Genomic DNA, 144,179 nt, shown 5'->3' on the forward strand with positions numbered 1-144,179 from the left:
GGCAAGCTCTGACCCACAGCAGATTTCATTTAAGAATCACCCTGACAATCATACCCAACTTATTATTCATGATACTTAGGTAGAGCCATAGATGCCACCCATCCAATTTTAAGAAAATGGATCCCAATTTGAATACAGCAGAAAGAATTATACTGTAATCTTTAATTTTTATTATGTAAGCTACAGGAAAATTTATAATGAGCAAAAGCGGTAATATAACAGATATCTTTGGATCATTTCCTCAAGAAGCTAAAATATAGCCCCAAGTCTCAAAAGTCTTTAAAAAGATGCCTGTTAAATCTCCTCAGAAGACTACATGGATCTATACACTGGGTATTTAAGCATTTTCTATACATTTGTGCATTAATTAAACCTTTTATTTTCAAAAATGACATCAGAGAAGCCTATTTAAATCCCTTGATTTCATAAAGGTGTTTCTTTACCTTATAATTTGCTGTGCTAATATAAGGCTGGGATTTCAAAGATCACAAAGGCTTTATGTAGTTCCTGACTGTGATACTACATTTGTACCTAACAGGTTATTGTTAGCATTTTTTTTTTTTTTTTTTTTGAGACACAGTCTCACTCTGTCGCACAGGCTGGAGTGCAGTGGTGTGATCTCGGCTCACTGCCAAGTTCTGCCTCCTGGGTTCATGCCATTCTCCTGCCTCAGCCTCCCGAGTAGCTGGGACTACAGGTGTCCACCACCACATCTGGCTTTTTTTTTTTTTTTTTTGTATTTTTAGTAGAGATGGGGTTTCACCGTGTTAGCCAGGACGGTCTTGATCTCCTGACCTCGTGATCTGCCTGCCTTAGCCTCCCAAAGTGCTGGGATTACAGGCGTGAGCCACTGTGCCTGGCCAAATGTTTGTTTTACATTATGCAATGTACATGTTTTTCTTTCTTTTGAGATGGATTCTCACTCTGTTGCCCAGGCTGGAGTGCAGTGGCACAATCTCGGCTCACTATAACCTCCATCTCACGGGTTCAAGTGATTCTCCTGTGTCAGCCTCCCAAGTAGCTAGGATTACAGGTGTGTGTCACCACACCTGGCTAATTTTTTTTGTACTTTTTTAGTAGAGATGGGGTTTTGCCATGTTGGCCAAGCTGGTCTTGAACTTCTGACCTCAGGTGATCCGCCCGCCTCAGCCTCCCAAAGTGCTGGGATTACAAGCATGAGCTACAGCGCCTGGCTGTACAAGTACATTTATGCTAAACGAAATGTTGTATTTTGGGCTAGAAATAAAAATTCCACTTGATTCCTAAACGAAATTAAGTTCAATACACACATGTAATTTCAACTTACAGCATCTTTCCTAGGAATCTAAGTTGTTAAAAGTGTAAGAACTGTTTGTATATGACAGTTATGCACAGAAAATGGGAACAACTGAAGATAGCATAGAACCAACCTAACAAAGAATACAGCATGAGAACTTGCATTAGATACTAGAATGGGTTACAAAGGAGGATTGTGGTGTCTCCTTCAATGAACTTAAAAAAAAAAAAAAAACCCCAGCTATCTAAGATGGCATAGTGGTCTTGCTAAAGCTAAAGGCACCTTACAGTTTATGATTTTATGATTATATAAGAAGCAGCTGAACACTTCAGATAACTAAATGGCATGCAATTACAGCACTGTGTCTCATATGTACTTGTCCAAAAGAGAGATATAGCATTGTAGTGGAAAAAACCTAGGATTTGGAATCAAGATACCTTGACATGTGAGATTAACATCTCTCAATTTTAGTTTCTTAATTATAAAATGGGGATGCTATCAATAACACTGCCTATCTAACCTGAAAGTTGTGAGGGTCAAAGGATATGAAGAAAAAGTATAGGAAAGCACTTTGTAAACTATAAAATAACATACTAATTTTTTAATGGTTGAATATTTTTGAAAAGGTCTGGAATTGGAGACTGCTTCAAAACATAACCTCTTTATGATGTGGTGCTGTATCTACATTTAAAGTATTCCACTTGCCAACACAAAGGTCAGATATAAATAGCTTTTTCCATTGTGAATTATTTCAAACCAGGTAAAGACCTGATAAGTATTTGGCTTCTATTAGAGTTTAGGTTTAATACCAAAATAAGAGTTGTTATAACTTGTGACTGCTGTAAATAAAAGTCAGTTCAGAAAGACTGAAGACTGAAGGAAGATAGGTCAAAATATAGTCAATTTTCCAACAGTCAGCAGGAGGAAGTAAGGGAGTTGCCCTTGTTGTAAGTTCTTTGGGATGGGCAATAACTGTTTTCTTTTTTATCTATGGATTTGTGGCTATTTTGTATTCCTTGGACCTAGTAACATGCTTTTCTCTAAAACTAGATTTCCTGGTAATCAGGGCCTGGATAATCCAAGTGGGTAAAAAATTGAAAGGCTTGCTCTCCACTGCTGCTCCCACTTCAATGCTTTTCCATGTCCTCATTTAGCCTCCTTCACCCCGGGTACGGTTTGTGATAGCCACTACAAGTTCCTACTCAAAATTGCTGCCAGCTACTGCATTATTGGGAACAGTAGCCAAAATGACTCTCTAATGGCTGGTATTAGCAACATAAGTATATGTTGGAGGCACAAAAGTAGGCACAGCAACAGGTGGAGACAAGGAATAGGGCTGGCAATGGGGATACATTACATGAGAACTCAACTTTTAACTCTACAAAATGCCTTAGGATGACCCAGTGACCTGGTAGTAGAAAGTTGGAACTTATTTTCCTTTGCCCCTCTTCCTTTTAGAAAAGTAGACGACATGCATGTGTAGGCTTGTCCCATTACTATCTTTCAGTTTTTAGTGTATTTAAACCATTCTAAAAAGAGACTGAGCATACGATTTTAAAGAAAATTTAACCAATGTGAATGAAGGAGGATGGAGAAAGGTGAATTGTTGCCCATTGATTAAATTGAACTCCACATTCAAGCAAAGCACTACAAGTGACTACCCAGCAGGATTGTTTAGAAATCCATATATATCCAGATGTATATCTGACTGGTGATATAAATCACGGAATCACAAAGCTGGTAAGGAACCTCCCAAGCTGCAATCTAATCTTATCTAAATTTCCCATGGTTACTAAACAAATCTGGCCACACTTGCTCTCCTCCATCCAGAGGACACTTATGAGGTTGACATGCTTATAAAATCTTTCTGGATTTACTCACTATTTACTATTTATTCACCACATTACCTTCGTTGTATTAACGTGGACTTCATAGTCTTTGACCCAACTTACCTTGGTTGTCATCCTCATTGTCTTCCCAGGGTTCTTCATTTGCTAGCAGTGGGTTCTGTGACTCATTCATAGACCTCATAGGGAAGGAGTGTCCATCACCAGGGCTGGTGGGAAAAGAAAGGCAGTGAGCTATTGCAGCTGACATAGACTTTTGTGAAGGTTATAATCCTCTTAAAAACAAGAGGGAGGTTCTTAGGTATATTTAGTTTTATTGTCTAAAGCCGTGGCGGAATGGACTCTTAAAATAGCATCATTTAGTTGCTATATGGCTCTTGATTTCCATATCTTATTTGTGTGTCTGCATCAGTGTTAACTTCTTGTTTGTAAGCAACTCTGTAGTTTGGTTCCCAAAATGCCCAGTATAGCAATATGCACACACAGCAAGCTTCATACCTATCACTTAATGATGACGATACAAATTTATATCCCATTATCTTACTGCTTTGATTCTAAGTTTTCAAGAAAGATGACCAGTCTCTGAAACATTGAATACAGTGGAGGTAAGCTGATGTGAATTGGTGAAAGACAATGCCTGAATGCACTGTTATGTATTTGGTTTGCACGGCAGAAAGGTTATTAGGAACTAGGGGAAAGAGCCAGAGTGAGCCATCTCTAGACTGCAGATTTTGGGGGCAATTATCCACATGTGGGGTCTCGCTTTGTGGCTACCTGTGGTAAGCTAGGGTCAACTCCCTGGTTACTTTCTGTCCACTAACAGATGGGATGCATTGGAGGGAACTGAGCTGGCCCCAACTAGAAGAGGTTACAGTTTGAACATTTCAGTTTAGGTATCTGAATGCACTCCACCTTTGAGTCTGAATGACTTTTGATGTTATCTATGCCTTTTCTCCTGTTCATGTATATGGTAAATTGAAAGTTGACAGATTTTATTGATAGCACTCTAAAGAGAATGTAAGTATACTGATTATAAATGAATGGGCCTTGATTTTTGGTTTTGTTCTTTATTCCAGAGAAGACTCATTTTACACCTCCCTTTGATGTGGTGATGATGTGTGTATATTTGTGTATGTGAGTATGTGAATAGGGTATAGGTAATACCTGGTAACAGTTATTAATCAATATTACCCACTGACATAGTTTTGCCTTGTGCTTTATAGACAGGTTAGTTGGATACACCACATCTCTGAAATAAATGAGTCTGTAAAATACTAACTGCTACACAGGAAGTATGAAGGCAATCAATCAAGCAGAAATTTTCCATAATTACCACCCTACCCCAACAAAGTTTCCTCAACTAAGTGAACATGAATGTATCCCTGTCCAAGGAGGGGACCGAAAGGGGGCTGCAAGAAGGCTAAAAGCAAGCTCTGCTGCAGAATTAGTTTTGTTGATGGTGGTTCAATCTGGTTCACAAAGTCATTCACAGAACACAAGCTTGACTGTTTATTTCTCATCCACTACTTTCCCTGCATAATGGTTGCAGTTCTAAGAATTACCTATAACCTCAAATTAAACTGTACTACAAGGCGACAGTAACAAAAATAGCATGCTACTGATACCAAGACAGATATATAGACCAATGGAACAGAACAGAGCCCTGAGAAATAATGTCACACATCTACAACCATCTTATCTTTGACAAACCTGACAAAAACAAGCAATGGGGAAAGGATTTCCTATTTAACAAATGGTGTTGGAATAGGAACAGCTCCAGTCTCCAACCCCAGCATGAGCGACACAGAAGACGGATGATTTCTGCATTTTCAACTGAGGTACTGGGGTCATCTCACTAGGGAGTGCCGGACAATCGGTGCTGGTCAGCCGCTGCAGCCCGACCAGCCAGAGCTGAAGCAGGGCGAGGCATCGCCTCACCTGGGAAGTGCAAGGGGGAAGGGAGTCCCTTTTCCTAGCCAGGGGAACTGAGACACACAACACCTGGAAAATCGGGTGACTCCCACCCCAATACTGCGCTTTGAGCAAACAGGCACATCAGGAGATTGTATCCCACACCTGGCCGGGAGGATCCCACGGCCATGGAGCCTCCCTCATTGCTAGCACAGCAGTCTGCGATCTAACCGCAAGGCAGCAGCGAGGCTGGGGAAGGGGCGCCCGCCATTGCTGAGGCTTAAGTAGGTAAACAAAGCCGCTGGGAAGCTGGAACAGGGTGGAGCTCACAGCAGCAAAAGGAAACCTGCCTTTCTCTGTAGACTCCACCTCTGGGGACACGGCACAGCTAAACAACAACAACAACAAAAAGCAGCAGGAACCTCTGCAGACGCAAAGGACTCTGTCTGACAGCTTTGAAGAGAGCAGTGGATCTCCCCACGTGGAGGTTGAGATCTGAGAAGGGACAGACTGCCTGCTAAAGTGGGTCCCTGACCCCTGAGTAGCCTAACTGGGAGACATCCCCCACTAGGGGCAGTCTGACACCCCACACCTCACAGGGTGGAGTACACCCCTGAGAGGAAGCTTCCAAAGTAAGAATCAGACAGGTACACTCGCTGTTCAGCAATATTCTATCTTCTGCAAACTCTGCTGCTGATACCCAGGCAAACAGGGTCTGGAGTGGACCTCAAGCAATCTCCAACAGACCTATAGCTGAGGGTCCTGACTGTCAGAAGGAAAACTATCAAACAGGAAGAATACGTATACCAAAACCCCATCAGTACATCACCATCATCAAAGACCAGAGGCAGATAAAACCACAAAGATGGGGAAAAAGTAGGGCAGAAAAGCTGGAAATTCAAAAAATAAGAGCGCATCTCCCCCTGCAAAGGAGCGCAGCCCATCGCCAGCAACGGATCAAAGCTGGTCAGAGAATGACTTTGATGAGATGAGAGAAGAAGGCTTCAGTCCATCAAACTTCTCAGAGCTAAAGGAGGAATTACGTACCTAGCGCAAAGAAACTAAAAATCTTGACAAAAGAGTGGAAGAATTGACAGCTAGACTAATTAATGCAGAGAAGGTCATAAACGAAATGACAGAGATGAAAACCATGACACGAGAAATACGTGACAAATGCACAAGCTTCAGTAACCGACTCGATCAACTGGAAGAAAGAGTATCAGCGATTGAGGATCAAATGAATGAAATGAAGCAAGAAGAGAAACCAAAAGAAAAAAGAAGAAAAAGAAATGAACAAAGCCTGCAAGAAGTATGGGATTATGTAAAAAGACCAAATCTAAGTCTGATTGGGGTGCCTGAAAGTGAGGGGGAAAATGGAACCAAGTTGGAAAACACTCTTCAGGATATCATCCAGGAGAACTTCCCCAACCTAGTAGGGCAGGACAACATTCAAATTCAGGAAATACAGAGAACGCCACAAAGATACTCCTCAAGAAGAGCAACTCCAAGACACATAATTGCCAGATTCATCAAAGTTGAAATGAAGGAAAAAATCTTAAGGGCAGCCAGAGAGAAAGGTCGGGTTACCCACAAAGGGAAGCCCATCAGACTAACAGCAGATCTCTCGGCAGAAACTCTACAAGCCACAAGAGAGTGTGGGCCAATATTCAACGTTCTTAAAGAAAAGAATTTTAAACCCAGAATTTCATATCCAGCCAAACTAAGTTTCATAAGTGAAGGAGAAAAAAACCCTTTACAGATAAGCAAATGCTTAGAGATTTTGTCACCACCAGGCCTGCCTTACAAGAGACCCTGAAGGAAGCCCTAAACATGGAAAGGAACAACCGGTACCAGCCATTGCAAAAACATGCCAAAATGTAAAGACCATCGAGGCTAGGAAGAAACTGCATCAACTAACGAGCAAAATAACCAGTTAATATCATAATGGCAGGATCAAGTTCACACATAACAATATTAACCTTAAATGTAAATGGACTAAATGCTCCAATTAAAAGACACAGACTGGCAAACTGGATAAAGAGTCAAGACCCATCAGTCTGCTGTATTCAGGAGACCCATCTCACATGCAGAGACATACATAGGCTCAAAATAAAGGGATGGAGGAAGATCTACCAAGCAAATGGAGAACAAAAAAAAGCAGGGGTTGCAATCCTAGTCTCCGATAAAACAGACTTTAAACCATCAAAGATCAAAAGAGACAAAGAAGGCCATTACATAATGGTAAAGGGATCAATTCAACAGGAAGAGCTAACTATCCTAAATATATATGCACCCAATACAGGAGCACCCAGATTCACAAAGCAAGTCCTTAGAGACTTACAACAAGACTCAGACTCTCATACAATAATAATGGGAGACTTCAACACTCCACTGTCAACATTAGACAGATCAACGAGACAGAAAGTTAACAAGCATATCCAGGAATTGAACTCATCTCTGCACCAAGCAGACCTAATAGACATCTATAGAACTCTCCACCCCAAATCAACAGAATATACATTCTTCTCAGCACCACATCAAACTTATTCCAAAATTGACCACATAATTGGAAGTAAAGCACTCCTCAGCAAATGTAAAAGAACAGAGATATAACAAACTATCTCTCAGACCACAGTGCAATCAAACTAGAACTCAGGACTAAGAAACTCAATCAAAACCGCTCTACTACATGGAAACTGAACAACCTGCTCCTGAATGACTACTGGGTACAGAACGAAATGAAAGCAGAAATAAAGATGTTCTTTGAAACCAATGAGAACAAAGATACAACATACCAGTATCTCTGGGACACATTTAAAGCAGTGTGTAGAGGGAAATTTATAGCACTAAATGCCCACAAGAGAAAGCAGGAAAGATCTAAAATGGACACTCTAACATCACAATTAAAAGAACTAGAGAGGCAAGAGCAAACACATTCAAAAGCTAGCAGAAGGCAAGAATTAACTAAGATCAGAGCAGAACTGAAGGAGATAGAGACACAAAAAACCCCCCAAAAAATCAATGAATCCAGGAGGTGGTTTTTTGAAAAGATCAACAAAATTGACAGACCGCTAGCAAGACAACAAAGAAGAAAAGAGAGAGGAATCAAATAGACGCAATAAAAAATGATAAAGGGGATATCACCACCGACCCCACAGAAATACAAACTACCATCAGAGAATACTATAAACACCTCTACGCAAATCAACTAGAAAATCTAGAAGAAATGGATAATTTCTTGGACACTTACACTCTCCCAAGACTAAACCAGGAAGAAGTTGAATCCCTGAATAGACCAATAGCAGGCTCTGAAATTGAGGCAATAATTAATAGCCTACCCACCAAAAAAAGTCCAGGACCAGATGGATTCACAGCTGAATTCTACCAGAGGTACAAGGAGGAGCTGGTACCATTCCTTCTGAAACTATTCCAATCAATAGTAAAAGAGGGAATCCTCCCTAACTCATTTTATGAGGCCAACATCATCCTGATACCAAAGCCTGGCAGATACACAACAAAAAAAGAGAATTTTAGACCAATATCCCTGATGAACATCGATGCAAAAATCCTCAATAAAATACTGGCAAACCGGATTCAGCAGCAAATCAAAAAGCTTATCCACCATGACCAAGTGGGCTTCATCCCTGGGATGCAAGGCTAGTTCAACGTTTGCAAATCAATAAACATAATCCAGCATATAAACAGAACCAAAGACAAGAACCACATGATTATCTCAATAGATGCAGAAAAGGCTTTTGACAAAATTCAACAGCCCTTCATGCTAAAAACGCTCAATAAATTCGGTATTGATGGAACGTACCTCAAAATAATAAGAGCTATTTATGACAAACCCACAGCTAATATCATACTGAATGGGCAAAAACGGGAAAAATTCCCTTTGAAAACTGGCACAAGACAAGGATGCCCTCTCTCACCACTCCTATTCAACATAGTGTTGGAAGTTCTGGCTAGGGCAATCAGGCAAGAGAAAGAAATCAAGGGTATCCAGTTAGGAAAAGAAGAAGTCAAATTGTCCCTGTTTGCAGATGACATGATTGTATGTTTAGAAAACCCCATCGTCTCAGCCCAAAATCTCCTTAAGCTGATAAGCAACTTCAGCAAAGTCTCAGGATACAAAATTAATGTGCAAAAATCACAAGCATTCTTATACACCAGTAACAGACAAGCAGAGAGCCAAATCAGGAATGAACTTCCATTCACAATTGCTTCAAAGAGAAAAAAATACCTAGGAATCCAACTTACAAGGGATGTGAACGACGTCTTCAAGGAGAACTACAAACCACTGCTCAGTGAAATCAAAGAGGACACCAACACATGGAAGAACATACCATGCTCATGGATAGGAAGAATCAATATCGTGAAATTGGCCATACTGCCCAAGGTTATTTATAGATTCAATGCCATCCCCATCAAGCTACCAATGAGTTTCTTCACAGAATTGGAAAAAACTGCTTTAAAGTTTATATGGAACCAAAAAAGAGCCTGCATTGCCAAGACAATCCTAAGTCAAAAGGACAAAGCTGGAGGCGTCACGCGACCTGACTTCAATCTATACTACAAGGCTACAGTAACCAAAACAGCATGGTACTGGTACCAAAACAGAGCTATAGACCAATGGAACAGAACAGAGTCCTCAGAAATAATACCACACATCTACAGCCATCTGATCTTTGGCAAACCTGAGAGAAACAACAAATGGGGAAAGGATTCCCTATTTCATAAATGGTGCTGGGAAAATTGGCTAGCCGTAAGTAGAAAGCTGAAACTGGATCCTTTCCTTACTCCTTATACGAAGATTAATTCAAGGTGGATTAGAGATTTAAATGTTAGACCTAATACCATAAAAACCCTAGAAGAAAATCTAGGTAGTACCATTCAGAACATAGGCATGGGCAAGGACTTCATGACTAAAACACCAAAAGCAACGGCAGCAAAAGCCAGAATTGACAAATGGGATGTAATTAAACTAAAGAGCTTCTGCACAGCAAAAGAAACTACCACCAGAGTGAACAGGCAACCTACACAATGGGAGAAAATTTTTGCAATCTACTCATGTGACCAAGGGGTAATATCCAGAATCTACAAAGAACTCAAACAAATATACAAGAAAAAAACAAAGAACCCCATTAAAAAGTGGGCAAAGGATATGAACAGACATTTCTCAAAAGAAGACATTCATACAGCCAACAGACACATGAAAAAATGCTCATCATCACTCGCCATCAGAGACACGCAAATCAAAACCACAATGAGATACCATCTCACACCAGTTAGAATGGCAATCATTAAAAAATCAGGAAACAACAGGTGTTGGAGAGGATGTGGAGAAATAGGAACACTTTTACACTGTTGGTGGGATTGTAAACTAGTTCAACCATTATGGAAAACAGTATGGCAATTCCTCAAGGGTCTAGAACTAGATGTACCATATGACCCAGCCATCCCACTACTGGGTATATACCCAAAGGATTATAAATTATTCTACTACAAAGACACATGCACACGTATGTTTATTGCGGCACTATTCACAATAGCAAAGACTTGGAATCAACCCAAATGTCCATCTGTGACAGACTGGATTAAGAAAATGTGGCACATGTACACCATGGAATAGTATGCAGCCATAAAAAAGGATGAGTTTGCGTCCTTTGTAGGGACATGGATGCAGCTGGAAACCATCATTCTTAGCAAACTATCACAAGAAGAGAAAACCAAACACCGCATGTTCTCACTCATAGGTGGGAACTGAACAATGAGATCACTTGGACTTGGGAAGGGGGACATCACACACTGGGGCCTATCATGGGGAGGGGGGAGGGGTGAGGGATTGCATTGGGAGTTATACATGATATAAATGATGAATTGATGGGTGCTGACGAGTTGTTGGGTGCAGCACACCAACATGGCCCAAGTATACATATGCAACAAACCTGCACGTTATGCACATGTACCCTAGAACTTAAAGTATGATAAAAAAAAAGAAAAGAAAAAAGAAAAAAACAAAAAAAACAAAAAAAAAGAAATGGTGTTGGGAAAACTGGCTAGCCATATGCAGAAAGCTGAAACTGGATCCCTTCATTATACCTTATACAAAAATTAACTCAAGATGGATTAAAGACTTAAATATAAGACATAAAACCATAAAAATCTTAGAAGAAAACCTAGGCAATACCATTCAGGATATAGACATGGGCAGAGACTTCATGAACCAAACATCAAAAGCAATGGCAACAAAAGCCAAAATTGGCAAATGGGATCTGATTATACTAAAGAGTTTCTGCACAGCAAAGGAAACTATCATCAGAGTGAACAGGCAACCCATAGAATGGGAGAAAATTTTTGCAATCTATCCATCTGACAAAGGGCTAATATCCAGAATCTATAAATAACTGAAACATATTTACAAGAAAAAATCAAAGAAACCCATCAAAAAGTGGGCGAAGGATATGAACAAACACTTCTCAAGAGAAGATATTTATGTGGCCAACAAACTTATTATAAAAAGCTCATTATCACTGGTCATTAGGGAAATGCAAATCAAAACCACAATGAGATACAATCTCATGCCAGTTAGAATGGCAATCATTAAAAAATCAGGAAACAACAGATGCTGGTGAGGATGTGGAGAAATGGGAACACTTTTACACTGTTGGTGGGAGTGTAAATTAGTTCATCCATTGTGGAAGACAGTGTGGCAATTCCTTAAGGATCTAGAATGAGAATACCATTTGACCCAGCAATCCCATTACTGGGTATATACCCAAAGGATTAGAAATCATTCTACCATAAAGACACATGCACACATATGTTTATTACGGCACTGTTCACAATAGCAAAGACTTGGAAGCAACCCAAATGCTCATCAATGATAGACTGGATAAAGAAAATGTGGCACATATACACTATGGAATACTATGTAATCACAAAAAAATGAGTTCATGTCCTTTGCAGGGATGTGGATGAAGCTGGAAACCATCATTCTCAGCAAACTAACACAAGGACAGAAAACCAAACACAGCATGTTCTCACTCATAAGTGGGAGTTGATCAATGAGAACACTTGGACATAGGGAGGGGAACATCACACACCGGGGCCTGTTGGGGGTTGGGGGGCTAGAGGAGGGATAGCACTAGGAGAAATACTTAAAGTAGATGATGGGTTAATGGGTGCAGCATACCACCATGGCATGTGCATACCTATGTAACAAACCTGCATGTTCTGCACATGTACCCCAGAACTTAAAGTATAATAATAAAAAAGAGAATTACCTATAACCTCAAATTAATCTTTGTTCTTGCTTTTTATATGTTTTATTCATAAAATTAGTATTAACCACAAAATATGTAAAATGGAGAAAAGATAAATAATTTCTAAGACTATTGCCCTTACCACTTTTAACATTTTTTGGTATATTTCTCTTCTGCTGTTTTTCTTCTATATATATTTATGTTTTTAATCACAGTGTATTGAATTTTTCATTTTTCACTTAAAATATAGTACTATTTTTAACATTTTTTGGTATATTTCTCTTCTGCTGTTTTTCTTCCATATATACTTATGTTTTTAATCAGTGTACTGGATTTTTCATTTTCCACTTAAAATATAGTAAGCACTTTCCCTTTTGTGACATAGTATTTATAACCATTACTTTTGATTGTGTAATATTCCATCCAGTATATATATATATATACACACACACACACACATTTATTTATCCATTCCCGTATTTTTGGATATTTAGGTTGTTTCCTAATTATTGGCTACAAATAATGCTGTGATGGACATTTTTGTGCACAGTTTGTCTCTGTCTTTAGGGTAGATTCAATTCCCAGAAATGGAATTACTGGGATGCTGGACATGTAGATTCTTGTTTTTTGATAGATATTACCAAATTCAGTTATAAAAGATTGGTAGTGCCACTGCACACTGCCACAAAGAAAGCATGAGAATATCTATTTTATCAGACCCTCACCTCTTTATTTGTCTTTACTAACCTAGAAATGAAGAACTTGGGGAATAGAGTTTCACATTGGACTGATACCTGCTGCATACTACAATCAAAATTGAATTTGCTGGTTTAAGGCATGGTCCAGTACTAACTTCTTCCAGTGGTAATATTTACTCACCTGGAACCAATAGGTATTAACCAGAACTTCTTCTTATCTCCAAACACCTGCTGGATATTCTTGATGAAGCCAAGGTTGAACCCATTTTTCTCTGGGCCACTTGTAAACACTGGAGTGCAGAAGGCCTCTAAGGCAGGGCAGGAGAGTTGAAGAAAAGAGGAAGAAAACAATAAAGAAACATATTTCAGCATAGTCATGATTTTACATTTCTCCATGTATGTGACTTGGTTCTATCATATCTTTTTGCTGTGGTAGCACAGATACTGCTTAGCAATTTTTAATTGCTAATATTGATTAGCAATTTTTAGATATTGCTAAATTACTTAGTAAAAACCAGTTTAATCACTTAACACAAACTAAGCTTGTTACTGCATATAAAGAATTAGAACTCTCTTTTTAAAAGACAGGGGAAACACATGGTGGTAAAAATAATTAAGCAGCCATGGGGGTAGTATGTATTTTGTACTGCTGAATTTAGAGTATAGGAACACATTTAACAGCACTTTATTTGAATCTAAGTGGCAACAACAACCGAATGGCTACCGTCTTTAGAGCTGGGAAGAAAATAATGACATAAAGAGATGGTAATAACATTGATTTGGTTTTGAAACATTTCAAAAATGAAAGTGTTCATGCTGAAGTCTGCAATGTAAGAAACTGAGTTTTACTTCAGATAAAATGTCAATTGGTGAGCCATAATCACTTCAAAGACTGTAAGGAATGGGACCATGTTAGAGAATATTATTTTTAGACACACATTTATCCCATTAAGTAAATGATTTCACTGTTGGACTCTGGCTGCATCTGACTGTTTCTCATTTGTTCTTTGTTTTCAGACTCTGTTATCATGAAGCTTTTAGTGGTTTTCCACTTTGTAGCTGATCTCTAAGCCAAATATGCTAATCTACCATCCTAGCAACTAGGGGCTACATATATATTTGGTTAAGAAAATGGGTGCAAATACTTTTTTTTTTTAAATAGATACAGGATCTTGCTCTGTCACCCAGGCTAGAGTGCAGTGGCACAATCTTAGCTCACTGCAGCTTTAAACTCCTGGCCAGGGTCAATCAATCTTCCCATCTCAGCTTACGGAGAAGCTGCAGCCACAGGCACATGCCACCACACCCAGCTAATGATTATTATTTTAAAAAATATTGTAACTATTATTTTAGGTTCAGGGTAAATGTACAAGTTTGTTATATAGGTAAATTTGTGACTTGAGGGTTTGATGTTTGTCACCCAGGTACTAAGCATAGTACCCGAGTGAATTTTTATTTTTCTGAACCCTTCCCTCCTCCTATACTCCTCCCTCAAATAGACCCCAGTGTCTGTTGTTCCATCCTTTGTGTTTATGTGTACTCAATCTTTAGCCCCCACTTATAAGTGAGAACATGAAGCATTTGATTTTCTGTTCCTGAGTTAGTTCACTTAGGATAATGGCTTCAAGCTTCATTTGTGTTGCTACAAAGGACAGGATCTCATTCTTTGTTATGGCTGCGTAGCATTCCATGGTGTATATGTACCACATTTTCTTTATCTAGTTTGCCATTGATGGACCTTTAGGCTGATTCCATGGCTTTGCTATTGTGAATAGTCGCCCAGCTAATTATTTTTATTTGTAGAGATGGGGTTTCGTTATGTTGCCCAGGCTGGTCTCAAACTCCTCAGCTCAAGTGATTCTCCTGCCTTGGCCTCCCAAAGTACTGGGATTATAGGAGTGAACCATCATGCATGGCCAATAGATTGCAAATACTTTCTTAGCATTATTAGCAAATAAATTCCCAAAGTGTAGTAGCTTTTGCACTAAACTTTTCTCAAATCTATCCTAGCTAAACATTCAACATTCAAAACTTGGACACTTTGTCCTCACTCCTCATGTACTGATTTGTACACAATGTAAATACTTATTTCATCATAGATGAAATAAAATGTACTGGAATCCATCAGAAATATAGTTTTCCAAATAACAGCCCATAGAGTAACTGACAGAAAATATGTTCATTTATTTTACTTATTTTCTAGAGAATCATTTGTTCAATGTGTTTATCTCATTCCCACAGCACCTAAACAGCCCCTTGATGATTACAGATATTTACTGATTTTTTTTTTGTTTCTCAAGACTTTTGGAATCTTGTTGTGGTTGGTTTGGATTTTTTCTCAGGGCTCTGGTTTTAGATGTGCATAATAAATTAGATCCTACTGTCTTTATCAACCTTTACTTCTCCCTTCTGACATCCCCTTCTGTACTGATTCTTTCTTTAATTTCCTCATGTGAACACCTTTTAGAAATCTTCTGAGCTATTAACCTTGGGAGCTATTACCCAGTATGCAGTATAAAGAACAATGGCAATTTTTGTTTCTGTGTGGGGTTTCATTAAAAAATATTCTCATAATTAGCCTATAAGCTTCATTCACTATGCCTTTCTATTTTGGTAAAATGTATTTTCATCTGTCTCAGTTTGGGGGTAGAGAGACGTCATGCAGCTAAAATGCTTCAGTAGAAGTTTTACTTCGGAACAATCCACAGGTCCCTCTGATACAAATTAATATGTTTTTTCCTAATCTTAATATTAAGTCTTACCTAAGGTGGTTTTGTTTCTGCTGACAAGCCAACAATGGTAACCAAAGAGAATCACAAGGCTGACAAAAAACATGCAGGCCACAAAGAGAAGAAAAAGGACATGGAACTTAGAGCGAACACTGGGTAATTCCCCCTAGAAAAGAAATAATAAACAAGCAAAAGATTAAAGTGGAAAAGGGGATGGCTAGTTTTAAAAAATATATAGGTTAGTATTTTTCACATGTATAAAGTGTCTAGCTATAATTTAAAAATAGATTCTGTAAAATTTTTATAATATGGTTCTTTCTGTTAATGATGATACCTGTGAGTGTGCTCTCAGCCTACAAAGCCTAAAATGGATCCTTGCTTAAGTGCGGTTCAGTGTAAAATAGAGTATATTAGATACCAATTATAAAAGGGTAATGTGAAAAGGTTATTCTTGGGCCATAATTAGTATGCAACCTCTCAGAGCTTGTAGTCAATTTAGTTTCAGATCTTGAACTCATATGCCTTATCCTCTTGTCTCAGGGTAAGTTATTCTGGAATTCTTTATATATCATGTTTCCTCGGGCATGTGTATGTTGAAAATGTCATGGTGACGTATGTAAGAAGTTAAAACATATAGGTAGAATTTTAAAATGTCCTACCCATAAGTCATAACCTGATTTTAAAGTTGTTGTAGATTTTGTGTGGTTGTTTTTTATAGCTGAAGTAGAATGTGCTGATATATTACCTCCTGTGAAACAGCTGTTTAGACAGTAAAAATCAAGCAGAATTTTTACAGGCAACTGTAAAAGTAGGTGGCTAAAGATTTTTATAGTTATCTAGGACATCTTATTTTCCATGTGGCACCAGCCTTTTTTTCCGACATGCAGCCTAGACCAGAATGAATGTTATAAAGTTCTGTAACATGCGCAGCATGTAACATTTATCTTCTGAAGAGAATCTTAGAAAACATTTTCAATTTTGGTGTGAACAGTTGGGGGAATGACTATTATTTATTTCCTCCTTCCCTGTGATAATTATTGTTTTAGTGTGATGAATCACTTTGAAATATTTCTAATTTCTCTCTAGTAATAAAGTTAAATGTGATTCTTAAGTGGACCTTAACTTCTGAGTGATCTAGTTCTACTCCAATTTGGAAGGAGAAAATTAAGGCTTTTCAACACTTGGCAAGTTCAGATAGTACAGATTTTTTTCTTCTCTGAGATAATATTTTTATTCATTTTTATGTATGGAAATATTGGGAATCTTCCAGGTTGTATACTGAAGGATGAAGACAAGGATGCTTCCCGTTATCTTCAGCCAGTCAGATGCTGCCAGCTGAGTGGGGGTCCAAGTGAAAATTGCATAGGGACAGAGCAGTCCAGAAAAGAGCTACCTCAAGAACTTCAACCTTCAAGAATATTTACCTGAAACTCTCTTGTTTGAAATGATCCCTCTACAAATTCTTGGCCTAAGCACCTAAACTGAATTAGATTGGTTTTTGTTTTATTTTGAACTTACAGAAAAAACTCCATATATTGCTTTGCAGTGGGTTTTGCCTTGACTGTGTTTTTGCTTTCACAATCTTTAGTTTTTAAAGAACGTTTTAAAAATATTTTAAAGCTCACATTTATTTTACTGCTTATTTTTTTCACATATAAATGGGTAGTAGAAAATGGCTGGACAAGAGGGACTGATACAAAGTCAGTCCACAGTCTGTCTGGCTGAGCTGACGTCTCTTCCCTCACCCTGCCCAATTACTCTTAAAGAACATTCTTCTGTCTGCCAAAGCATATCTACTGTGCTGTCCCTTGATAGAGTTCTTAAACTTTTTTTTTTTTTTTTTTTTTTTTTTGCTAGAAGAGGGTGATAGCCCTATGTTCAAAAATACCTTCTCAGGAGATAACCAAGCTAAATCACTCAAAGTAATAGCCATCAGAGAGAGATCAGATGAATACTGGCAGAATAATGCTATTTTCCTGATTCTAAAATAATTCATAGCTCTGTGAGGAGATCCATGGCCCAATATGTGAGGAATGTATTACTATTTTTTGCATAAGGAAAAGATCAATCTCTTATCAATGTAGCTATTGTTTAATATAGAGAAGAGATAAATAATCTGTTGGTCTTCTGAAATCTTTATTCCCATGGAGCTAGAGCTCTCCACAGCAGAGCCATAATGGGCAGTAGGACATGGTAGAGTGTGTAAGTTCATGGGGCTTAGGGTCAGACTTCGGTGAAAGTCCTAACTTTGAAATTTACAAGCTGGGTGATCATAGACAAGTCACTAAACTACTATGAGCCTCAGTTTTTATCATCTTTGAATAAGACTAATAATTCATGCTCTGCCTACTTCACAAGGTTGTGGTAAGGATCAGATGAGATAAGAGGTATAAAAGTGCTTCAAAAACTGTAAAGTACCATACAAATGAAGGTTGCTATTGATAGGAGCACAGCTTGTCTCCTTGATACATGGCTTTCAAAATACATGGCAGTGTTTACTTTTTATTTTAAGGGGATATTCAACTTAAACTGAGAAAGCCATCCCTAAACTACATTAAAGTGTTATCTGGCTAAAGAGACTGCAAAGAAGCATTTCTCTGAACTGTCAATGCCCTTTTCATTTTAGGGCAAGCCAGGACACATTTCCTTGCCTCCGATTTGTGAGGCATGAGCTAGCCTACTGTGGAGAAAAAAACATGAGGGAACATAAAGAGAACAAGGTTATGTTCACTCTTGGTATTACTTGTGAATACTGGCACATTTCTGATGATTAATTCATATCCAAATATCTTTCAAGAATGAAAAAAGCACATGACACCTGGCTGGCATTGTGATAGTTGATTATTGGTTGACTAGGTGGGCTAAAGGCAAAATGTGTGAAATGCAATATTGTTTATTTTGTTACGAGGGTAAAAAGTGGTTCCTAAACAGTAGCCTACTGTGTCAAGCACCAAGAAAGGTCTGTAGTGAAGACCAAGGCCAACACTTTCCCTGCTGATGGGACATAGCAGATTTTCTTTACATTCAGGGTAGTAGCTCAGTATGTGGATTTTATAATATATTTTAAAATTATTGTAACTTTACAATAATCCTGTGCTGTGGAAATGGACAAAGGAAGAGATGATGAAGCATTTTATATTTATAGAAAATTTATGAAAAAGTTTTACTTCTGCATAAAGTTTTGTTTGTATCCCTGAGTTGATGATTATGACATCTATTATGTAATTCCTTATTCCTAAAGTTATTAAATATCTGAACTGATTCAGCAAGTTGAAAGGGAAATGGAAAACACACGTCACTATAATTTTCTACACTATCTTTTCAATATTACTAGGGATCAATGCACTGATTAATAATTTAAATATTCTTGGCTATTTAGGTTCCTATTGCCTTATCCTTCTCCTTTTTTTCTTCAGTTTATTATAATCTATATTCTGGTCACGAATTCATGTTCTTTCTCTATGGCTTTATGTCTCCATTTGAGGTGAGATATTCATGTTATATAAGCTTTTGTGCAATCCCTAATAACTAGTAGCTCTGTCCACATCTGCCTTTTGATATTCAGGTTCAGTTTGGACAGTCTTCATCATGGATGTCTTAGTAATTGTACTGGAATTGTGGGGAAGGGATATCTCCTGGGGTCCACTAGTATGACATTTAAAAAGAACATATTTCACTATACTTCTGCTAGACCTTGTACACATTTGTAAATAAAAAAATCTGCCTTAAGTTTGTTTTTCTGTTTTAGAAGTAGTTGGATATAATTTATATCTTCAAGTGGATGAAATAACTTTTTTGAGATTTCAGTATAATTATTTGAATCACATTTTGAAAGGTAAAGCACTTTCAACATCTGCTTCATTTGATCTTGGCAATGAGCCAGTGAAGCAGGTAAGTGATCCAGTAGTCGATCTCCATTCTCCTAATTGCTAACCTAGTGTTTGTCAAACAAAGTTAAAAAACAAAACAAAAAACCCCTCCCCGTTAGGTGAAGATTAGTCAGTATATCTTTCTGTACAGTAGGAATTCTGCAACTCTCCTTTGAATAGGGAATTATGAAGTATTTTCTAACAACAGGGGAGTGATTTGTTAGCCTTTTTCTTAGGAAACTAGGGATTTAAAATTAGTTTCAACATTTTTCAAATCTATAACTGGTAAGAAGTGGATCTTTAAAACTCAGCTGGAGAAATACATTGTAAAGAATCAGTAGGAGTCAAGAGATTAGGTTCCTGAAGGCCTTAGCAAGGTTCTCATGTATGACAGAAACTTGTTTTGCTAGAATCTTTAAATAACAGCTTCCTAAATCTCAGAGTATTCAATATGGAAAACCTGTTTTTAGTGCCTTCTCTTTCATTTACTTCAACAGTATTAGCTATTTAAAAATGTAAAAAGATAGAGGGTGAACAATGTCACAAGTTGGAGTGGGTGTGCATTTATTCTAGGGGGACCCTTCAGGATATTTTTTAACTTACTCTCCAGTATTTGATGAAATAGCTGAAGACTGTTGTAGCAATGTACAGGCAGTAGAGAACAGAGTAAGCTAAGAATTGAAGGAAGAATTTGTAGTTGGAAAATCCAATGCAGTTATTAACCCTAAAAAAAAGAAAAACTAATTTGAAATCAGGACCTCTTGATTGAGAGCACAGTGATACATAAGTGAACTAGGCAATGGAATCATGCTAGTTCTGCTGCTTCATTATGTGTCGTGTAAAAACCCAATAGAGATAGAAGTCCCTTAATAAGAACAGACTGGAAAAAACAAGTTCATGTCTCACTTGTTTCTTCTTTCATTTACAGGCACAGCAACACCTGGCCTACCTAATAGCTCTGGACTAGTTCCTGGCACATCCAAGCAAACCTGGATCCTGGTTGCTAAAAATGTATTACGGTTTTAGCAGCTACATTTGGTACAGTTATGACATGTTCTTTTTGTAGTTAGGTGATTTCAGACTGGCCTGCTGGGTCTGATATACAAAACTTGGAAAATTGCTGAATTTAACATTCTAGAATATTTCAAACATCAAGCCAGCTAGAAACAGAACTGAATTGTGTAGTGTTAAAAGGAGAAATGTTTGTGCTGTATTTCATTACTAAGCTCAATTGCTAAAGTAATGAATAGGAGACCATTAGCTTTGTAACTCCAGGAATTCACTACCATACCTTTGGTGTTATATTTTTTCTTCATTTTAAATGTTACCCATCCCCTGTCCCCTATAGAAATATAAAACCCAGTGAATTATGGCAGCAGAAACAGGCATGTGACAACTGTGCTTAGAAAAGTGCATATAATTGAGCAACTTTGACCCTTTTAGAGAAAAGAAATGAACCAAACAGACATACCAAGGGCAGTGATGATCCATTTTTAACACACACCTACGAAGGGGACAAAATATAGTGTGATAAGTGAGGCTATGGAAATGAAGCAACATCTCATAATTAAACTCAAGGTTTCACCAGTATTTTTACATGGTTCCAATACACCCATTCTCAGATTTCCACTATACTGACTCCAAAATTGTGGCCCTCAGTTATTCCTAGGATGAGGTAATCACAACAACACTTTATGGGATCATGCCAGCAGCAAGTTACATGGCTATAAGTCCAACCTTTCAAAGGGATTGGAAACTCCAGATTATTAATACAGGTCTACTATGTCTCCTATCATTTTATTTAATGCTTAGTTTAATAAAAATACAGAAGAAAATATATGGCTATAGCCTCTATCTGAATCAAGGGTAAGAAAAATATGGGTGGAATAAGTACTCAAGAGAAAAGGCATGAAGATTACATGTATCAACATAAAAATGGGGTTTATGAAGCTGGAACAATTTGGGCAACAAAAAAGTAGCATCGGGTTATAATGCAAAATATAAAATGAATATTTATGCTTTCATACTGATATAAATAAGTGATTGAATAGATAAATAAATGAAGAGAAGAGATAAATGTCCCAAGCAAAATAACTTGAAATAATTTGGGTAGATACTACACCTTCAAGGATGGAGAGCATAACTTCCCATTCCTTTAGTGTTGGCTGTGCATAGTGACTTCCTTTCAAAGAGTAAAGCATAGAAAGGAAGAACAACTTTACAGTGTTGAAACCTGACAAACTACCTCAGCCAGATGATCAAAATTAACATTTCAGTGATAAGTCATGTTTATAGGTACCCTTAATATGATGTAATGAGAATGGCACCTTACTCTATGATCTTCCTTCCCAAATCATATTACCCCAGTCTAACAATGATGAGGAAAGCATCAAACAAATCTGAATCAAGGGACACTCTACAACTACTTGACCATTAATCCTAAAAACTGTCAAGGTTATCAAAAAGAAGTCTGGGAAACTGCCACAGCTAAGAGAAATTAAGGAGATGAGACATTACTATTAAATGTAATGTGGTATCCTGGATGGGATCCTGAAAGAGATAAAGGACATTATGGAAAAACTGAGGAAATCTAAATGTAGACTTCAGTTAAAAATAATGTATCAGTGTTAGTTCATTAATTGTAACAAATGTACCATACAAATATAAGATGTTAACAACAAGGGAAACTGGGTGTGAGACATATAAGAACTATCTTCACAAAAAATCTGCAAGTCTAAAATTGTCCACAAATAAAATGTTTATTTTTAAAATGTGGTCTTACTTCTCTTACTTATCTTTAGAGTAGCTTGAATCATCATCAACCGTGTGAGGGGTTTTGGCATATGCTTATTATGATTGAAAGGAAATGCTCTTATCTAGTTATGGTTACATGTTAGGATCAGTCATTTTGTTGTCTAGGCAACCATCAGTGGCCAAGCCCAGCTCAGGAGAAATATGGCCGTCACTTACATAGCACAGACAGAGCAGTGGTGGCAGCGGTCTGGCTTGATCAGATTACACCGGTCACAGAATCGTACAGCTATAAAAAAAATAAGGTGGTAAGCACTTTTTAGGGCTCAATACAAGACCTTATATCTTACTAGCTTATCTGGATGACTTGTTACGCACTGATTATAGATAGTCAAACTCATCTCATGTTATCAAGCAAAAGGCAAATTGCATAAGAGAATTGGGGTATATATTCTTTTCCTTGTTGGATCCAATTTTGAAAGCACCTTTGGGGGCTGAAAGGAAGGGGAAAAGTTTCTTATCTGGATATCTGTCATAAGATCTTTCATTATAAAACAAACTATACTACCAAATGCTTGAGGGATCTTGAAAAATCATTTAGCCTTTATTTACCCCCAACTTTCTGATCTGAAAATAAGGATTCATAATTTATCTCCTGTCTCCAGAGATTGGATTGTATGTGGTGGATAACACTCCTAAAACATGGTAAAGAGAGTGGTTTCTGGAATAATAATTTGGGGAACAGAAGAGACATTCTAGAACAATTAGTTTAATTGATCATTTCACAGATAAAGGAAGTAAAGATCTGGGCCATATCAACTGATTTGCCCAGGATCACACAGCAAGTTGCTGGCAGGGCTGTGACCTGTACAGTTTTGATGACTTCTTATTTTAGGATTCTTTTAACTCTGTAAATCTGATATTAAAAATCATTCCTCCTTCCCTCCTTCCTTTCCTTCCTTCCTTCCTTCCTTTCCTTCCTTCCTTCCTTCCTTCCTTCCTTCCTTCCTTCCTTCCTTCCTTCCTTCCTTCCTTCCTTCCTTCCTTCCTTCCTTCCTTCCTTCCTTCCTTCCTTCCTTCCTTCCCTCCCTCCCTCCCTCCCTCCCTCCCTCCCTCCCTCCCTCCCTTCCTTCCTTTCCTTTAGATGAAAGGTATTTTACTTTCCCTCTCATTTTCTAGATGTTCATTGATAGAGTATGACTGTGTTTAATGTGATTATTAAGTATAAAAACTAAAATGATGAATAATTTGAACTAATATAATAATTTCATCTAAAGTGTACATTAAGCACATATTACTGATTCAACACAATAGACAGTTAATTCAGCAGAGATTTGTGTTCACTTCTACTAATGGAAGTATGTGAGTGACTAAAGTTGTGGGCGTAATTGAGTCAGAGGGAGGGAGAAGAACATGCTTATCTGGGTCCTTTTGCATATTTTAAAATATACTGTCAATGCTCCATCCTCATTTAAGCCACACTGTCTCTTAGCTAGTTGACTGCAATAGCTGTGTAATTTATCACTCTGCTTTCATACTTGCCCCTCACAAGACCTACTATACAGAGTAGCTGGGAGATCTGTCAAAATCTACATCAGATCTGGTGTAGTGGCTCATGTCTATAATCCCAGCACTTTGAGAGACCAAGGCACAACTATTGCTTGAGATCAGGAGTTCCAGAACAGCCTGGACAACATAGTAAGATCCTGTCTCTACAAAAAATAAAATAAAATAAATTAGCCAGGCATGGTGGTACGCACTTGTGGCCTCAGCAACTTGAGAGGCCAAGGCAGTAGGATTACTAGAGCCCAGGAGTTCGAGGCTGCAGTAATCTATGGAGTACAGTGAATTACTGTACTCTAGCCTGGGTGATAGAGCAAGATACTGTTTCTAAAAATTAAAAAAAAAATGTAAATCAGATCATATCACTCTCCACTTAAAACTCTCAATGGATTTCCAACACCTTCAGAATAAAATCCAAACTCCTTACCATGTCCTGTATCATCTAACCTCTGCCTATCTCTTCAAATGTATCTTGCAAAACTCTCCTCATACTATGTTCCAGTGAAACTGGCTGCCTATCTGCTCTTGTAATCAAGCTTGCTCCTGCTTCAGGGCCTTTTGTGCTTGCAGTTCCTTTGCCTGGGATAATCATCCTTCTGCTGGTGTGATGGTTAATTTAATTTTATTTTTTTAAATTTCAATAGGTTTTTGGGGAACAGGTGGTGTTTGGTTACATGGATAAGTTGTTTAGTGGTGATTTCTGAGATTTTGGTGCACCCATCATCTGAGCAGTATACACTGTACCCAATGTGTAGTCTGTTATACCTTGCCACCCACTACCTTTTCCCCTGAGTCCCCAGAGTCAATTATATCATTCTTAGGCTTCTGCATCCTCATAGCTTAGCTCTCACTCATAAGTGAAAACATATGATATAATGTTTTCCACTCCTGAGTTACTTTATATAGAATAATGGTCTCCAGCTCCATCCAGGTTGCTGAGAATGCCATTATTTTTTTCCCTTTTTATGGCTGAGTAGTGTATATATATAAAATATATAATTATTATATATAATATATACTGTATATAAAATTATATAAAATACTGTATATATACAGTATATTATATAATATATTCTATGTTATATATATACACAGTATATTTTTATGGCTCTCTCTCTCTCTCTCTATATATATATATAACATTTTCTTTATTCATTCACTGATTGGTGGCCATTTGGGCTGGTTCCATATTTGTATAATTTGTGATTGTAAACTGTGTTGCAATGAACATGCCTATGCAAGCGTCTTTTTCATATAATGACTTCTTTTACTCTGGGTAAATATCCAGGAGTGGGATTGCAGGACCAAATGATAGATCTACTTTTAGTTCTTTAAGGAATCTCCATACTGTTTTCCATAGCGGTTGTAGTAGTTTATATTCCTACCAGGAGTGTAAAAGTGTTCCCTTTTCACCACATCAAAGCCAATGTTTATTATGCTTTGGTTTTAAATTATGGCCATTCTTGAAGGAATAAGGTAGTATTTCATGGTGGTTTTGACTTGCATTTCCCTGAAAATTAGTGATGTTGAGAATTTTTTCACATGTTTGTTGGCCATTCTCCTTTTGAGAATTGTTTATTCAGGTCCTTAGCTCACTTTTTGATGGGATTGTTTTTTTCTTGCTGATTTGAGTTCCTTGTAGATTCTGGATATTCATCCCTTGTCACATGCATAGTTTGTGGATATTTTTTCCCAGTCCTTGGGTTGTCTGTTTACTCTGCTGATTATTTCTTTTCCTGTGCAGAAGCTTTTTAGTTTAATTAAGTCTCATCAATTTATCTTTGTTTGTGTTGCATTTGCCTTTGGGTTCTTGGTCATGAACTATTTGCATAGGCCAATATCTAGCAAAGTTTTTCCAATGTTATCTTCTAGAATGTTTATGGTTTCAGGTCTTAGATTTAAGTCTTTGATCCAACTTGAGTTCAGTTGATTTTTGTATACAGTGATAAATGAGGATCCAGTTTCATTCTTCTACATGTGGCTTGCCAATTATCCCAGCACCATTTGTTGAATAGGGTGTCTTTCCACACTTTATGTTTTTGTTTGCTTTATCAAAAATCAGTTAGCTGTAAGTATTTGGGCTTCTTTCTGGGTTCTCTATTCTGTTCCATTGGTCTGTGTGCCTATTTTTATACCTGTACCATGCTGCTTTGGTGACTATAGCCTTGTAGTATAGTTTGAAGTAAGGTAATGTGATGCCTCCAGATTTGTTCTTTTTGCTTACTCTTGCTTTGGCTAATGCGGGCTTTTATGGTTTTACACGAATTTTAGAATTGTTTTTTCCAGTGCTGTGAAGAATGATGATGGTATTTTGATGGGAATTGCATTGAATTTGTCTATTGCTTTTGGCAGCATGGTCATTTTCACAATATTGATTATACTCATTCATGGGCATGGGACATGTTTCCATTTATTTCTGTTGTCTATGATTTCTTTCAGCAGTGTTTTGTAGTTTTCCTTGTAGAGGTCTTTCACGTCCTTGGTTAGGTATATTTCTAAGTTTTGTTTGTTTGTTTGTTTCCACTATAGTAAAAGTAGTGGAGTTCTTGATTTAATTCTCAGCTTGGTTGCTGTTGGTGTATAGCACTGCTACTGATTTGTATACATTAATTTTCTAACCTGAAACTTTACTGAATTCATTGATCAGATCCAGGAGCTTTTTGGAAGAGTCTTTAGGGTTTTCTAAGTATATGATCACATTATCAGCAAACAGCAACAGTTTGACTTCCTCTTTATTCATTTGGATGTCCTTTATTTCCTTCTCTTGTCTGATCACTCTGACTAGGACTTCCAGTACTATGCTGAATAGAAGTGGTGAAAATGGGCATCTTCATCTTGTTCCAGTTCTTAGGAGCAATGCTTTCAACTTTTCCCCATTCAGTATAATTTGGCTGTGGGTTTGTCATAGATGGCTTTTTTTTTTAATTTTTAATTTTTTATTATTATACTTTAAGTTCTAGGGTACATGTGCATAACGTGCAGGTTTGTTACATATGTATACAGCCATGTTGGTGTGCTGCACCCATCAACCCGTCAGCACCCATCAATTCATCATTTATATCAGGTATAACTCCCAATGCAATCCGTCCCCCTCCCCCCTCCCCATGATAGGCCCCGGTGTGTGATGTTCCCCTTCCCAAGTCCAAGTGATCTCATTGTTCAGTTCCCACCTATGAGTGAGAACATGCGGTGTTTGGTTTTCTCTTCTTGTGATAGTTTGCTAAGAATGATGGTTTCCAGCTGCATCCATGTCCCTACAAAGGACGCAAACTCATCGTTTTTTATGGCTGCACAGTATTCCATGGTGTATATGTGCCACATTTTCTTAATCCAGTCTGTCACAGATGGACATTTGGGTTGATTCCAAGTCTTTGCTATTGTGAATAGTGCCGCAATAAACTACGTGTGCATGTGTCTTTATAGCAGCATGATTTATAATCCTTTGGGTATATACCCAGTAGTGGGATGGCTGGGTCATATGGTACATCTAGTTCTAGATCCTTGAGGAATTGCCATACTGTTTTCCATAATGGTTGAACTAGTTTACAATCCCACCAACAGTGTAAAAGTGTTCCTATTTCTCCACATCCTATCCAACAACTGTTGTTTCCTGACTTTAATGATTGCCATTCTAACTGGTGTGAGATGGTATCTCATTGTGGTTTTGATTTGCATTTCTCTGATGGCGAGTGATGATGAGCATTTTTTCATGTGTCTGTTGGCTGTATGAATGTCTTCTTTTGAGAAATGTCTGTTCATATCCTTTGCCCACTTTTTAATGCGGTTCTTTGTTTTTTTCTTGTATATTTGTTTGAGTTCTTTGTAGATTCTCGATATTAGCCCTTTGTCAGATGAGTAGATTGCAAAAATTTTCTCCCATTCTGTAGGTTGCCTGTTCAGTCTGATGGTAGTTTCTTTTGCTGTGCAGAAGCTCTATAGTTTAATTAGATTCCATTTGTCAATTCTGGCTTTTGCTGCCGTTGCTTTTGGTGTTTTAGACATGAAGTCCTTGCCCATGCCTATGTCCTGAATGGTACTACCTAGGTTTTCTTCTAGGGTTTTTATGGTATTAGGTCTAACAGTTAAGTCTCTAATCCATCTGAAATTAATGTTTGTATAAGGAGTAAGGAAAGGATCCAGTTTCAGCTTTCTACTTATGGCTAGCCAATTTTCCCAGCACCATTTATTAAATAGGGAATCCTTTCCCCATTTCTTGTTTCTCTCAGGTTTGTCAAAGATCAGATGGCTATAAATGTGTGGTATTATTTCTGATGACTCTGTTCTGTTCCATTGGTCTATATCTCTGTTTTGGTACCAGTACCATGCTGTTTTGGTAACTGTAGCCTTGTAGTATAGTTTGAAGTCAGGTAGCGTGAAGCCTCCAGCTTTGTCCTTTTGACTTAGGATTGTTTTGGCAATGCCGGCTCTTTTTTGGTTCCATATGAACTTTAAAGCAGTTTTTATCAATTCTGTGAAGAAACTCATTGGTAGCTTGATGGGGATGGCATTGAATCTATAAATAACCTTGGGCAGTATGGCCATTTTCACGATATTGATTCTTCCTATCCATGAGCATGGTATGTTCTTCCATTTGTTTGTGTCCTCTTCGATTTCACTGAGCAGTGGTTTGTAGTTCTCCTTGAAGAAGTCCTTTACATCCCTTGTAAGCTGGATTCCTAGGTATTTTTTTCTCTTTGAAGGAATTGTGAATGGAAGTTCATTCCTGATTTGGATCTCTGTTTGTCTGTTACTGGTGTAAAAGAATGCTTGTGATTTTTGCACATTAATTTTGTATCCTGAGACTTTGCTGAAGTTGCTTATCAGCTTATGGAGATTTTGGACTGAGACAATGGGGTTTTCTAAATATACAATCATGTCATTTGCAAGCAGGGACAATTTGACTTCTTCTTTTCCTAACTGGATACCCTTGATTTCTTTCTGTTGCCTGATTGCCCTAGCCAGAACTTCCAACACTATGTTGAATAGGAGTGGTGAGAGAGGGCATCCCTGTCTTGTGCCAGTTTTCAAAGGGACTTTTTCCAGTTTTTGCCCATTCAGTATGATATTGGCTGTGGGTTTGTCATAAATAGCTTTTATTATTTTGAGGTACGTTCCATCAATACCGAATTTATTGAGCGTTTTTAGCATGAAGGGCTGTTGAATTTTGTCAAAAGCCTTTTCTGCATCTATTGAGATAATCATGTGGTTCTTGTCTTTGGTTCTGTTTATATGCTGGATTACGTTTATTGATTTGCAAACGTTGAACCAGCCTTGCATCCCAGGGATGAAGCCCACTTGATCATGGTGGATAAGCTTTTTGATGTGCTGCTGAATCCGGTTTGCCAGTATTTTATTGAGGATTGTTGCATCGATGTTCATCAGGGATATTGGTCTAAATTTCTCTTTTTTTGTTGTGTATCTGCCAGGCTTTGGTATCAGGATGATGTTGGCCTCATAAAATGAGTTAGGGAGGATTCCCTCTTTTTCTATTGAATGGAATAGTTTCAGAAGGAATGGTACCAGCTCCTCCTTGTACCTCTGGTAGAATTCAGCTGTGAATCCATCTGGTCCTGGACTTTTTTTGGTGGGTAGGCTATTAATTGTTGCCTCAATTTCAGAGCCTGCTATTGGTCTATTCAGGGATTCAACTTCTTCCTGGTTTAGTCTTGGAAGAGTGTAAGTGCCCAGGAAATTATCCACTTCTTCTAGATTTTCTAGTTGATTTGTGTAGAGGTGTTTATAGTATTCTCTGATGGTAGTTTGTATTTCTGTGTGGTCGGTGGTGATATCCCCTTTATCATTTTTTATTGCATCTATTTGATTCCTCTATCTTTTCTTCTTTATTAGTCTTGCTAGCGGTCTGTCAATTTTTTTTTTATTTTTTTATTTTTTTATTATACTTTAAGTTCTAGGGTACATGTGCATAACGTGCAGGTTTGTTACATATGTATACTTATGCCATGTTGGTGTGCTGCACCCATCAACTCGTCAGCACCCATCAATTCATCATTTATATCATGTATAACTCCCCAATGCAATCCTTCCCCCCTCCCCCCTCCCCATAATAGGCCCCAGTGCGTGATGTTCCCCTTCCCGAGTCCAAGTGATCTCATTGTTCAGTTCCCACCTATGAGTGAGAACATGCGGTGTTTGGTTTTCTGTTCTTGTGATAGTTTGCTAAGAATGATGGTTTCCAGCTGCATCCATGTCCCTACAAAGGACGCAAACTCATCCTTTTTTATGGCTGCATAGTATTCCATGGTGTATATGTGCCACATTTTCTTAATCCAGTCTGTCACAGATGGACATTTGGGTTGATTCCAAGTCTTTGCTATTGTGAATAGTGCCGCAATAAACATACGTGTGCATGTGTCTTTGTAGTAGAATAATTTATAATCCTTTGGGTATATACCCAGTAGTGGGATGGCTGGGTCATATGGTACATCTAGTTCTAGATCCTTGAGGAATTGCCATACTGTTTTCCATAATGGTTGAACTAGTTTACAATCCCACCAACAGTGTAAAAGTGTTCCTATTTCTCCACATCCTCTCCAACACCTGTTGTTTCCTGACTTCTTAATGATTGCCATTCTAACTGGTGTGAGATGGTATCTCATTGTGGTTTTGATTTGCATTTCTCTGATGGCGAGTGATAATGAGCATTTTTTCATGTGTCTGTTGGCTGTATGAATATCTTCTTTTGAGAAATGTCTGTTCATATCCTTTCCCCACTTTTTGATGGGGTTGTTTTTTTCTCGTATATTTGTTTGAGTTCTCTGTAGATTCTGGATATTAGCCCTTTGTCAGATGAGTAGGTTGCAAAAATTTTCTCCCATTCTGTAGGTTGCTTTTCAAAAAACCACCTCCTGGATTCATTGAGTTTTTGGAGGGTTTTTTGTGTCGCTATCTCCTTCAGTTCTGCTCTGATCTTAGTTATTTCTTGCCTTCTGCTAGCTTTTGAATGTGTTTGCTCTTCCCTCTCTAGTTCTTTTAATTGTGATGTTAGAGTGTCAATTTCAGATCTTTCCTGCTTCCTCTTGTGGACATTTAGTGCTATAAATTTCCCTCTACACACTGCTTCAAATGTGTCCCACAGATTCTGGTATGTTGTATCTTTGTTCTCATTGGTTTCAAAGAACATCTTTATTTCTGCCTTCATTTCGTTCTGTACCCAGTAGTCATTCAGGAGCAGGTTGTTCATTTTCCATGTAGTTGAGCGGTTTTGATTGAGTTTCTTAGTCCTGAGTTCTAGTTTGATTGCACTGTGGTCTGAGAGACAGTTTGTTATAATTTCTGTTCTTTTACATTTGCTGAGGAGTGCTTTACTACGAATTATGTGTCAATTTTGGAATAAGCGCGATGTGGTGCTGAGAAGAATGTATATTCTGTTGATTTGGGGTGGAGAGTTCTATACATGTCTATTATGTCCACTTGCTGCAGAGATGAGTTCAATTCCTGGATATCCTTGTTAACTTTCTGTCTCGTTGATCTGTCTAATGTTGACAGTGGAGTGTTGAAGTCTCCCATTATTATTCTATGGGAGTCTAAGTCTCTTTGTAAGTCTCTAAGGACTTGCTTTATGAATCTGGGTGCTCCTGTATTGGGTGCATATATATTTAGGTTAGTTAGCCCTTCCTGTTGAGTTGATCCCTTTACCATTATGTAATGGCCTTCTTTGTCTCTTTTGATCTTTGATGGTTTAAAGTCTGTTTTATCAGAGACTAGCATTGCAACCCCTGCTTTTTTTTGTTCTCCATTTGCTTGGTAGATCTTCCTCCATCTCTTTATTTTGAGCCTATGTATGTCTCTGCATGTGAGATGGGTCTCCTGAATACAGCAGACTGATGGGTCTTGACTCTTTATCCAGTTTGCCAGTCTGTGTCTTTTAATGGGAGCATTTAGTCCATTTACATTTAAGGTAAATATTGTTATGTGTGAACTTGATCCTGCCATTATGATATTAACTGGTTATTTTGCTCGTTAGTTGATGCAGTTTCTTCCTAGCCTCGATGGTCTTTACATTTTGGCATGTTTTTGCAATGGCTGGTACTGGTTGTTCCTTTCCATGTTTAGGGCTTCCTTCAGGGTCTCTTGTAAGGCAGGCCTGGTGGTGACAAAATCTCTAAGTATTTGCTTATCTGTGAAGGGTTTTTTTCTCCTTCACTTATGAAACTTAGTTTGGCTGGATATGAAATTCTGGGTTTAAAATTCTTTTCTTTAAGAACGTTGAATATTGGCTCCACTCTCTTCTGGCGTGGAGTTTCTGCCGAGAGATCTGCTGTTAGTCTGATGGGCTTCCCTTTGTGGGTAATCCGACCTTTCTCTCTGGCTGCCCTTAAGATTTTTTCCTTCATTTCAACTTTGGTGAATCTGGCAATTATGTGTCTTGGAGTTGCTCTTCTGGAGGAGTATCTTTGTGGCGTTCTCTGTATTTCCTGAATTTGAATGTTGGCCTGCCCTACTAGGTTGGGGAAGTTCTCCTGGATGATATCCTGAAGAGTGTTTTCCAACTTGGTTCCATTTTCCCCCTCACTTTCAGGCACCCCAATCAGACGTAGATTTGGTCCTTTTACATAATCCCATACTTCTTGCAGGCTTTGTTCATTTCTTTTTCTTCTTTTTTCTTTTGGTTTCTCTTCTCGCTTCATTTCATTCATTTGATCCTCAATCGCTGATACTCTTTCTTCCAGTTGATCGAGTCGGTTACTGAAGCTTGTGCATTTGTCACGTATTTCTCGTGTCATGGTTTTCATCTCTGTCATTTCGTTTATGACCTTCTCTGCATTAATTAGTCTAGCTGTCAATTCTTCCACTCTTTTTTCAAGATTTTTAGTTTCTTTGCACTGGGTACGTAATTCCTCCTTTAGCTCTGAGAAGTTTGATGGACTGAAGCCTTCTTCTCTCATATCGTCAAAGTCATTCTCTGACCAGCTTTGATCCGTTGCTGGCGATGGGCTGCACTCCTTTGCAGGGGGAGATGCACTCTTATTTTTTGAATTTCCAGCTTTTCTGCCCTGCTTTTTCCCCATCTTTGTGGTTTTATCTGTCTCTGGTCTTTGATGATGGTGACATACTGATGGGGTTTTAGTATAGGTGTCCTTCCTGTTTGATAGTTTTCCTTCTGACAGTCAGGACCCTCAGCTATAGTTTTGTTGGAGATTGCTTGAGGTTCACTCCAGACCCTGTTTGCCTGCGTATCAGCAGCAGAGTTTGCAGAAGATAGAATATTGCTGAACAGCGAGTGTACCTGTCTGATTCTTACTTTGGAAGCTTCCTCTCAGGTGTGTACTCCACCCTGTGAGGTGTGGGGTGTCAGACTGCCCCTAGAGGGGGATGTCTCCCAGTTAGGCTACTCAGGGGTCAGGGACCCACTTTAGCAGGCAGTCTGTCCCTTCTCAGATCTCAACCTCCACGTGGGGAGATCCACTGCTCTCTTCAAAGCTGTCAGACAGAGTCGTTTTCATCTGCAGAGGTTCCTGCTGCTTTTGTTGTTGTTGTTGTTAACTGTGCCCTGCCCCCAGAGGTGGAGTCTACAGAGAAAGGCAGGTTTCCTTGAGCTGCTGTGAGCTCAACCCAGTTCGAGCTTCCCAGCGTCTTTGTTTACCTACTTAAGCCTCAGCAATGGCGGGCGCCCCTCCCCCAGCCTCGCTCCTGCCTTGCAGTTAGATTGCAGACTGCTGTGTTAGCAATGAGGGAGGCTCCGTGGGCGTGGGACCCTCCCGGCCAGGTGTGGGATGTATTCTCCTGGTGTGCCCGTTTACTTAAAGCACAGTATTGGGGTGGGAGTTACTCGATTTTCCAGGTGTTGTGTGTCTCAGTTCCCCTGGCTAGGAAAAGGGATTCCCTTCCCCCTTGCGCTTCCCAGGTGAGGCGATGCCTCGCTCTGCTTCAGCTCTCGCTGGTCGGGCTGCAGCAGCTGACCAGCACCGATTGTCCGGCATTCCCTAGTGAGATGACCCCAGTACCTCAGTTGAAAATGCAGAAGTCACAGGTCTTCTGTGTCACTCGTGCTGGGAGTTGGAGACTGGAGCTATTCCTATTCAGCCATCTTGCTCCGCCACCCCATAGATGGCTTTTATTACCTTATTTCCCTTCTATGCTGATTTCGCTGAGGATTTTAATCATAAAGCGATGCTGGATTTTGTCAAATGCTTTTTCTGCGTCTATTGAGATGATCATGCTATTTTTGTTTTTACTTATGTTTATGTGGTGTATCACATTTATTGACTTGCCTATGTTAAATCAACCCTGAATCCATGGTATGAAACCCACTTTATCATGATGGATTATGTTTTTGATATGCTGTTGAATTCGGTTAGCTAATATTTTGTTCAGGATTTTTGCATCTATATTCATCAGGGATATTGGTCTGTAGTTTTTTAGCTATGTTCTTTCCTCGTTTTTGGTATTAGGGTCATATTGGCTTCACAGAATAATTTAGGGAGGATTCCCTCTTTCTCTGTCTTTTGGAATAGTTTCAGTAGGAGTGGTACGATTTCTTCTTTGAATGTCTGATAGAATTCAGCTGTGAATCCATCTGGCCCTGAACCTTTTTGTTGGCAATTTTTTAATTACCATTTTAATCTTGCTGCCTGTTACTGGTCTTTCAGAGTTCCCATTTCTTTCTGGTTTAATCTAGGAGAGTTGTATATTTCCAGGAATTTATCAATCTCCTCTAAGTTTTCAAGTTTGCACCCATGAAGGTATCCTCAGTAGCCTTGAATGATCTTTTCTATTTCTGTTATAGGTTGTAATATCTCCCTTTTTGTTTCAAATTGAGCTTATTTGGATCTTCTCTTCTTTTCTTGGTTTATCTCACTAATTGTCTATCAATTGTATCTTTTCAAAGAACAAGCTTTTCGTTTCACTTATCTTTTGTATTCTTATTTTTTGTTTCAATGTCATTTAGTTCTGCTCTGATTTTTGTTATTTATTTTCTTCTGCTGGGTTTGGGTTTGGTCTGTTCTTGTTCCTCTAGTTCCTTGAGGTGTAAGCTTAGATTGTCCATTTGTGCTCTTTCAGACTTTTTGATGTAGACACTTAATGCTATGAACTTTCCTCTCAGCACTGCTTTTGCTGTATCCCAGAGCCTTTGATAGGGTGTGTTACTATTATCATTCAGTTCAAAGAATTTTTAAAATTTCCATCTTGATTTCATTGTTGACTCAACAATCATTCATGAGTAGATTATTTAAATTCTATGTATTTGCATGGTTTTGAAGGTTCCCATTAAAGTTGACTTCCAATTGTATTCCACTGTGGTCTGAGAAAGTACTTAATTTTGATTTTCTTAAATTTACTGAGACTTGTTTTGTGGCCTATCATATGGTGTATCTTGAATAATGTTCCATGTGCTTATGAATAGAATGTATATTCTGCAGTAGTTGGGTAGAATGTTCTGTAAATATCTGTTAAGTCTATTTGTTCTAGTGTATAGTTTAAGTCTATTGATTCTTTGCTATTTCTTTGTTGACTTTCTGTCTTGATGGCCTGTCTAGTGTTGTCAGTGGAGCAGTGATGTTTCCCACTATTATTGTGTTGCCCTCTATTTCATTTATCAAGTCTAATAGTAATTGTTTTATACATTTGTGGGCTCCAGTATTAGGCATATATATTTAGGCATATATATATTAGGCATATATATTTAGGACTGTGATATTTTCCTGTTTAACTGTCCTTTTATCATTATATAATTTCCCTCTTTGTCTTTTTAAACTGTTGTTGCTTTAAAGTCTGTTTGTTTCTGTTATAAGAATAGCTAACCCTGCATATTTTTGGTGTCCATTTGCATTGGATATCTTTTTTCACCCCTTTACCTTAAGTTTATGTCAGTCCTTAAGTGTTAGGTGAGTTGAGACAGCAGATACTTGGTTGGTAGATTTTTATTCATTCTGCCATTCTGTATATTTGAAGTGGAGGATTTAGGCCATTTACATTCAACATTAATATTGAGATGTGAGGTATCATCCTATTCATCATGCTAGATGCTGCATGAATGCCTTTTTTTATTGTGTTTTTGTTTTATAAGCCATGTGAGATTTATGCTTTAAGAAAGTTCTATTTTGCTGTAATTTAAGGTTTTGTTTCATGATATTGAACTCCTTTTAACATTTGTTGTAGCTCTGCCTTGGTAGTGGCAAATTCTCTCAGTATTTGTTTGTCTAAAAAAGACTTTATTTTTCCCTCATTTATGAAGCTTTCTTTCGCTGGATACAAAATTCTTGGCTGGTAATTATTTTCTTCAAAGAGGCAAAATACAGGACCCCAATCCCTTCTAGCTTGCAGGGTTTCTGCTGACAAATCTGATGCTAGTCTGATAGTTTTTCCTTCATAGGTTACCTGATGCTTTTGCCTCACAGCTCTTAAGATTCTCTCCTTTGTCTTGACTTTAGATAACCTAATGACTGTGTGCCTATATGATGATCTTTTTGCTATGAATTTCCTGGGTGTTCTTTGAGCTTCTCGTATTTGGATGTCTATATCTCTAGCAAGACCAGGGACATTTTCCTCGGTTTTTCCCCCAAGTAAGTTTTCCAAACACTTAGATCTCTCTTCTTCCTCGGGAACACCAATTACTCTTAGGTTTCAGAATAACATAATTAACATAATCACACAAATTGTTAGATGCTTTGTTCATTGTTTTTGAATCTTTTTTCTTTGTCTTTGTCAGATTGGGTTAATTCAAAAGCCTTTTCTTTGAGCTCTGATGTTCTTTCTTCTACTTCTTCAATTATATTGTTGTAACTTCCCAGTTTCTTTGCATTTCTCTAAGTGTGTTTCATTTCCAGAAACTGTGGATGTTTTTTATTTATGCTGTCTATTTCTCTGGAGATATTTTCATCCATATCCTGTAATATTTTTTAAATGTCTTTAAATTATTTTTCATCTTTCTCTAGTCCCTCCTTGAACAGCTTAATAATTGACCTTCTAAATTCTTTTCTGGGCAATTCACAGGATTCTTCTTGGTTTAGATCCATTGCTTGTGACCTAGTGTGGTCTTTGGGGGATGTTAAAGAACCTTGCTTTATCATATTATCAGAATTGTTTTTCTCATTCCTTCTCATTTGGGTAGACTATGTCAGAGGAACATTCTGTGGCTCAAGGGCTGCTGTTCAGATTCTTTTCCTCCACTGGGTGATCCCTTGATGTGGTATTCTCCCTATTTTTCTAAGGATAGGGTTTCCTGAGCACCAGACTGCAGTGATTGTTATTTGCTCTTCTGGGTCTAGCCACCCAGCAGAGCTACCAGACTCTGTGCTGGTACTGGGGAGTGTCTGCAAAGAGTCCTGTGATATGATCCGTCTTCAGTTCTCTCACTCATGGATACCAGCACCTGCTCCAGTGGAGGCAGGAGGGGAGTTGAAGTGGATTCTGTGAGGAGCCTTGATTGTAGTTTTTTTTTATGGCCCTGGTTTTCTCAAATGCCATTTGTGCTAACAGTGAAGCTATTACGTGGACAAACTCAGGACCTCTGGTTAGCTAGGATGTTCCAGGCAGTGGAATTAGCTGTTGTTTTCTCCTTTCTTAGAGCAGGGTTTTTTTTTAATGTGTTGTTCTAACGGCTTGAGTTGGTTGGCCTCCAGCCAGGAGGTGGGGCTTTCAAGAGAGCATCAGCTGTGGTAGTATAGTGGGGATTCAATCTTTCCCTAGGGTCACATGGATAAGTATTCTGGTTTCTCAGGCAATGGGCAGGGACATAGAGCTCCCAGGAGATTTTATCTTCAGCTACCATGGCATGTAGAGAAAGGCCATCAGGGCAGGTTAGGCATGTCTGAGCTCAGACTCTCCTTGTGTGGGGCTTGCTGTGGTTGCTGTGGGAAATGGGGCTGTGGTTCTCAGGCTGATGGAGTTATGTTCCCAGGAGGATTATGGCTGCCTCTGCTACATCATATAGGTCACCAGGGAAGTGGAGAAAAGCCAGCAGTGACAGACCTCACCCAACTCCCATGCAGCCAGCAAGGCCAGTCTCACTCTCACCGAGCCCCACCAACAGCACCTAGTCTATATCTAGGAAGCCGGTTTGCAGGGCTGACATCTTGCCTTGCTACAAGCGTCCCCACGGAGAAAGCAAGCAGGGCTTTCAGGCCTTGCCCCTCCCTGCCTGCCACAGCTTCTGTGCTCGTATCTATACTTCCCGTTCACCTCCCTGGATTATGTCCAAGAAAATTCATGCTCAGTTGAAATTATAACAACGTTCAGCAGTTTCCTTCTCCCTGTGGCCCTTCCCCAAGGAACCCTTGAAATAAAGAGAGCCCTAGTGACAAGGAAATGGCTAGCCTGGGCTTCCCTGAAGACTGAGTGCCTACAGGGTTCTTCCCACTGCTTCCTCTACTTTTATATTTCTCTTGGCTCTCCAAATTTGTTTCAGCTCTAAGGTTAAATCCTTTTCCCATGATCAGAATTTTCAGATTCCCCAGTGAGGATGCGTGTTCAGAGGTGGACTTTCCCCCTCTCACACTTTGGGCACTCACAGGTTTTTGGCTGTCTCATGGAGTTTGCAGTGGCAAGATGCTTCTTTCAAAGAATCTGTGAATTCTTTCTGCTTTCCTGGTATGCTCCTGTGGTAGTTCTTAGAGCAAAAGTTCACAGTGTGAGTCTCCACATGTTGTTTTGTCCATCCAAGTGGGAGCTGCAAGTTGGTCCTGCCTCCTATCTGCGATTTTTTTGTCTGGTTTTAATTCTGGTTAATTTCATGTGTCAACTTGACTGAGTCATAGGGTGCCCAGATATTTGGTTAAACACTATTTCTAAGTGTCTTTGTGAGAGTGTTTCTGGGTGAGATTAGCATTTGAATCAGTAGACTGAGTAAAGCAGATTGTCTTCCCCAATGTGGGTGGGCTTCATCCAATCCTTTGAGGACCTGAATAGGATAAAAATTCAGAGGAAGGGAGAATTTATTCTCTCTGCCTGACTGCATGAGATAAGACATCAGTCTGTCCTTAGACTGGGACTTATGTGATCAGGTTTCCTGGTTCTCAGAACTTCGGACTCAAACTGAAACTTACACTTTTGGCTCTCAGGTTCTCAGGAGGCCTTTGGACTTGCAGTAGAACTTATACCATTGTTTCTCCTAGTGCTTACACTTTGGGCTCAAAGTAGAACTACACCACCACTTTTCCTGGGTCTCCAGCTTGCCGATGGCAGACAGTGGGACTTCTCAGCCTCCATAATTACGTGAGCTAATTCCTCAATGTAAATCACAATAATTTATATACATATATCTTACTGTTATTTTTCTATAGAGAACCCTACTGATAGTGATTCCAAAGAAACAGAATTTTAGGAATGAGTTTTCTGAATTGGTTCTGAAGTTTCTGGAACTGGCTCTTCAATCTTATTAGTTTTGATGATGCTAATGAAACTGTATCAAGTAATAAAGAGTGACACTGTATCAAGTAATAAAGAGAGCACTGGTAATCTGTGGCATGATCTGGCAATGGAAATATGCAAAGTATCTTCAATAGATGCTCTTAATCAACCATTTATGAGAAGCAAGTAGCTGGGTGACTATATATGATAATTTTTAACATTTTTGAAAAACTAATGAATAAAATGAGGTTGTCTTGTAGCTTCTAACATGATTGAAAAAAGTGCTAAAAGAAAAAGATCAGTTCAGGAATTCCCAGCCAAAGTGCTGGATAAATGACCTGAAAGCTTCTATGTATCTCCTAAAGGAGATGCTTCTTGCATGTAGCCACAGGACTGAGATTGCTGAAAACCACAGAATTTCATCTGTAAATGGCTGAATTACAATGATAGTTAAACTCCCAGTCTTGCAGGGTATTTACTGTTAAAATAAGGGCACTGATTTGGAAAGAATTGGATCCTATAAGTTAGGATGGGGATGTGTGGGAAGAACCTTATGAAGCTAGGGATACTGAGTGCCTAAATTCCAATTCATCTTCTTTGCCAGGAGAGGAGGCCTCCCTGCAACCAGTGGAAGCAGCTTACAACTGCCTGTGGTATTGGCCTTTCCAATCCTGTCTGAAGGGATCAACACTGCATTGCTTGAGGAAACTCAGGCCACTATACAGGACAATGTTGATTCTCTTCTGGACCCACCCTCTTTGCTTCTAAGACCTATAATAGGAATCAAGCCCTAACAGATCCCTAAAAGTAAGGTACAAGGTGTGACCCATAAAGACATGTACTACATTCCAAAAGGACCACTCAAATTTTCCAATTTATACAGCTAGAAATCTAGGGAACACATGTGGAAACAAATACTAATGTTGGAAAAAACATAAAGTTGAATCTGGTCACATTAATTGATAGGGGCCTACTAAGCAGAGATTCTGATTTTAATGTTGCAGCTCAGGGAGTTGGAAAACATTCTAACAATTTGGTTGGTTGGTTTGCTAAAACATGATGAAAAGGTGGCCCACAGTGAGTAAATTGGAAATGCTGGACCTGCCTTGGTTTAATGTTGAGGGGAGGATTCAAAGGCTTAAGGAGAATGGAAGGTTAGAATAGTTCTGCTCACTCACACTGGGAAGGAATAGAAAATGTGAATCAACCCAAATGCCCATCTGTGACAGACTGGATTAAGAAAATGTGGCACATATACACCATGGAATACTATGCAGCCATAAAAAAGGATGAGTTTGCATCCTTTGTAGGGACATGGATGCAGCTGGAAACCATCATTCTTAGCAAACTATCACAAGAACAGAAAACCAAACACCGCATGTTCTCACTCATAGGTGGGAACTGAACAATGAGATCACTTGGACTCGGGAAGGGGAACATCACACACTGGGGCCTATCATGGGGAGGGGGGGAGGGGGGAGGGATTGCATTGGGGAGTTATACATGATATAAATGATGAATTGATGGGTGCTGACGAGTTGATGGGTGCAGCACACCAACATGGCACAAGTATACATATGTAACAAACCTGCACGTTATGCACATGTACCCTAGAACTTAAAGTATAATAAAAAATAAATAAATAAATAAAATAAAAGAAAAAAGAAAAAAAAAAAAAGAAAATGTACCTTTCACTAACACTGTGAGAAATACATTTGTAAAGAGAGCCCTCGTGACAAGGAAATTTGGAAAAGAAGTGTGTGGAAAGTCCTCTCTGAATGGAAAAAAATGTGTGAAGATATTTGTGTCTTGTGTGAATGCTCACTCATGTTTGATCACATGTCTTACTCCATTTGGGGCTGCTCTAACAAAATACCATGGACTGGGTAGCTTCTAAACAACAAATTTATTCTCATGGTTCTCGAGGCTTGGAGTTCCAAGATCAAGGTACCAAGAGCTTTAGTGCTGGTGCGGGCCTCTTTTGTAGACAGTGCTTTCTTGCTGTGCCCTCTCATGGTGAAAGGGGCAAAGCAGCTCTCTGGAGCCTTATTATAAGGACACTAATCCCATTCATGAGGGTTCTACCGCTTAACCACCTCCCCAAAGATCTGACCTCCTAATATCATCCCCTTGGGGATAGGGGCACACAAACATGCAGAAAATAGCACTATAGCAGAGAAGGATTTCAATAATCAAACAGACAGAATGACCTGTTTTATGATTACCAGTCAGTCTCTTTTGCCACCCACCCCAGTTACTGCCCAATGGGCTCATGAACAAAGTGGCCATGGTGGCAGGGATAGAGGTTACATGGCTCAGCAATATGGACTTTCACTCACCAAGGCTGACCTGCCTACTGCCATTCCTGACTACCCAATCTGCTAACAGCAGAGACCAACACTCAGCACCTGATATAGCACCATTCTCTGGGGTGATGAGCCATCAACCTGGTATCAGGTTGATTACATTGGAGTGCTTCTATGATGGAAGAGGCAGCGTCTTACTGGAATAGACACTTTGGATACAGATTTGTCTTCCCTGCATGCTACACTTCTGCTAAAAGTACCATCCATGGACTTACAAAATGCCTTATCCACCATCATGATATTCCACACAGCATTACGCCTGATCAAGGAACTCCTTTCACAGCAAGAGAAGTGCTGCAATAGGCCCACGCTTGTGGAATTTACTGGTGTTACCATGTTCCCCATCATCCTGAAGCAGCTGGATTGACAGAGTGGTGACATGGTCTTTTGAAGTGTCAGTTACAGTGCCAGTTAGGTGTCAATACCTTTCAGGGCTGGGGCAAGGTTTTCCCCAAAGCTGTATATGCTCTGAATCAGTGTCCAATAGATGATGCTGATTCTCTGTTAGGATTCACAGGTCCAGAAATGAAGGGGTGGAAATGGGAGTGGTACCACTCACCATTACCCTAAGTGACCCACTAACAAAATGTTTTCTTCCTGTTCCTGCAACCTTGTGCTTTGCTAGCCTAGAGGTGTTAGTCCCAGAGAGAGGAATGCTTCCACCAGGAGACACAACAATGATTCCACTGAACTGGAAGTTAAGACTGCCACCCAGTCACTTTGGAATCCTCATATCTCTGAATCAGCAGGACAAGAGGCAGGTGCAATGTTGGCTGGGATAACTGATCCAGATTACGAAGTGTATATTAGACTTAATAGTGCAATTTTGTTAGTGGGTAACTAAGGATAATGGTGAGTGCTGCCACTTCCATTTCCACCCCTTGAGTCCTGGGTGGAAATCAAGGAGTGGAAATGGGAGTGTAAACTGGTATAATAGACTTTTAGACTATTAAGTGTAAATTGGACTATTACTACTCTGCAATGGAGGAAATAAAGAGTATGTTAAGAATACAGGAGGTGCCTTAGGGCGTCTCTTAGTGTTACCATGCCTAGTGATTAGGTCAATGGAAAACCACAACAATTCAATTCAGGCAGGACTATTAATGACCCAGACTCTTCAGAACTGAAGATTTGGGTCACCACATCAGGTAAAAAACCAGTACCAGCTGAGGTGTTTCCTAAGGGCAAAGGGAGTACAGAATGGATGGTGGGAGAAAGTAGCTATAAATACCAGCTATGACCATGTGACCAGTTACGGAAACAAAGTCTGTTATTGTTATGGGTGTCTCCTTCTTATTTTGTTATGAATACAATTGTATGTGTGTATCTCAAATATCTTTGTTTTCTTCCTTCTCTTATTCCTTTATCATGTAATATAAGGTGTATTGACTTTACATCATAGTATTTAAGTATTGTTAATTTTATATCATAGTATTTAAATCGTTTTTAACAAAATAGCAAGGAGAAAAGTAAACTCACTTAAGAATACCTATTCTTCTGTGGAAGGGGTTAGTGTGTTTTCAGTTGAATGCATGATACTTGTATCATGTTAGGTAAAACCGTAACCTTGTTATTGTCTTTAAGTGGAGAGTATGGTTTAAGGAGATGTGTATGGGTGCCAAGTTGACAAGGGCTGGACTTGTGATAGTTAATTTTGTGTGTCAACTTTACCGGGTCACGGGGTACCTAGATATTTGGTTAAATATTATTTCTAGGTGTCTCTGTGAAGGTGTTTCTGGGTGAAATTAGCATTCAAATCTAGACTGTGCAAAGCAGACTGTCTTCTCCAATGCAGGTGGGCCTCATCCAATCCTTTGAGGACCTGAACAGAACAAAAATGTAGAGGATGAGAGAATTTACTCTTGTCTGACTGCATGAGCTGGGACATCAGTTTTCTGCCATTAGACTGGGGCTTACACCATCAGCACTACTGGTTCTCAAACCATTTAATTCAGACTATAATTACATTACCAGCTTCCCTGATTCTCCAGCTGGCAGATGGCAGACCGTGGGACTTCTCAGGTTCCATAATCATTTGCTGATTCCTCATAATCTCTCTCTCTCTGTATGTATGTATACAAACACACACACACACACACACACACACACACACACACACACACACAATTCTATTGGCTCTATTTATCTGACTAATACACATGGCTAAATCCTTATCATTTAAGTCTTCAAATGGTATTTCCTCAGAGAAGCCTTTCCTATTATTGCCTATCCTGGGAGCTGCAAATACCTCAAGGTTCCAGCGAATAGTCAGTAGCAAAGGTACCATGGTAAGTACCATTACCCAGATTCAACAATTATCAACACTGTGTCATTTTTGTTTCTCCTATCTCTTCCACTGGCTTTTTACTTGATCATTTTAAACAAATCCCAAACACTGTGTCACTTCAAGCCATAAATATTTCCATATGCATGAAGATTTTTAAAAATCATAACCACTATATTATTGCGCTAACAAAATTAACAGCAAGTCCTTAATATCATATAATACCAAGAACATAGGAAAATTTCCCCAGTTTCCATATATCTTAATAAATATTTGCTGAATAAATGATGAACAAATGAATATGTGTCTGAGAGTAAACTTTCTAAAGCCTTGAAATGTGAAACAAAATTATCCTTATTAGAAACATTAGGATGACATATCAGAAGAACTATGGTTTTCAAACTTTTTAATATATTCCCCATAACTCTGTAGGTTTTCAAAATTTAAAAAGTGGAGAATTAGTTCAGCAAGTACTGTTTTAGTCATGCAGATGAAACCTAAGAGTAAAATTCAGTACGGGATATTTACTAAAGAAAAAAGAAGATACGTCTTTGCACAGATCCTTATACAGTAAAATTCATAGCAGATTGACTCATAATAACTAAACACTAGAAACAACCCAAATATTTATCAACTAGTGAATGGATAACTTTGATACATTCATACAATGTAATGCTACTCGGCAATAAAAAAATACACAAAAAGATGGATGAATCTTACAAACATTATGTTGAATAAAAGAAGCCAGATGCAAGAGTATATACTCTGTGATTCCAATTAAATAAAATTTGAGAGCAGAAAAAACTAATTTATAGTAAAAAGCTATCAGAATAGTGGCTGTCTGTGGGGAGTAGGGTGGGGTGGGATTGACTGGAAATGAGGCATGACGGAACTTTCTGAGGTGATGGCAATTTTATTGGGGGTTTAGTTACACAGATGTGCAGGGTTTTCAAAACACATAGAATTGTACACTTAAGATTATGCATGTGTTTGTACGTACATTTTACCAAAACAGAATAAAATATTTAGGTATATATCTTACTGATGTCAGCTATTTACTTTGAAATGCATCTGAAAAATAAGATGGTTTGATGAAAGATAGAGATATGCATATGCGGACAGATATGTGATAAAGCAACATAGAAAAATGTTAGCAGTAGAATCCAGTTTGGGGTATACAGGTGTTTACTATATAATTCTTCCAGCTTTGATATGTGTTTAAAATTTTAAAAAAATAAAATGTAGAGAAAAATCTCCATAGTGGTTTTCAGAAGACGGGAGGATAAAAAAGGGGCTAGTTTGAGAACATATATGACTTAGCCTTTCTGAGATACTTGCTGAGCTGCCTCTCTAGCTGCCTTTGGATGAACTGACCTCCACTTCCAGTTCTTGTGTAAACCGGTAGCTTTTTGGCCATATCAACAAGCATCTGCTTCTGGACCTCAGGTCTCTCTTCATTTTCATAGCGCTCCTTGTCTGTGTAGGACAAGTGGAACTGGAAGCAGGAGTGAAAGGTAAGACTTTATTATCTAAGGTTAATAGAAAAGATTAAAACCAACAACAATAACTACTTTAATAAAATTATTTGTTACCTACCCTTGAAGCTCAGGTACCACTTTGTCTTAAAATGTTCTCTGGATAATTATTTCAATAATCTGGCTTTTATCTCAATCATCAAAAGCATGAGATATGTGTATTGTTTTATAAAGAAAATAAAACAGAGAGATTAAGTAACTTGCCTAAAGTTGCACTCAATCAACTAACAAGTGGCAATGTTGGATTTCAAACTCAATTCATCTGATTTCAATACTTGTCCCTTTCCATTGATTCATAATATGATGCTGCATACAGATGTGTAACATATTTTTGCCAGGGCCCTGTTGATAATTAACCATGCTTATCAAGTTGCAAGAGTTTTCATAGATGACACTGATAACACCCTTGGAGAAGCTGGATGAGACTGCTTGTAACATTGTCTGCATATTCTAATCATGTAAATAGGTGGAAATTTAGATATTCTCACTATTGAATACTTTTTTAGTCCGGTATGGAGCTTGTTGCTGCAATAGTGCCATATTTTGCTAATCTTGCAAAATATATACCAATGGTCTTCAAAAGTAATATGAACCTGAAAGCATTTATTCTACCTGTGCCAAAGGGTAGACTGAGTTGAAAAAAAGGATATGGGGTCAGAATTTCTGGGTTTAAGTCTCATGTCTATCACTTAATAGAAAACCACTTTGCAAAATCAGACATTCTCAATCTGTTTCTTTGTCTGTAAAATAGAAGAAATAATACCTACTTCATAATATTGGTGCAGAAGTACTGGACAATAATAGGTAAATAAAAATCTCCTTTAGAAGTCTAATTTTTGAATTGTTTAAAAATATTTGACGTTACTGCTGGAGATTTTGTCACCACTAGGCCTGCCTTACAAGAGCTCCTGAAGGAAGCACTAAACATGGGAAGGAACAACTGGTACCAGCCACTGCAAAAACATGCCAAATTATAAACTCCATCAACTAATAGGCAAAATAACCAAGTAACATCATAATGACAGCATCAAATTCACACATAACAATATTAACCTTAAATATAAATGGGCTAAATGCCACAATTAAAAGACAAAGACTGGCAAACTGGATAAAAAGTCAAGACCCATCAGTGTGCTGTATTCAGGAGACCCATCTCACATGCAGAGACACATATAGGCTCAAAATAAAGGGATGGAGGAAGAAAAAAAAAAAAAAGGAGGGGTTGCAATCCTAGTCTCTGATAAAACAGACTTTATCTGTTTTTTTTTTTAACCAACAAAGATCAAAAGAGACAAAGAAGGCCATTACATAATGGTAAAGGGATCAATTCAACAAAAAGAGCTAACTATCCTAAATATATATATACACCCAATACAGGAGCACCCAGATTCATAAAGCAAGTCCTGAGAGACCTAAAAAGAGACTAAGACTCCACACAATAATAATGGGAGACTTTAACACCCCACTGTCAACATTAGACAGATCAATGAGACAGAAGGTTAACAAGGATATCCAGAACTTGAACTGAGCTCTGCACCTAGCAGACCTAATAGACATCTATAGAACTCTCCACCCCAAATCAACAGAATATACATTCTTCTCAGCAGCACATTGCACTTATTCCAAAATTGACCACATAGTTGGAAGTAAAGCACTCCTCAAACGTAAAAGAACAGAAATCATAACAAACTCTCTCTCTGACCACAGTGAAATCATATTAGAACTCAGGATTAAGAAACTCACTCAAAACCACACAACTGCATGGAAACTAAATAACCTGCTCCTGAATGACTAAACAACCTGCTCCTGAATGACTACTGGGTAAATAACGAAATGAAGGCAGAAATAAAGATGTTATTTGAAACCAATGAGAACAAAGACACAACGTACCAGAATCTCTGGGACACATTTAAAGCACTGTGTATAGGGAAATTTAGAGCACTTAAATGCCCAAAAGAGAAAGAAGGAAAGATCTAAAATCGACACCCTGACATCACAATTGAAAGAACTAGAGGAACAAGAGCAAACAAATTCAAAAGCTAGCAGAAGTCGAGAAATAACTAAGATAAGAGCAGAACTGAAGGAGACAGAGACACAAAATACCCTTCCAAAAAATCAATGAATCCAGGAGCTGGTTTTTTTTTGAAAAGATCAACAAAAGTGATAAACTGCTAGAATGCTAGCAAGACTAATAAAGAAGAAAACAGACACAATAAAAAATGATAAAGGGGATATCACCACCGATCCCACAGAAACACAAACTACCATCAGGATATAATACAAACACCTCTACAAAAATAAACTAGAAAATCTAGAAGAAATGGATAAATTCCTGGACATATACATCCTCCCAAGACCAAACCAGGAAGAAGCTGAATCTCTGAATAGACCAATAACAGGCTCTGAAATCGAGGCAATAATTAATAGCCTATCAACCAAAAAAAGTCCAGGACCAGACAGATTCATACCCAAATTCTACCAGAGGTACAAAGGGGAGCTGATAGCATTCCTTCTGAAACTATTCCAATCAATAGAAAAAGAGGGAATCCTCCCTAACTCATTCTATGAGGCCAGCATAATCGTGATACCAAAGGCTGGCAGTGACACAACAAAAAAAGAGAATTTTAGACCAACATCCCTGATGAACATCGATGTGAAAATCCTCAATAAAATACTGGCAAACTGAATCCAGCAGCACATCAAAAAGCTTATGCACCAAGATCAAGTTGGCTACATTCCTGGGATGCAGGGCTGGTTCAACAAATGCAAATGAATAAATGTAATCCATCATATAAACAGAACCAAAGACAAAAACTACATGATTATCTCAATAGATGCAGAAAAGACCTTCAACAAAATTCAACAGTCCTTCATGCTAAAAACACTTAATAAACTAGGTATTGATGGAACATATCTCAAAATAATAAGAGCTATTTATGACAAACCCACAGTCAGTATCATACTCAATGGGCAAAAACTAGAAGCAATCCCTTTGAAAACTGGCAAAAGACAGGGATGCCCTCTTTCACCAATCCTATTCAACATCGTATTGGAAGTTCAGGCTAGGGCAATCAGGCAAGAGAAAGAAATAAAGGGCATTCAATTAGGAAAAGAGGAAGTCAAATTGTCCCTGTTTGCAGATGACATGATTGTATATTTAGAAAACCGCATCGACTCAGCCCAAAATCTCCATTTAAGTTGATAAGGAACTTCAACAAAGTCTCAGGATACAAAATCAATGTGCAAATCACAAGCATTCTTATACACCAATAAAAGACAGAGAGCCAAATCATGAGTGAACTCCCATTCACAATTGCTATAAAGAGAATAAAATACCTAGAAATCTTAATCTAGTCTACCATTGATGGACATTTGGGTTTGTTCCAAGTCTTTGCTATTGTGAATGGTGCTGCAATAAACATACATGTGCATATGTCCTTACAGTAGCATGATTTATAATCCTTTAGGTATATGCCCAGTAATGGGATGGCTGGGCCAAATGGTATTTCTAGTTCTAGATCCTTAAGGAATCGCCACACTGTCCTCCACAATGGTTGAACTAGTTTACAGTCCCACCAACAGTGTAAAAGTATTCCTGTTTCTCCACATCCTCTCCAGTACCTGTTGTTTCCTGACTTTTTATGATTGCCATTCTAACTGGTGTGAGATGGTATCTCTTTGTGGTTTTAATTTGGGATGAGTTAATGGGTGCAGCACACCAACAAGGTACATGTATATATATATAACAAACCTGCATGTTGTGCAGATGTACTGTAGAACTTAAAGTTTAATAATACAAAAATAAAAATAAAAAAATACCTAGGAATACATCTTACATGGGATGTGAAGGACCTCTTCAAGGAGAACTGCAAATCACTGCTCAACAAAATAAAATAGGACACAAACCAATGGAAGAACATTCCATGCTCAGGGATAGGAAGAATCAATATCATGAAAATGGCCATACTGCCCAAGTAATTTACAGATTCAATGCCACCCCCAACAAGCTACCAATGACTTTCACAGAATTGGAAAAAGCTACTTTAAAGTTCATAGGGAACCAAAAAAGAGCCCACATTGCCAAGACAATCCTAAGCCAGAAGAACAAAGCTGGAGGCATCACGCTACCTGACTTCAAACTGTACTACAAGGCTACAGTAACCAAAACAGCATGGTACTGGTACCAAAACAGAGATATAGACCAATGGAACAGAACAGCGGCCTCCGAAATAACCCCACACATCTGTAACCATCTGATCTTTGACAAACCTGACAAAAACAAGAAATGGGAAAAGTATTTCCTATTTAATAAATGGTGCTGGGAAAACTGGCTAGCCATATGTAGAAAGCTGAAACTGGATCCCTTCTTTACACCTTATACAAAAATTAATTCAAGATGGATTAGAGACTTAAACGTTAGACTGAAAACTATAAAAACACTAGAAGAAAACCTAGGCAATACCATTCAGGTATAAGTAATCTAGAGATGATTTAAAGTTATGTAGGAGGCTGTGAATGGGTTATATGCAAATACTATGCCATTTTATATAAGGAATCTGAGCATCTGCAATTTTTGTATCTATGGGAGGTCCTGAAACCAATCCCCTGTGGATACTGAGGAACAACTACATTTATAGGCCAAAAGACATGTAGAAGAATGTTCACTGGAGCTTTATTCATAACACACAAAAATGGAAACAAGCATACTTCAATGGCTGAATGGTTAAATCAAGTGTGATAAAAGGGAATAACTAACAGCAATCAAAGGAATCTACTGAAAACTGCATCAATATGGATAAATTTGAAAAACACTGTTCAGTGAAAGGTATACATAGAATAGCACCAACTATGATTCCTTTTTTATGGACTTCAAAAACAGGCAAAACCAATCTATGGTGATAGAAGTTAGAGTAGTAGTTACCTCCGAGAGGAGGCTGATTTGAAAAGAGGCATAAAGATTTATGAGGTACCAGAAATGTTTAAGATTTTAACCTGGATAGTGATTACATAGGTATAATATATGGGGACACATTCATCAAATTATTCTCTTTAAAACTTAATTCTGGGAGTAGAGTCTGTATGTTATACTTCTATAAAATAGCAGAACAAATAATAAAATATTTGAGATAACTTAAATATATCTAACTTAAAAAATTGGAAACATATAAAATCAAACACTGTTTTCAGAACCACACCTAGTGGTGCATTTTTATGGTACTGTCATTCTCAGGTAGAGTGAGAATTAAGTACCTTGTGTGGGGTATGTGGAAATATGTAGGGGCATTTTTGGCTATTACAATGAATGTGGTGCATTATAGGCAATTAATCCTTAGCCTAGGGTGCTAAAGATTCTCCAATGAACTGAACAAATTCACACAACTATTTTTCCCATTCAAAGGTCAGTAGGTAGTATGGGAAGGGCCTAGATGGCTGATTAGAAGCAGCAGTCCGTGGCACTCGCGGAGAGGAATGAAAGTGGTGAGTGAGTTCAGCACCTTCAACTAAAATATACAGGTTTGTGCATTGGGACTGATTAGGCAAACAACTAGACTCATAGAGAATGAAGAAAAGCAGGGTGGAGAAACAGTCCTCCCAGGAGTGGTATAGAGCCAAAAAAAAAAAAAAAAAAAAAAAGCCCCACCCCAAGACAAGGGAATTGGTGAATGATTGTGCCACCCTGCTCAGGAAATCATGCTTCTCCCGCAGATCACTGCAACCCGCCGATAAGGAGATCCTCTGGTGATCCCATGCCACCAGGGCCTTGGGTCCGATACTCAAAGCTGTGTGGAGTCATGGCAGAGCAGCTGCTCAGCCACACACGGAGACCCGGGAGTTTTACATACTCCAGCCCCAGTATCCGCAGCAAGGTGGGAGATCCATTTGTACATATACCTAAGAAAAGGGCTAAATCCAGGCAGTCAAGCAGTGTCGTTCTGAAGGCCCCACTTCCATGGCACTATACAATCTAAGACATACTGGCTTGTAATTCTAGCCAGCCAACTGCAACAGGCTGAAGTCTGCCTGAGATGGGATAAAGTTCCTGAGGGGAGGGGTGGCTGCCATCTCTGTGGTTCAGTCAGCTCAGCCATTCCAACCTGCCAGCTTTGGAGAGTGCAAATGGTCTGGAGGAGTAAGGACCCCCCACAATGAAGCATACCTACTTTGCCAGGTTGTGGACAGGCTGCTTCTTTAAGCAGGACCCCAATCCATTCCTCCTCACTGGGTGAAGCCTCTCTGTGGGGACTTCAGCCACTCCAGCCAAGGTTATACAGAGAGAGCTCTGATTTCTCCCTGGGACAGAGCTCCTGGGAGGTGGAGGAGCCACCATCTCTGCAGTTCAGTGAACTCAGCCATTTCAGCCTGCCGGTTTTAGAGAGTGAAAATTGTCCCGATGAGGAAGGGTCAGTTTGGAAAATTTTGGACTTATCTATTTACGTTAAATATATACAACGCAATGCAGGACAGCTGCTTTGGCAGATTGTGGCCAGACTGCTTCTTTTTTTTTTGTTGTTTTGTTTTGTTTTTCTCTTTTTTTTTTTTTTTTTTTTTTGAGATGAAGTTTCACTCTTGTTGCCCAGGCTGGAGTGCAATGGTACAATCTCGGCTCACTGCAACCTTTGCCTCCCAGGTTCAAGTGATTTTCCTGCCTCAGCCTTCCAAGTAGCTGGGATTACAGGCATAGGCCATGATGCCTGGCTAATTTTGTATTTTTAGTAGAGACGGGGTTTCTCCATGTTGGTCAGGCTGGTCTTGAACTCCCGACCTAAGGTGATCCACCTGCCTTGATAGTGTTGTTTGATGTACAAAAGGACTTTTTTAACTTTGATGAAGTCAAATTTATCCATTTTTTCTTATATTGCTTGTGCTTTTGGCGTCATATCAAATAATTCATTGCCAAATCCAAGATAATAAAGATAATAAAGAGTTTCCCCTAAGTTTTATTCAAAGAGTTTTGTAAGTTTAGGTCTTACATTTAAGTATTTGGTCCTTTTAAAAATAACGTGATACATATGCATAACAAAAAATTTAATCATTTTAAAGTATATAGTTCAGTAGCATTAAGTACATTCACATTATTGTTCAACCATCACTACCATCCATCTCCAGAACTTTATTCATCTTCCCAAACTGAAATTCTATACTCATTAAACAACTCCACATTTCCCTCTCCTCCCAGTCCTAGCAAAGACCTATAAACATAGGTATACAGCCATCTCTTTGAGACCTTGCTGTCAACTCTTTTGGGTATAAACCCAAAAGTGGAATTGCTAGACCCTGTGGTGGTGCTATTTTTAACTATTTGAGGAACCATTATACTGTTTTCCATAGCAGTTACACCATTTTACCATTCCCACCAACAGCCCTCAAATGTTCCAATTTCTTTACATCTTCACCAACACTTGCTGTTTTTCAGTTTTTTTTTTTATAGTAAGCCTTTTAATAAAGGTTTTAATAAAGGGTGTGAGGTGGTATCTCATTGTTTTGATTTGCATTAATCTAATGATTAATGATATTCAGCATCATTTCATGTGCTTCCCTGGAATGGTTAATACTGAGTGTCAACTTGATTGGACTGAAGGATGCAAAGGATCCTGGGTGTGTCTGCAAGGGTGCTGCCAAAGGAGATTAACATTTCACTCAGTGGGATGGGGAAGGCAGACCCACCCTTAATCTGAGTGGGCACCATCTAATCAGCTACCAGCGAATATAAAGCAGGCAGAAAAACGTGAAAAGATTAGACTGCCTAGCCTCCAAGGCTACATCTTTCTACCATGCTGGACCCTTCCTGCCCTAGAACATCGGACTCCAAGTTCTTCAGTTTTGGGACTCGGACTGGCTTTCCTTGCTCCTCAGCTTGCAGATGGCCTATTGTGGGCCCTTGCGATTGTGTGAGTTAATACTTAACAAACTCCTGAAGTTTCACGGCTTGTGAGAGGCGAGGAGTTTAGTGACTCTATACATAATACCTTTGACCATATGTGGAGAACCAAGGAACACATAATCTTTCTCCCATCCTTCCCCAAAGAAACATGCGGCCTTTTACCAGGGTAGCTGCATTGGGGAAAGGGAAATGATCACACATTTTGGGGACTACTGGACACTGACTCTGAGCTGATGATTCCAGGCAAGCAAAAATGTCATTATAGTCCTCCAGGTAAAGTAGGGGCTTATAGAGGTCAGGTAATTAATAGAGTTTTAGCTCAGGTCCGATTTACAGTGTCCAGTGTCCAGTGGGTCCCTGGACTCATCTTGTGGTCATTTCCCCAGTGTCAGAATGCATAATTGACATAGACATACTTAGCAGCTGGCAGAACCCCACAATGGCTCCCTGACTGGTAGAGTGAGGGTTATTATGGTGGGAAAGGCCAAATGGAAGCCATTAGAGCTGCCCCTACCTAGAAAAATAGTAAATCAAAAACAATATTGCATCCCTGGAGGGACTGTGATTAGTGTCACCATCAAGGACTTGAAAGATGCAGTGGTGGTGATTCCCACTACATCCTCGTTCAACTCTCCAATTTGGCCTGCACAGAAGACAGGTGGATTTTGGAGAATTACAGTGGATTATCGTAAGCTTCACCAAGTAGTGACTCCAATTGCAGCTGCTGTAACAGATGTGGTTTCATTGCTTGAGCAAATTAACCCATCTCCTGGTACCTGGTATGACTTGGTAAATGCCTTTTACTCCATTCCTGTCCATAAGGCCCACCAGAAGCAATTTGCCTTCAGCTGGCAAGGTCAGTAACATACCTTTATTTTCCTACCTTAGGAGTATATCAACTGTCTTTGTGTCATTATCTTATTCAGAGAGACCTTGATCGTTTTTCGCTTCTGCAAGATATCACACTGGTCCATTACATTGATGACATTATGCTGATTGGATCCAGTGCGCAAGAAGTAGCAAATACACTGGACTCATTGCTGAGACATTTGCATGCCAGAGGATGGGAAATAAATCCGACTAAAATTCAGGGACCTTCTACCTCAGTAAAATTTCTACAGGTCCAGTGGTGTGAGGCCGTCAAAATATTCCTTCTGAGGTGAAGGATAAGTTGCTGCATTTGGCCCCTCCTACAACCGAGAAATCAGCACAATGCCTAGTGGGCCTATTTGGATTTTGGATGCAACACATTCCTCATTTGAGCGTGTTTCTCTGGCCCATTTATCGAGTGACCCAAAAGGCTGCCAGTTTTGAGTTGGGTCCAGAACAGGAAAAGGCTCTGCAACAGGTCCAGGCTGCTGTGCAAGCTGTTCTGCCACTTGGGTTATATGACCCAGCAGATCCAATGGTGCTTGAAGTGTCAGTGGCAGACAGGGATGCTGTTTGGAACCTTTAGCTGGCTCCCACAGGTGAATCACAGCAGAGGCCTCTAGGATCTTGGAGCAAGGCTCTGCCATCTTCTGCAGATAACTACTCTCCTTTTGAGAGACAGCTCTTGGCCTGTTACTGGGCCTTGGTGGAAACTGAATGATTGACTATGGGTGATAAAGTCACCATGTGACCTGAACTGTCTATCATGAACTGGGCACTCTGTGACCCATCTAGCCATAAAATGGGTTGTGCACATCAGTATTCTATCATCAAACGAAGTGGTGTAATACGTGATCATGCTTGAGCAGGTCCTGAAGGCACAAGTTACATGAGAAGGTAGCTCAAATGCCCATGGTCTCCACTCCTGCCATCTTGCCTTCTCTCCCCTAGCCTGCACTGATGGCCTCATGGGGGGTTCACTATGATCAGTTGACAGAGGAAGAGATTACTAGGGCCTGTTTCAAAGATGGTTCTATATGAAACGCAGGCACCACCCAAAAGTGGACAGCTGCAGCACTACAGCCCCTTCCTAGGACATCCTGGAAGAAATCTTCCCAAGGGGCAGAACTTTGAGCAGCACAGCTGGTTGTGTACTTTGCATGGAGGAAGAAATGGCCAGATGTGCAATTATATACTGATTCATGGGCTCTAGGCAATGGTTTGGCTGGATGGTCAGGGATTTGGAAGAAGCATGATTGGAAAATTGGTGACAAAGAAATTTGAGGAAAAGGTATGTGGATGGACCTCTCTGAGTCATAAACTGTGAAGATATTTGTATCCCATGTGAGTGGTCACCAACAGGTGACTTCAGCAGAGGAGGATTTTAATAATCAAGTGGATAGGACGACCTGTTCTGTGGACATCACTCAGCCTCTTTCCCCAGTCACCTGTGTCATCACCCAATGGGCCCATGAAAAAAGTGGCTGTGGTGGCAAGGATGGAAGCTATGCATGGGCTCAGTGACACGGACCTCCACTCACCAAGGTCGACTTGGCTATGGCCACTGCTGAGTGCCCGATTTTGCCAGCAGCAGAGACTAATACTCAGCATTCAAACTGGCACCATTCCTCGGGGTAATCAGCCAGCTACCTGGTGGCAGGTTGATTATATTGGACTTCATTTATCAGGAACAGGCAGAGGTTTTTCCTCACTGGAATAGATACTTACTCTGAATATAGGTTTGCCTATCCTGCACACAATGCTTCTGTCAATACTATAATCCATGGACTCATGGAATTCCTTATCCACCATCATGGTAATCCACACAGCACTGCCTCTGACCAACACACTCACTTTATGGCTAAAGAGGCAGTGGGCTCATGCTCATGGAATTCCCGTGTTCCCTATCATTCTGAAGCAGTCGGATTGATAGAACAGTGGAATGGCCTTTTGAAATCACAATTACAAAGTCGACTAGGTGACAATACTTTGCAGAGCTGGGGCACAGTTCTCCAGAAGGCCATGTATGCTTTGAATCAGCGTCCAATATATGCTACTCTTTCTTGCATAGGCAGGATTCATGTGTCCAGAAATCAAGTGGTGGAAGTGGAAGTGGCACCACTCACTATCACCCCCTAGTGATCCACTAGCAAAATTTTTGCTTCCTGTTCCCACAACATTACGTTCCGCTTGCCTAGAGGTCTTTGTTCCAGATGGAGGAACACTGCCACCAGGAGACACAACAATGACTCCATTAAACTGGAAGTTAAGATTGCCTGGACACTTTGGGCTTCTCCTACCTTTAAGTCAACAAGCTAAGAATGGAGCTATAGTGTTCCCTGGGGTGACTGACCCAGACTATCAAGATGAAATCAGTTTACTACTCCACAACGGAGTTAAGAAAGAGTGTGCATGTAATACAGGAGTAGAAGAAGGTGGTCATCAATACCAGCTACAACCACATGACCAGTTGCAGAAACAAGAACTATAATTGTCATATTTCCTCCTTCTTTTCTTAATAACATATTTGCGCATGTATACACTTGTACTAAGAAAATATCTTCCTTCTATTTCCTTTTTCCTTTATCATGTGACATAAGATTTATTGACTTCATATCAGCATTTAAGTACTGTTAGCTTTATGTAATAGCATTTGGTTTGGGTATTGGTGCATTTTTGGTTGTATGAAGGATAGTTGTATCATGTCAGGCATAATTATGACCTTATTATTGTCTTTATTTGAAGATTATGTATGATCTCAGGAGATGTGTATGGTTTCAACTTGACAAGGGGTGGACTTGTGATGGTTAATACTGAGTGTCAACTTGATTGGATTGAAGGATGCAAAGGATTGATCCTGGGTGTGCCTGTAAGGGTGCTGCCATAGGAGATTAACATTTGAGTCAGCAGGCTTGGGAAGGAAGACCCACCCTTAATCTGGGTGGGCACTATCAAATCAGCTGCCAGTAAACATAAAGCAGGCAGAAAAATGTGAAGACTAGACTGGCCTAGCCTCCAAGCCTACATCTTTCTCCTGTGCTGGACTTTCATACCCTAGAATATTGGACTCCAAGTTCTTCAGTTTTGGGACTCAGACTGGCTTTCCTTGCCCCTCAGCTTGCTGATGGCTTATTGTGGGATCTTGTGATTGTGTGAATTAATACTTAATAAACTCCCCTTTATATATGTACTTCTATTAAACTTATACTTTTATATACTCCCATATATGTGTGTGTATATATAATCCCCTTTATATATGTATATTATATATGTATTATATATATAATATATATACTATTAGTTCTGTCCATCTAGAGAACCCTGACTAAAATATTCCTGATCATTGAGATATCTTCTTTGGAGAACTGTCAAGTTCTTTACCCATTTTAAAACTGATCTGCACATATAACCCTTGAAACTAAAATAAAAGTTGAAATTATTTTAAAAAATGAGTTTTTTGTTTGGTTGTGGTTTTTAAATATTCTGTATATTAACTCTTAACCTAAAATATGACATATTTTCTGCTATTCTGTAGGCTGCCTTTTCACTCTTTTAAATGTATCCTTTGACATATGAAAATGTTTAATTATGATGTAGTCCAATTTATGTATGTTTACTTTTTTACAGTGTTGGTGCCATATCCAAGAAATTGCCAAAGCAATATTATAAAAATATTCCTCTGTGTGTTTTTTTTCTAAGTTTTATAATCCTAGCTCTTAAGTTTAGATCTTGGATCTATTTTGAGTTAATTTTTGTATATGGTGTGAGGTAAGGGTTCTACATAATTCTTTTGGATATGGACATCCAGTTATCCCAACATCACTTGTTGAAGACTGTGCATTCTCCATTAGAATGCTTTTAGCATGGTTGTTGAAGATTTCTGACCAAATATGCGAGTGTTTGTTGTTGGGCTCTTTATCGTATTTCACTGGTCTACATATCTGGCCTTATGCCAGTACCACATAGTTTTGTTACTGTAGCTTTGTAGTAAATTCTGAAATAAGTAAGTGTGAAGCTACAACTTTGTTCTTTTTCAAGACTGTTTTGGGTATGTGGGATCTCTTGATATTCTATATAAATTTTAGAAAATGATTATTTTATTTCTGCCAAAAAATCTTTGGGATTTTGATATAAATTGCATTACATTTATAGAATGATTTGGGTAGTGTTTACATTTTAACAATATTAACTCTTCCAATTCATGAATACAGGATGCCTTTCCCTTTATTCATGTCTAATTTCCTTCAGTGACATTTTTTAGTTTTCGTTTTAGAAGTCTTTCACCTTTTTGATTATGTTTATTCCTAAGTATTTTATTATTTTTGGTGCTGTTATAAATGAAATTGATTTTTTAGTTTCCTTTCAGATTGTTCATTGCTAGCATATCAAAACATAATTGGTTTTGCGTGATGTGGTGATTTTGTATCCTGCAACTTTGAGAAATTCATTTATTATTTATAATAGTTTTTTACATGTAGAATATTTACAGTTTTCTATATGTAAGATCACACCTACAAACAGAGATAATTTTACTTCTTCCTATTCAATTTCAATGCCTTGTATTTGATTTTCTTGCCTACTTGCACTGGCCAGAAGAAGCGTTTCTTATTTTTTTTTAAGAAATTTGGGAAGGATTGATGTTAATTATTACTTAAATATTTGATAGAATTCATCTGTGAAGCCTTCTGGTCCTTGTGTTTTCTTTGGTGGCAGGTTTTTGATTATTAATTCTATATCTTTACTTGTTAAAAGTCTATTCAGATTTTTTATTTCTTCTTGAGTCAGTTTTGGCAGTTTGTGTCTTTCTAAAAGTTTTTCCATTTCATCTAGGTTATCAAATTTTGGGGCACACAATTCTTCATATTATTTTCTTATAATTCAATTTATTTAAAGTTGGTAGTAACATCTCCACTTTCACTTTTGATATTAGTAACTTATGTCTTCTTTTTTTCCTCCCTCCTTCCCTTCTTTTGTTCCTTCTTTCCTTTCTTCCCTCCCTCCCTTCCTTTCTAATATAAGTAATTTGTGCCTGTACTCTTTTTATCTTTCTTTCTCCTCCCTTCCCTCCCTTCTCCTCTCCTCCTCTTCCTCCCCTTCCTTCCCTTCTCTCCACTTTTCCCTTCTCTTCCCTCCTTTCCTTTTCAGTCTAGCTAAATAAAGGTTTGACAATTTTTTTAACCTTTTTAGAGTCTCACTTCTGGTTTTGTTGGGTCTCTATATTATTTTCTACTCCTTATTTTATTTACTTCTGTTCTAATCTTTATTATTTCCTTCTGATTACTTTGGTTTTAGATTGCTATTTATTTATTTTTTTTAAGTTGTAAAGTCAGACTATTTTGAAATTTTTATCCTTTTTAAATGTAGGTGTTTACAGCCATAAATTTTTCTCTGAGCACTGCTTTATTGCATCCCCTAATTTCTGGTAAGTTTTTTTCTTGTTTTCATTCATCTCAAAATATTTTCTAATTTCCCTTATGCTTTATTATTTGATTCATTTGTTAAGCATGTGTTTAATTTCCACATATTTATGAAACTGTAGTTTTCTTTGTGTTATTGATTTCTGGTTTCATTCCATCACAGTCAGAGAAGATATTTTGTATGATTTCAGTCTTTTATATTTATTGAGTCTTGTATTATGGCCTAACATAGTCTATACTGGAAAATGTTTCATGTACACTTAGGAAGAAAGCACATTTTGCTCTTTTGGAGTGGAGTGATCTATACAGGTCTGTTATACGTAGCTCGTGTGGTGTTGTTCAAATTCTCCATTTCCTTATTGGCCTTCTGTTTAGTTATTCTATCCATTAATGCAAGTGGAGTACTGAAGTCTCCAACTATTACTATGTAACTGTTATTGTGTATTTTTTTTCTTTACTTCTGTTGGTTTTTTCATCTTATAATTTGGGGCTCTCTTATTACATGCATGTATTTTATAACTGTCACATATTCTTGATAAATTGACTCTTTTGTAAATATATAATGTCTTTCTTTGTCTCTTGCAACCTTTTTTTTACTAAAAAAGTGTTTGTTGTGTGATATTAATATAACCACCCTTGCTCTGTTTTGATTACTATTTACTAGGAATATCTTTTTCTAGCTTTACATTTTCAACCTATTTATGTCTCTGGTTCTAAAGTTAGATTTTGTAAACAGTATAAAGGTAAATCACAATTTTTTATCCATTCTGTCAATCTCAACCTTTTAATTGAATAGTTTAATCCATTTATGTTTCAAGCGGTTACTTATTATGAATAACTTCTATCATTTTCCTCTTTATTTTCTTCATATCTCATATCTCTTACATTCCTCAATTCCTACATTATAGCCTTTCTCTGTAGTTAACTTTAGTTTTCTTGTGCACCGTTTTGTTTTCATTAAGGAGACAGTATTTTTCCTAATGTTCAGAGGCTGGAAAGTTACCCCTATTTTTCTTTTTCTACTTTGGAACCTACCCTAATTTAGAGTAGTTACACATTACAAATACCTAACATAATCACAAATTATTTCATGAACACTTACAAATATTGCATGAAACACTTGTATTCAAGGTAACACAGTCTGAAAATGATTGATTTAACTATTGTGCTTTTTCTCAGTTGTATTTCAGAGTCTCACTGGAATGAAATAACAGCACTAAATAAATAAAACAATCACTAAAATAGTAGTTTCATAGAATTGAATTAGATGAGGCCTCGGAGTCCAAGTGGGTTCTTGTTTTCTAATTATCTCACCAATGCAGGTAGTGGTTTCCTACTCTTTTAAAAATTTGAGACAGGGTCTTACTCTCACTCAGACTGGAGTCTAGTGGCACCATCACAGGTCACTGCAGCCTCAAACTCCTGGGTTTAAGTAATCCTCTGCCTCAGCCTCCTGAGTAGCTGGGAACACAGGTGTGCTCCACCATGCCCAGCTAATTAAAAAATTCTGTGTATTGACAGGGTCTCACTTTTTTGCTGAGGTCTCAAACTCCTGGCTTCAAGTGATTCTCCTGCCTCAGCCTCCCAAAATGTTGGGAATACAGGTGTGAGCCACAGCACCCAGTTGGCTTCCTAGTATTAAAGATATCCAGAGCTGGTGATTTCACAAACACCTTCAATAGCCTATCCTACCCTCAATTCACCTTTATCACTAGGAGTTCTTTAAGATTTTTGTCTCTTCTTGCTTTATTGTCATTTCTACTTTTCTCTGTTCTTATCCTTTAAGAAGTAACCAATATTCTTACCTTCTGGTTTGGCTGCTGTGGGAGTGTAAAGATAGACTTCCAGTAGGTCCAGGTAAAGAACACAAAGATGGCATGGTAGAGTATGAGGTAAATAACTGAAATAAAAAAAAATCAGTGTTTATACTATCTTTTTATCCATTTCTAAGAGTTCAAAAACACAAAGCTCCATCACAAATTTTTATTTTGTTTTCCTATTAACATGTATTCTCTGGTATTATTATGATGGGTTAATTCTAATTTACCATACAGTGACAGAAAAAAGCCATAATGACAAACTTGAAACAAAGACTTTCTGCAAGTTGAATACCTTAAAAGTTGCCATGTGATTCTTGAAGTAAAGGGGGAATGTCCTTTATGACAATGTAGGGAAAACTACTTCAGCCAATTGTCATTATCTTTGCTACTTTGAGTACTGAAAGGTTATAATGACACAATTTGCACGGCATTTTAGAGTTTACAACATGTTTTCACGTATATTATTTCATTTTATTTTCTCAATAAATTTGTAAGATAGGTAATAAGATTGGGATAATCGATTAACTACCAGAGGTAGTTGATTAACCAAAGTCACACAGGTAGTCTATAATGTAGCCAGGTGTTAAAGACTAAACACTTTTTTTCTTGTAAAAATTTTTGTATAAATTCATGGAGTACAAGTAAAATTTCGTTACATGGATATAGGTTACACAGTGGTGTAGTTAGGGCTTTCAAGAGTATCTATCACCTGAATAATGTACATAGTACCTATTAAGTAGTTTCTCATCATCCACCCATCTCCCACCCCCTCACCCATACCAGTCTCTATTTTCTATCATTCCACAGTCTATTTCCATATGTACACATTATTTAGCTTCCACTTATGAGTGAGAACATGAGGTATTTGTCTTTCTGTTTCTGAGTTGTTTCACTTAAGATAATGGCCTCCAGTTCCATCCATCTTGCTGCAAAAGACATGATTTCATTCTTTCTTATGGCTGAATAGTATTCCATTGAAGATTATATACTTTTGAAGTGTGGGTTGTACTTTTGAGACAGTTATGAAAGTGGCTTTCTATTACCTTTCTTTTCATACTCTTTGCCTTTTAGATAGCTCTTCTCATGTGGGATATTCTGGTATTCTCCACAGAGGTGGTTATAAGACTACAAGACAGATGGTCGGGAGCATGATGGCCGAATAGAAACAGCTCCAGCCTCCAGCTGCAAGTGCGAGCGACACAGAAGACGGGTGATTTCTGCATTTTCAACTGAGGTACCGGGTTCATCTCGCTGGGGAGTGCCGGACAATCGGTGCTGGTCAGCTGGTGCAGCCTGACCAGCAAGAGCTGAAACAGGGCGAGGCATCGCCTCACCTGGGAAGCACAAGGGGGAAGGGAATCCCTTTTCCTAGTCAAGGGAAACTGAGACACACACCTGGAAAATCAGGTAAGTCCCACCCTAATACTGCGCTTTACCAAGGGTCTTAGCAAACTGACACACCAGGAGATTACATCCCACACTTGGCCTGGAGGGTCCCACGCCCACGGAGCCTCCCTCATTACTAGCACAGCAGTCTGAGACCTAACTGCAAGGCAGCAGCCAGGCTGGGGGAGGGGCGCCCGCCATTGCTGAGGTTTAAGTAGGTAAACAAACCCTCCAGGAAGCTCCAACTGGGTGAAGGCCACCACAGCACAAGGAGGCCTGCCTGACTCTGTAGACTCCACTTCTGGGTGGAGTCTGACAGCTGTCTGACAGCTTTGAAGAGAGCATTGGATCTCCCAATATGGAGGTTGAGATCTGAGAACGGACAGACTGCCTGCTCAAGTGGGTCTCTGACCCCTGAGTAGCCTAACCGCGAGACATCCCCCACTAGGTGCAGACCAACACCTCACACCTCACACGGCGGGGTACACCCCTGAAAGGAAGCTTCCAGAGCAAGAATCAGACAGCGGCACTCGCTGTTCAGCAATATTCTATCTTCTGCAGCCTCTGCTGCTGATACCCAGGCAAACAGCGTCTGGAGTGGACCTCAAGCAATCTCCAACAGACCTACACCTGAGGGTCCTGACTGTTAGAAGGAAAACTAACAAACAGAAAGGAGACCCAAAATAAAACCCCATCAGTACGTCACCAGCATCAAAGAACAAAGGCAGATAAAACCACAGAGATGGGGAAAAAGCAGGGCAGAAAAGCTGGAAATTCAAAAAACAGAACACATCTCCCCCTGCAAAGGAAAGCAGCTCATCGCCAGCAATGGATCAAAGCTGGATGGAGAATGACTTTGACGAGTTGAGAGGAGAAGGCTTCAGTCCATCAAACTTCTCAGAGCTAAAGGAGGAAATACGTAGCAAGAGCAAAGAAACCAAAAATCTTGAAAAAAGAATGGAAGAATGGATAACTAGAATAATCAATGCAGAGAAGGCCAGAAACGAACTGACAGAGATAAAAACCAGGACACGAGAGATACGTGACAAACTCACAAGCTTCAATAACCAATTCGATCAACTGGAAGAAAGAGTATCAATGATTGAAGATCAAATGAATGAAATGAAGCGAGAAGAGAAGTCTAGAGAAAAAAGAGGAAAAAGAAACAAACAAAGCCTCCAAGAAATATGGGATTATGTGAAAAGAACAAATCTACGTCTGATTGGTATGCCTGAAAGTGAGGGGGAAAATGGAACCAAGTTGGAAAACACTCTACAGGATATCATCCAGGAGAACTTCTCCAACCTAGTAAGGCAGGCCAACATTCAACTTCAGGAAATACAGAGAATGCCACAAAGATATTCCTCGAGAAGAGCAACTCCAAGACACATCATTGTCAGATTCACCAAAGTTGAAATGAAGGAAAAAATCTTAAGGGCAGCCAGACAGAAAGGTCGGGTTACCCACAAAGGGAAGCCTATCAGACTAACAGCAGATCTCTCGGCAGAAACTCTACAAGCCGGAAGAGAGTGAGGGCTTATATTAAACATTCTTAAAGAAAAGAATTTTCAACCCAGAATTTCATATCAAGCCAAACTAAGTTTCATCAATGAAGGAGAAATAAAATCCTTCACAGACAAGTAAATGCTTAGAGATTTTGTCACCACTAGGCCTGCCCTACAAGAGATCCTGAAGGAAGCACTAAAACATGGAAAGGAACAACTGGTACCAGCCATTGCAAAAACATGCCAAAATGTAAAGACCACCCATGCTAGGAAGAAACTGCATCAAATAATGAGCAAAATAACCAGCTAATATTACAATGACAGGACCAAGTTCACACATATCAATATTAACCTTAAATGTAAATGGACTAAATGCTCCAATTAAAAGACACAGACTGGAAAATTGGATAAAGAGTCAAGAAACATCAGTTTGCTGTATTCAGGAAAACCATCTCACATGCAGAGACACACATAGGCTCAAAATAAAGGGGTGGAGGAAGATCTACCAAGCAAATGGAGAACAAAAAAAAGCAGGGGTTGCAATCCTAGTCTCTGATAAAACAGACTTTAAACCATCAAAGATCAAAAGAGACAAAGAAGGCCATTACATAATGGTAAAGGGATCAATTCAACAGGAAGAGCTAACTATCCTAAATATATATGCACCCAATACAGGAGCACCCAGATTCATAAAGCAAGTCCTCAGAGACTTACAAAGAGACTTAGACTCCCATACAATAATAATGGGAGACTTCAACACCCCACTGTCAACATTAGACAGATCAACGAGACAGAAAGTTAACAAGGATATCCAGGAATTGAACTAAAGTCTGCAGCAAGCGGACCTAATAGATATCTACAGAACTCTCCACCCCAAAGCAAGAGAATATACATTCTTCTCAGCACCACATCGCACTTATTCCAAAATTGTCAACATAATTGGAAGTAAAGCACTCCTCAGCAAATGGAAAAGAACAGAAATTATCACAAACTGTCTCTCAGACCACAGTGCAATCAAACTAGAACTCAGGACTAAGAAAATCAATGAAAACTACTCAACTACATGGAAACTGAACAACCTGCTCCTGAATGACTAGTGAAACGAAGGCAGAAATAAAGATGTTCTTTGAAACCAATGAGAACAAAGATACAACATACCAGAATCTCTGGGACACATTTAAAGCAGTGTGTAGACGGAAATTTATAGCACTAAATGCCCACAAGAGAAAACTGGAAAGATCTAAAATTGACACTCTAACATCACAATTAAAAGAACTAGAGAGGCAAGAGCAAACACATTCAAAAGCTAGCAGAAGGCAAGAAATAACTAAGATCAGAGCAGAACTGAAGGAGATAGAGACACAAAAAAACCTCCAAAAATCAATGAATCCAGGAGTTGGTTTTTTGAAAAGATCAACAAAATTGATAGACTGCTAGCAAGACTAATAAAGAAGAAAAGAGAGAAGAATCAAATAGACGCAATAAAAAAGGGGATATCACCACCGACCGCACAGAAATACAAACTACCATCAGAGAATACTATAAACACGTCTGTGCAAACAAACTTGAAAATCTAGAAGAAATGGATACTTTCCTGGACACTTACACTCTCCCAAGACTAAATCAACCAAAATGTCCATCTGTGACAGACTGGATTAAGAAAATGTGGCACATATACACCATGGAATATTATGCAGTCATAAAAAGGGATGAGTTTGCGTCCTTTGTAGGGACATGGATGCAGCTGGAAACTATCATTCTTAGCAAACTATCACAAGAACAGAAAACCAAACACCGCATGTTCTCACTCATAGGTGGGAACTGAACAATGAGATCACTTGGACTCGGGAAGGGGAACATCACACATCGGGGCCTATCATGGGGAGGGGGGAGGGGTAGGGGGGAGGGATTGCATTGGGAGTTATACCTGATATAAATGACGAATTGATGGGTGCTGACGAGTTGATGGGTGCAGCACACCAACATGACACAGGTATACATATGTAACAATCCTGCACGTTATGCACATGTACCCTAGAACTTAAAGTATAATAAAAAAAGTAAAAAAATATGCAGCCATAAAAAAGGATGAGTTTGTGTCCTTTTTAGGGACATGGATGCAGCTGGAAACCATCATTCTTAGCAAACTATCACAAGAACAGAAAACCAAACACCGCATGTTCTCACTAATACACTTGGACTCGGGAAGGGGAATATCACACACTGGGGCCTATCATGGGGAGGGGGGACGGGGGAGGGATTGCATTGGGAGTTATAGTTGATGTAAATGACGAGTTGATGGGTGCTGACGAGTTGATGGGTGCAGCACACCAACATGGCACAAGTATACATATGTAACAAACCTACACATTATGCACATGTACCCTAGAACTTAAAGTATAATAATAATAATAATAATAACAATAATAAATAATTTCAACTGAGCATGAATTTTCTTGAGCAGAAACCTGGCAGGGGGGAGTGATCAGGAAGCTCAGATATGAGCACAGAAGCCATAGCTGACCAGGTGGGCAGGCAGGCAAGGAGGGTTAAGACCTGAGCCCTGCATGCTTTCTCACTGGGGAGGCTTGTAGCCTGGGGCAAGATCTCAGCCCTGCTCACCAGCTGCCTGGATATAGATGTGCAGTTGGGAGGTGGGTCAAAGCAGGAATGAGACTGGCCTTGCTGCCTGCATGGAAGCTGGGTGAGGCCTGTCCCTGCCGGCTTCCCCCCACTTCCCTGGCAAGTTGTTTGATGCAGCAGACAGCCATAATTCCCCTGGGAACATAACTCTATTGCCTGAGAATCACCGTCCCTCCACCATCTCCCATAGTGGCTGCAGGAAGCCCCACCCAAGGGAAGTTTGAGTTCAGACTCACCTAACCTTGCTCCACATGATGGTTTTTCTTTAACTGCCCTAGTCGCCAAAGACAAAAGACAAACTCCTGGGAAACCAATGGCACCACCCATCACCTGAAAAATATGAGTACCCATCCTAGTCAATGTAGGGCAAGATTATATACCCTTCTATGACAGCAGAAGGCACTCTCTTCAAGTACCACCTGCTGGAGGCCAGCCAACTCAAACCATTACAGCAACTCATAACAGAACAACCCTGCTCCAAAGAGGAAAAAACAAGAGCTAATTCCGTGTCCTACAACACCCTGGCTGAATAGAGGTCCTGAGTCTGTCCATGTGACAGCTTCATTGCTAGCATAACCAGCATTTGAAAAAACCAGCACACTAAACAAAACTATAAGCAAGGACTTCTACAGAGTCCACTTCACTCCCCTGCCACCTCCAGTGGAACAGGTGCTGGAATCCATGACTGGGAGACCCGAAGATGGATCAAGTCACAGGACTCTTTGCAGACATTCCCCAGAAACAGCCTGGAGCCTGGTAGCTCCAATGGGAGGCTAGACTCGGAAGAACAATAAGAATCACTGCAGTCTGATTCTCAGGAAGCTGTGTCCTCAGAGAAAGAAGGAGAGCACCACATCAAGGGAACACCCTGTGGGACAAAAGAATCTGAATATCAGCCCTTGAGTTCCAAATTTTTTCCACTGAAACAGTCTACCCAAATAAGAAGGAACCAGAAAAAGGATTCTGGTAATATGACAAAACTAGGTTCTATAATATTACCAAAAGATCACACTAGCTCTCCAGCAATTGATCCAAACCAAGGAGATCTCTCTGAACTGCACATAAAGAATTCAGAAGGTTGATTATTAAGCTACTCAAGGAAGCACCAGAGAAAGGTGAAAACCAGCTTAAAGAAATTAAAAAACAATACAAAATATAGATGAAAATGTCCAGAGTGAAATAGAGATCACAAAAGACAAACATAACTTCTGGAAATGAAAGACACACTTAAAGAATTACAAAATACACTGGAAAGTTTCAACAATAGAATTGAACAAAGAGAAGAAAAAACTTCAGAGCTCGAAGAGAAGACTTTCAAATTAAACCAATCTGACAAAGACATAGAAAAAAGTTAAAAAAATGAACAAAGCCTTCAAAAAGTTTGAGTTCTGTCAAATGTCCAAACATAAGAGTAACTGTTGTTCCTGAGGAAAAAAAAATCTAAAAGTTTGGACAACTTATTTGAGGGAATAGAGAAAAACTTCCCTGGTCTTTCTACTGATCTAGACATCCGAATAAAAGAAGCCAAGAACACATGGGAAATTCATTGCAAAAAGATCATCACCTAGGCATATAGTCATCAGGTTACCTAAAGTCAAGATGAAGGAAGAATCTTAAGAGCTGTGAGGCAGGAGCACCAGGTAACCTATAAAGAAAAACCTAGCAGATCAACAGCAGATTTCTCAGCAGAAACCCTGCAAGCCAGAAGGGATTGGGGTCCTATCCTTGGCCACCTTAAACAAAATAATTGTCTGTCAAGAATTTTGTATCTGGCAAAACTAAGCTTCATAAATGAAGGAGACATAAAGGCTTTTTCACAAAAACAAATGCTCAGAGAATTTGCCATTACCAAGCCAGCTCTACAAGAAATGTTAAAAGGAGCTCTATATCTTGAAACAAAACCTCAAAATACACCAAAATAAAATTTCCTTAAAGCATAAATCCCACAGGACATATTAAAAAAAAAGTAATGAAAAAGAAAAATAAGGTATTCAGGTAACAACTAGTATAATGAATAGAACATTACTTCACATCTCAATACTAAAGTTGAATGTAAATGGCCTAAATAATCTATTTAGAAGACACAGAATGGCAGAATGGATAAAAATCTACCAACCAAGTATCTCCTGTTTTCAAGAGACTCACCTAAGACATAGGGACTCACATAAACTTAAGGTAAAGACGTGGAAAAAGATATTCAATGCAAATGGAAACCAAAAGTAAACCAGAGTAGCTATGCTTGTATCAGACAAAACAGACTTTAAAGGAGCAACAGTTTAAAAAAGACAAAGAGAGACATTGCATAATGGTGAAAAAATTAGGGCAACAGGAAAATATAGCAATCCTAAATATATATGCACCTAACACTTGTGCTTCCAAATTTATGAAAAAATAACTATTAGACCTAAGAAACAAGATAGATGGCAACACAGCAATAGTGGGGGACTTCAATACTCAACTGACAGCACTAGACTGATCATCAAGACAGAAAGTCAACAAAGAAACAATGGATTTAAACTATATACCCTATAACAAATGGAATTAACAGATATTTACAGAATATTCTACTGAACTACTGCACAATATACATTCTTTTCATCAGAACATGGAACATTTGCAAGATAGATCATATGATAGTACACAAAAAAGTCTCAATAAATTTAAGAAAATTGAAATTATATCAAGTACTCTCACAGACAATAGTGGAAACATGGCATAAGTATACATATGTAACAAACCTGCACGTTATGCACATGTACCCTAGAACTTAAAGTATAATAAAAAAAAAAAAGGTTAAAAAAAAAAAAAAAAAAAAAGAACAGAAAAAAAAAAAAAAAAAAAAAAAAAAAACAAATTGGAACTTAACTCCAAAAGGAACCTTCAAAACTATACAAATACATGGAAATTAAATAATCTGCTCCTGAGTGATCTTTGGATCAACAATAAAATCAAGATGGAAAGGAAAAGATTCTTTGGACTGAATAATAATAGTGACACAACATATCAAAATTTTTCGGATACAGCAAAAGCAGTGCTAAGAGGAAAGTTTGTAACATTAAGCACCTACACCAAAAGGTCTGAAGAGTGCAAACAATCTAAGCTCACACCTCAAGAAACTAGAGAAACAAGAACAAACCAAACCAAACCAAGTGGAAGAAAAAAAGTAACAAACATCAGAGCAGAACTAAATAAAATTGAAACAAAAAATACAAAAGAGAAATGAAACAAAAAGCTGGATATCTGAAAGATAAACAAAATCAATAGACCATTAGTGAGATTAGCCAATATAAAAAGAGAGAAGTACAAATAAGCTCAGTTAGAAACAAAATAGGAAATATTACAAATGATAGCACAGAAATACAAAAGATCATTGAAGGCTACTATGAATACCTTCATGATCACAAACTAGAAAACCTAGAGAAGATGGATAAATTCCTAGAAACATTCAAGCTTCCTAGATTAAACCAGGAAGAAATAGAATCTCTGAACATACCAATAACAAGTAGCAAGATAGAAAGTAATACAAAAAATGCTAACAAAAAGAAATCCAGGACCAGATAAATTCACAGCTGAATTCTATCAGACATTCGAAGAAGAATTGGTACCACTCCTACTGAAACTATTCAAAAAGACAGAGACAGAGGGAATCCTCCCTAAATCATTCTATAAAGCCAGTATTGCCCTAATACCAAAACCAGGAAAGGACATAACAAAAAAAGAAAACTACAGACCAATATCCCTGATGAATAGAGATGCAAAAATCCTCAACAAAATACTAACAGAATCCAACAGCATATCAAAAAGATAATTCACCATGATCAAGTGGTTTCCCACCAGGGATGAAGGGTTGGTTTAACATACACAAATCAATAAATGTGATACACCATATAAATAGAATTAAAAACGAGAATCATATTATTATCTCAATAGACACAATAAAAGCATTTGATGAAATCCAGCATCCCTTTATGATTAAAACCCTCAGCAAAATCAGTATAGAAGGGACATACGTTATGGCAATGAAAGCCATCTATGACAAACCCACAGCCAATATTATACTGAATGGGGAAAAACTGAAAGCATTCCTCCTGAGAACTAGAACAAGACAAGGATGCCCACCTTCTTTTTTTTGAGACTGTGTTTTGCTCTTGTTGCCCAGGCTGGAGTGCAATGGCATGGTCTCAGCTCACTGCAAACTCTGCCTCCCAGGTTCAAGTGATTCTCCTGCCTCAGCCTCCCAGGTAGCTGCGATTACAGGCATGCACCACCACGCCAGGATAATTTTGTGTTTTTTGTAGAGACAGGGTTTCTCCATGTTGGTCAGGCTGGTCTCAAATTCCTGACCTCAGGTAATCCGGCAGCCTCGGCCTCCCAAAGTGCTGCGATTACAGGCATGAGCCACCGTGCCCAGCCGCCCACTTTTGCCACTTATAATCAACAAAGGATCGGAAGTCCTAGCTAGAGCGATCAGACAAGAGAAAGAAATTGGTAAAGAGAAAATAAAAAATCCAAATCGGTAGAGAAATTCAAACTGTTGCTGCTCACCGATGATATGATCGTGTACCTAGAAAACCCTAAAGAGTCATCCTAAAAGCTCCAGATCTGATCAATGAATGCAGTAGTGTCTGCATACAAAATCAATTTATATAAATCAGTAGCACTGCTATACACCAACAAAGCCCAAGCTGAGAATCAAGTCAAGAACTCAACCCTTATAAATTATTCTACTACAAAGACACATGCACACGTATGTTTATTGCGGCACTATTCACAATAGCAAAGACTTGGAATCAACCCAAATGTCCATCTGTGACAGACTGGATTAAGAAAATGTGGCACGTATACACCATGGAATATTATGCAGCCATAAAAAAGGATGAGTTTGCGTCCTTTGTAGGGACATGGATGCAGCTGGAAACCATCATTCTTAGCAAACTATCACAAGAAGATAAAACCAAACACCGCATGTTCTCACTCATGGGTGGGAACTGAACAATGAGATCACTTGGACTCGGGAAGGGGAACATCACACACTGGGGCCTATCATGGGGAGGGGGGAGGAGGGAGGGATTGCATTGGGGAGTTATACATGATATAAATGATGAATTGATGGGTGCTGACGAGTTGATGGGTGCAGCACACCAACATGGAATAAGTATACATATGTAACAAACCTGCATGTTATGCACATGTACCCTAGAACTTAAAGTATAATAAAAGAAAAAAAAAAAAAAAAAGAACTCAACCCCTTTTACAACAGCTGAAAAAAACAACAAGTTAGGAATATACCTAACCAAGGAGGTGAAAGACCTCTACAAGGAAAACTACATAACACTGCTGAAAGAAGTCATATAAAAAAGAAGTCATAGATGACACAAACAAGTAGAAACACATCCCATGCTCATGGATGGGTAGAATCAATATTGTGAAGACGACCATACTGGTAAAAGCAATCTACAGATTCAATGCAATTCCCATCAAAATATCATCATTATTCTTCACAGACCTAGAAAAAAAAAAATCCTGAAATTCGTATGAAACCAAAAAAGAGCCCACATAGCCAAAGAAAGACTAAGCAAAAAGAAATCTGGAGGTATCACATTACCAAACTTCAAAGTATACTACCAGGCTACAGTCAACAAAATAGCATGGCACTTGTATAAAAACAGGCACACAGACCAACGGAACAGAATAGAGAACCGAGAAATAAAGCCAAATACTGACAGCCAACTGATCTTTGATGAAGAAAACAAAACACAAAATGGGGAAAGGACACCCGATTAAACAAATGGTGCTGGGATAGTTGGCAAGCCACATGTAGAAGAATGAAAGTGAAGCCTCGTCTCTCACTGTATACAAAAATCAATTCAAGATGGATCAAAGACTTAAACTAAGACCTGAAATCATAAAAATTCCAGAAAATAACATGGGAAAAACTCTTCTAGACTTTGGTTTAGGCAAAGAGCTCATGACCCAGAACCCAAAAGCAAATGCAATAAAAACAAAGATAAATAGATTGGACTTAAACTAAAAATCTTCTGTACAGCAAAATAAATATTCAGCAAAGTAAACAGAAAATCCACAGAATGGGAAAAATGTTCTTAAACTATGCATCTGATAAGGGACTAATATCCAGAATCTACAAGGAACTCAAACAAATCAGCAAGAAAAAACAAATAATCCCATTAAAAAGTGAGCTAAAGACATGAATAGACAATTCTAAAAAGAAGATATACAAATAACCAACAAACACGAAAAAATGCTCAACATTACGAATGATCAGGGAAATGGAAGTCAAAACACAATGAGATACCACTTTATTCCTGCAAGAATGGCCATAATTTAAAAATCAAAAAACAATAAATGTTGGCATGAATGTGGTAAAAAGGGAACACTTTTACACTGCTAATGTGAAGGTAAACTATTACAACCACTATGGAAAACACTACGGAGATTCCCTAAAGAACTGAAAGATCTACCATTTGACTCAGGAATCCCACTACTATGTATGTTTGGTTTAAAATAAAAGAATAAAATAAGTCATTATATGAAAAAGACACTTGCACATGTTTGTTTATAGCAGCACAATTCACAATTGCAAAAATATGAAACCAGCCTAAATGCTCATCAGCCAATGAGTGGAAAAAGAAAATGTGGTGTACACATACCATGGAATAATACTTAGCCATTAAAATAAAAGAATGGCATTTTGAGCAATCTGGATGGAGTTGGAGACCATTATTTTAAGTGAAGTGTCTCAGAAATAGAAAACCAAACATCATATGTTTTCAGTTATAAGCAGGAGCTAAGTTATGAAGATGCAAATGCATTAAGAATGGACTCCGTGGATTTAGGGGAAGGATGGGAGTGGAGTGAGGGATAAAAGGCTATGCACTGGGTTCAGTGTACAGTTTGGGTGATGGGTGCACCAAAATCTCAAAAATCACAGCTAAAGTACTTATCTATGTAACCAAACACCACCTGTTCCCCCAAAACTACTGGAATAATAATAATAATAAATGATTAAATAAATCTAGTATACCCATACTATGAAATACTCTGAGATCATTTAAAAATGAAATATATTTGTATATAGTAACATGGAAATACATTGATGATATATTCTTAAGTAAAAAATATAGTTTTGGAAAAATAGGCACAGTATCACTCAATTAAAATAAACAACCAAGTCTATATAAATATACACATTTATACTTATATGTTTCTATGTGAATGCAAAGAAAAAGATCTCAAATACAAATAAAATTAAATATAGCAGTTGTCTATGAATAGTGATAGAGGAGGCAGTGTAAAGATAATTGGAAATTTTCATTTTCTAGATTTCTATATTGTTTGACTTTTCAGTAAATATTTTTGTAACAAAAAATATCAATATTTAAACATCTTTTGGAAGTGGGTTAGCATCTAAGGGAGGCTTTTATCTGATCTCTAAACTTTAATTATAAAGTAATTTTACAATAATAAATATAAAATATTATTGAGAGCACTGAGATACCTAATAAAAACCAACCTGAAGATTTCCTATACATTCTGAAGGTAAGTCTAAAAGATCATACTGTAGCCCAGACATTTTACTCTCAGTGCCCTCTCACCTTCCTGATGTTTAATATATTACCAATAAATTAAGGTTAGCATAATTGAGAATCTGACACAAAGCAGATCTTTCTTTTATTTTTAAACTTTCATTTTAGGTTTGGGGGCACATGTGAAGATTTCTTATATAGGTAAACTTGTGTCACTGGAGTTTGTTGTATAGATTATTTTGTCACCCAGGTATTATTAATCTTAGTACCCAATAGTTATTTTTTTCTGTTCCTCTGCCTCCTGCCACCCTCCATCCTCAAGTAGACCTCAGTGTCTGTTGTTCTCTTCTTCATGGTTCATGAGCTCTCATCGTTTAGCTCCCACTTATAAGTGAGAACATGCAGTATTTGGTTTTCTGTTCCTGTGTTAGTTTGGTAAAGATAATAGCCTCCAGCTCCATTCATGTTGCCACGAAAGACATGATCTCATTCTTCTCTATGACTGCACAGTACTTCATGGTGTGTATGTACCAGATTTTATTTATCCAATCTGTCATTGATGGGCATTTAGGTTGATTCCACATCTTTGCTATTGTGAATAATGCTGCAGTGATCACTTGCCTGCACGTGTCTTTATGGTAAAATGATTTATATTACTCCGGGAATATACACCCAGTAATGGGATTGCTGGCTCGAATGGTATTTCTGTTTTTAGGTCTTTGAGGAATCACCACGGTGTCTTCCACAGTTGTTGAACTAATTTACACTCCCACCAACAGTGTGTAAGTGTTCCCTTTTCTCCACAATCTCACCAGCATCTATTATTTTTTGACTTTTTAATAGTAGCCATTCTGAGATGGTATCTCATGGTGGTTTTGATTTGTATTTCTGTAATGATCAGTGATATTGAGCTTTTATTCACATTTGTTGGCCACATGTATGTCTTCTTTTGAAAATTGTCTGTTCGTGCCCTTTGCCCACTTTTTAATGGGATTATTTGATGTTCTCTTGTAAATTTAAGTTCTTTATAGCTGGTGGATATTAGACTTTTTTCAAGTGAATAGTTTGCAAAAATTTTCTTCCATTCTGTAGGTTGTTTACTCTGTCGATAGTTTCTTTTGCTGTGCAGAAGCTCTTCAGTTTAATTAGATCCCATCTGTCAATTTTTACTTTTGTTAGAAGCGATATTTCTACACTTTGAATTTTCAAATGGAAACCTAATATTCTTGTATCAGTTTGCTAGGGCTGCCATAATAAAGTAACACAGACTGGGTCTCTAAACGGCAGAAATTTATTGTCTCACAATTCTGGAGGCTAGAAGTCCAAGATAAAAGTGTCAGCAGGACTGGCCACTTTGAAGGCCTCTCTTCTTGGCATGTAGATAGTCATCTTCTCCCTGTGTCTTCACGTGGTCTTCCTTCTGTACCTATGTGTGTCCAGATTTCCTTTCCCTATAAGGACATCAGACTGGATTATGGCCCACCCTAGTTGACCTCATTTTAACTTAACTACCTCTTTAAAGGCCTTATACAAATAGTCACATTCTGAAGTACTAAAAGTAAGGGCTTAAACAGATGAATTTTGAGGGGACACAAGTTGACCCATAACAGTTCTGTTATTTAGAAATTATATCTCTTTCTGAAAAGGTAAATAATGACAACCATTTTATGAATGAAATCAGAAAATTTAGTATGCAAAACATTTAAAATGCAAATTAATTATTAGATGAGTTGAACTTTTGTTTAAAATGATTAATGGACCTTTTAACAGAAGAGCAACTGTGGGCAATGCATTACTCTTGATTGTATGTGCATCATCTGATGGATCATGCCTAAAGTTCATCTCATTCCTAAATTTATCTCTTAATCATCACCTCATCTCCGGACTCTACTAAATCCCTAAGCTCCAGATCACCCCAGATTTTTACTTCAAGGGTAGAGGAGGGAAGATTTCCCAGTCATGATCTTCAAAATATGGATAGTATGATGCTGAATGAAATCATCTATGCAATATACCTATGAAAGCAAAATAAATACATTATTATCATGTTTTTAAAAGTATGATCTATGGGAAAACATATGAACTCACATATTTAAAAAAGATCTAGTATTTGATGGCACAACAGGGTGACAACAGTCAACAATATTTTATTATATATTTAAAAATAAATGGTATAACTGGAATATTTATAATACAAAGAAATAATAAATCTTTGAAGTGATGGATATCCCATTTACCCTGATGTGATTATTACACATTGTATGCCCATATCAAAATATCTCATGTACACCCTAAATATATACACCTACTACCTATCCACAAAAATTAAAAAAGAAAATAGAGTATCTGAATCCTGCAAAACCAAGGCAGATTATATATATGGATGTGTGTGTGTGTACACACACACACACACACACGCATAAAAATAATATTCAGGACTGTGATTCAGATGACCTGAAGTTTAGTCCTTTCTGTGCAGTAGAATCAGCATAACTAGGTCAATATATTTTACTTCTTTGGTTCTCAATTGTTCTCCCTATAAAATACAAATGTATGGATTTTGACAATCTATTCACAAAAGTAGTCATAAGGAATTATAATCCTGAAATACGTTATGCTTCTTAGAAGAAAGATCTTCCAGATCCTCTCCAATGTTAAAAACAATAATAATAATCATCATAATACTATTAACTATTATTTTGTATTTATCATGTGTCAGGCACTGTACCAAGAGATTTACACACATAATCTCATTAGTCCTCAAAACAACCATGAAAGGTCACAGAGGAAGAAAGTGAAATTTAGGGAAGTTCCCCAAGATCACATATACAATAAGCGGAAAAGTCAATACTTGAGCCGAGGTAGACCTAACACCAAAGTCTGGTTATTTGCTACTGATACAATGCTTTTTAACAGTGTATTAGAGAGTGAAATTCATCAGGAATTGTATTAGTTTCCTAGGGCTGTGGTAATAAATGACCACAAGCTGGGTGGCTTAAAATAACAGAAATTTATTCTCTCAGAGTTCTGGAAGCTAGAAGTCTGAAATCAAGGTATAGACAGGGCCATACGCTTGCTGAAATGCCCAGGGGAGTATCCTTCTTTGCCTCTTCGTAGTTTCTGGAGGTTGCTGGCAATCCATAGTGTAATTTGGCTTGTGGCAGCATAACGCCAGCCTCTGTCTCCATTTTCTTTTTTTTTTTTTCTTTTTTTATTTTTTTATTATACTTTAAGTTCTAGGGTACATGTGAATAACGTGAAGGTTTGTTACATATGTATACCTGTGTCATGTTGGTGTGCTGCACCCATCAACTCGTCAGCAGCCATCAATTCGTCATTTATATCAGGTATAACTCCCAATGCAATCCCTCCCCCCTACCCGCTACCGCCTCCCCATGATAGGCCCCGATGTGTGATGTTCCCCTTCCCGAATCCAAGTGATCTCATTGTTCATTTCCCACCTATGAGTGAGAACATGCTGTGTTTGGTTTTCTGTTCTTGTGATAGTTTGCTAAGAATGATGGTTTCCAGCTGCATCCATGTCCCTACAAAAGACGCAAACTCATCCCTTTTTATGGCTGCATAATATTCCATGGTGTATATGTGCCACATTTTCTTAATCCAGTCTGTCACTGATGGACATTTGGGTTGATTCCAAGTCTTTGCTATGGTGAATAGTACCGCAATAAACATACGTGTGCATGTGTCTTTACAGCAGCATGAATTATAATTCTTTGGGTATATACCCAGTAGTGGGATGGCTGGGTCATATGGTACATCTAGTTCTAGATCCTTGAAGAATCGCCATACTGTTTTCCATAATGGTTGAACTAGTTTACAATCCCACCAACAGTGTAAGTGTTCCTATTTCTCCACATCCTCTCCAGCACCTGTTGCTTCCCGACTTTTTAATGATTGCCATTCTAACTGGTGTGAGATGGTATCTCATTGTGGTTTTGATTTGCATCTCTATGATGGCCAGTGAGGATTAGCATTTTTTCATGTGTCTGTTGGCTGTATGAATGTCTTCTTTTGAGAAATGTCTGTTCATATCCTTTGCCCACTTTTTGATGGGGTTGTTTTTTTCTTGTAAATTTGTTGGAGTTCTTTGTAGGTTCTGGATATTAGCCCTTTCTCACATGAGTAGATTGCAAAAATTTTCTCCCGTTCTGTAGGTTGCCTGTTCACTCTGATAGTAGTTTCTTTTGCTGTGCAAAAACTCTTTAGTTTAATTAGATCCCATTTGTCAATTTTGGCTTTTGCTGCTGTTGCTTTTGGTGTTTTAGACATGAAGTCCTTGCCCATGCCTATGTCCTGAATGGTACTACCTAGGTTTTCTTCTAGGGTTTTTATGGTATTAGGTCTAACATTTAAGTCTCTAATCCATCTTGAATTAATTTTCGTATAAGGAGTAAGGAAAGGATCCAGTTTCAGCTTTCTACTTATGGGTAGCCAATTTTCCCAGCACCATTTATGAAATAGGGAATCCTTTCCCCATTTCTTGTTTCTCTCGGGTTTGTCAAAAACCAGATGGCTGTAGATGTGTGGTATTATTTCTGAGGACTCTGTTCTGTTCCGTTGGTCAATATCTCTGTTTTGGTACCAGTACCATGCTGTTTTGGTTACTGTAGCCTTGTAGTATAGTTTGAAGTCAGATAGCGTGATGCCTCCAGCTTTGTTCTTTTGACTTAGGATTGTTTTGGCAATACGGGCTCTTTTTTGGTTCCATATGAACTTTAAAGCCGTTTTTTCCAATTCTGTGAAGAAACTCATTCGTAGCTTGATGGGGATGGCATTGAATCTATAAATAACCTTGGGCAGTACGGCCATTTTCACGATATTGATTCTTCCTATCCATGAGCATGGTATGTTCTTCCATTTGTTAGTGTCCTCTTTGATTTCACTGAGCAGTGGTTTGTAGTTCTCCTTGAAGAGGTCCTTGACATCCCTTGTAAGCTGGATTCCTAGGTATTTTATTCTCTTTGAAGCAATTGTGAATGGAAGTTCATTCATGATTTGGCTCTCTGTTTGTCTGTTACTGGTGTGTAAGAATGCTTGTGATTTTTGCACATTAATTTTGTATCCTGAGACTTTGCTGAAGTTGCTTATCAGCTTAAGGAGATTTTGGGCTGAGACAATGGGGTTTTCTAAATATACAATCATGTCATCTGCAAACAGGGACAATTTGACTTCTTCTTTTCCTAACTGGATACCCTTGATTTCTTTCTGTTGCCTGATTGCCCTAGCCAGAACTTCCAACACTATGTTGAATAGGAGTGGAGAGAGAGGGCATCCCTGTCTCGTGCCAGTTTTCAAAGGGAATTTTCCAGTTTTTGCCCATTCAGTATGATATTGGCTGTGGGTTTGTCATAAATAGCTCTTATTATTTTGAGGTACGTTCCATCAATACCGAATTTATTGAGTGTTTTTAGCATGAAGGGCTGTTGAATTTTGTCAAAAGCCTTTTCTGCATCTATTGAGATAATCATGTGGTTCTTGTCTTTGATTCTGTTTATAGGCTGGATTAAGTTTATTGATTTGCGAATGTTGAAACAGCCTTGCATCCCAGGGATGAAGCCCACTTGATCATGGTGGATAAGCTTTTGGATGTGCTGCTGAATCCGGTTTGCCAGTATTTTATTGATGATTTTTGCATCGATGTTCATCAGGGATATTGGTCTAAAATTCTCTTTTTTTGTTGTGTCTCTGCCAGGCTTTGGTATCAGGATGATGCTGGCCTCATAAAATGAGTTAGGGAGGATTCCCTCTTTTTCAATTGATTGGAATAATTTCAGAAGGAATGGTACCAGCTCCTCCTTGTACCTCCGGTAGAATTCAGCTGTGAATCCATCTGGTCCTGGACTTTTTTTGGTGGGTAGGCTATTAATTATTGCCTCAATTTCAGAGCCTGCTATTGGTCTATTCAGGGATTCACCTTCTTCCTGGTTTAATCTTGGAAGACAGTAAGTGTCTAGGAAATTATCCATTTCTTCTAGATTTTCTACTTGATTTGTGTAGAGGTGTTTATAGTATTCTCTGATGGTAGTTTGTATTTCTGTGGGGTCCGTGGTGACATCCCCTTTATCATTTTTTATTGCATCTATTTCATTTCTCTCTCTTTTCTTGTTTATTAGTCTTGCTAGCAGTCTACCAATTTTGTTGTTCTTTTCAAAAAACCAACTCCTGGATTCATTGATTTTTGGAGGGTTTTTTGTGTCTCTATCTCCTTCAGTTCTGCTCTGATCTTAGTTATTGCTTGCCTTCTGCTAGCTTTTGAATGTGTGTGCTCTTGTTTCTCCAGTTCTTTTAATTGTGATGTTAGAGTGTCCAGTTTAGATCTTTCCAGCTTTCTCTTGTGGGCATTCAGTGCTATAAATTTCCCTCTACACACTGCTTTAAATGTGTCCCAGAGATTCTGGTATGTTGTATCTTTGTTTACATTGGTTTCAAAGAACATCTTTATGTCTGCCTTCATTTCGTTATATACCCAGTAGTCATTCAGGAGCAGGTTGTTCAGTTTCCATGTAGTTGAGCGGTTTTGATTGAGTTTCTTAGTCCTGAGTTCTAGTTTGATTGCACTGTGGTCTGAGAGACAGTTTCTTATAATTTCTGTTCTTTTACATTTGCTAAGGAGTTCTTTACTTCCAATTATGTGGTCAATTTTGGAATAAGTGCCATGTGGTGCTGAGAAGAATGTATATTCTGTTGATTTGGGGTGGAGAGTTCTATAGATGTCTATTAGGTCCGCTTGGTGCAGAGACGAGTTCAATTCCTGGATATGCTTGTTAACTTTCTGTCTCGTTGATCTGTCTAATGTTGACAGTGGAGTGTTGGAGTCTCCCATTACTATTTTATGGAGTCTAAGTCTTTTGTAAGTCTCTAAGGACTTGCTTTATGAATCTGGGTGCTCCTGTATTGGGTGCATATATATTTAGGAGAGTTAGCTCTTCCTGTTGAATTGATCCCTTTACCATTATGTAATGACCTTCTTTGTCTCTTTTGATCTTTGATGGTTTAAAGTCTATTTGATCAGAGACTAGGATTGCAAGCCCTGCTTTTTTTTTGTTCTCCATTTGCTTGGTAGATCGTTGTCTATCCCTTTATTTTGAGCTTATGTATGTCTCTGCATGTGAGATGGGTCTCTTGAATACAGCAGACTGATGGGTCTTGACTCTTTATCCAGTTTGCCAGTCAGTGTCTTTTAATTGGAGCATTTAGTCCATTAACATTTAAAGTTAATATTGTTATGTGTGAACTTGATCCTGCCATTATGATATTAACTGGTTATTTTGCTCGTTAGTTGATGCAGTTTCTTCCTAGCCTCGATGGTCTTTACATTTTGGCATGTTTTTCCAATGGGTGATACCCGTTGTTCCTTTCCATGTTTAGGGCTTCCTTCAGGGTCTCTTGTAAGGCAGGCCTGGTGGTGACAAAATCTCTAAGCATTTGCTTATCTGTAAAGGATTTTATTTCTCCTTCACTTATGAAACTTAGTTTGGCTGGATATGAAAATCTGGGTTGAAAATTCTTTTCTTTAAGAATGTTGAATATTGGCCCCCACTCTCTTCTGGCTTGGAGAGTTTCTGCCAAGAGGTCTGCTGTTAGTCTGATGGGCTTCCCTTTGTGGGTAACCCGACCTTTCTCTCTGGCTGCCCTTAAGATTTTTTCCTTCATTTCAACTTTGGTGAATCTGGCAATTATGTGTCTTGGAGTTGCTCTTCTCGAGGAGTATCTTTGTGGCGTTCTCTGTATTTCCTGAATTTGAATGTTGGCCTGCCCTACTAGGTTGGGGAAGTTCTCCTGGATGATATCCTGAAGAGTGTTTTCCAACTTGGTTCCATTTTCCCCCTCACTTTCAGGCACTCCAATCCGACGTAGATTTTGTCTTTTTACATCATCCCATACTTCCTGCAGGCTTTGTTCATTTCTTTTTCTTCTTTTTCCTTTTGGTTTCTCTTCTCGCTTCATTTCATTCATTTGATCCTCAATCGCTGATACTCTTTCTTCCAGTTGATCGAGTCGGTTACTGAAGCTTGTGCATTTGTCACGTATTTCTCGTGTCATGGTTTTCATCTCTGTCATTTCCTTTATGACCTTCTCTGCATTAATTATTCTAGCTATCAATTCTTCCCCTCTTTTTTAAGATTTTTAGTTTCTTTGCGCTGGGTACATAATTCCTCCTTTAGCTCTGAGAAGTTTGATGGACTGAAGCCTTCTTCTCTCATTTCGTCAAAGTCATTCTCTGACCAGCTTTGATCCGTTGCTGGTGATGAGCTGCGCTCCTTTGCAGGGGGAGATGCACTCTTATTTCTTGAATTTCCAGCTTTTCTGCCCTGCTTCTTCCCCATCTTCGTGGTTTTATCTGCCTCTGGTCTTTGATGATGGTGACGTACTGATGGGATTTCGGTATAGGTGTTCCTCCTGTTTGATAGTTTTCCTTCTCATAGTCAGGACCCTCAGCTATAGGTCTGTTGGAGATTGCTTGAGGTCCACTCCAGACCCTGTTTGCCTGGGTATCAGCAGCAGAGGTTGCAGAAGATAGAATATTGCTGAACAGCGAGTGTACCTGTCTGATTCTTACTTTAGAAGCTTCGTCTCAGGGGTGTACTCCACCCTGTGAGGTGTGGGGTGTCAGACTGCCCCTAGTGGGGGATGTCTCCCAGTTAGGCTACTCAGGGTTCGGGGACCCACGTGAGCAGTCAGTCTGTCCGTTCTCAGATCTCAACCTCCGTGTTGGGAGATCCACTGCTCTCTTCAAAGCTGTCAGACAGTGTCGTTCGCAACTGCACAGGGCTCTGCTGCTTCCCCTTTTGTTGTTTAGCTGTGCCCTGTCCCTAGAGGTGGAGTCTACAGAGACAGGCAGGTTTCCTTGAGCTGCTGTGAGCTCCACCCAGTTGGAGCTTCCCAGCGGCTTTGTTTACCTACTTAAGCCTTGGCAATGGCGGGCGCCCCCCACCCCCCAGCCTTGCTGCTGCCGTTTCGGTTAGATCGCAGACTGCTGTGATAGCAATGAGAGAGGCTCCGTGGCCGTGGGACCCTCCCGGCCAGGTGTGGGATATATTCTCCTGGTGTGCCCGTTTGCTTAAAGTCCAGTATTGGGGTGGGAGTTACCTGATTTTCCAGGTGTTGTGTGTCTCAGCTCCCCTGGCTAGTAAAAGGGATTCCCTTCCCCCTTGCGCTTCCCAGGTGAGGGGATGCCTCGCCCTGCTTCAGCTCTCGCTGGTCAGGCTGCAGCAGCTGACCAGCACCAGTTGTCCAGCACTCCCCAGTGAGATGACCCCAGTACCTCAGTTGAAAATGCAGAAATCACCCGTCTTCTGTGTCACTCGCGCAGGGAGTTGGAGACTGGAGCTGTTCCTATTCGGCCATCTTGCTCTGCTCCCCCCCCCCACCGTCTCCATTTTCTTATGGCTGTCCTCTCTCTTTATGTGTCTGTGTATCCAAATTTCCCTCTTCATATAAGGATACCAATTACTGTATTGGGGCTCACTTGAATCCAGTATGGCCTTATCTTAACTTGATTACATCTTACTTTCCAAATAAGGTCACATTTACAAGTTCCAGGTGGATGTGAATTTTAGGGAGACACTCTACAAACCAGTACAGGAATTATTAAGTAGATAAACATGGGAAAACTTTTGCAGTATGTTTGACTATGGTTTTCTCAAGCTATGGAGACTGAAAGGTTATGTTATTTGACGCTTTAAGTTCACTGCTTTTTGTTTTCTTTGCCAATGCCAAATAATGTTCCTACTGGCAGTCATATACTGCATTGTATTTTACTTTAATAGTGCAGTATAATTTGAAACCTATTACACAGAATTGTGAAAATACAATTTCAAGATGAGCAACTGTGGGCAATGCATTATTCTTGATTATATGTGAATCGTCTGATGGATCATGCCTAATGTTCATCTCATTCCTAAATTCATCTCTTCATCATCACCCCATCCCTAGACTCTAAGCTCCAGGTCACCCCAGATCTGTCACAGATCCATAGGGTGAGAAGGGACCCCAGATAGTCATTAGACTATGAGTCTGTTTCTGGTCAAGTCTCACTGGCTTATGCCATTATTCCTATTATGGTACAATATCATCTAAGCCTCTACTCAATTTGTCTTGAAAATGTATTGTGGAAAATATTTGTATATAATTATTTAATATTTTATTCAGAAGATGATCTCTGACCTTAAGGACCATGCATAAGAATAAGAGGTAACTCAAGACTTGCTCTAATGTTGTAATAATAGCAGGGAACATGTACTGAATCGCCAGTATGTTCTGTTTACCACTGTTTTAAGTGCTCTACATACATTTACTCATTATATTTTCACAATTCTGTGTAATAGGTAGTATTATTTTTATTCTGTACATGAATAAAATGAGCACAAAGAGGTAAAATAATTTACTAGGAAAAAGCAGAGCCAGGATTTGAATTCAGACAGTCTAGCTACAGAACTCACACTTTTGTATACTATGGTCTACTGTCTTCCAACCACTCTGCTCTCTTGCCTCTGTAGCCAATGCCTTTGTTGGATGAATAACAGCAAACCGGAGCTTTAAAACAGCATAATATGAATGCTAGGTAGGTTAACGAATTATAACAATTAATTCCCCTGAAGTGAGAATTAAAACTGGCTATATAAAGTGGCTACATAAACACTCACAGTTATTACTGATAAAATCATGTAAAGCTAAAGGTTTATTAAGACTAATGATTAGCTTACACCTTTTAAAATGGAAAATGCCACAATCTCTTTAGAAAGGTAGTATATTTTGCAGGTCAAGCCAAGATGATGGTGAGGAGCAGAGAGGAGCACAATACATATACTGGAACTGTGATGGTGAAGGAGTTATCCTTTAAAGTCTCTTCTGGGGCCTTTACTCCATGCCTTAAAGAGGAGATGGATTGGGCAGAAAGGCAACATACCTAGGACAACAGTGTTGAACAAAGAGACAGCCTAGGGTCACTATGTCAGAGTGCTTACCTGTGTCCTTCTCTGTCATAAATCCCGATAATTTCCAATTCTTGTCCTACAGCCAAAGGGGACACCGAAAATGTTCTTCTCTATCTCTGGGTAAGCTTCCTGAAAATCATCATTCTAAACTTTCCCCTCACCTAAGTGTATTCCTGGGAAAATTGCTCAGTCTATAGGCTTTTATGTTATTTACTTTCAGATGAAAATAAGGACACAGTCCTGATCAATACAATTTACAACATCCTCTTACCTTTTTCTGCTGGGCTCAAAACAGTCACTGTGAAGAGAGAGGAGAAAGAGAGAGAGAGAGAGAGAGAGAGAGAGAGAGAGAGAGAGAGAGAGAGAGAGAGAGAGGAGAGAGAGAGACAGAGAGAGAGAGATAAATTAGTTATATTTAAAAAGTCTTGTCTAACTCATTTTCCACAGCATAATTTGAGTAATTTATATAATAGTACTTTAGGAAACCACTAGCCAAAGATGAGGGAAGGCATGGGTGATTACATTCCATCCTTTGCTATCTTCCTTTGTCTTAAACCTTCAGCAAGGCTTTCAATCATGAGAAGCTGTTTAAGCAAGATGATTTTCAACGTTTCTTTCTCCATTGGGCTCTAATAAGCCAAGTAGAGATCCAGCAATAAAAGGCCTATGTAAACATAATTTCTTTAAACAAACAAAAGATGGTTTTCATACAAAATGATAAACAGTTAAGGATCAGAAAAATAGGGAAAAAGTCCAAACAGAGAATGAGACTAGATTCTAGGAGCTATTTCTTCAGGCCTTTCATTAGTCATACTTTCTTTTTTTCTTCGCATATAGGTCTATTTTATTGAGTTTTAAAAATTCTCCTTTTAATGATTATTTGAATGGATTTGTTACTACGGTTACATTTCATCTGTGTTAAAAATCTGAGCAGACAATGTTTTTCTTTTTTCTAATGAGTCCACCTGAAGATTGATACCAACTCCTTGTTGTTGTTGTTTTCCAGTTAAACAATCAATACTGGTTAAGAGTGCTTAAAAGAGGCACACACTCTACTTTCCCAATACAAACTGAAGTGGAAAAGAAGCATTGATCAGTCAACCTTGGACTTCATGATTTTGTACATACATGCTACATGACTGCATTGGTTCCACTAGGCCCTGAATCAGGCTAGTAACATTTCTTTTTAAAAAACTTTAAAATGAAGTGAGAGAGAAAGCAGAGTTGCTTGGAGACCAATATTAATAAGGAGTAGCTGATAAATTGCTGTTTGGTATGTTTCCTATCCCTGGCTGAACACTGGCTGCTAAACAAGAAGTGGAGGTCCTAACTCCCATTTGTTGGCTACTTACTAAAGTACTGTGGGTGAGGGAAGATTACTTAGTACTTGTAGATAGTGAGATGAGACATGTGTATACAGAAGGAGTGGCAACCGGTAAATTCTCCAGATGGGGAACAGCTCTCTGTAAATAACTGCAGAACTTTTAAGTACACATGGGATTGGTTTATATGATCCAAGAGCAGAGGGCAGAAATAGAACCAATAGTTTAAAGCTGCAGGTTAACATATTTTAGCTCAGTATTAGAAAAAATAATGACAACGATAATGACAATGACAATGGCTAGCAGCCTTGGGAAAAAGTGTTTCCCATTACATACACTTGGAAATGTTGTACAGGACATTCAGACACTAGTTTGACAGTGGAATTGACTTGTAAAGTCTTTATTACCTCTGAAATTGTGTAGGAAGTAAGTCTAAGGGAAATACATATTGTTTTGCAAACTTCCCTTTTGGAAATTACATACTTTTGAGGACAAAAGGACATCTATTCTAAAAGATGTGGCACTTATGTTGGTACTTCTGCCTTTCCTGTATTTTTCTAATAATGCCTTTTGCACTATTAAAGAAAAAGACTAGAATATTTCAGTCATATTTAAAATGAAAATGTTACAAGAGTCACAACAAACTTTTACAAAATGAATCTTTTATCACAAATCTCATGGGTAAGTGTACATTTAGCCATTCTATGGGCAACTAGGCATGCAGATTTTAGAGTGATGTGGTGATACATGTAATTACACACTTGCTCTGTTTCTTTAAGTTTCATTCATTACTAGGGGTTAAATGATTGGGGTTATCATCAAATAGCTTTTTGCACTGTCTCTCCTTTTTTCTTTCATTATTTACTGATTCCTTGCAAGTAGCTATGGAGAAAAGTTAAGGAAGAGGGGTGTATATGGAATAGTTTTTCATCACAGACAACTGGTGTTAAAACCAAAGCACAGTTTATAATTTCCTTTAAATAGATGCATATTGTAGGGTTCACAGTATACAAGTAGAAAAAGCCTAATTTGGGGCTAGATGGAAATGGTCAACAATCGTAGAAAGGACACTGAAGAAACTCTATAGCAGTGCCATCCAATAGAAATGATGTGAGCCAGGTAGTTTAAATTTTCTAGTAGGAACATTTTTTAAAAAGTTAAAGAATGCCAAGTGAACTTAATTTAAAAAATTGTATTTTACCGATATATCAAAATATTTTCATTTCAACATGTTATCCACATAAAAATTATTGTGATAGTTTATATTCTTTTTTTCACTAAGTTTGGGAATGCTGGTGTATATTCTATGCTTCCAGAACATCTGAATCCACATGACACATTTCAAGTGTTTAATAGCCGCATGTGGCTAGTGGCTACAGAATTAGTGGAGTTCAAAAGGGACTTGTGAAAGGAGAGTATGAAGTTTGGAAATATCCAGTGAGATGAGTGCTCATTTACAACATGAAGTTCTTTTTTAATGAATGACATGTTTGGGAAGGGAGTTTACAGCATATACTTTGGCATGTATTCATATTTTGGCTCTTGACACTTATTCTGTGACCTTGGTCAAGTTAATTAATCACGTGTGCCTCAGTTTCCTCATCTGTAAAACGAAGATAAAATTGTTTATGTTATCAGATTGTTACAAGGATTAAGTAATAAAATATGTGTAAAGCACTTGGGTGCTTTGCACATAAGTACTTAATTATTGTTAGTAATGTATTATCATTTTTCTACAAAAATTTTACAATAAGTTTAGGACAAAACAAGTCTGATTTTTTAAAAATGTTATGGTTCCCAGAGTTATATATGATGGTTTTAAAATAATTTATGCAGTGTCAAAATGAACAACTTTGATTCCCCCCACTTTTTCTCTTAGATGTTTCTTAGAGTCTACGTTAGGAGAGGGAAGAATTTGAAATAGGGAACTGAGACACATTTCTGAGTGTTTTCTGTTGAAAGTAAGCTAATCAGTCAGTCTTTATTTACTGCTTTGAAAAAGTTACTCACACTAGCCACTCATTCACTTTTAAGGCAGTCCTTCTCAAACCTGGATGATCGTAATACTTACTTAGGAAGCATAATAAAAATATAGATTCCAGGGCTCTCTTCACATAGCATAGCAAGTCTTTGGGTGGAAGTGCAGAAATTTGTATTTGAAAACCTCAGCAGGTTTAAAACCTGAGTTAGGTTTTAAAACCATTGGAGTTACATTAGGAGTTTGTTACAACAAGTTACTAGTCAGGTGTGATACATTTAACTGTTTGTCATATGAATGACATAAAACTATTTCAGATTTGATAAAACCATGATTCCTATAGGCTTGAATGGATACTTTTACTTCTATAGAAACTTGGTTTCTAGAAAATGGTTTCTTCTGTTTTTTCTTTTTTTTTTTTTCTGCCTAATCAGTTTCTATTTATTCTCTCTTTGAAGAATTTCTACCTTTCGAGTAGAATTTTATCATAGATATTCATTTTTTAATCTCAGAATAGATACTATTGGGCACCAAAACTGAGAGTACTCCAGACTTATGTCCCTCCTCAAAAGCAACTAATAAGCTGGCAAAAACTGTCAGAATAAACTTTTGCAGAACTCTGGAATCTAGTAAAATTGTTACAATAACCAGAGTGGAAGACTTGGTGAAGAAAAGAACCGATGCTTTGTAGTAAGAGGATACTGTAACATTTTAAATTGGCTGCTTACCATCCTCCACATCCCAGATCAGCAGAGGCTGTGAGAACAGCTGCCTACACTCTACTATACACAATAATAGAGCCTACACTCTAATATACAGCCTATATCCTAACATACTAATATACACATAACGGGGCTTTCAATGTGAGAGGAAAGAGAGGAAAAACAGAAAGAGTATTTGAAAAAATGATGGCTAAAAAACTTCATACATTTGGTAAAAAATATGAATCTAAACATCCAAGAAGTGCAATGAACTCCACATAGAATAAACTAAAAAATATCCACAATCAGACATATTATAGTCAAATTGCCAAAAAACAAAGAGAAAACCTTGAAAGCAGGGAAAGTGACTTTTTACATACAAAAAACAATAAGACGAACAGCTGATTTCTCTTAAGAACCCACAGAGGCTAGAAGGCAGTGAAATGTCATATTTAAACTGCTGAAAGAAAAAGAAAAACATCTGTCAACATATATCCAGAATTCTATGTCCAGCAACACTATACTCCAAAGAATGAAAGCAAAAACAAGACGTTGCCAGATAAACAAAAACTGAGGGAGCTGATCACTAGTAGAACTGCCTTTCAAGAAATACCAAAGGGCATTCTCTAGAAAAACTGAAAGGGCACTCATTATAACCCAAGCTATACAAAAAAATAGGAACATTGGCAAAGGTAACTACATAGGAAGCTACAAAAGCAAGTAATAATGTGTTTTAGGTTTTTTAAAAAAACTCTTTTTACTATCCAATTTAAAAGAAAAAATGCATTAAACAACAATGATCAATCTACGTTAAGGAGTATACAGTGTATAAAGACGTAATTTGTGATAATAACAGCATAAAGGGGCAATAGAGCTGTAAAGGGATGAGTTTTGTATACTATTATGATATTCAACAGGATTGTTCCAAGATTGTGAAATGGGAACAGCTCTAGTCTACAGATCCCAGCGTGAGCAATGCAGAAGATGGGTGACTTCCGCATTTCGAACTGAGGTACTGGGTTCATCTCATTGGGACTGGTTGGACAGTGGGTGCGGCCCACGGAATGTGAGCCAAAGCAGGGCAGGGCATTGCCTCACCCAGGAAGCACAAGGGGTCCAGGAATTCCCTTTCCTAGCCAAAGGAAGCCATGACAGATGGTATGTGGAAAATCGGGACACTCCCACCGTAATACTGCGCTTTTCCAATGGTCTTAACAAATTGAACACCAGGAGATTATATCCCGTGCCTGGCTCAGTGGGTCCCACGCCCATGGAGCCTTGCTCACTGCTAGCACAGCAGTCCGATATCAAACTGCAAGGCGGCAGCAACACAAACAAATAAGAAAAGAGAGAAAAATCAAATAGACACAATGAAAAAATGATAAAGGGGAAATCACCACTGATCCCACAGAAATACAAACTACCATCAGAGAACACTATAAACACTTCTATGCAAATAAACTAGAAAATCTAGAAGAAATGGATAAATTACTGGACACATACACCCTCCCAAGACTAAACCAGGAAGGAGTTGAATCCATGAATAGACCAATAGCAGGCTCTGAAACTGAGGCAATAATTAATAGCCTACCCACCAAAAAAGTCCAGGACCAGATGGATTCACAGCCGAATTCTACCAAAGGTACAAAGAGGAGCTGGTACCATTCCTTCTGAAACTATTCCAATCAATAGAAAAAGAGGGAATCCTCCCTAACTCATTTTATGAGGCCAGCATCATCCTGATACCAAAGCCTGGCAGAGACACAACAAAAAAAGAGAATTTTAGACCAATATCCCTGATGAACAGCGATGCAAAAATCCTCAATAAAATACTGGCAAACTGAATCCAGCTGCACATCAAAAAGCTTATCCACCAAGATCGACTTGGCTTCATCCCTGGGATGCAAGGATGGTTCAACAAATGCAAAACAATAAATGTAATCCAGCATATAAACAGAACCAAAGACAAAAACCACATGATTATCTCAATAGATGCAGAAAAGGCTTTTGACAAAATTCAGCAGCCCTTCATGCTAAAAACTCTCAATAAACTAGGTATTGATGGAAAGTATCTCAAAATAATAAGAGCTATTTATGACAAACCCACAGCCAATATCATACTGAATGGGCAAAAACTGGAAAATTCCCTTTGAAAACTGGCACGAGACAGGGATGCCCTCTCTCACCACTCCTATTCAACATAGTGTTGGAAGTTCTGGCTAGGGCAATCAGGCAGGAGACAGAAATAAAGTGTATTCAATTAGGAAAATAAGAAGTCAAATCGTCCCTGTTTGCAGATGACATGATTGTATATTTAGAAAACCCCATTGTCTCAGCCCAAAATCTCCTTAAGCTGATAAGAAACTTCAGCAAAGTCTCAGGATACAAAATCAATGTGCAAAAATCACAGGCATTCCTATACACCAATAATAGACAAACAGAGAGCCAAATCATGAGTGAACTCCCATTCACAATTGCTTCAAAGAGAATAAAATACCTAGGAATCCAAATTACAAGGGATGTGAAGGACCTCTTCAAGGAGAATTACAAACCATTGCTCAACAAAATAAAAGAGGACACAAAACAATGGAAGAACATCCCATGCTCATGGATAGGAAGAATCAATATTGTGAAAATGGCTATCCTGACCAAGGTAATTTATAGATTCAATGCCATCCCCATCAAGCTACCAATGACTTTCTTCACATAATTGGAAAAAAACTTCTTTAAAGTTCATATGGAACCAAAAAAGAAGTCCACATTGCCAAGACAATCCTAAGCCAAAAGAACAAAGCTGGAGGCATCATGCTACCTGACTTCAAACTATATTGCAAGGCTACAGTAAACAAAACAGCATGGTACTGTTACAAAAACAGAGATATAGACCAATGGAACAGAACAGAGGCCTCATAGGCCTCAGAGGCCACACATCTATAACTATCTGATCTTTGACAAACCCGATAAAAACAAGAAATGGGGAAAGGATTTCCTATTTAATAAATGGTGCTGGGAAAACTTGCTAGCCATATGTAGAAAGTTGAAACTGGATCCTTTCCTTACACCTTGTACAAAAATTAATTCAAGATGGATTAAAGACTTAAACATTAGACCTAAAACCATAAAAACCCTAGAAGAAAACCTAGGCAATACCATTCAGGACATAGACATGGGCAAGGAGTTCATGACTAAAACACCAAAAGCAATGGCAACAAAAGCCAAAACAGACAAATGGGATCTAATTAAGCCAAAGAGTTTCTGCACAGCAAAAGAAACTACCATCAGAGTGAACAGGCAACCTACAGAATGGGAGAAAATGTTTGCAATCTACCAATCTGACAAAGGGCTAATATCCAGAATCTACAAATAACTTAAACAAATTTACAGGAAAAAATCAAACAACCCCATCAAAAAGTGGGCAAAGGATATGAACAGACACTTCTCGAAAGAAGACATTTATGCAACCAACAGACACATGAAAACATTCTCATCATCACTGGCCATCAGAGAAATGCAAATCAAAACCACAATGAGATACCATCTCACACCAGTTAGAATGGCAATCATTAAAAAGTCAGGAAAAAACGTGCTGAAAGGATGTGGAGAAATAGGAACGCTTTTACACTGTTGGTGGGAGTGTAAACTAGCTCAACCATTATGGAAGATAGTGTGGCGATTCCTCAAGGATCTAGAACCAGAAATACCATTTGACTCAGCCATCCCATTACTGGGTGTATACCCAAAGGATTATAAAACATGTTAATATAAAGACACATGCACGTGTATGTTTATCGTGGCACTATTCACAATAGCAAAAACTTGGAACCAACCCAAATGTCCATCAACAACAGACTGCATTAAGAAAATGTGGCACATATACACCATGGAATACTATCCAGCCATAAAAAAAGGATGCGTTCATGTCGTTTGTAGGGACATGGATGAAGCTGGAAACCATCATTCTGAGCAAACTATCACAAGGACAGAAAACCTAACACTGCATGTTCTCACTCATTGGTGGGAATTGAACAATGAGAACACTTGGACACAGGGTGGGGAACATCACACACCGGGGCCTGTCATGGGGTGGGGGGAGGGGGAGGGATAGCATTAGGAGAAATACCTAATGTAAATGAAGAGTTAATGGGTGCAGCACACCAACATGGCACATGTATACATATGTAACAAACCTGCATGTTCTGCACATGACCCTAAAAGTTAAAGTATAATTTTAAAAAAGTTGGTATTCAATAATAGACAAGCCAAAAGCCAAATCAGGAAAGTAATTCCCTTCACAATTGCCACATAAACAATAAAATAGCTAAGAATACAGCTAAACAAGGAAGTGAAAGATCTCTACAAAGAGAATTACAAAACACTGCTCAGAGAAATCAGAGATCACACAAACAAATGGAAAATCATCCCATACTCATGGACAGGAGGAATCAGTATCATTAAAATGGCCACATTTCCCAAAGCAACTTAGAAATTCAATGCTATTCCTGTCAAACTATCAATGACATTCTTTATAGAACTACAAAACAAAAACTATTTTAAATTTCATATGGAAGCAAAAAAGAGCCTGAATAGCCAGGACAATCCTAAGCAAAAAGGGCAAAGCTGGATGCATCACGTTACCTGACTTCAAACTATACTATAAGGCTACAGTAACCAAAAAAGCATGGTACTGGTACAAAAACAGACATATAAACCAAAGGAACAGAATAGAGAACACAGAAATAAGGCTGCACACCTATGCCCATCTGATCTTTGACAAAGCTGACAAAAGCAAGCCATGGGGAAAGGACTCCCTAGTCAATAAATGTTGCTGGGATAACTGACTAGCCATATGCAGAAGATTGAAACTGGACCCCTTCATTATACCATATACAAAAATCAACTCGAGATTGATTAAAGACTTAAATGTAAAACCCAAAACTATAAAAACCATGGAACACAACATAGGCAATACCATCCTGCACAAAGGAACAGGCGAAAGAGTTCATGACAAAGATGCCAAAGGCAATCACAACAAAAGCAAAAATTGACGAATGGGATCTAATTAAACTTAAGAGCTTCTGTAAAGCAAAAAGAAACTATCAACCTACACAATGGGAGACAACCTACAGAATGGAAGAAAATTTTTGCAAACTATGCTCCTGAAAAAAGTCTAATATCCAGCAGCTATAAGGAACTTAAACAAATTTATAAGACAACATCAAACAACCCCATTAAAATGTGGGCAAAGGACATGAACACTTTTCAAAAGAAGCCATACATGTGGCCAACATGTATATGAATAAAAGCTCTATATCCCTGATCATTATAGAAATGCAAATCAAAACCGTAATGAGATACTATCTCAGAATGGCTATTAGAAAGTTAAAAAATAACAGATGCCTGTGCAGTTGTAGAGAAAAGGGTACACTTGTACACTGCTGGTAGGAGTGTAAATTAGTTCAACAATTGTGGAAGACAGTGTGGTGATTCCACAAAGGCATAAAAACAGAAATACCATTTGACCCAGCAATCCCATTACTGGGCATATACCCAAAGGCATATAAATCATTTTACCATAAAGACACACGCAGGCAAATGTTCACTGCAGCGGTATTCAGAATAGCAAAGACATGGAATCAACCTAAATGCCCACCAGTGGCTGATGCATTAAAGAAAATGTGGTACATATACACTATGGAATATTATGCAGCCATAGAAAAGAATGGGATTCTGTCTTTTGTGGGAACATAGATGGAGCTGGAGGCCATTATCCTAGCAAACTAATGTAGGAACAGAAAACCAAATATCACATGCTCTCACTTATAAATGATGAGAACTCTTCAACACAAAGAAGGGAACAACAGACACTGGGGTCTATTTGAAGGTGAAGGGTAGGAAGAGGGAGAGGAGCAGAGAAAATAATTATTGGGTACTAGGCATAATACCTGGGTGACAAAATAATCCGTATAACAACCCCCATGACACGAGTCTACCTATATAATAAACCTACATATGTATCACAAAACCTAAAATAAAAGTTAAAAGAAACCTAAGTTGGTATTAATTCAGACTGCATTATTCAAAAGTTAATGTGTTAATTGTAATACCTAGGGTAACCACTAGGAAAAAAACTAAAAAATATACTGAAAAAGAAACGAGAGAAAATCAAAATGGGTACACTATAAGAAATTAATTAAAATGTAAGGCAGTAAAACAACAATCAGATACCACCACACACCCATTAGAATGGTGAAACTCCAGAATGCTAATCACACCAAATGCTGGCATGGATGTAGAGCAGCAGGAACTCTCATTCATTGCTGGCAGAAATGTAAAATGGTTCAGCTACTTTGGAAGATACTTTAGTGGTTTCTTACAAAACTAAACATACCCTTACCCTACAATTCAGCAATCACACTCCTTGGTATTTAGTCAAAGGAGCTGAAAACTTATGTTCACACAGAAAACTACACAGAGATGTTTAAAGCAGCTTTATTCATAATTTCCAAAACTTGGACACAACCAAGATGTCCTTCAGTAGGTGAATGGAGAAATAACCTATGATATATCCATATAATGGAATATTATTTAGCACTAAAAAGAAATGAGCTATCAAGCCATGAAAAGACATGGAAGAATCTTAAATGCATACTATGAAGTAAAAGAAGCCAATTTGCAAGGGCTACATACTATATGCTTCCAAATATATGACATTCTGGACAAGGTAAAACTATGGAGATAGTAAAAATGTCAATGGTTTCCAGGAGTTAGGTGAAAGGAAGAAATGAATGGGTACAGCATGGAGGATTTTTAGGTAATGAAAATACTTTATATGATACCATAATGGTAGATATATATAATTATATGTTTGTCAAAACCTGTAGAATGTAGAACACTGAAAGTGAATGTTAATATAAACTGTGGATTTGGGGTGAAAATGATGTGTCAATGGAGGTTCCTAGATTATAACAAGTGTACCATTCTGATGTAGAATATAGATAGTGAGGGAGGCTGTGGGGGGGTGTTAGAGGAGGTGGGGAAATTTCTATGGAAACTCTACTTTCTGCTCAATGTTGATGTGAACTTAAAATTGCTCTCTATATAAAGTCTATTAAAATTTTTAAGGCAGTAAGGAAGGAACAGAAACATAAAATAAGGTACAAGACATACAGAAAAAAAAATTGCCAACATGGTAGAAGTCTTTTATCATTAATTACTTTAAATGTAAATGGGCTAAATTCTCCAGGAAAAGGGAGAAATTGTCAGAATGGATTTAAAAAATGACCAAACTACATGCTATTTACCATGGAATCACCTTAGATCCAAACACATATATAGATTGAAAGTGAATGGATAGAAAAATACATCCATGCAAATAATAACTAAAAGAGAGCTAGGGTTGCTACTCCACTTTTATACAAAATAGACTTTAAGACAAAAATTGATAATAAAGAGGAAATAAAGAATATTATGTATTGATAAAGGGGTTAATCTATCAGGAAGATGTAACAATTATAAACATATATAAACTTAACAACAGAACCCCAAAATATAGGAAGTAAACATTGACAGAATTGAAGGGAGATGTAGACAGTATTACATTAATAGTTGGAGACTTCAATACCCACTCTCAACTATGGATAGGAAAACTAGACACAGATCAATATGAAGAGAGGACTCAAGCAATACTATAACCCAATTAGACCTAACAGACATATGTGGAACACTTAACCCAACAACAGCAGAATACACATTCTTCTCAAGTACACACGGAACATTATCTAGTATAGACCATGTGCTAGGCCACAAAACTAGTTTTGATAAATATAAAATAATGGAATCATACAAAGTATTTTTCTGACCACAGTAGAATGAAACTAGAAATCAGTAGCACAATGAAAACTATAACATTCAAATGTATAGGAAAATTAAGCAATATATACTTCTTAACTGGTATATTATAGATGTACATATTCTCAGTGTACCTGTAATATTTTGATACATTCATAAAATATGTAATACTCAAATTAGGGTAATGAGGATATTCATCATTTTAACATCTATCTTGCTTCATGTGGGAAACATTGAAATTATTCTTTATTGGCTATTTTGAAATATATGATAGATTACGCTATACTGGAATCATTCTACTGATCTGTCAAACACTAGGTCTTATTTCTTCTATCCAACTGTATTTTTGTACTGATTAATTAACCTCTCTTCATTCACCTTCCCCTACTTTAGTGAGAACAAAGCAATACACTCTTAAATAATCAATGGGTCAAAGAATAAATTATAAGTGAAATTAATTAGAAAATACTTTGAGATAAATGAAAACAAAAACACAACGCACCAAGTCTTATAGAATGTAGTGAAAGAGTGATATTTATGGCTGTAAATGCCTACATTTAAAAAGAACAATAATCCCAAATTAATGACCTAACTTTGTACCTTAATGAACTAAAACAGAAGAACTAAATTCAAAACTAGCAAAATAAAGGATATGATAACGATTATAATGGAGAAAACTGAACATGGTAAATACAAAAACAATAGAATCAATGAAACCAAGAGTTGGAGAAGTTTTAAAAGTTCGACAAAATTGACACATCTTTAACTAGACTAAACAAAAAAAAAAAAAAAAAAAGAGAGAGAGAGAGAGAGAGGACTCAGATTACCAAAACCAGAAATTAAAGTAGAGACATTACGGCAGAACTTGCTGAAATAGAAAGAAATATAATAGAATACTAGGAACAATTGTTAAAATAGAAAGGAATATAATAGAATACTAGGAACAATAGTCTGCCAAAAATTAGATAACCTGGATGATATGGACAAATTTCTTAAAATATACAAAGTATCCAAACTGACTCAAGAAGTTGCCAAAGGCTTGGGGGAGAGGGCAATGAGGCATTACTAATCAATGGGCATAAAGTTTCAGTTAAGCAAGATGGTCAAACTCTAACAGTCTGCTGTATAACATTATATCTATAGTTAACAATAACGTACACTTAAAATTTCATTAAGGTAGATATTATATTGTGTTCTTATCATAATAATATTCAAGAAAGTAAAATAAAACGAAAGATAAATTGGAACAGACCTTTAACAAGTAAAAAGATTGAATCAGTAATAAAAAACCTCCCAGCAAAGAAAAGCCAAAATTGGGTAGTTTCACTGGTAAATTCTACCAAACATTAGGCCAGGCACGATGGCTTACGCCTGTAATCCCAGCACTTTGGGAGGCCGAAGTGGGCAGATCACAACGTCAGGAGATGGAGACTATCCTGGCTGACATGGTGAAACCCCATCTCTACTAAAAATACAAAAAAAAAAAAAAAAAAAAAAAATAGCAGGGCATAGTGGCATGTGTCTGTAGTCCCAGCTATTCAGGAGGCTGAGGCAGGAGAATCGCTTGAACCCCAGAGGCAGAGGTTGCAGTGAGCCAAGATCACGCCACTGCACTCCAGTCTGGGCAACAGAGGGAGACTCCATCTCAGAAAAAAAAAAAAAAAAAAAAAAAAAAAAAAAAAAAAAAAGGTAGCTATTATATTGTGTTCTTATCATGATAGTAATCAAGAAAGTAACATAAATTGAAACATAAATTGGAACAGACCTTTAACAAGTAAAAAGATTGAAACAGCTAAAAAAAACAAAAACAAAAACAAAAACAAAAAACTTCCCAACAAAGAAAAGCCAAAATCGGGTAGCTTCACTGGTAACCTCTATAAAACATTAAAAAAAAATTACCATTACTCCTTCTCAAAGTCTTACAAAACATTTAAGAGAAGGTAACACTTTCTAACTCATTGTATGAGGCCAGCATTATTTTGATAGCCAAGCTGGATAAATACATCAAAAGTAAAGAAAAGAAAACACAAATATCGCTTATAAATATAAATGCAAAAGTCCTAAGCAAATACTAGGAAATGGAATTTGGCAACATGTTACAGGATTATATATCACTATCAAGTGGGATTTATCCAAGAAATGTAAGGGCAGTTCACCATACAAAAATCAATCATGTGACATGTTATATTAACAGAATGAGGGAAAAAACCCATATGATTATCTTAATCGATGCTGGAAAAGCATTTGACAATATTCTGCATAGTGGAATTAAAAAAATGCTCAAGAAATTAGTAATAGAAATGAATTTCCTCAACTTGATAAAAGGCATTTATGGAATACCCATAGCTAACAGTATACTAAATGGTGAAAGACTGAAAATTTCCCTCCTAAGATCAGGAAGAAGACCAGGATTCCTATTTTACCACTTCTACTCAACATTGAACTGGAAGTTCAAACCAGTGCAGTTAGGCAAGAAAAATAAATACAAGGCATTCAAGATGGAAAGAAGAAATGAAATTATCTTTATTGGTAGTTTACATAATCTTATGTATAGATACTTCTAAAGAATTCACAAAAAAATCTTAGTGCTAATGAACAAATTCAGCAAAGTTGCAAAAGACAAGATCAACACATCGAATCAGTTTTATTTCTAAACACTAGCAATGAATAATCAGAAGATGAAATTAAGAAAATGATTCCATTTGTAATAACATAAAAAAGAAATAAAACTTTAAGAATAAATTTTAGAAAGGAGTCTCAAGATGAATACACTTAAAATCATAAAACAGTACTGAAAAGTAATAAAGACTAAAATAAATGGAAAAGCATCCCATGTTTATAGATTGGAAGACTTGATATTGTTAAGGTGGCAATTCTCTCCAAAACAATATACAGATTCAGTGCAATTCCTATATAAAAATAAAAAACAACTTCTATTCTTGCCTAAGTGGAAAAGCTGAACCGAAAATTCACACAAAATTTCAAGGGAGCCTCAATAGAAAAAACAATTTTATTTTTTGAGATAGAGTCTTGCTTGGTCACTGAGGCTGGAGTGCAGTGGCACAACTACAGCTCACTATAGCCTTGACTTCCTGGGCTCAAGCAATCGTCCCACCTCAGCCTCTTGAGGAGCTGGGACCACAGGCACGTGGCATCATGCTCGGCTACATTTTTTATTTTTTGCAGAGATGGAGTGTCACTATGTTGGCCAGGCTGGTCTCAAACTTCTGGGCTCAAGTAATCCTCCTGCCTTGGCCTCCCAAAATTATGGGATTACTGCCTTGAGCCACCACACCCAGCCAACAAATAATTAAAAAAAAAAAAAAAAAAAAAAAAAAAAAAAACTGGAGAACTCACTTCTTGATTTCAAAATTTATTACAAAGGTACAGTATATGGTGCTGGCAGAAGGACAGACAAATAAATCAATGAAACAGAATTGAGAGTCCAGAATTAGACACATAAATCTACAGTCAATTGATTTTTTATGATCATATCCAGTGGAGGAAAGAATAGCCTCTTCTACAAGCAGTGCTAGGATAACTAGTTATCCACATTCAACAACAACAACAACAAAAAGCTGGACTCCTATCTTACACCAGATACAAAAAATTAACTCAGAATGGCTAAAATACCTAAAAGTGAGAGCTAAAAGCATACAATTCTTTTTTTTTTATGCACATTATTGCTTTCTTTATAAAACCCAAATGAACTTGTTATAACTTATAGTAGGCATACACACACACATGCACACACACCACATTCACCTATTTTGGAGAGAAAAATCTTGTGATATCATTTCTATATTTATTATAAATATTATTCATAATGAAGGTTTAAGTTCTATAGGGTATTAGTATGTGACACATCGTGCTATTTAAAACTCTAAGTGTATTTTACCTAATGACATCTAAGTTTTCCTTTTTTTTCTTTTATTCTTTTTTATTATTATACTTTAAGTTCTAGGGTACATGTGCATAACGTGCAGGTTTGTTACATATGTATACGTGTGCCATGTTGGTGTGCTGCACCCATCAACTCATCAGCACCCATCAACTCGTCATTTACATCAGGTATAACTCCCAATGCAATCCCTCCCCGCTCCCCCCTCCCCATGATAGGCCCTGGTGTGTGATGTTCCCCTTCCCGAATCCAAGTGATCTCATTGTTCAGTTTCCACCTATGAGTGAGAACATGCGGTATGTGGTTTTCTGTTCTTGCGATAGTTTGCTGAGAATGATGGTTTCCAGCTGCATCCATGTCCCTACAAAGGACACAAACTCATCCTTTTTTATGGCTGCATAGTATTCCATGATGTATATGTGCCACATTTTCTTAATCCAGTCTGTCACTGACGGACATGTGGGTTGATTCCAAGTCTTTGCTATTGCAAATAGTGCCACAATGAACATACGTGTGCATGTGTCTTTATAGCAGCATGATTTATAATCCTTTGGGTATATATCCAGTAATGGGATGGCTGGGTCATATGGTACTTCTAGTTCCATAAAATTCTTATAAGAAAACACAGGGCACATGCCTATAGTCCCAGCTATTTGAAAGGCTAAGGGGGGAGGATCGCTTGAGCCCAGGAGTTTGAGATCAGCCCGGGCAACATAGTGAGGTCCCATATAAAAAGAAAAAAAAAAAAAAAAAAAAAAAAAAGAAAACAAACAAAAAATAACCCACAGGGGTAAATCTTTATGGTCTTGCATTTGGTAATGGATTCTTAAATATGACATCAAAAGCATAGGTAACGAAAGAAAAAATAGATAAATTGAATTTTATTAGAATTAAAATCTTTGTGTATAAAATGATACTATCAGGTATGGGAGAAAATGTTTGCAAATAATTTATCCGATAAGGATCAAGTATTCAGAACATGCGAAAAATATTAAAATTCAACAACAAAAAGACAACTCAATTTAAAAATCCCAATTAAAAACTGGACAATGGCTTGAATAGACATTTTCCCAAAGAAGATATATGGAGGGCAAACAAGTACATGAAAAGATTCTCAATACTTTTAGTCATTACGGAAATACAAATCAAATCTACAATGAGATACCCCTTCACACCCAGTAAGATGACTACAATAAAAATAAAACTGAAAATAGCAAGTCTTGGTGAGAATGTGAACAAATTGGAACCCTTCTGTGCTATCATTCTGTGACGGGAATGTAAAATGGTGCAGCCACTGTGGAAGACAGTTTGGAGGTTCCTCAGAAAGTTAAACATAGAATTACCATACAGTTCAATTATCCCCGAACGGAAGATAGATATTCAAACAAATACTTGTACATGAATGTTTGTAACAGCACTATTCAGAAGAGACAAAAAGGTGGAAATAGCCCAAATGTCCATTAATGAATGAATGGATAACAAACTGGTATATATATACACACAATAGACTATTATTCAGCCATTAAAAGGGATAAATTACTGTCATATAATACAATGTGGATCAATTTCAAAACATTTTGTTAATTGGAAGAAGTCAGACACAAAAGAACACATCTTTTATGATTCTATTTATATGGAATATCCATAATAGGTAAATCCATAGAGACAGAATGCAGATTAATAATTGGCTAGGACTTGGGGGAAGAGGGAACAGGGAGTGACTGCTTAATGCCTAGGAGGTTTCTTTATGGGATAACAAAAACATTTGGAACTACATAGAGGTGATGGCTGCACAACATTGTGAGTGCTAAGTGGCACTGAGGTGAACACTTAAAAATGGTTAATTCTATGTTATATACATTTCACCCCAATAAAATGGATACTGTTACTTTCCTTCCTCTCTAAAAAGCTAAGCTTCTTATTTTCCTGGGTCAGGAAGAATCCTTTATATCTTTAGTAATCACAAGTTACTATCTAATGAGCTCTTATAACGTGTTGTGAACTGTGATGCATGCTTTTCAGGCACCATGTTATTTAAGCCTCACAGCAGTAATAACTGGCATATATTGAGTGCTAAGCAACCATTTGTCATATGGATGAACAACTGTAGAAGCAAGGTACACGTGAGACAACTGAGGTTGAGAGAGTGAAGGTACTTGCCCCAGGTCTCCTGGCTAGTAAATGGCAGAATTCAAACTCTAAGAATTATAGGACAAAAATATCACTTTTGGTTTCAGCTCTAACGTAACGTTAGGGAGAACGACATCAGGTTTTATCCCTGGAAAGAAGTTAGGTCCTTAATGTTACTTTTTGAGTCTTACTGAAATGCATACTTGTTAATTTGTTTGTATTGGAAAAGGTATGGCCTAGGTATCAGGCAGCCTGGATTTCCAACTCTCCACTATTACTAAATGTGTGGCCTTAGGAAAATTTGATTTAACCTTTCTGAAATCCAGGTTGCTCATTTGTTACAAGATTGTTAAATTGATGATGGCAGGGTGGACTGGTTCAACCAGAGTTGAAAGTCAAAGCTGCCATATTCTCCTGACTTTTAAATAATGGGAACTGATGCAAAATGTTAAGAAAACACTGTGCAGGCCAGGCAAAATATATCTGAAGGCTACATCTGGCTTGTATGTCACAAGTTTTTACCTCTGTATTAGTTTAGAGGAGACTGTGGCAACATATTGCCTGGGTTTTAAGTTTGGCCATTTACTAGCTCTGTGACCTTAGGTAAGCTATTTATTCTGTCTGTTCCCCAGTTTACAAACAAGTAATGATAGTATATACATTGGAAAGTTGTTACAAAGATTACATGTCTGTGTGTGTAGTCACCTAGAAATAGTACTTGGCATGTAGCAGTGTGGTACAAGTATGTTAACTAAAACAAACCAATTAAGTCCTACACTGCCTTTCAGCTGTTAATATTACATGACTAAAGAAGAATTTATAGAAGGCCAATTATTTGCAGTAACTTGGTCTTTACCTTGGTTTGCTCATCTGTGCCTCAGTTTACACATCTATACAATGGAAACAGTAATGGTACCTGCCTCATATAGTTATTGTGATGATTAAATGAATTAATATATAGTTAATCTGTCTACAGAACTTAGAACATTTTCTGGCACAGAGTACGCACTATATAAGTCTTAGTCATTATCATCATGAATTTTTAAAATATATATTGGTGAAGCTCATATGAGTCAATACTGAAAATCTCCAAAATAAGTTGCTTACAATATGGCATTGATCCTAGGAGCATTGTCCGTACCATAATAAGGGTGCTGAACTCTTGACCCTTCAATCAATCATTCAAAAAGCCAAAGTAGTAAGGTCTGAGAATAGAAAAGCTTCCCAGTCATTGCATAGTCTACTTAATGCATCCCAATACTGGATTGAGATACAAAAGAAAACTAGGCTAACTTGTATCTATGAAGGCAACTAATGAAATTTATTTTTAGGAGCTCTTTCTGCATTTTCCATAATATCTCTAAGAAAGAGGTAAGAAAAATTCAAATTGTGATTCAGAGAGGCAATTAGAATTAGAATATAGAAAGTTATAGAATTAGAACATAGAAAGTTCTATATTGGAAAAGAGGATCATCTCCTGCCTCCCTAGTTTGTCCCAGTCTACCTGGGGTAGACTATTGCTTTGTAAATATGTAATAGAAGAAAATTACAAATGGAGTCAGGTCCCAGAGTTCAAAAAAGCAGCATCCTTACCATCATTTTTAAGGTGAGAAGAGTTTGGTATGAAAAAATATAGAAGTCTCAGAAGGACTTGGGAGTGAGGGGATGTCCAATGAGACTCCCCTAAGAAAGAATGGGGTTTCCCCAGTTTGAGAAGATGGGACAAATGCAATCCAATGAGAAGTAAGAAGAAATAATAAGAAGAAACCCCAAAGGAAGAGGATGGCAGAATGTGGGGCTAAAAGTGAAAGAACACTGCAGGAGGTGGGGAGTGGGTTTCCCAAAAAAGATAACGAGGAATAATGGTTAGAAAAGTAGCGGCCCTTTGATGGAATAGGAGATAAATTATGGAAACCCTTGTGGGAGGGTAAAAGAGGTGACTCTAGTGGGAAAAGACACGGAAGAAGGCACTATCATCATGTGACAATAGCAGGGTCACCAGTATAAGCTGTCAGAAAATAATGTGGGGCTCCTAATGGGAAGGAGTTGAATGCTCCTCAAAGCAAGAAGGTAGGAGACTGCAGGGAACTCCAGTATAATATAATCAGGGCCTCTAGTGTGAGAGGAGAGGATGTATTATAGAATACCAATCCCATTAAAGAAAAATTATTAAATGGGGGGAGCCCACAGGGAAAGAGAATGGAGGGCTTACCACTGTGTGAAAAGGGAAGATCTTAATGGAGTAGAATAGGGTGCACTGTGGCGTCACAAGTGGCACTTCAGCCAGTGTGAGGATCACGGGAAACGATAGATTCCAGTGTGTGAAAAAGGAGAGCTAGTAAGAGAGTAGAGGAAATATTCTGGGACTCTCAGTAGGAAATCCCTAGTAGGAAATCCTAGTAGGATTCTAGTAGGTGGGAAAATGGTGGGGCTCCTAGTTGGATGCATTGGTGGGATTCCTAGTGTGAGTAAACAGTTTGAAGACACGGGGTATGTTATTTCCTCAACTTGGTAGAGTAGGGGCTCCCAGAAGGAGAGCATAGGTGCAGGTGGTTGCCCTGTATGAGAAAAGGGGGCCCTCGTGGGAAAAGCCAGGACATTATTGTGGGTAGGGCAAAGAAATAAGAAACCCTAGGTGGGAAACGATGGAGACACCGTGCGACCCTGGTGGGAGCGCGCAGGAAATATTGTGGGAAGCCAGAGGCCGGGGACAAGGAGCTCCCCAGGGAGAGAAAAGAAAACCGCAGAGAGAGGGCTTGAGAACACAAGGGACACCAGAGTGAAGGTAGGGCAAACGATTATACTGGAGCATAATTTCCCCACCTTAGGTGCCCAGCCCCACTTACCCAGGCAGAGTTCAAAGACGTAGGCATAGTAGGACCAGAGCACGACGAGGACAATAACGAGCACTGGCACCCAGGACAGTACCCGGCGGCAGCACCGCAGCCCCCCAGACAGAGCCATCTTCCAGCCTCGCCGCATCTTTGGCTCGAAGATCGACCAAGCAGGCCTGCTGGCGCCGGGTCGGAACCGCTAGGGTGGCGGCTGCGAGGCGGGAAGGCGCGCTGTGCGGCACTCCACTGCCTAGCCTGGCGGGAACCCTCTCACCGAGCCGTCGCCACCTGTGGGGCTGTGCTGCTGAGTGCGCCCCGCCTGGCACAATAGGCTTGAGTCACTGCGTTGAGGAACTAGCGGTGTTGGAGCGGAAGGGTGATCCGTCAGGCAATCGGGGCTAGCACGCTCAGAGGGAGTACAGTCCCTCCCCTTTCCGCCTCCTCCCCACCCTGTGTTTCAAGGCTGGATGCAGGGCTGGACCTCCGCAAAATCGTGAAGCAGAAGAAATTTGGGTCCGCCCATCTGCTCTTACTGCACTGCGTCCGCCCTCTTTGTTTCGGTCTCTGTCTCTCTCTCCCCCTTCGTTCTCTTTCTCTCCTCCTGCTGCCCCCCACACAGTTACACACACACACACACACATACACACACACACACGCAGTGTGAAAGATGCGAGCCATAGCATCTCATAACATGAAGGCCATCCAGCTCCATCTTCCCACTGCTGCTTGAACAATATGCTTAACACGTAGTGCCGCAGTCGCTGCCTGGGTAAGTCTTTTGTCAGGACCCTCTCTCCTTCCCTTTGCCCTCCCCGCAGAATCAGCTTAGTATGTTTTTAGAACAAACACATTGGTATAAAAAAAAAACTGAGGAAGACAGTGATTCTGAGAGGGGTCATGGAAAGCTACAAAGGTAGTGATATTTAAGCTGAGCTATATTAATAAATTCAGGTTTTCCAGGCAGATGAGAGGAGGAGGACCTTTTAGACAGAGAAAACAGCATTTACAAAGTCATAGAGTAATGAAAGTCCAAAAATGTTCCAGGAGCAGCTAGTGTGGCTTGAAGAGTGTGTGTGAAGAAGAGAGGCTAAGAATGAGACTGGGAATATGAGGCCGTGGCGTGAAGGCTCTTATATGTCCTAGCATGGCTTGGGGACATAATCATGTAAAGCAGATTATGAAGAGCCATCAAAGTTTTGGGGAAAATGGAGTGACATCAGGAATATGTTTTTGTGAAATAACTGGCAGGATTTTGGAAAGGAAGATGGCCTGGAAGTAGGAAGATCAACTAGAAGATAATTTAATTCAACAAATGTTTTTGGAGTGGTTTCTTCCTGTTAGATCAACTTTGGTACAAAAAGAATGACAAAATAGTGACCTGACCCCAAGAAGCTCATGTTCTCATTGGGGCCATAGTTGTTCATTGACACAAGTACAATAATAGAAGTACAGCAGGCTCTTGGCATTTATGGATTTGACCCTCACTGTTTTTTCCAAAGGTCTTTTACATGAAGACATTTGTGATTTTGGTGAGATGCATGTGTGATTCACATTCTGTGTGACTACTGTGTGGGAGCAAGTGTCTCTACAAGGTTGCTCTCTGTTCTTTATTTATGGTTATATATGCAGTAAATTACCTGAAGTGATGAAAGCTTTATTGTTTCTTTTCAGATTAAGCTGATTTTATGGTTGATGTTACTAAATTCATGATGCAATGGAATGCAGAGTTCATTTTAGTTACAATATTTAGTAGCCCAGTTAATTATTTGAGCCCTAAGGTTCTGATATGTATACTTAAATTTTCCAATATTCATTAATTTGGGGCTCGTGGAACATGTATCTTGGGATTGTCAAGGGTATACTGTTTAAACCAAGTAGCCTTGAGGAGGCAATCATTAAGTGTGAAAGGGAAATTCCCTGTTGGGTTTTGAATAATGACTAGGAGAGTTCACCAAGAAGATAATAGATGGGAGTAGGATTTAAGGGAGGAGGGGATTCCAGGCAAAAGGAAATATGTAGGGCAAACGTATGCCAAACAGCACAACGTACTTGGGGGACTGCGCTTTTGCTGGAAGATATTACAGTAGTCTAACCAAGAGATGGTAAGAGCCTAGGCCTAAGCCAGGCTATGAGGGGAGAAAGGGAGGGGAAAGATGTAATAGTGTTTGGGGAAATCAACAGAATTTATCAACCAGTTGGCAGGTAAAGAGTGAGATAAGTTAAAGCTAACAACCAGATTTCTAACTTCAATGCCTGAATGAACAATGTTGCCAATCACCATGATAGGGTCTATTATGAGAAGAGAAGATTTGGTGGGGGAAATTGATAACTTTCATGTTTTGACATGGTTAGTTTTGCCTAAATCTTCCTCTTCTAAGCCTGATCACTAATCAAATAGTCTGGGGTTGGGGGGCTTATGACAGGGATAGCTCATACCCAAAGGAGCATGGAGGGTCAAGAACCAGAGAGACAAACCATGTTCAAGTGTATATATCAAGGATTGGCAAATTATGCTTATGGGGCAAATATGGCCCACTGACTTTTTAAAAGTCAGAATAAAGTTTTATTGGAACACATTCATGTCGATTTGTTTACCCAGAGTCTATGGCTGTTTTGTACAATGCTGAGCTGGAGTAGTTGTGACATAGATCATATAGCATGCAAAGCCTACATTTATTTACATTTATTTTTAAAGACTTTATTTGTTAGACCAATGTTAGATTAACAGCAAAATTGAAAGGAAGGTTCAAAGATTTCCCATATAACCCCTACCACCACATGCATAGCCCCCATTATCAACATCCCCCGCCAGAGTGGTACATTTGTTACAATCTATGAACCAGCATCAACACATATTTTTCATCCAAAGTCCATAGATTCTATTAGCATTCACCCTTGGTGTTGTACAGTCTGTGGGTTTGGACAAATATATAATATCTTGTATCCACCATTACAGTATCATATAGATTATTTTTGCTGCCCTAAAACTCCTCTGTGTTCTACCTGTTCATCTCTCCCTCTCCACAACTATTGGAAACTGTTGATATTTTTTTTACTGTTTCCGTAGTTTGCCTCTTCCAGAATGTCATATAGTTGGAATGATACAGTATGTAACCTTTGCAGATTGACTTCTGTCATTTAGTAATATGCATTTAAGATTCCTCCATGTCTTTTCATGGCTTGATAACTCATTTCTTATTAGTGTTGAATAATATTCAATTTTCTAGATGTACCACAGTTTATTTATACACTCACCGACTGAAAGACATCTTGGTTGCTTCCAAGTTTTGGTCGTTATGAATAAAGCTGCTATAAACATCCATGTGTAAGTTTTTGTGTGGACATGGGTTTTCACCTCATTTGGGTAAATACCAAGGACTGAAATTGTTGGATCATGTGGTAAGAGTATATTTAGTTTTGTAAGAAACTGCCAACGTGTCTTCAATAGTAGCTGTACCATTTTGTGTTTCCAGCAGAAATGACTGAGAGTTCCTGTTGCTCTATATCCTTGCTAGAATTCGGTGAGGTTAGTGTTCTGGATTTTGGCCATTGGAAAAGTCTGTAGTGGTATTTCATTGTTTTAATTTGCACATCCCTGATGACATATAGTGTGGAGCATCTTTTCATATGTTTATTTGCCATCTATATATCTTCTTTGGTGAGGTGTCTATTCAGGTCTTTAGCCCTTTTTTTGAGATGCTTGCTTGCTTATTGTTTAATTTTAAATAATTTTTGTGTATTTTAGATTACAGCTCTTTATCATGTGTCTTTTGCAAATATTTTCTTTCAGTGTGTGGCCTGTTTATTCTCTTGATAGTGTCTTTAGTAGAGCAATTTTTTATTTTAGTGAAGTCCAGCTTATTAATTCTTTCTTTCATGGTTTGTGTCTTTGGTGTTCCATAAGCCATCACCAAATCCAAGGTTATCTAAATTTTCATATATGTTACATTCTGGGAGTTATAGAGTTTTGTGTTTTGTATTGAGGTCTGTGATCCATTTTGAGTTAATTTTTATGAAGAGTTTAAGGTCTGTGTCTAGATTTATTTTTTGCGTGTGGATGTCCAGTTGTTCCAGCATCATTTGTAAAAATGATGATCCTTCCTAGCACTTTAGGAGGCCAAGGCCGTTGGATCACCTGAGGTCAGGAGTTCGAGACAAGCCTGGCCAACATGGTGAAACCCTGTCTCTACTAAAAATACAAAAATTCGCTGGGCATGATGGCATGCGCCTGTAATGCCAGCTACTCAGGAGGCTGAGGCAGGAGAATCACTTGAACCCAGGAGGTGGAGGTCGCAGTGAGCTGATATTGCATCACTGCATTCCAGCCTGGGCCATAGAGCAAGACTCTGTCTTTAAAAAACATAAGGAAAAAAACAAGATATTTTCTCCATTGTATTGCATTTACCCCTTTGTCAAAGATCGGGAGATTTTATTTATGTAGGTCTGTTTCTATTTCCAGGTTTTCTATTTTTTTCCACTCATCTGTTTGTCTGTTATTTCATCAGTATCACAGTGTCTTGATTATTGTTGCTTTATAGTAAGTCTTGAAATTGGGTAGTGTCAGTCCTCCAACATTGTTCCTTTTTTTTTTCTTTTTTTAATTATACTTTAAGTTCTAGGGTACATGTGCAAAACATGCAGGTTTGTTACATATGTATACAGCCATGTTGGTGTGCTGCACCCATCAACTCGTCAGCACCCATCAATTCATCATTTATATCAGGTATAACTCCCAATGCAATCCTTCCCCCCTCCCCCCTCCCCCCTCCCCCCTCCCCATGATAGGCCCCGATGTGTGATGTTCCCCTTCCCGAGTCCAAGTGATCTCATTGTTCAGTTCCCACCTATGAGTGAGAACATGCGGTGTTTGGTTTTCTGTTCTTGTGATAGTTTGCTAATAATGATGGTTTCCAGCTGCATCCATGTCCCTACAAAAGACGCAAATTCATCCTTTTCTTATGGCTGCATAGTATTCCATGGTGTATATGTGCCACATTATCTTAAACCAGTCTGTCACAGATGGACATTTGGGTTGATTCCAAGTCTTTGCTATTGTGAATAGTGCCGCAATAAACATACGTGTGCATGTGTCTTTATAACAGCATGATTTATAATCCTTTGGGTATATACCCAGTAGTGGGATGGCTGGGTCATATGGTACATCTAGTTCTAGATCCTTGAGGAATCGCCATACTGTTTTCCATAATGGTTGAATTAGTTTACATTCCCACTAACAGTGTAAAAGTGTTCCTATTTCTCCACATCCTCTCCAGCACCTTTTGTTTCCTGACTTTTGAATGATTGTTATTCTAACCGGTGTGAGATGGTATCTCATTGTGGTTTGATTTGCATTTCTCTGATGGCGAGTGATGATGAGCATTTTTTCATGTGTCTGTTGGCTGTATGAATGTCTTCTTTTGAGAAATGTCTGTTCATATCCTTTGCCCACTTTTTGATGGGGTTGTTTGCTTTTTTCTTGTAAATTTGTTTGAGTTCTTTGTAGATTCTGGATAATAGCCCTTTGTCAGATGAGTAGATTGCAACAATTTTCTCCCATTCTGTAGGTTGCCTGTTCACTCTAATGGTAGTTTCTTTTACTGTGTAGAAGCTCTTTAGTTTAATTAGATCCCATTTGCAATTTTGGCTTTTGCTGCCGTTGCTTTTGGTGTTTTAGACATGAAGTCCTTGCCCATGCCTATGTCCTGAATGGTACTACCTAGGTTTTCTTCTAGGGTTTTTATGGTATTAGGTCTAACATTTAAGTCTCTAATCTATCTTGAATTAATCTTCGTATAAGGAGTAAGGAAAGGATCCAGTTTCAGCTTTCTACTTATGGCTAGCCAATTTTCCCAGCACCATTTATTAAATAGGGAATCCTTTCCCCATTTCCTGTTTCTCTCAGGTTTGTCAAAGATCTGATGGCTGTAGATGTGTGGTATTATTTCTGAGGACTCTGTTCTATTCCGTTGGTCAATATCTCTGTTTTGGTACCAGTACCATGCTGTTTTGGTTACTGTAGCCTTGTATTATAGTTTGAAGTCAGGTAGTGTGAAGCCTCCAGCTTTGTCCTTTTGACTTAGGATTGTCTTGGCAATGCGGGCTCTTTTTTGGTTCCATATGAACTTTAAAGTAGTTTTTTCCAATTCTGTGAAGAAACTCATTGGTAGCTTGATGGGGATGGCATTGAATCTATGAATAACCTTGGGCAGTATGGCCATTTTCACGATATTGATTCTTCCTATCCATGAGCATGGTATGTTCTTCCATTTGTTTGTGTCTTCCTTTATTTCACTGAGCAGTGGTTTGTAGTTCTCCTTGAAGAGGTCCTTTACATCCCTTGTAAGTTGGATTCCTAGGTATTTTATTCTCTTTGAAGCAATTGTGAATGGAGGTTCATTCCTGATTTGGCTCTCTGTTTGTCTGTTACTGATGTATAAGAATGCTTGTGATTTTTGCACATTAATTTTGTATCCTGAGATTTTGCTGAAGTTGCTTATCAGCTTAAGGAGATTTTGGGCTGAGACAATGGGGTTTTCTAAATATACAATCATGTCATTTGCAAGCAGGGACAATTTGACTTCTTCTTTTCCTAATTGGATACCCTTGATTTCTTTCTCTTGCCTGATTGCCCTAGCCAGAACTTCCAACACTGTGTTGAATAGGAGTGGTGAGAGAGGGCATCCCTGTCTCGTGCCAGTTTTCAAAGGGAATTTTTCCCGTTTTTGCCCATTCAGTATGATATTAGCTGTGGGTTTGTCATAAATAGCTCTTATTATTTTGAGGTACGTTCCATCAATACCGAATTTATTGAGCATTTTTAACATGAAGGGCTGTTGAATTTCGTCAAAAGCCTTTTCTGCATCTATTGAGATAATCATGTGGTTCTTGTCTTTGGTTCTGTTTCTATGCTGGATTACGTTTATTGATTTGCGAATGTTGAACCAGCCTTGCATCCCAGGGATGGAGCCCACTTGATCATGGTGGATAAGCTTTTGGATGTGCTGCTGAATCCGGTTTGCCAGTATTTTATTGATGATTTTTGCATCGATGTTCATCAGGGATATTGGTCTAAAATTCTCTTTTTTTGTTGTGTATATGCCAGGCTTTAGTATCAGGATGATGTTGGCCTCATTAAATGAGTTAGGGAGGATTCCCTCTTTTTCTATTGATTGGAATAGTTTCAGAAGGAATGGTACCAGCTCCTCCTTGTACCTCCGGTAGAATTCAGCTGTGAATCCATCTGGTCCTGGACTTTTTTTGGTGGGTAGGCTATTAATTATTGCCTCAATTTCAGAGCCTGCTATTGGTCTATTCAGGGATTCAACTTCTTCCTGGTTTAGTCTTGGGAGAGTGTAAGTGTCCAGGAAAATATCCATTTCTTCTAGATTTTCTAGTTGATTTGCGTAGAGGTGTTTATAGTATTCCCTGATGGTAGTTTGTATTTCTGTGGGGTTGGTGGTGATATCCCCTTTATCATTTCTTATTGCATCTATTTGATTCCTCTCTCTTTTCTTCTTTATTAGTCTTGCTAGCAGTCTGTCAATTTTGTTGATCTTTTCAAAAAACCAACTCCTGGATTCATTGATTTTTTGGAGGGTTTTTTGTGTCTCTATCTCCTTCAGTTCAGCTCTGATCTTAGTTATTTCTTGCCTTCTGCTAGCTTTTGAATGTGTTTGCTCTTGCCTCTCTAGTTCTTTTAATTGTGATGTTAGAGTGTCAATTTTAGATCTTTCCTGCTTTCTCTTGTAGGCATTCAGTGCTATAAATTTCCCTCTACACACTGCTTTAAATGTGTCCCAGAGATTCTGGTATGTTGTATCTTTGTTCTCATTGGTTTCAAATAACATCTTTATTTCTGCCTTCATTTCATTATGTACCCAATAGTCATTCAGGAGCAGGTTATTCAGTTTCCATGTAGTTGAGCGGTTTTGATTGAGTTTCTTAGTCCTGAGTTCTAGTTTGATTACACTGTGGTCTGAGAGACAGTTTGTGATAATTTCTGTTCTTTTACATTTGCTGAGGAGTGCTTTACTTCCAATTATGTGGTCAATTTTGGAATAAGTGCCATGTGGTGCTGAGAAGAATGTATATTCTGTTGATTTGGGGTGGAGAGTTCTATAGATGTCTATTAGGTCCGCTTGGTGCAGAGATGAGTTCAATTCCTGGATATCCTTGTTAACTTTCTGTCTCGTTGATCTGTCTAATGTTGACAGTGGAGTGTTGAAGTCTCCCATTATTATTGTATGGGAGTCTAAGTCTCTTTTTAAGTCTCTAAGGACTTGCTTTATGAATCTGGGTACTCCTGTATTAGGTGCATATATATTTAGGATAGTTAGCTCTTCCTGTTGAATTGATCCCTTTACCATTATGTAATGGCCTTCTTTGTCTCTTTTGATCTTTGATGGTTTAAAGACTGTTTTATCAGAGACTAGGATTGCAACCCCTGCTTTTTTTTTTCTCCATTTGCTTGGTAGATCTTCCTCCATCTCTTTATTTTGAGCCTATGTATGTCTCTGCATGTGAGATGGGTCTCCTGAATACAGCAGACTGATGGGTCTTGACTCTTTATCCAATTTGCCAGTCTGTGTCTTTTAATTGGAGCATTTAGTCCATTAACATTTAAGGTTAATATTGTTATGTGTGAACTTGATCCTGCCATTATGATATTAACTGGTTATCTTGCTCGTTAGTTGATGCAGTTTCTTCCTAGCCTCGATGGTCTTTACATTTTGGCATGTTTTTGCGATGGCTGGTACTGGTTGTTCCTTTCCATGTTTAGGGCTTCCTTCAGGGTCTCTTGTAAGGCAGGCCTGGTGGTGACAAAATCTCTAAGCATTTGCTTATCTGTAAAGGATTTTATTTCTCCTTCACTTATGAAACTTAGTTTGGCTGGATATGAAATTCTGGGTTGAAAATTCTTTTCTTTACGAATGTTGAATATTGGCCCCCACTCTCTTCTGGCGTGGAGAGTTTCTGCCGAGAGATCTGCTGTTAGTCTGATGGGCTTCCCTTTGTGGGTAATCCGACCTTTCTGTCTGGCTGCCCTTAAGATTTTTTCCTTCATTTCAACTTTGATGAATCTGGCAATTATGTGTCTTGGAGTTGCTCTTCTCGAGGAGTATCTTTGTGGCGTTCTCTGTATTTCCTGAATTTGAATGTTGGCCTGCCCTACTAGGTTGGGGAAGTTCTCCTGGATGATATCCTGAAGAGTGTTTTCCAACTTGGTTCCATTTTCCCACTCACTTTCAGGCACCCCAATCAGACGTAGATTTGGTCTTTTTACATAATCCCATACTTCTTGCAGGCTTTGTTCATTTCTTTTTCTTCTTTTTTCTTTTGGTTTCTCTTCTCGCTTCATTTCATTTATTTGATCCTCAATCGCTGATACTCTTTCTTCTAGTTGATCGAGTCGGTTACTGAAGCTTGTGCATTTGTCACGTATTTCTCGTGTCATGGTTTTCATCTCTGTCATTTCGTTTATGACCTTCTCTGCATTAATTAGTCTAGCTGTCAATTCTTCCACTCTTTTTTCAAGATTTTTAGTTTCTTTGCACTGGGTACGTAATTCCTCCTTTAGCTTTGAGAAGTTTGATGGACTGAAGCCTTCTTGTTTCATCTCGTCAAAGTCATTCTCTGACCAGCTTTGATCCGTTGCTGGCGATGGGCTGCGCTCCTTTGCAGGGGGAGATGCATTCTTATTTTTTGAATTTCCAGCTTTTCTGCCCTGCTTTTTCCCCATCTTTGTGGTTTTATCTGTCTCTGGTCTTTGATGATGTTGACGTACTGATGGGTATTGGTATAGGTGTCCTTCCTGTTTGATAGTTTTCCTTCTCACATTCAGGACCCTCAGCTGTAGGTCTATTGGAGATTGCTTGAGGTCCTCTCCAGACCCTGTTTGCCTGAATATCAGCAGCAGAGTTTGCAGAAGATAGAATATTGCTGAACAGCGAGTGTACCTGTCTGATTCTTACTTTGGAAGCTTCCTCTCAGGGGTGCACTCTACCCTGTGAGGTGTGGGTTGTCAGACTGCCCCTAGTGGGGGATGTCTCCCAGTTAGGCTACTCAGGGGTCAGGGACCCACTTGAGCAGGCAGTCTGTCCCTTCTCGGATCTCAACCTCCGCGTTGGGAGATCCACTGCTCTCTTCAAAGCTGTCAGACAGAGTGCTTTGCGTCTGCAGTGGTTCCTGCTGCTTTTTTTTGTTGTTGTTGTTTAGCTGTGCCCTGTCCCCAGAGGTGGATTCTACAGAGACAGCAGGTTTCCTTGAGCTGCAGTGAGCATCACCCAGTTCGAGCTTCCCAGCGGCTTTGTTTACCTACTTAAGCCTCAGCAATGGCGGGCGCCCCTCTCCCAGCCTCGCTGCTGCCTTGCAGTTAGATCGCAGACTGCTGTGTTAGCAATAAGGGAGACTCCATGGGCGTGGGACCCTCCCGGCCAGGTGTGGGATATATTCTCCTGGTGTGCCTGTTTGCTTTAAGCACAGTATTGGGGTGAGAGTTACGCGATTTTCCAGGTGTTGTGTGTCTCAGTTCCCCTGGCTAGGAAAAGGGATTCCCTTCCCCCTTGCACTTCCCAGGTGAGGTGATGCCTCACCCTTCTTCAGCTCTCGCTGGTCGGGCTGCAGCAGCTGACCAGCACTGATTGTCCGGCACTCCCCAGTAAGATGACCCCAGTACCTCAGTTGAAAATGCAGAAATCACCAGTCTTCTGTGTCGCTGGCGCTGGGAGTTGGAGCCTGGAGCTGTTCCTATGTGGCCATCTTGCTCCGCCCACCCAACATTGTTCTTTTTTAATATTGTAGTGTTCTGAGTATTTTGCCTCTCCATAAATCTATAGAATGAGTTTGTTGATATCCACAAAGTAATTTGCTGTGATTTTGATTGGGATTGCATTGAATGTATAGATTGGGAAGAACTGATATTGTGATAATATTGGGCCTTCCTATCGATGAATATGGAACACCTTTCCATTTATGTAGTTCTTCTTTGATTTCATCAGAATTTTGTAGTTTTCCTCATAGAAATCTTGTACATATTTTGTTAGATTTCCACTTAAGTATTTCATGCTAATGTAAATGGGATTTCTACTTAAGTATTTCATGCCAATGTAAATGGGATTGTGTTAATAATTTGAAATTCCTTTCGTTCATTGCTGCTTTATAGAAAAGTGATTGACTTTTGTATATTAACCTTGTGTCCTTCAACTTTGCTATAATTATTAGTTCCAGCTTTTTCACTGATTCTTTCAGATTTTCTGCATAAACAATCATGTAATTGATGAACAAAAACAATGTTGTTTCATCCTTCCCAATTAGTATTCCTTTTGTTTCATTTTCTTGTCTCATTGCATTAGCTAGGACGTCCATTATGATATTGAAAAGGATGCCAAGAGGGTCATCCTTGCTCATGCACATCCTTGCCCTGTTCCTGATTTTAATGGGAAAGATTCTATTTTCTTACCATTAAACATGATGTTAGTTACAGGGATTTATAATAGATATTCTTATTAAGTTAAGGAAGTTCCCCTCATTTCCTAGTTTTCTAAGATTTTTTAAAAATTGTGAATAGATGTTGGATTTTGTCAGATGTTTTATTTGTATCTAATGATATGATCATGTGATTTTTCTTCTGTAACCTGTTATGGATTACATTAATTGATATTCTAATGTTGTACCGGCCTTGCATACCTGGAATAAATCTCACTTGATTGAGGTTTATACTTATTTTTATACATTGGGTTTGATTTGCTAGTATTTTGTTGAGAATTTTTGCATCTATGTTCATTAGAGATATTGATCTATAGTTTTCTTTTCTTCTAGTGTCTTTGCCTGGTTTTTGGTATTAGGGTGATGCTGGCCTGATAGAATTTGGTAGGAAGTATTTCCTCTGCTTCTATAATTTGAACGAAATTATACAGGATTGGTAAAATTCTTTCCTTAAATGTTTTGTGGAATTCACCAGTGAACCCATCAGGGCCTGGTGATGTCTATTTTGGAAGGTTATTAGTTATTGATTCAAGATCATCAATAGATATAGGCCTATTCAGATTATTTATTTCTTTTTCTTAATATTTAATTTTATTTTTGGTTCTTTTTAAAATTTTCAATAGCAATAGGGGTACAAGTGGTTTTGGGTTACATGGACGAATTATATAGTGAGGAAGTCTGAGATTTTAGTGCAGCTGTCTCCCAAATACTGTGCATTGTACCCAATATGTAGTTTTTTGTCCCTAATCCTCCTCCAACTCTCCCCTCTTTTGGGTTTCCAGTGTCCATTAAACCATTCTGTATGTCCTTGCATACCCATAGCGTAGTTCTCACTTATAAGTGAGAACATACAGTGTTTGGTTTTTCATTCCTGAGTTACTTCACTCAGAATAATGGCCTCCAGTTTCATCCAAGTTGCTGAAAATTACATTATTTCATTCTTTTTTATGGTTGAGTAATATTCCTTGGTATGTGTGTGTTTATATAGATGTGTGTGTGTGTGTGTATATATATATATATGTGTGTGTGTATGTGTGTATATATATATATATATATATATATAACATTTTAATTATTCACTCATCAGTTGATGGGCACTTAGGTTGGTTTCATGTCTTCACAATTATGAATTGTGCTGCAATAAACATACATGTTCAGATTTCTTTTTGATATAACGGCTTCTTTTCCTTTGGGTAGATATCTAGCAGTGGAATTGCTGGATCAAATGGTAGATCTACTTTTAGTTATTTGAAAAATCTACATACTCCTTTCCATGAAAAGTTTTACTAATTTACATTCTCACCAGCAGTGTGTAACTGTTTCTTCTTCACCACATGAGCATGGGATATATTTCCATTTGTTTGTGTCATCTATTATTTTTTTCGCCTCCTTGGTTAATACTCCTAGGTATTTCATTTTATTTTTTTCCAGCTGTTGCAAAATGAAGTGAGTTATTGATTCGATTCTGTGCTTGGTCGTTGTTGGTGTATAGCAGTGCTACTGATTTATGTATATTGACTTTATAACCTGAGACTTTAGTGAATTCATTTATCAAACCCAGGAGATTTTTTGGAGGAGTCTTTGGGGTTTTCTTGGTATACAATCATTTTCTTGGTACGCAATCATATCAGCAAACAGAGATAGTTTGACTTCCTGTTTTCCAATTTGGGTGCCCTTTATTTATTTCTCTTATCTGATTGTTCTGGCTAGTATTTCCAGTACTATGTTGAATAAAAGTGTTGAATGTGGGCATCCTTGTCACATTCCTGTTGTCAGGGAATGATTTCAATTTTTCCTCATTCAGTATAGTGCTGGCTGTGGGGTTTTTATATATGGCTTTTATTATCTTGAGGTACATCCCTTCTATGCCTAGTTTGTTGAGGGTTTTTATCATAAAGGTATGATAGAATTTATCAATTGCTTTTTCTGAATCTATTGACTTGCATGTGTAGAACCATCCCTGCATCCCTGGGACAAAACTCACTTGATCACGGTAAATTAACTTTTTAATGTGGAATTTGGTTAGCTAGTATTTTGTTGAGTATTTTTACATCTGTGTTTGTCAGGGATATGGGTCTGTTGTTTTCTTCTTCTTATCATGTCCCTTCTTGGCTTTGGTATTGGGGATATACAGGCTTCATAGAATGAATTAGGGAATATTTGCTCTTTCTCAGTCTTTTGAAACAGTTTCAGTAATACCCAGTTCTTCAAATGTTGGGTAGAATTTGCATGTGAATCCATCTGGCTTTGGGCTTATTTTTGGCAAATTTTGTATTACTGATTCAATATCACTGCTTGCTATTGGTGTGTTCAGGATTTCTATTTCTGATTCAAGCTAGGAGGGTTGTATGTTTCCAGGAATCTATTGATTTTCTCTAGATATTCTAGTTTGAGTACATAGAGGTGTTCATAGTAATCTCAAATGGATTTTTATACTTCTGTGCTATTGGTTGTAAGTCTTCACTTTCATTTTCAATTAAGCTTATTTGAATCTTTTCTCTTTGTTTCTGGGTTAATGTACCTAATAGTCTATTGATGTTGTCTTTTGAAAAAAGTTTTCTGTTTCATTGACCTTTGGTATTGTGTTTTTTATTTTTTAGTTTTAATTTCATTTAGTTCTGCTCTGATCTTTGTCATTTTTTTTTCTTCTGCTAGCTTTGGGTTTGGTTTGTTCTTCTTTCTCTAGTTCCTTGAGATGTGTTGTTAGTTTGTCTATTTGTGAGATTTCAGACATTTCGATGTAGGCATTTAGTGCTGTAAACTTTTTTCTTAGCATGGCTTCTGCTTTATTTCAGGAGTTGTGATAAGTTGCATCACTGTTATCATTAATTTCAAAGAATTTTAAAATTTACATCTTGATTTTATTACCCCCAAAATTATTCAGGAGCAGATTGTTCAATTTTCATGTATTTGTATAGTTTTCAGGGTTCCCTTGGTAATAGATTTCTAGTTTTATTCCACTGTGGTTTGAGAAGATACTCTAAATGATTTTGATTTTTAAAAATTTGTTGAGACTTATTTTGTGTCCTGTTGTATGCTCAGTCTTGGAGAATGTTCCATGAGCTGATGAGAAGAAGGTATATTCTGCAGTTATTGATAGAATGTTCTGTAGATATCTGTGTAGTTCATTTGTTCTAGAGTACAGTTTAAATTCAGTGTTTCTTTGTTGAATTTCTGCCATGATGATCTGTCTAGTGCTGTCAATGGAGTCTTAAAGTCACTCACTGTTATTGTGTTGCTGTCTACTGATTTCTTCAAGTCTAGTAGTAATAGTTTTATGAATCTGGGAGCTCCAGAGGTAGGTGCATACATATTTAGGATTGTAATATTTTCTTGTTGGATTGATTCTTTTATTATTATTACTGTTGCTGCTTTAAAATGTGCTTTATCTGATATAATAATAGGAATTACTGCTCACTTTTGGTTGTCTTTTGCATGAAATATCATTTTCCACCCCTTTACCTTGAGTCTATAAAAATCCTTACATGTTAGGTGTGTGCCTTGAAGACAGCATCAGTTTATGATTTCTTTTTTTTTCTTTTAAGGTGGAGTCTCACTCTGTCGCCAGGCTGGAGTGCAGTGGTGCGATGTCAGATCACTGCAACCTCCACCTCCCGGATTCAAGCGATTCTCCAACCTCGGCCTCCCATGCCCAGCTAGCTTTTGTATTTTAATAGAGATCAATTTGTGATTTTTAAAATCCATTCTACCAATTTGTATCTTTTAAGAGGAGCATTTAGATCATGTATAATCAACATTAATATTGAGATGTGAGGTACTATTCGAGTCATCATGTTGATTGTTACTTAGTTACATTGTTTTCTTCATTGTGTTATTCTTTCATAAGCCCTGTGAATTTTATGCATTCAGGAGGTTCTCTTCTGGTGCATATTGACCTTTTCTCTTACTTGTTAGAACTTTTAGCATTTCTTGTAGGGCTGGTTTTGTAGTGTCAAATGCCTTCAGCATTTGCTTGAACAGTCTTTATTTCTCCTCCATTTATAAAACATAGTCTTGCAGGTTAAAATTTATTGGTCAACAGTTTTTTTGTTTAAGGAAGCCAAAGGTAGGACCCCAATCCCTTCTGACTTGTCAGGTTCCTGCTGAGAAGTCTGCGGTTTGATAGGTTTTCCTTTATAGGTTGCCTGATGCTTTTGTCTCACTGCTCTTAGAATTCTTTTCTCCATATTAACCTTAGATAGCCTGAGGATTATATGCCTTGGTAGTGTCCTTTTGGCAATGAATTTCACAGGATTTCTTAGACCTTCTTGCATTTGGATGTGTAAATCTCTATCAAGGTCAGGGAGGTTTTCCTCAATTATTTCCTCAAGTAAGTTTTTCAAAGTTTTTGCTTCTTCAGAACACCAATGAGTCTTAGGTTTGGCAATTGTACATAGTCCCACATTTCTTGGAGACTTTGTTCTTTTATTTATTTATGTATTTATTTATTTATTGCTAATTGGGCTGATTAAAAAGCCTTTTTTGAGCTCTGAAATTCTTTCTCTTTGGTATTGTGTATTGTTAAAATTTTCCATTGCATTTTGTAACTTTCTAAATGTGTCATTTATTTCCAAAACCTCTAATTTTTGTTATTCTTCATCTTTTTTTTTTTAGTATTCATGATATGCTTCTGCATTGTTTGAATTTCTTTACAATTCAGCCATATCTATTCATCATTGCTCTCTCTGTGTATACACTCAGCTCCTGGCTACATCTTTGGATGTGTCTTCCTGAGGACTAGCATGAGAACATTGTGTGTACACCTAGGAGTGGGGTTTCTGGGTCCTTGGGGTGCTCATTCTTGATTTCCTTGAGTAGTTAACAATGTAGGTTTCCATCTGCAGGATCTGAGGGTTCTCAGATCTTCATATCACATCCAACACTTAGTATTATATGACTTTCTAATGTTTTTCAATTGGATGAATTTGGTATTCATTGCTTTGTTTTATATTTCTCTGTTTTCTACTGAAGTTGAGTCTCTGTCTCTGTTTTTTTTTTTTTTTTTTTTTTTGGAGCAGGGGGACCAAGTCTCACTCTGTCACCCAGACTGGAGTGCAGTGGTGTGATCTCGGCTCACTGCAACCTCCACCTCCTGGGTTCAAGCGATTCTCCTGCCTCAGCCTCCTGAGTAGCTGGGATTACAGGTGCCCACCACCATGCCCAGCTAATTTTTGTATTTTTAATAGAGATGGGGTTTTGTCATATTGGCCAGGCTGGTGTTGAACTTCTGACCTCAGGTGACCCACCTGCCTTAGCCTCCCAAAGTGCTGGGATTACAGGTGTGTGACCCACCACACCTGGCCAGTATTTCTTTTTCTTTCTTTTTTCTTTTTTCTTTATTTGGCTCTTTATTTCCATTTTAGTGATCATTCAGCATATGATAGAGCCATTATATTATTTATACAATAATGACAATAACAATAATAATTTGTTGTTTGCCAACATCTATCTTCAAATCAAAATAGTAAGTTAGTGAGATACTCAATTTCTCTATAAATAGACCAGCCTAGTTTTGTTAATGCATATAATGAAACATTTAATTATATATTGTACTTTTTAAAGATTATTTAGAGTATTTTTTATTTCAATAGTTTTTGGGGAACAGGTGGTGTTTGTTTATATGCATATGTTCTTTAGTGGTGATTTCTGAGATTTTGGTGTACCCATCACCAAGCAGTGTACACTGCACCCATTGTGTAGTCTTTTATTCTTCACCCACCTCCCAGCCTTCCCCTTGAGTCCCCAGAGTCCAATATATTATTCTTATTCTTTTGCATCCTCATAGCTTAGCTCCCACTTATAAGTGAGAATATAAAATGTTTGGGTTTCCATTCTTGAGTTACTTCATGTAGAATAATGGTCTCTAACTCCATCCAGGTTGCTGTGAATGCAATTATTTCATTTTCTTAGAGCTGAGAAGTATTCCGTCGTGTATATATGTGTATATATATACATATTATCACATTTTCTTTATCCACTCGTGGGTTGATGGGCATTTAGGCTGGATTCATAGTTTTGCAACTGTGAGTTGTGCTACTATAAATATGTGTGTGCAAGTGTTTTTTTATATGACTCCTTGTTCTCTGGGTAGATACTCCAGTAGTGGGATTGCTGGATCAAATGGTAGATCTACTTTCTGTTCTTTAAGAAATCTCCATATTGTTTTCCGTAGTGGTTGTACTAGTTTACATTCCCACCAGCAGCGTAAAAGTTTTCCCTTTTCACCATATTTATGCCAGCATCTTTTTTTTTTTTTATTTTTAAATTATGGCCATTCTTGCAGGAGCGAGGTGGTATCTCATTGTGTTTTTGATTTGCATTTCTCTGATAATTAGTGATTTTGAACATTTTTTTTCTTATGTTTGTTGGCCATTTGTATATCTTCTTTTGAGAATTATCTATTCATGTCCTTAGCCCACTTTTTGATGGGATTATTTGTTTTTTCTTGCTTATTTGTTTGAGTTCCTTGTAGATTCTGGATATTAATTCCTTGTCAGATACATAGTTTACAAGTATTTTTTCCCACTTTGTGGGTTTTCTGTTTACTGATTATTTCTTCTGTGAAGAAGCTTTTTAGTTTAAGTCCAATCTATTTATTTTTGTTTTTGTTGCATTTGCTTTTGGGTTCTTGGTTATGAACTCTGCATAGGCCAACGTCTAGAAGAATTTTTTCAAAGTTATCTTCTAGAAGTGATCAAAATGTGTACATTTAAAATAAACCATACAATTTTACTAGTAAGAAAGCCTGTAGTTAAGTTTAATTGAAACTGAATTTCACAAGTTAATAATGTAAATCCTTAGACAAAGTTATAGAAAGTGCATCTTCTTGTTTTCCATCTTCATACAATGTTAAATTTTTTTGTTATTTATACCATTTAAAAAATAAAAATAGCCTAATACTTAAGCAATATGTACATTTAAATTTTTGTTGGTGGTTTGTATTTTAAAAGAAATAGTTTTCTTAGGATTTGCCTCAGTTTCTGGTAGAAATGCTTACAGGAACTAGCTAATTAAAACTAAGAAAAGCACATTCAAAATACTGATTTACTTTGATAGCAAATGGTTGTTCTTTGAGTACTAATGAAGATAGACAAGACCCATTAAGGTGAAGTGGGCTATTTCAAATATTCAACAGTTTATATAAATAAATAAATATATATATATATATATATATATATATATATATATATATATATATTATTACACACACACACACACACACACACACACACACACACACACTGGAGTGCAGTGGCCCAATCTCAGCTTACTGCAACCTTTGCCTCCTGGGTTCAAGTGATTCTCCAGCTCAGCCTCCTGAGTAGCTGGACCACAGGTGTGCACCACTATGCGCAGATAATTTTTATATTTTTAGTAGACTAGGTTTCACCATGTTGGCCAGGCTGGTCTCGAACTCCTGACCTCACGTGATCTGCCCACCTTGGCCTCCCAAAGTGTTGGGATTACAGATGTGACCCACCACGCCCAACCCTAGTTTACATAAATATTTTTAAAAGTTTTTAAGAGCTAAGCATCTGTATCCACTGACAGCAATGCAATCCCTAGTTTATGATGACTTAAAACAAATACCCATAAGGAAAAAAAAGCTTTATTTTATCTAAATTTACTTCAGTCAATAGTTAAGTAGCATTATTCCTCCCAGTACTATACTCCCTGTCTCTATATGGCTGTTATTGGGAGCCAGACAGTTTAGGTAATAAGGTAGTCAAGAGGGTAACTGCTTGTAGTTATAAATCAACAGTAACTTTCGGCTTTTCTCTTAATGTGCTAATAGTTGTGTCTAAAAAATGCAATTCTTAAAAAGGTATCATTTCTGATTTTGTTGTCATCTGTAACCTGTGGAAACTAATCACATGAAACTACAATATTAGCAAATTTATTGAAATCCTTATAGAAAACATAAATTATCACTAATTTCAAACTCTGATTTATTAGTGTGTCACTGAATCTTTTAAAAAATGAAAAAGAAAAAGAAAAGCAGCTCCAAAGATAGTCTTATACCATTCTTTAAAAAGGAAACTGTTTCATTTAACTTTATACCCACCCCACACTGCAGTTTCAAAACAGAGTATTTAATAGTCATGGTCATGAGCATTACACCAAGATGAGGTTTTCTATTTTGCTCCCATAGCTTCTGGTTAACAGAAAACACATGCTTCTTTTATTGAAGGAGTTTGGTCCAGCTGATGTTAATGTATTTCTTCCAATATTTTTGATCCTCATCTTTGCTTCTGGAGGCATTGCCTCAGGTTGACTACCTTCATCTTCATTAAAACCTGCTGCTACGAAAAGAATTTTTGAAGCAAGAGTTGGAACAGGTTCTTTAGGCTTACTTAGTCCAAGTTTGGTGGATATGGCTGATGCTTTCTTTGTCATCTGACTACCTGTGGCAGATCTAAACTTGATCTTTGTAGGCTTTGTTGGGAGGACTGCAGCTTCTTTTTCAGCTGACGGCTTCTCAGTGCTGTGACCAGAACTTTTCCCTCCATTACTGGAATAAACAGCCTTAGTTTTCACAGGTTTTTTCACTTCTTCTTCAGGTCTTCCAATGGCTCCAGCTCACTGCAACTTTTCAGCCTTCTCCTCTCCCACCTTTCTATCTGCCATTTTCCCTGCTATGGCCTACCCTGCAGCCAAGCCAGGCTCTTTCAGAGTTTTTGATGTAGGTGCTTAATGCTATGAAGTTTCCTCTTAGCACCACGTTTGCTGTATCTCAGATATTTTGATAGGTTGTGTCACTATTATCATTCCATTCAAAGGAGTTTTAAATTTCTATCTTGATTTTATTGTTGACCCAAAGATTATTCAGGAGTAGATTATTTAATTTCCACATATTTGTATAGTTTTTTTTTTTTTTTGTTATACTTTAAGTTCTAGGGTACATGTGCATAACGTGCAGGTTTGTTACATATGTATACTTATGCCATGTTGGTGTGCTGCACCCATCAACTCGTCAGCACCCATCAATTCATCATTTATATCATGTATAACTCCCCAATGCAATCCCTCCCTCCTCCCCCCTCCCCCCTCCCCATGATAGGCCCCAGTGCGTGATGTTCCCCTTCCCGAGTCCAAGTGATCTCATTGTTCAGTTCCCACCTATGAGTGAGAACATGCGGTGTTTGGTTTTCTGTTCTTGTGATAGTTTGCTAAGAATGATGGTTTCCAGCTGCATCCATGTCCCTACAAAGGACGCAAACTCATCCTTTTTGATGGCTGCATAGTATTCCATGGTGTATATGTGCCACATTTTCTTAATCCAGTCTGTCACAGATGGACATTTGGGTTGATTCCAAGTCTTTGCTATTGTGAATAGTGCCGCAATAAACATACGTGTACATGTGTCTTTGTAGTAGAATAATTTATAATCCTTTGGGTATATACCCAGTAGTGGGATGGCTGGGTCATATGGTACATCTAGTTCTAGATCCTTGAGGAATTGCCATACTGTTTTCCATAATGGTTGAACTAGTTTACAATCCCACCAACAGTGTAAAAGTGTTCCTATTTCTCCACATCCTCTCCAACACCTGTTGTTTCCTGACTTCTTAATGATTGCCATTCTAACTGGTGTGGATGTAAAGGACCTCTTCAAGGAGAACTACAAACCACTGCTCAGTGAAATAAAAGAGGACACAAACAAATGGAAGAACATACCATGCTCATGGATAGGAAGAATCAATATCGTGAAAATGGCCATACTCCCCAAGGTTATTTATAGATTCAATGCCATCCCCATCAAGCTACCAATGAGTTTCTTCACAGAATTGGAAAAAACTGCTTTAAAGTTCATATGGAACCAAAAAAGAGCCCGCATTGCCAAGACAATCCTAAGTCAAAAGGATATTTGTATAGTTTTGAGTATTCCTTTTTGTATTGGCTTCCAATTTTTTCCCACTGTGGTCAGCAAGAGTACTGATATAATTTTGATACTCTTAAATTTATTGAGACTTTTTTGTTACCTATCCTATGATGTATCTTGGAAAATGTTCCATGTTCTGATAAAAAGATTATATATTCTGCAGTTGTTGGGTAGAATGTTCTGTAAATATCGGTTAAGTTGATTTGTTCTAAGGATATAGCTTAAGTCAATTGTTTCTTATTTGACTTTCTGTCTTGATGACCTGTCTAGTGCTGTCAGTGGAGTATGTTTCCCAATATTACTGTGTTGCCATCTGTCTCATTTCTTAGGCCTAGTAGTAATTGTTTTATTGCTTTTTAAAATTATTTTATAAATTTGGAAGCTCCAGTGTTAGGTGCATATATATTGTGATATTTTCCTGTTGGCTAATTCTTTCATTATTATATAATGTCTCTCTGTCTTTTTAAACTGTTGAGGCTTTAAAGCCTATTTTGTCTGATATAAGAATAGCTACTCCTGCTTGCTTTTAGTTTTCATTTGCATTGAATATCTCTTTCCACCCCTTTACCTTATGTTTATGTGAGGCCGTATGTGTTAGGTGAGATTCTTGAAGAGAGCAGATACTTGGTTGGTGAAATTTTATGCATTATGCCATTCCTTATCTTCTAAGTGAAGCATTTAGGCAACTTACATTTAACATTAGTATTGAGATGTGAGGTACCATTCTATTTATCGTGCTACTTGTTGCCTGAATATCTTTTTCTCCTTGTGTAATGGTTTATAGGCCCTGTGAGATTTATGCTTTAAGGAGGTTCTGTTTTGGTGTATTTCAAGGTTTTGTTTCAAGATTTAGAACTTTGTTTAGCATTTCTTGTAGTGCTGGCTTGGTAGTGGCAAATTCTCTAAGCATTTGTTTGTCTGAGAAAGACTTTTTCTCTTCTGTATTAGTATGTTTACGCACTGCTACCGGAGACAGGGTAATTTATAAAGAAAAGTGGTTTAATTGACTCACAATTTCACATGGCTATGGGATCCTTATGAAACTTACAACTACAGCAGAAGATGAAGCAGAAGCAAGGCATGTCTTACATGGTGGCAGGAGAGAGAAGGAAATGGGGAAGTGCCACACTTTAAAACCATCAGACGGTGTGAGAACTCACTATCAAAAGAACAGCATGGGGGAAATTCATTCCCATGATCTTGCATGCCCTGAAGTGATGGCCCTAGCTGTATTTTGGCCCCTTTTAGTCACAGTGGGAGCTGGAGCTGCTAGGATGCAGGGTACCATGTCCCAAGGCTGCCCATAGAAGCTGGACACTAGGCCTGGCCCACTAACCCATTTCTTCCTCCTAGATCTCCAGGTCTGTGGCCTGTGATGGGAGGGTCTGCCTTGAACGACCGACCCTGGAGACATTTTCCCCATTGTCTTGGCTGTTAACATTCAGCTTCTCTTTATTTATGCAAATTTCTGCAGCTGGCTGGAATTACACCGGGGCCTATCACGGGGACGGGGGAGGGATTGCATTGGGAGTTATACCTGATGTAAATGACGAGTTGATGGGTGCTGATGAGTTGATGCGTGCAGCACACCAACATGGCACAAGTATACATATGTAACAAACCTGCACGTTATGCACATGTACCCTAGAACTTAAAGTATAATAATAATAAAAAAGAAACTATGGGGTGTGTGTGTGTGTGTACATATACACACATAGATATACATATACATATGTGTATCTATACACATATATAAATATATGATGGAATACTACTCAGCTATAAAAAGGAATGAATTAACAGCATTTGCAGTGACATGGATGAGATTGGAGACTATTACTCTAAGTGAAGTAACTCAGGAATGGGAAACCAAATATTGTATGTTCTCACTAATAAGTGGGAGCTAAGCCATAAGGGTGCAAGGCATAAGAATAATACAATGGACTCTGGGGACTTGGGGGAAGAGTGGGAGGCGGAGGGGTAAAAGACTACAAATATGGTGCAGTGTATACTGTTCGGGTGATGGATGCACAAAAATCTCACAAATCACCACTAAAGAACTTACTCATGTAACCAAATACCATCTGTACTCCAATAACTTATGGAAAAATATAAAAATAAAAATTTTAAAAACAACACAGAACTAAACTTCAAAAAAATTAATAAATAAAATAAAGTTGGAAATAGCAATGTAAAATGGAAGTTGTTTATTAGATAGTGAAATTTTAAAAAAAGGCCAAGATTCTTTTTTGTGTTTGATAGGTGAATGAATAATTTTGGAATTTTTGGAAGATTTTATAACTAGGTATGTGTACTAAAAATTAAAGGTAAATAATAAAATAAAAGTAAAATTTAAAAAGAAAAAAAAAAAGAAAATGGGTTTTTCTTTTCTACCACAAAGTCAGCCTGGAAAACTTTTAAAGTTTTACGCTCTACTTTCCTTTTAAAGGTAAGTTCCTATTTCAGACCATCTCTTTGTGAATGCATATGACTGTACACTGTTAGGAGCAGCCAGGCAATATTTTGGATGCTTTGTTGCTTAGAAATTTTTTACTCCAGATACTCTAAATAACCTCTTTCAAGTTCGAAGTTCCACAGATATATGGGGAAGGGACACAATGCCACCAGTCTTTTTCATAACAAGAGTGACCTTTGCTTAAATTTCCAGTGAGTTTCTATCTTTATCTGAGACCACCTCAGCCTGGATTTCATTGTTTATATCACTATCAGCATTTTGGTCACAACCATTCAACACGTCTCTAGGAAGTTCCAAACGTTCCCACATCTTCCTGTATTCATCTGAGCTTTTCAAACTGTTTCAACCTCTGCCTGTTACCCAGTTACCAAGTCACCTCCACATTTTTATGTATCTTTATAGCAGTGCTCCACTCTTCTGGTACAAAATTCCTGTATCAGTCAATTTTCACACTGCTATAATGAACTACTTGAGACTGGGTAATTTATAAAGAAAATAGTTTTAATTGATTCACAGTTCTGCATGCCTGGGGAGGCCTCAGAAATCTTAACAATCATGGCATAAGGTAAAGGGTAAGCAACGTGTGTATTACATGACAGAATGAGAGAGAGCACGAGGCGGGGATGTGCCACACTTTTAAACCATCAGATCTTGTGAGAACTCACCCACTATCACAAGAACAGCATGGGGGAAATCTGCCTTCATGATTTAATAACCTCCCACCTGGTCCCTCCCCTGACATGTGGGGATTAAAATTCAACATGAGATTTGAGTGGAGACACAGAGCCCAACCATACCATCTTCACTTATGAAACTTAGTTTTGCTGGATACAAAATTCTTGGCTGATAATTACTTTGTTTAAGAAAGCTAGAGATATGACCCAATCCTTTCTGGCTTCTAGGGTTTCTGCTGACAAATCTGTAGTTAATCTGACCTATTTTCTTTTATAGGTTACCTGATGCGTTTGTCTCACCGCTCTTAATATTCTTTCCTTCATCTTGACTTTAGATAACCTGATGACTATATTCCTAGGTGATAATATTTTTGCAATAAATTTTCCAGGTGTTCTTTGGGCTTTTTATATTTGGATGTCTAGATCTCTAGCACGACGAGGGATGTTTTCCTTGATTATTCCCTGAAATAAGTTTTCCAAACTTTTAGATTTCTTTTCTTTCTCAGTAAGAACAGTAGTTCTTATGTTTGATCATTTAACATAATTCCAAATTTCTTGGAGGTTTTATTCATTTTTAATTTTTTTCTTTGCTTTGATAGATTGGGTTAATTCAGACACCTTTTATTTGAGCTGTGAAGTTCTTTCTTCTATTTGTTTAATTCTATTTTTTAATATTTTCAGTGTATTTTGCATTTCTCTAAGTGTGTCTTTCATTTCCAGAAGTTGTGATTATCTTGTCTTTATGATAGCCGTTTTTCTGGAGGCTTTTTTATCCATATCCTGTATTTTTAAAAAATTTCTTTAAGTTGTTTTTCACTTTTCTCTGGTGCCTTATTGAGTAGCTTAATAATCATCCTTCTGAATTCTTTGGCAATTCAGATTTTATTTTCCCTTGGTTGGGATCCATTGCTGGAGAGCTAGTGTGATCTCTTGGTGTTGTTATAGAAACTGGTTTTATCATATTGCCAGAATTACTTTTCTGGTCTCTTCTCATTTGGGTAGACTGTTTTGGTTGAAAAATCTGGAACTCAAGGGATGCTGTTCAGATTTTTTTGTCCCATGGGGTGATCTTTGATGTGATGTTCTCCCCCTTCACCTGGGAAAGGACTTCCTGAGAGCCAGACTGCAGTAATTGTGATCGCCCTCCTGGGTCTAAACACCCACCGGGGCTGCCTGACTTTTGGCTGATGCTGAGGAATGTCTACAAAAGAAACTTTTCACAAGCAGAAAGTTCTGGAACTCAAAGCCTGCTTTCTGGATTCTTTTGTCCCACAGGGTACTTTCTTGATGTGGTACACTCTCCCCTCCCCTAGGAATAAGAGTCCCTGAGGGACAACCTACTGTGAATCATGCTGCTCTTCTGGGCCCAGCCACCTCGTGGAACTGCCACACTCCAGGATGGTGCTGGGGCATGTCTGTAAGGGATCCAGTGATGTGACATTTCCTCAAGTCTCCTAGCAGCAGGTATCAGCACCAACTCTCAGTCTCCTGCCACCGCCATCAGTTAGATTTCCTTGGTTATAAATAGCCTTAGTGTGTTAGCTTTCTCAAGTGTCAGTTGTGGTAGTAATGAACTAGTCATGTGGACAGACTCAAGACATCCTGGTTTACCAGGGTGCTGCAGGCAATGGTGATAGCTGAGGTCTTGCGCAAGTTTTCTTGTTCCTGGGCACTGTGTTAACTTTGCTTACGTATTCTATATTGGACCATATTGATTGGCCTCCGGCCAGGAGGTGGTGCTTGTAAGAGAGCACCAGCTGCAGTGGTGGCGGTGGGAATTGTGCCTGCCTTATATTACCCAGGGAAGGTAATCTGGTGTCTCAGGCAGTGAGCAGGGTCATAGAGCTCCCAAAAGTTTCTGTGTTTTGTGTTAAGCTACCAGGGCAGGTGGAAGGGCAAAGCCACATGGAGGCTGAGTCAGGCAAGTCTGCACTCTGACTCCCCATGTGCAGGTGTAAGCAGCAGCCCCAGTGGGGATCAGATGGCAGTTATCTGGTCACTGATGTAATGTTCCATGGAGGAGTACAGCTGCCTCCACTGCATGGAAGAATCTGCATTTAGGGAAGGGAGTAGCAGGCAGCAGTAAGCCCCACCCAGCTCCGACACAATTGGCAAGGCATGTCTCACACACCACACTGTTCCACTAGAAGCAGCAAGATAGATTCTAGGCAGTCTACACTCAGAACTCAAAACTGCTCCCAGGCCATAAGTCTTCTCCCTCAAGACAGAAACCATGGCTTTCAGGCCAGGGCCCACCCACTCCACACTTGCACATGTGGCTATAACACTCTTCCTCCTTACCCCTCGGTTCTGGCAAAGCGGGATTGTCCCCACTTGAGATTATATTATGAATCTCAATTGGGAGCTTCTATCAACCTGGGACTGCCACCTGAGTTATCCAGGTGACTTCTACAAGGTTCCCTATGAGGTAGGATCGGGAATGGCTTCCCTCCATTCTTGCTGGAGTCTGGGAGTGCATGCAAAGTATGTGCTGATGCTGCTCCTCTTCATGTACCCTCACTGCTCACAGCTCCAGCACTGGATAGGGTTAAGGCCTTCCACTGTGGGCTGCTTGCCAGGTTCCCTAGTGGAGAGTATATCCTGGAGGCAGTCTCTCCCCTTATTGCACTCTGAGGATTTAACAGCTTTTTGCCTGGCTCATGGTGTAGGCTACAGCCCGCTGCTTCTTTCAAAGGATCTGTGGTTTCTTTCTGTTTTCCTGTTAAGTTCCTGTGTTGCTTCTTGGAAAAAAGTTCATAGCTTGTTGCTACGTAACCATGTTGGTTGGCCTCCAGCCAGGATGTGGTGCTTGTAAGAGAGCACCAGCTGCAATGGTAGCAGTGGGAATTGTGCCTGCCTTATATTACTCAGGGAAGGTAATCTGGTGTCTCAGGCAATGAGCAGGGCCATAGAGCTCCCAAAAGTTCTGTGTTTTGTGTTAAGCTACCAGGGCAGGTGGAAGGGCAAAGCCAAGTGGGGGCTGACAGGGTTTTGTGAGGGTTATCCATGTAGTTCATTCTTTTTCATGGCTGAATAATATTTAATTGTATGGATATACTACATTTTGTTGTAGTTGGTAGACATGTGGGTTGTTTCTACTTTTTGGCTATGTACACTGTGTGTATGTCTTTTGTGTGAACATATTTTTCTTTTCTTTTTTTTCTTTTGAGGTGGAGTCTTGCTCTGTCACCTAGGCTGGAGTGCAGTGGCACAATCTCAGCTTACTGCAACCTCCACCTCCCTGGTTCAAGCAGTTCTCCTGCCTCAGCCTCCTGAGTAGCTGGGATTACAGGCACACACCATCACGCCGGGCTAATGTTTTTGTATTTTTAGTAGAAATGGGGTTTCACCATGTTGGCCAGACTGTTATTGAACTCCTGACCTCCGGCAATCCACATACCTCAGCCTCCCAAAGTGCTGGGATTACAGATGTAAGCCACTGCGCCTGGCCAGTATCCCTTTTCTACAGCCATATTAAAACAGGTACAAACATATATTTTCTGATTTAGTTTTCCTTTCTGTGCATATCAAAGTTGTACTCTTCAGACCAGCAAGCTAACTTGAGGCAAATTGCATAGCTTTCCATATACTCTTTTTTCCTCAGGTGCTAATCAAAGGCTCTGAAAATGGATACTGCTGTAGTAATGTCTGCTTTATTCTTAAAGTGCTTTTTTTACTAGATGTAAAGATTTGATGTTAACAAAAGGGTTTTAATATGTAAATATGAATGAATGCCTTTAGTTTACCCCTGTTTGTCTATTATTATTAGTCTGTTTTCATTTATGGTTCATAGAGGTGGATCCTTTCATGATCTTGAATACATTTCACTAGATATTGTTGCATTTTAAGAATGAAAATACAGCTGTTTTCTGTCTTAGATTAATCCTGCTACTGCTATGAGAAACTGAAAATCAAGAATGTGATGCACTTTTTACATTACTATATACCATACATATACCATAGCTTGCTTTGATGCCTTTCCTGTAGCACAGCCACTAACAAGAGTGAGTGAACTATAAAATTCTCTTTGGGAAGGAATCAGTGCAAGTAACTAATTATTAGCTGGTATTGGCCTACGAAGGACAATAACTTAGGAACACGAGAATTCTGTTAATAGTACACTTTTTGGCCTTAAATGTCTTCTACTACTGAAAATAGTTTAAATCTTAGCTTTGTTTCTATTACTTCCTCTCTCTGCCTCAGCAAGGGAAATTGGGAAGAATGGCGTAAAGGACATAGTGTCGTTGATTTGTTGCTGAACTTTTAGAAAACATTAATCTATGTATGCTGGGGACTTACATTTTGTTTGTATATAGAGGAGAAATAATGCTGCCCTGAACCAATCACATTTAGTATAAATCACATCAATCAAAACCTGGCAGAGACACAACAAAAAAGAAAATTTCAGGCCAGTATCATTGATGAACATCAATGTGAAACTCCTCAATAAAATACTGGCAAACCAAATCCAGCAGCACATCAAAAAGCTTATGCACCACAATCAAGTCAGCTTCATGTCTGGGATGCAAGGCTGGTTCAACATATGCAAATCCATAAATGTAATCCATCACATAAACAGAACCAATGACAAAAACCACATGATTATCTCAATAGATGCAGAAAAGGCCTTCCATAAAATTCAATACCCCTTCATGCTAAAAACTCTCAATAAATTTGGTATTGATGGAATGTATCTCAAAATAAAAAGAGCTATTTATGAAAAACACACAGCCAATATCATAATGAATGGGCAAAAGCTGGAAGCATTCCCTTTGAAAACCAGCACAAGACAAGAATGCCCTCTCTCAACACTCCTATTCAACACAGTATTAGAAGTTCTGGCCAGGGCAATCAGGCAAGACAAAGAAATGAAGGGTGTTCAAATAGGAAGAGAGGAAGTCAAGTAGTCTCTGTTTGAAGATGACATGACTGTATATTTATAAAACCCCATTGTCTCACCGGAAATCTCCTTAAACTGATAAGCAACTTCAGCAAAGTCTCAGGATACAAAATCAATGTGCAAAAATCGCAAGCATTCCTATACACCAATAACAGACAAATGGAGAGCCAAATCATGAGTGAACTCCCATACACAATTGCTACAAAGACAATAAAATACCTAGGAATACAACTTACAAGGGATGTGAAAGATCTTCTCAAGGAGAACTACAAACCACTGATCAAGGAAATAAACAAGAAAGACACAAACAAATGGAAAAACATTCCATGCTCATGAATAGGAAAAATCAATATCATGAAAATGGCCATACTGTCCAAAGTAATTTATAGGTTCAGTGCTATCCCCATCAAGCTACCATTGACTTTCTTCACAGAATTACAACAACAACAACAACAACAAAAACACAACTACTTTAAATTTCGTATGGAACCAAAAAAGAGCCCGTATAGCTAAGACAATCCTAAGCAAGAAGAACAAAGCTGGAGGCATCACGCTACCTGACTTCAAACTACACTACAAGGCTGCAGTAGCCAAAACATCATGGTACTGCTACCAAAACAGATATATAGACCAATGGAACAGAAGAGAGGCCTCAGAAATAATGCCGCACATCTACAACCATCTGATCTTTGACAGACCTGACAAAAACAAAACAATGGGGAAATGATTCCCTATGGTCTTGGGAAAACTGGCTAGCCATATGCAGAAAACTCAAACTGGACCTCTTCCTTACATGTTTTACAAAAATTAACTCAAGATGGATTAAAGACTAAAATGTATGACCTACAACCATAAGAACCCTAGAAGAAAACCTAGGCAATACCATTCAGGACATAGGCATGGGCGAAGACTTCATGACTAAAACACCAAAAGCGATGACCAAAGCCAAAGTTGACAAATGGGATCTGATTAAAGAGCTTCTGCACAGTGAAAGAAACTGTCATCAGAGTGCACAGGCAACCTATAGAATGGAAGAAAATTTTGTAATCTGTCCATGTGACAAAAGGCTGATATACAGGATCTACAAAAAACTTAAACAAATTTATGAGAAAACCACAAACAACCCCATCAAAAAGTGGGCGAAGGATATGAACAGACACTTCTCAAAAGAAGACATTTATGCAGCCAAGAAACATATGAAAAGAAAGCTCATCATCACTGGTCATTAGAGAAATGCAAATCAAAACCACAATGAGATACCATCTCACGCCAGTTAGAATGGTGATTATTAAAAAGCCAGGAAACATCAGATGCTTGAGAGAATGTGGAGAAATTGGAACATTTTTACACCATTGGTGGGAGTGTAAATTAGTTCAATCATTGTGGAAGACAGTGTGGCAATTCCTCAAGGGTCCAGAACCAGAAATACCATTTGACCCAGCAATTCCATTCCTGGGTATATACCCAAAGGTTTACAAATCATGCTACTATAAAGACACATGCACACGTATGTTTATTGTGGCACTATTCACAATAGCAAAGACTTGGAACAAACCCAAATGTCCATCAATGATAGACTGGATAAAGAAAACGTGGCACATATACACCATGGAATACTATGCAGCCATAAAAGGGATGAGTTCATCTCTTTTGCAGGGACATGGATGCAGCTGGAAACCATCATTCTCAGCAAACTAACACAAGAACAGAAAACCAAACACTGCATGTTCTCACTCATAAGTGGGAGTTGAACAATGAGAACACATGGACACAGGGAGGGGAACATCACACACCAGTGTCTGTCAAGGGGGTGGGGGACTAGGGGAGGGATAGCATTAGGAGAAATATCTCATGTAGATGATGGGTTGATGGGTGCAACAAACTGCCATAGCACATGTATACCTATGTAACAAACCTGCACATTCTGCACACGTATCCCAAGACTTAAGAGTATAATAAAAATATTTTAAAAATTAAATTATTGAAAAAAATCAACTATTCTGTTTCTCTTATATATTTTTACTTAGCAAAGGAAAACTTTAGTAAGAATGCTACTTGATAAGAAGAAAAATCATTTCTCAAGCACATACCGAAACTTGAAGGTGATTGACCCCAAAATAATGGATGGGAAACACCAAATGAGGTGAAGGAATATGAGAAAGATGTGTGGGTCCAAGCTATCTGGTTATATTTTGATGTTGCCAATATTGCAAAGTCAAAATTTTAATTTTCTTATTTAATGTATTTGTTGGCCAGAGAGCTATTTTTGTATCAATGTGCCTTGCACGTACATTAAAAAAAAATTTTGAAAGGCCATGTAGTAATGCCTGAGATAGTTGATGGTTCTTACCACCTCACTAATTTTTATGCAGTATGAAATGCTCATTCCATTGTCCAACTGATGTTCTCTATTTATAGATCTTGTCACACTGGAACTATTTTATAAGCTGGGGAAGTGATTTACTGTTTTTGTTGTATATTTTTTGTTCTTAGTCTGTTAGTGGCTGTTCTGTAGTGGGAAATAGTAAAAGGATTCTTCACTCCCTTTTCTTTTTCCCCCAGCACCTTCTTCAAGTAATGTGATGACACCATTTCTTGTGTGCTTTGAAAAAAATTTAAGCTTGTTGCCTCCTTTACTGTTTTAAAGAAGTGTTATACAAAGCATTATTTGCAGAATGTAGGGAGAAAATGGAGTCCACTTTAATTTGGAATTCTTTGTGAGCTATGATCCAAGTTATCAGCTCTGTCTAACTTTAAAAATTTTGTTGTTAAAAGCACCTTGCTTAGAATATTTTAAATATTTATGTCTACAACAATTTTCTCAAAATAATAAACTGTGCAATTCTTGTCATTAAAAAAAGATCTGAATTCTCCCTAATGTGACTTGTTAGTTTCTCTGTGTATTTCCTGCTAGTGTAAATGTGAAAGCTTTGCTTGCATTATGTTTTAGAAATGTATTTTGCACACTCTAATTTTGCCGAAGCTCCATGAAAAGGTTACATCTAAGTAGATAAATAAAGCTATGCACATGTTTTGAAAGTTTAATTTGTGGGTCATTACCAAAAGTGACCTATTTGTCCTTATTAGTTTGCTGTTCTTAGCTTTACTATCTTTGGAAACTTGGCTCAAAGTTATATAGTTCTAGGCTAGCTCATCAGTGGAACTAGGAGAGAGGAAAACTGGCGTGTATTTTAATAAAGTTCAATTTGAATGAAAAAATAGTATAAAGTATAGTATTGTTAACAATGCTGTACATTAGATCTCCAAAACTTATTCATCTCAGATAAATAAAACTTTGTATACTTTGACCATTTCCCCGTTTCCCATTCCATGCCTGTTGCCCTCCACCCCCACCCCGACCCCACCAAGCCCCCTGGAAATCACCATTCTACTTTTTGCTTCTATGAGTTTGACTACTTTTAGATTCAACAAATAAGTGATTATGCAATATTTGTTGTTTTGAGCCTGGCTTATTTCACTTAGCATGTTGTACAGGTTCATCCATGTTGTTGGAAATGGCAGGATTTTCTTCTTTATAAGGCTGAACATATTTCTACTATACACACATACACTCACACACACAATACATATATATGTATACACACACACACAAACACACATACACACCCTACATTTTTTAAATCCATTCATCTGTTATGGACATGTATATTGTTTTCATATCTTGACTGTTGTGAATAATGTTGCAGTGAGCATAGGAATGCAGATATCTCTTCGAGGTGCTAATTTCACTTCCTTTGAGTATATACCCAGAAGAGGGATTGCTGGGTCAAATGATAGTTCTATTTTTATTTATTTGAGGAGCCTCTATGCTGTTTTCCGTTATGGCTATACCAGTTTACATTTTTATCAACAATGTATAAATGTTTCATTTTTTCCACATCCTCACCAACACTTACTATATTTTGACTTTTTGGTAATATTTATTGTAACAGGTATGAAGTGATATCTCATGAATATTTGATTTGCGTTTATGTTATGACTGATGATGTTGACCACCTTTTCATATACCTGTTGCCCATTTGTGTGTCTTCTTCGGAAAAATGTCTATTCAAGTTCTTTGCCCATTTTTAATCTGGTTTTCCTTATTTGTTTTTGAGTTGTGTGAGTTCCTTATATATTTTGGATATTCACCCTTTACCAGATGTATACTTTCCAAATAATTTCTCCTATTCTGTAAGTTGCCTTTTCATTGTGTTATTTCCTTTGTAGTGCAGAAGCTTTTTAGGTTGATGTAATCCCACTTGTTTATTTTACTTTTTATTCTCACTGCTTTTGGTGTCCTATCCAAGAAATTATTGTGAAGACAAATGTCATGGAGCTTTCCCCAGAATTTTATGGTTTCATTTGTTATGTTTAAGTCTTTAATCCATCTTGAATTGGTTTTAGTGAATGGTGTAAGATAAGTGTTCAATCTAATTATTTTGCATGTAGATAATCTAGTTTTCCTGTACTTGATCTTAGCCAAAGGCTGAGAAGCAATATATTCAGTTTTTCTAACACAGTGTATTGAGACTGTCCTTTGAACATTTTGTATTCTTGGCAATCTTGTGGAAGACCAGTTGGTTGTGTATTTATGGGTTTATTTCTGTGCTCCCTATGTTTTCCTATTGTTCTTTGTGTCTGTTTTTATGGCAGTGTCATACTGTTTTTATTACTATAGATTTGTAATATAATTTGAAATTCGAACTCAACAAGTGTGAAGCCAGATTTGATATTCTTTTTCAAGATCATTTTGGCTATTCAGAGTCTTTTGTAGTTTCATATGAAGTCTAAGATTGGTTTTTCTCTTTCTGTGAAAAATGCCATTGAAATTTTGATAGGGATCACATTGAATCTGTAAATATCTTAAGGTGGTATGGACAGTTTAACAGTATTAATTCTTCCATTTCATGGATATGGAATATCTTGTGATTTATTTGTGTCTGCTTTAATTTCTTCATTGGTTTGTAGTTTTCATTGTATGATTTTTTCCCCTCCTTGGTTAGGTTTTTCCTAAGTATTTATTTTTTTGATGCTATTATAAATGGGATTCCTTTATTAATTTCTTTTATCATAGTTCATTTTTAGTGCATAGGCATGTGACTGATTTTTGGATGTTGATTTTGTGTCCTGCAACATTACTGAATTCATTTGTTACTTTCAATAGTCTTTTACTGCAGTCTTCAGGGGTTTCTACATATAAGATCATGTAGTCTGCAAACAGACAATTTTACTTCTTCCTTTCTGAGTTGGATGTAATTTATTGTTTTTTTCCCTAGTTGTTCTGATTAGAACTTTTAATACTGTGTTGAATAGAAGTGGCAGGAGTGGGGATATTTGTCTTGTTCCTGCTATTAAAGAAAGAGCTTTCAGCTTTTCACCCTTGAGTATGATGTTAGCTGTAGGTTTTTTATGTATAGCCTTTATTATGTTGAGGTACATTCCTTCTATACCTAATTTGTTATGGATTTTTATCATGAATGGATGTCGATTTTTTTCTAATGTTTTCCTACATCTATTGAGATGATTATATGGTGTTTATTCTTAAACTATTCATGTGGTGTATCACACATATTGATTTATGTATGATGAACCATTCTTGCATTCCAGGGATAAATCTCACTTAATCATGTTGTATAATTTTTTAATGTGGTGTTGAATTGTTGAGCATCATTTCATCTGTGTTCTTCAGGGATATTAGCCTGTAATTTTCTTTTCTCATAATCTATTTATATCGTTTTGGTATCAGGGTAATACTGGCTTTGTGAAATGAATTTATAAATGTTCCTTTCTCTTCAATTTATGGAAGAGTTTGATAAGGATTGACACTAATTCTTTTTGAGTGTTTCGTCAAATTCACCATTGATGCCATGTGGTTCTGGGTTATTTTTTCTTGGGATATTTTTGATTACTGATTTTATCTACTTACTTGTTATTGGCCTGTTGAGATTTTTAAATTTCTTTGTAATTTGGTGTGGTAGGTTGTGTGTTTCTTGAAATTTATTAATTTCTTGAAGGTTTTCCAGTTGTTGGAATATAATTTTTTCTTATGATCCTTATTTTTTTGTGAAAAGAGAAAATGAAAATAAATAAAATTATAAATAAAAGAGGAGCTATTTTCAATTTGACTTATTTTTGCTCTAGTCTTTATTGTTTCCTTCCTTCTGCTAACTTTGGGCTTAGTCTGTTCTTTTTTTGGTTCTTTGATATGTAAAGTTAGATTGTTTGAGATTTTACTTTTTAATGTGGCCACTTGTTGCTATTACTTCTTAGTACATTTTTTGCTTCATCTCATGTTTTGATATGTTGTGTTTTCACTTTTGCCTTGAGATATTTTTAAAATTTTCTTTGAATTTCTTCCTTGACCCAGTGGTTGTTCAAGAGTGTGTTGTTTAGTTTTCATGTATTTGTGAATTTATCTATTTTCTTGCTGTTACTGATTTGTAGTTTTATTTCATTGTGGTCAGAAAAGATACTTGGAATGATTTGATTTTTCTTAAATTTGTTAAGATTTATATTTTGGCCTAACATGATCTATCCTGGAGAAGGTTTTGTGTGTACTTGAGAAGAATGTTTGTTTGCTATTAGGTGAAAAGTTCTGTACATCTGAAAGTTAGGTCCATCTGGTCTACCGTTTTGTTCAACTCAGCTGTGTCTTTATCAATTTTCTGTCTGGATATTCTAACCATTATTGAAAGTTGAGTATTTCACTTCTGAGTATATATCTAAAGGAATTTTAATCAGTAATTTGAGAGGATATTTGAACTTCCATGTTTATTGCAGCATTATGCACAATAAGTATGATAAAGGATAAACCTAGATGTCCATCAGTGAATGAATGGCTAAAGAAAATGTGGTATATATACATAATGGAATACTATTCAGCCTTTAAAAAGAAGGAAATTCTGTCATTTGTGACAATGTGGATAAACCTGAAGGACATTAAGCTAAGTGAAATAAGCCAGGCACAGAAAGACATATACCACAGGACCTCACTTACATGTGTAATCTAAAAAAGTTGGAATTATAGAAGTAAAGAGTAGAATGATGGTTACCAGAGTCTTCCAGGGATGGAGAATGGAGTAAGGGGGGAGAATGAGGAGTTGTTGGTCAAAGGGTACAAAGTTTCAGATAGAAGGAATACGTTTTGAGATCTATTGCATAGGAGGGTGCCCATAGTCAATAATATTGTATATTTTAATATTACTAAAGTAAGGAGAGTAAATTTGAAATGTCTCACCACAAAAAGGATACGTAAGCAAGGTTATGGATATATTACTTAGCTTAATATACTCATTTCATATTTTATACATATATCAAACACATTTTGCCCTATAAATGTATATAATTATGATTTTTCAATTAAAAATAATATTAATAAAAAAGAAAGTGAGGTATAAAAATATCCTACTATTATTATATTGCTATTTCTCCCTTCAAATCTATCAATATTTGCTTTATATATTTAGTTATCCTGATGTTGGGTGTGTATATACAGTCATCTCTCATTATCTATAAGGCATTGGTTCCAGGACCCCTGCAGATACCGAAATCCACAGATGCTCAAATCCCTTAAATAAAATGGCATAGGATTTGTATATAATCTATGCATATGTCCTGTATACTGCACACCAACATGGCACAAGTATACATATGTAACAAACCTGCACGTTATGCACATGTACCCTAGAACTTAAAGTATAATAAAAAAAAATCATCTCTACGTTACTTATAATATCTAATACAATGTAAGTGTACTTACAATATCTAATACAATGTAAATAGTTATAATGTATTTTTAATTTCTATCATTTTTGTTGCTGTTATTCTTTTATTTTTTAAGAATATTTTCGATTAATAGATAGAGAGGTCCAGCTGTAGTTATAATTGCTATATCTTCATGTCAAGTTGATCCTCATCATTTTATAGTGACCTTTTTGACTCTAGACAGAAAGTTTTTTTTTTTTTTTTTTTTTTTTTTTTTTTTTTTTTTTTTTTTTTTTTTTTTTTTTTTTTTGAGACGGAGTCTTGCTCTGTCGCCCAGGCTGGAGTGCAGTGGCCAGATCTCAGCTCACTGCAAGCTCTGCCTCCCGGGTTTACGCCATTCTCCTGCCTCAGCCTCCCGAGTAGCTGGGACTACAGGCGCCCGCCACCTCGCCCGGCTAGCTTTTTATATTTTTTAGTAGAAACGGGGTTTCACTGTGTTAGCCAGGATGGTCTCGATCTCCTGACTTCGTGATCCGCCGGTCTCGGCCTCCCAAAGAGCTGGGATTACAGGTTTGAGCCACCGCGCCCGGCCTGACAGAAAGTTTTTTGAATTGAAGCCTATTTTGTCTGATTAAGTGTAGCTACCCCTACTTTCTTTTAGTTACTATTTACATGGAATATATTTTCCCATCCCTTTACTTTCATTATATGTGTCCTTAAGACTAAAGTGAATCTCACATATAGCATGCCACTGGGTCTTAAGTTTTAAAGTTCATTCAGCCACTCTATGACTTTTGTGAATTTGTAATGAGTATTTTATGAATTATTTTTGGCCATTTCATAGATCTCCATTTCTTTTGAGTTGTTTACTGGAAATTTATTGTGTTCCTTTGGTGGCGGAAGATCATGT

General features: G+C 38.0%; 1 protein-coding gene and 1 pseudogene across 3 annotated transcripts; both read right to left on the reverse strand.

Annotated features, from left to right (window-relative positions):
- Positions 1–3,226: 3,226 nt before the first annotated feature.
- ZDHHC15 (zinc finger DHHC-type containing 15) lies at positions 3,227–106,694 on the reverse strand. 3 transcript variants are annotated; one of them, XM_030934133.1, is made up of 9 exons: positions 106,158–106,465; positions 85,703–85,729; positions 61,381–61,475; positions 45,246–45,366; positions 22,569–22,638; positions 21,070–21,102; positions 15,763–15,895; positions 13,182–13,308; positions 3,227–3,332 (listed from the first exon to the last, which is right to left on the reverse strand). In XM_030934133.1, exons 1-7 carry the CDS (start codon positions 106,291–106,293, stop codon positions 15,814–15,816), a joined length of 564 nt encoding a protein of 187 aa, XP_030789993.1. In that variant the 5' UTR covers positions 106,294–106,465; the 3' UTR covers positions 3,227–3,332; positions 13,182–13,308; positions 15,763–15,813. The 3 variants fall into 3 exon arrangements, with proteins under 3 accessions (XP_030789993.1, XP_030789995.1, XP_030789994.1); XM_030934134.1 differs by lacking the exons at positions 3,227–3,332; positions 13,182–13,308; positions 15,763–15,895; positions 21,070–21,102; positions 22,569–22,638 and having other exon boundaries at positions 44,919–45,366; positions 106,158–106,435; XM_030934135.1 differs by lacking the exons at positions 3,227–3,332; positions 13,182–13,308; positions 15,763–15,895; ... (1 more) ...; positions 22,569–22,638; positions 85,703–85,729 and having other exon boundaries at positions 44,765–45,366; positions 106,158–106,694.
- Positions 106,695–125,589: 18,895 nt separating this feature from the next.
- On the reverse strand, positions 125,590–126,257 carry LOC104672405 (annotated as a pseudogene).
- Positions 126,258–144,179: the final 17,922 nt, after the last annotated feature.

Source organism: Rhinopithecus roxellana, chromosome 7 (genome assembly GCF_007565055.1).
Source record: "Rhinopithecus roxellana isolate Shanxi Qingling chromosome 7, ASM756505v1, whole genome shotgun sequence".
Classification (NCBI taxonomy): Eukaryota; Metazoa; Chordata; class Mammalia; order Primates; family Cercopithecidae; genus Rhinopithecus; species Rhinopithecus roxellana.

What these genes read in the sequence shown, in the direction of transcription:
- ZDHHC15 (XM_030934133.1), bottom strand. Translation starts at nt 106,293, where the DNA reads ATGCGGCGAGGCTGGAAGATGGCTCTGTCTGGGGGGCTGCGGTGCTGC. An exon ending in CACAGCAGCCAAACCAGAAG is followed by an intron (nt 45,367 to 61,380) that starts GTAAGAATATTG and finishes TCCTGCTTCCAG; the next exon opens with TTCCACTTGTCCTACACAGA. An exon ending in ATGGATCATCACTGCCCTTG is followed by an intron (nt 15,896 to 21,069) that starts GTATGTCTGTTT and finishes TTTCTTTTCTAG; the next exon opens with GGGGAATTACCCAGTGTTCG.